The 126,981-nt window shown below is 36.4% G+C and overlaps 1 protein-coding gene across 3 annotated transcripts; it reads right to left on the bottom strand.

The window, feature by feature from the left end:
• Positions 1–18,621: 18,621 nt before the first annotated feature.
• On the bottom strand, positions 18,622–117,223 carry sema3b (sema domain, immunoglobulin domain (Ig), short basic domain, secreted, (semaphorin) 3B). 3 transcript variants are annotated; one of them, XM_038294081.1, is made up of 18 exons: positions 116,696–117,223; positions 49,427–49,882; positions 43,992–44,149; positions 42,843–42,905; positions 35,447–35,566; positions 35,243–35,336; positions 33,481–33,600; positions 33,231–33,373; positions 33,018–33,132; positions 30,911–30,980; positions 30,614–30,761; positions 28,609–28,828; positions 28,437–28,528; positions 27,490–27,531; positions 26,953–27,110; positions 26,809–26,864; positions 24,721–24,860; positions 18,622–23,295 (listed from the first exon to the last, which is right to left on the bottom strand). In XM_038294081.1, the coding sequence occupies exons 2-18, from the start codon at positions 49,590–49,592 to the stop codon at positions 22,786–22,788; spliced, it is 2,415 nt and encodes an 804-aa protein (XP_038150009.1). In that variant the 5' UTR covers positions 49,593–49,882; positions 116,696–117,223; the 3' UTR covers positions 18,622–22,785. The 3 variants fall into 3 exon arrangements, with proteins under 3 accessions (XP_038150009.1, XP_038150011.1, XP_038150010.1); XM_038294083.1 differs by having other exon boundaries at positions 30,614–30,758; positions 116,696–117,222; XM_038294082.1 differs by lacking the exon at positions 116,696–117,223 and adding an exon at positions 64,059–64,713.
• Positions 117,224–126,981: the final 9,758 nt, after the last annotated feature.

The raw sequence follows: 126,981 nt of genomic DNA, 5'->3' as shown, positions 1-126,981 counted from the left end.
ATTCTGGATTTCTCATCTAACTATAGGTCACCCGAAAACTCATAAATATGTTTACCAAATTACCTAATACCAAAGATAGTATTGCTGCAATGGCGGTCCTTCAAGAAGTTATATCTACTGTAGTAAGCTGTAGAAAATAACATTAAAATGCATAGCAAAAAGCACAAGCCTATCAAAAACCATCCAAACTAAATTAAATGCTTTTTAAAGTAATGTTTTAGTCATGGGAGAGAAAACTATGAGCCATGTAACAGTTTTAAAATTCCTTCTTTTGTTTTTTGTTTTTAGAATTGCCTCACTTCAACCTTTCATCACAATTTTATGTGGACATATTTATCAAAGGATTGAAATTATGGTTAATGTTAAATGAAGAAAAAAAGTGATTCATTTTAGATTTTTGTGAGTGTAATTAAGAAAATGTAAAGATCTTAATTTTATTTAGCTGCTCTGGAGTTTTGCAGCAGTTAAAAGTAAAACTCTTTTGCATGATTTGTATGGTTACATTTTTCTACAGTCCCTGATATAAATGTTCTGGTTTTGCATTGTAACGGTTTTATGTTTTGCAGCCTTTAACAGATTTTCTTCAAGCTATGCCCTTTATTGACCTACAAGCATCTTCAAGTAAATCCTGAACAGCTTTCCTGCTGGTTAAGTGATCCTGCCACAGCTATTTGAAAGCCAGATAAAGTGTTTTTTCGGGTAGACTCATACATTTTTCCATAATCTACCGTGTTGAGTTTTAGTACTGTTTAATCAGAGCTCTTTTTCATCCACTTATATTTATCATATTTTCTATTTATCCATTGGGCTGCATGTATGGCTTCAAGCTAAAGTGGACTCTTCTGATGGCTTCTTATTTTTCCTTCTCCAAAAATGCCAGAATTTTGCTGTCAACAATCTATACTCTCTCACCTCATTTGTAACAACTTTGAAAATGTTTATAATTTTTGCATGATCAGATAAATGTTTTACAGTGTGTCACAAAAAATGCAAAGACAAATTATTTTTGATAGTGTGATTGCTACTGTATGTCAAACATTTTGGAAATTAAAGGAAATTACTAATTTCTATTAGGCAAAACATTAATTTCTGAATAAATGATGCTCTTTAAAGAACATGAAACTTCACCATCCATTTTTCTCTACTTATTAATACAAATGCTAAAAGAAATATGATTATTTAAGTAGTACTGACCAGTATGAGGTCACAAGCATAAACATAAACAGAGCTGCACGTTAAATAAAAAACACATGTTGCATAGGGCTTGCCAAGATCTGTAGTCTTTCAGTGTGAGAACTGATACTCTCCAGAATGCACAGCGAAAGTCTCATGTCTTCTATCAGGATCGATGAGTTTAGACTATTCTGGGGGATGTAATCAGGAACAAAATAGGATTGAGGAAAAGGTGTTTGATCTCCACTACCCAAAGACAGACAGTTCAGAGGTTATTTAATAAAACGCAATCCAAGCTTTAAAAGCAGCTGTATGCAGTTAATTGGAATATTATAAAACCGTTTAAATTCTATTAACTTGATGGGCGAAATAAAGGAGAAGGGAGATCTTACTGTACATGCCTTGGGAATATAACAGGACATGAAAAGAACAGAACAACATATTCTTTTTTTTTTTTTTTTTTTTTTTTTTTTTACCATAAGTGTTCAAATTTCTGTTGAGGGAGTATACTATTTTTCTCCAAACATACAAAAGTCAGGATATCTGTCTAAATAAAGTCAGCTTTTAGTCCATATCAGACCTAATTATATGAATTGAACTGCATTTGAATTTAAACACTGTATACTGTTTATGCAGCAAATGCTCATGTTGAAAAAAAAACAGAGTGATCAGCAATAGAGTGTTTTGGAATAAGACACAATGGATTGCTATCTAATACATTCAGTTTAAAAGATTTTACAAAACATTGTTTCAGAGGGTTTGCAAACTGATGCTATTGAGGCAATGATATTTCAAATTACCATAGAGTATAAATCATAAAGGCCTTATTTTATGTTTCTTTAAGCCTTTTGAAGTCAACTATAGGCATAGACATTATGAAATATTTCCTTTGGCACTATGAAATTGTATTGTTTTCCAAATACTGCGCCGCCTTTTCTCCACACATTTCATTATGTCATGGTTTCACACCACGTTTGGGGATTAGGCTCCTCCTTAGGTAAGCTGACAACGTCTAAGATATTTCACTGCTGAAAAAACTAAAAATTATTTAAAACTTAAATATCAGTTAAAGACACAAAGACAACAATTGCTGTCACTGTGCAGATTAGATGCTAAAAGAGCCACTTGATTTCAATTCTGAGTAGAAAGTCTGACCTAATCCCGGTCTGATCAGATAAAGGGGGCATGTTGTTAACTGGCTAGGCACAGCGAGAATAAGGTTGGTGCTTCGTGGAGGGAATTACTGTTCTATGTAGAATGGTCATGGGTTCTCATTTTTCAAACATTCAGAGAGGAGAATTCACTACAATTAGTCTGACATGCATGAATCAAGCAAAATACCACTTAGGGCTTCATTTTGATAAAGGAATAGCACTGAAACATGCCATGGTCATTAAAATAAAAGATCCCAGGGTTGTGCCCTTCAAATAACTTTCTGTTCTATTCTGTTTATTTTAATCTTTTTACTATTTATCATTTTATGTTCAGCAGAAAACAGAATATGTTTGTGTATACTTACACACTCTGCAGGAGGTCAGAAACAGATAACTAAGAATAGAAAAATTATTGAAGGATTTTAAAAGGATGTTTAAGATACCTTCTACATCTCAAGAGATTCTTTGAAAGGAACAAATATGTTGCATCATTGATAACCAAAATACATTGGAGGCTTAAAATTAGCAGCTGTAATAAAAAAATAAAAATAGAAATAGAAAAAGATAGGCAAATGTGGCTTATTGGGAAAAGTAGTTGCCTTGTAATCTACAAGTTGTAGAATCAATTACTGACTCCTCCTGTCAAATGTCACTCTGGTCCTTAGCAAGGCCCTTAACCCCAAGTTACCCACCAAACTGCATATCAGTGTATGAATTTGTGCACATTAGAGAACGTGTTTTGGTGAATGTGGCTGTAGACTAAAACACTTTTCACAAGATCAGTATGTCTAGAAAAGAGCTGTAACTTTATTAACAAAAAAATAAAATCAGTATACATTAAAGATACTAAACAAACTCTTTCATTTCTGGGTAAACTATAGCCAGTTATAATCACACCAACTTTCAGACAATGTTTAGCCTTCAATAGTGTACCTGCTCTTTAACCTCATTCTTATAAGAATGAATCATCGCTCCTGCAGCTTGTTTCTCACTGTCCACCTAATGAATCATCATTACAATAGTAGTTATTAGGAAATATACCAGATGACATTGAAGGAAACTAATTTCCTGGTCAAAGCAATCTTCTTTTCAACACATTCAGGAAAACATCTCAGGACTATACCAGATGTTAGTGCAACAACAAAAGGAAAACATGTTTGTTGGATGTTTGAATAGTCATCTCCTTGCTATTAGAAATGAATGGAGTTGGAGACAAAGTGCTGCTTTTAACCCGAGCGGAATAAACAACCCAGAGCAAAACAAGCACCTGGTTGGTTTAATGTTAGAGGTATGCCAAACAGCACAGCTTTTGTTGCTGGGGAATCTGGCTTTTTTGTCACATACTGCTGATTGTTTACCTTTAGACGCCCTCATGCATCATTTCCTGCCCTCTTCCTGTTTAGGATCAGCAATGAAATTGGATTTGGTCTCTTTCCAGAGTGCCTTGATTATGCTGGAGGTAACATGTGGCCTGACAGGACCGGAACACTGTGAATGATGGCTGTACGGTGCTGGCTGACAGAACAGGCACCTCTGGAAATGCCCACCTGAGACTAAACCTTTTCAAACACACTCTGCAAAATAAGTTATGTTATAAACACTGTCAACCACCTGACATAAATAAACATAATTACATTTAAATTCATATTAATAGTTGATCAAATAAAAGTTTGTATTGCTAAATGGCTTAGAAATGAAAATGAATTTACAACATATCTTTATCCTCGCTAATTAAACTTTTTTTGCTTTAACAAACATACGCCTAAAGCTCAGCTCTAAAATACCCCCCATTTCTGGTTCATATTTGTGACGCTTTACAGAAAAGAGTTTCTTTCAGAGTCTAGAAAAGTAAATTTGCTGTGTTTTGTGTTCAAATTTCACTCATGCAAATATTTCTTTGGATTTATATTGTTAAAAGAGCATATTTATTAGATGTTCAGCTTCTTTAATTGTAGCTTACCCATATTTTAGAAGTCATGCTTTTTCCACACAAGTACATGTTTAAAGAAAAACAAGGTTCAGGTTATGTTGTGAATAAATATACTTTGACATTTGAATCTTACTAAATAAAACTTACATTTTAAAGCAGATGTTTTCATTTTTTATGTACAGTATAGTAATGCATTTCAGATGGTGATGCAATCTCTCATGGATGGACCTATGTATTATTTTGTTAATTTGTAGTGTAGTGAGATGTTTTCCATCATTTTAACATTTGGAAGAACTTAAAGAAACATGCAAACTAAATTTCATTGCCAAGAAATAAATTAGAGGTAAAATGGGAAGCAAACAGCTTGTTCATATTTAGCTAGTGCAAAAAGACAAAATGCATAACAAGTTCACCTGCAGATGCATGCTTTCTTAATTTGTGTGATTCCAACAAACTGCCAGTTTGAAAAACTCACAAAAAATACTTGAACAAAGCAGTGTGCAAGAACACATATCTCAAAAGCTGTTTTTATCAATCATTTTAGATTAAGCAATATGCTCAAACACAATGTTGAGCATATTGCTAAATTCTGCTCATGATATGGATTAAAAATAATCCATCACAATATCATTAAGTTGTAATATCATTTTAACTTAATTTGGGAGTTATTGAAATGATTTAGTTTTTTCTAATAATTACTCTAATTGTAATTATTATATAATAATATTGCTAATTCTGCCTCATTTGACCTGATTGGTTCATGTCATGGCATTATAATTATTTATGGAAGTAAACGTGGAACAAATTTTCTAACTGATGACTTTCTATTATAACACTAACTAAACTATAAACTTTTGGGGAGACTCCTGGATTCCCAAGTGACAGTCCGCTCAATAGCTCCTCTGGGTCTAACCAATTCTATACCCGCCGCCCTCCAACAAGTATCAACCTCTGGAAAAACCCACACCGACTGGATTCTGGGAGGAAAGTTTTCTCCACTAACTTGAGTCCCGTTTTCTCTGTCTCTCCAAGTCATCGTTCAAAGTTCCCATGGATCCTGAACTGACCACTGATACTTTCCTTCCCTCTTCCAGTTCCGCTTCACCAGTTCACTGTGTTTCCTGAATCCAACCCCGCTGGTTTCATCAATAAACCTGTTCAAACTTTTACCCTGGTTCTCTGAGTGGTTTACTGCATGTGGGTCAGATCCCTTAAGAAAATCATGACACATTTGACTGATTCCTTTACAATAAGACATTTCTTTCAAGAGCTGAAATAATTCCTAAAGGAGTCATTTTCAGTCATGTTAGTATGTCCCTCTACATGCAATCTTGAGCCAATTATGTCATCATTTCAATACAGAGTCCAAGGTGATAAACTGAGATAATTAAGGGAGGAAATTCAGACCACCTGCTGACATGAATGGCAATAACCTAATTTTCCTTCTGGGACATTCTCCCTTTGGTTCCTAACTCGCCCAAACACACAGTTATTAGGAATAGTCTGGAATCTAAATAGCCTGTTTTTTTTTTTATTAGTGTAGAGGACTTCATAGCATTGATTCGATATGCCAATTTAGGTTCTTTGGTTGTTGTTTTTTTCCCATACAACAACATTTCAACTGTATTGCAAACTCATTGCAGCTGATGAGCCATAGCTGGGAATTCTCTAAAGTCTAAGTTAGATAAACTATACCAGATGGAAGGCTAGTTACAGCTTAAACATATTTTTGTGTCCATTGTTCTTTTTCTTTTTGAAACATTGGTGTTCTCAGAAATAAAGCTATATGTTTAGTTTGTCAAGTCACTTGGTGTCTAACTAAATGTATCACAGACATTTAAGTCTAAATGTTTGAATAACTGGGCATGGTAATTTTTTTTCTTCGTTAAGATGTTTTTTTTTTCCTTTCTTGCTGAGGGTAATCACTGAGGTAGTTACTCCTAATTATGTTCATTAATCATCAGATCTGTCAGTCTCTTTTATTGTCAAGTAGACAGTTTGTATATAACCATGAGAGTTTGGTATTCAATAAAAAAAGGGAGAGCAGCATGGTTGATTTTGTTTTAGATTCCAATTCTATAAAGATTTAAGTGTACTGATCAAATAATTAGCAAAAATCTTCACAAGTATATAGCTCATTATGCTGATGTGTTCATCAAATTTTACTTTCAGTAGACACTAGTCTGTATGGTTTCTGTGAGGTTCATGTAGATTAATTTTGTTTTAGTTAGTCTGAATGACCAGATGGTTTAAAAGGTTAGATTTATACACATCTGGGTAAAATTGTTTGTACCCCTCCATTAAGCTTAATGAAAAAAAAAATGTAACAATAAAAACAGATTATAGGAAAAATAACAAATAAGTCAGGCATTGCTTACAACCTTAGTCAACAAAATTATTTAAAAAAATAAACTCATAAAACTGGCCCACCCTCATGGGCAAAGGATGCCTTTTCTAGAATGTGTCAACTCCTTCAATATATGCTCAGTAGGTGTAAAAAGTTAAACAAGGCTTGTTACTTCTGAACTGTGAAATGGTTTCAAGCTTTGACTTTTTTTCTTTGGTATCAGAATAACAATAAAATTATTCATTAAGAATTTGTTGCGCCCTAAATCATAGTGATTTTTAAGTGAACATGCTAGCATAGAGTATGTAAATAGCATGGGTGTGACGTGTCTTAACTTCCATTAAAGCTACAAGACTATTCAGTTAAAAAGTATTTCAAACTGACAGCAGATTGCATCAAGTCACTGACTTGAAAGTAGAAAGGAAAACCTTCCTTCAACAGGAAGAAACCTCCAGCAGAATAACACTCAGTGCTGGCCCCTGCCATCTGTAATAACCAGAGCCAAGAAAACCTGAGCCAATTTAAAATGAGATAAACTGAGTCACTCTATTTATAAGCCTTATCACAAAATAAAGTTTTAAGCCTAGACTTAAAAGTAGACAGGTTGATTGAGTGCTTTAAAAGGACAGGCACCCAGACTGGGACCAAGTTGTGACCAGTAAAAATCCGCTCAATTACGAATTCACAGACCTTTGCAAACCTAATTTACACAGAATTCTGAAGGCCTTCGAAAACACAGAGGATTCAGCGCCAGGTCTGAGGACTGAAGACGCAACTTAATTTCCTATGACCATGACTTTGACTTAATTTCCTATGACTGGTGATGGGATATTGTCGGTGTGTGTGTGTGTGCGTGTGTGTATGGGTGTATGTGGTCTTGTTTTTACCTACAATATGAGGGAAGTATTTTGTAAAATATCCCACATGCGAGGACTTACAGGTACATATGGGGACATTTAACTGGTGCCTATATGGTAAAGTTCTGTTCTTTGAGTTGGGATTAGGTTTAGGACTAAGGTGTGAATTCAGTTTAGGTTAGGATTAGGTACATCTTGGTAATAGTTAGGGTAAGGGTCTGGGTTAGGCCATATAAAACAAATGCAAGTTAATGAAATGTCCCCCTATGTCATGAAAACAAAGCTGTGTGTGTGTGTGTGTGTGTGTGTGTGTGTGTGTGTGTGTGTGTGTGTGTGTGTGCAGAAGAAGGAAGAAGGGGGGGGGCTTATTTAGGTGAATACTTTAACATATGTGACTATTCATAAGTATGAAAGTGTGTTCAAGTTGTAAGAACTTGAAGGCAGCTCATGATAGAACGATGGTATGAATCATACCATGCTTCATGCTTCACTTTTAGGTACAAGGTACACTTTTTAACCTTATGTACATTTGTGTTTGTTTCATATGTCAAAGTGTCTGCATGAAAATCTATTATAGCATCTATAATGCATCGGTTAAGAGCAAGTGTGAGAAATGGAGCAGGAGGGGATTTTTTGTATAAAAAACAACAACACATGAGTAGGAATCATTCTAGGTTATCCACAAACTTGAAAGAGGTTTGTTCACATAACAGAACATTCAAATTTTCTTTATGGAAATCTTTATGGAAATCCTTTGCTGCCCCCATGTGGTCAGAGCTTGTAAAAACACAAGAAGAGAAAAGCAGCAATGGGGCAACACAAGAGGTACAAAGCTGTTGATTTATAGTCTACATACAGTAGATGTAGATCATAAATTAAATAATTTAGTATGGTACATTCTCCTAGAAGATTTTGGGCTGATCAACATGTAGTCCAGTTTAGATTTTCTATGATTTTTTTTTTCAAAAATGGTGTCCAGGTTGTCTCCAATTAAGTTCACACAACATGTCATAGCTATCCAGCAGATGAAGCTATTAAATTCTGTATCTACTTTTTTGAACATGGTGTCTTATCTCATAACCCAGTGTTTAGGTAGATAATTTCACTCATCATTTTTCAGTGAGCACCTTTTCACCTTTATAATTCATTTCCTTTCAATATGTTACAGAACAGATTATGTCACTTACATTTTCAGGGAGGTACCTTCCTCTCCTTATCTGACTCATTGCCATGACTGCTCCTGGCCCTCCACATGTATCTGTTGCTCCTTCCAATTTTAGTTTTTTTTTTTTTTACAGTTCTTTGATTCCCTCCTTTTACATCGTTTTTAGCAAAAAATAAGTGAAGATATTTAAACTGCTGCTAGATCTCTTGCTGATTCTGTTCCTGTGTGAACAACTGGATTTTATCCACTAGGATGTTTTTTTTTTATTTGTTCTCTGTGCCTGTGGTTTGCTGTTAACCATTGTTGAGCTGTCAATGGTTTTTTTCTCGTGTTCTGTCCTTGTATTCTTTCACAAAGACTTCCCAGGATCTGACTGCATTCACTTGGATTTCCATTCAATTTTTTTCCCTCCAGAATAATGTGTTCTCAAAAAAATGTATATTTATATATACATATTTGCAGGAGATATTTAGAGAGAACAACCTAATGTTTTAGTGTGTGTGGCTAGTTCTTTTTCCCTTATTCCAAAGAGATTCTAAATAAACCCTTTTACTCCCTTTCAACTGTTCTTTTATATATTTTTTCTTGATATGCAAACCTACTTATACTGAGCAAACACTATATTCTATGCTATTCTTCAGGGTAAAACCACTCTTACCAGCTACTTCTACAAATGAACAGACAATGACGAACACGTAGGAGAGAAAGTCAGTTGGGTGTGAACAAATGCTTAAGGGGTGGTGGTTTAAAACATGAATAAAAGAAAAGAGTAAGATCACCAAGTTGTTTTACTGTTTTACTGTATCTAAGTTAAAATGATTTCATAATAGAGGTTATATTGACTACAACTTCACAAAGATGCAAACAGTCGTTTTCATTTTAACAGTTTTTTCATATTTAATACAAATTAAATGAGTGGATTGTTTGACTTTGAGATAATCCCCCATACTGAGAAAGCACAAGGCGACAGTGGAAAGGAAATCTCTAGCAGAACCAGACTCAGTGCGGGCGGCCATCTGCCTCGATCGGTTGAGTGGAATTGGCCACCAGAATTACCTAGGAGAAAGAAATAGAAAAAAAAACCACAAAGTTGAGTGCAAATGTACATTTATCAGTACGTCAAAGTATGGGCAGAGACTACGTACTGTTCTGATTACCAAGTTTCTGTCATCTCCTTCTTTTGTGTCTTGTTGAGGGTTAGCATATTAATCGATGTTCCTAATGCCATTCCACTTGAATCCTAGCACTGCAGTTCTCTGGATGTGTAGATTTTCACACCTAACAAGTGTTGAAAATGAAGACTTCAGATGTCTGTCCTCTCACATTTAAACTGTAATTTGTCTTCTTGCATAGAATAAGTTAAATACCTGCTTTGAAAACTACAACGCCAAAACGGAACCACATTATGCTACGTTCAGACTGCAGACGATAGAGGCAGACGCAGCTAGTTTTCATGCAAATGTGCATCTGAGGTGCAGGACACGCTGCTCAAGCAGCAGCTGCTGGAGTTGGAAAAATTGAACTTTTGCTGCTCAACACGCAACATCAGCCAATCAGAGAAGCTGATCTGGGAGCTGGCAGAGTGACAGACACAGCACTGCTGCTATATATATATATATATATATATATATATATATATGCACCCCCCAAAAAAAAAAATATGTGATATAATTTATCTTGTTTAAACACCTCCCCAGGCTTGAGGGTTGGGGAACATGGTTTGGTAGAATGTCCTTCTTTGAGTTTAAAGTTAGAGCACTAACCAAGAACTCATACAAAATAAAGAAATTAATCATGCACAACAATATAACATAATTTAGGAGGACTAATAAAGAATTTATGATCTTTTGGGAAGTTTTTTATGTTTTGTAGGGAAAAGTTTCTCTCTAAAGTATCTAGGAATCTTCAATGCAATCAAAAAACAACTGCTTAACCCATTTGATGGATAAATTATGTTGATCAATAGGTTCATATGAAACATAATCAAATCATAAATATGTGTGTACATTTATTAGCAAAAGCCGCATCAAAAATCTGGTCTATCTTCAGTGATTGTTTTGGGGGGTGGGGTGTTTAGATGTAGTGCTTCATTCATTTTTCTGTTGGGTAATTGACCTTAAACTAGTTTAGGCAGCCTAAAATATTCAGAGCTCCCCTTTTTTTCATCCCTGTGGGTCAGTGACTGCTCCTGTCATTAGTTTAGGACCATTGATTGGCCTTGCTGTTGAATATCAAACAGCATTTTCTCATTTTGCATTGTCAAGTTTAAAAAAAAGCAAATAACATTCTTAAATCTGCACTGAAGTAATTAATTACTTTTTTAAAGCTTTAAATTTAAAAATCTACTTTTTAGGCTTAAGATAGAAATTTCACAAAGAAAACATTTTCTTGGGGTGTACCCGAACTGGTTTTCAAAGGTCAAATGTTTTGATATGAAAAAGATTTTCCTATATAGAATACAAACTCCAAACAAGTTTTGTTTGGAGACACACTGAAAAGAGTAAAAAACAGAAAGAATAGTGCCAGAAAATAGGAATATGTTATAACTGGCAGACCGTCATTAAATGCTAACATTAAGCACTTAATTTGTTTTTGTTAAGTTGAATTTAAAAAATGAAGTTTAAATTGGTTCCAAAGAATCATACTTTTCCTTTATGAATAAATATTAAATATGATTTTTCATAAATGCCCTTTCACAAATCTAAGCTAGAATCACAAATCATAGTATCATAGGATTGAAATTTAGTTTCATAGCACAAAAGGTCCTTAAGCAGTAATACATTGGATGCTAATGCAGGTGTTGGGACAGCTTTAAAGTCCGGTCCAGATGGAACGCTGCCTTTGGAGTGTGACTTGCCCATCCTACAGAGTGAGAAACTGTAAGAAAACGCTGACACTTCTAAATGTTTTTAATAATTGAATCAAGACGAGTGAAGTTTATGAACATGGAGTCCTTTTTGTCATTGTTCTGAATCAAATTCCGATTTCTTTGCAGGAAGATGAGTCATTTCCTCTTTTTATACCAGCTCAGAAAAAACATTAGAACCTAAAGCCCTTTCTGATGACTTTACATCAAATTTATTCAAAGACACTGATGGCAAAGTGACTTATTTGATGCCACATGAAGGATTGATTACTGTGGGAGCTGTCAAAAAACAACTAAATATGCCCTGGTACAAAAAAATTCAAGAACAGATGAAAAATAGAATTAATGGAATCTATTCATACGAACAAGGTTGAAGAAGCCATTTTTAAAGCTCTTTGAAGTCGAGCCGACCACAGGGATGTATCAAACAGTGATTAATCTCTGGGAGCAACCAATGAACAAAAAGTATTCCAAAATCGGTTCAATGACTCCTTCTGGAGATCGTTAAAAAAAAAACAAAGTTAAGATCGAATGCCCACCAGGCCTCACTGGCCTCCATCAATGTGTACTTTTAATGATTCAATAATACAGAAGAGACTGGGTAAAAATTACATTCGATGATTCATGGAACCACGAGGAAAAAGGGTAACTTTCTGGATGGGTGATTTTGTTTCATCCAACGTAAAACAAGCAGCTATTTTAATTAGGGACATGTCCTTCATTCTGGCTGGTTGGCATTCGTCTGACCTTCTCCACCAATATCTACCTCCACTGAGGTCTCTCAGTGCTTTAAAATGTTCTTTTATGTTTAGTAGTGCTATGTCATGTGTAGTTAAAACAAGTTTGTATTATAAAACCGGACATTGTCAGTAATCAAAAAACTATTTTGACAGTGGCTGCTAAAGAACTCAAGAATCAAGAGCAGTTCGAGTAATTGGTTAATTACATATGCAAATCTTACAGAAGGTGAAGAAAAACAGATTTAATATTAATATAATATAATAATACAATAGATAAGATAGCTCTGTTTGTTCATGTTTGACATGATCTGTTTGAATCATGTCTGTTCTGTAAGGAAACGGGATCTTTAGAATCTTGGAAAAAATGAATATCAGGATGCATTTGCTAACATGTATGTGTGAAGAACAGAGGCTGGAACAAAATACAACCAAGACAGGTCAGTGACGTTAGAGCATTTTTTAGAGTTCTGATCTTCAAAAAAAAAAAATAAAAAATGCAATCATTGTGAACATCATGGCAAAACTAAAAAATGGAAATGGTAGTGTGATGGTCAGTTATTGTTTCACATCGGATCTGTTTTTTTTAGGCATGTTAGCTTAAAAGCTTTTATATATTTACTTGGGTCATCGTCATCTAATAATGCCATATGTTTGATCAAATGAAACATTATGTGTGCCAAAAAAAAATGGAAATGTGTAACAGAGTACATATTTTTTACAGCTTTCTTTTCAATTGTCAAACCTTTTTAGATCCAAAATAACTCATATAATTCTGTTCTTCTCTACAGGATGTCAGGTTTACGACTACGGCTAGGAGGGTGACAGAAATTTACTCCTGCTTCTTTAGAAAACAACTAATCTATACACCAACTCGGGAAAAGCTCAGAAGTGTTATGCAGCCTAATCTTGATTTGATTAAGAAAATTGAAAAAATCCCTGAATATGTACTGTACTTCAGATACGGTGAGACGTCCTCATTAAAGCCAGGTTTGTTTTCAAGAGCTTTGGCTAACATTGATAAGTCATGTGAACATATAACATCTTCCTAAAGAATTCTCATTCATTCTTTAATCTATGTTTTTTTGAAAGTCTTGAGCATTTTTAAAGAGATTTTATGAGATAAAACAAACAAACAAAAAAGTAAATAAGAAAGACTAAACATTTCTCACACTTATATCTCTGGAGACTAATCCACAATGCTAATTTGGTGTTAAATGCTGGAAAACCTAAGTTTGCACAATTTCCAATTCTGACTCCAGGGGCAAAGGATGATCTGCCTAAAAAGTAGCTTTCCAAGTCATCAATGTATTAATGTGAACCACTGCCAGAAAAAAACGCCTAATTTTCAAACACCAAAGCTGTTTGATAAAGCAACTTGAACTGGAAGAGCTTAAAAAAGGAATAAAGGGAATAGAGTTAGTTACCTGGTATAGGTTTTTATTTTTATTTTACATGGCAATTAATAAACAACAAAAGATCCACTTATTCACTTCACATTATTCACTGGCATATATATATATATATATATATATATATATATATATATATATATATATATATATATATATATATATATATATATATATATATATATATATATATATATATATATATATATATATATATATATATATATATATATATACATCTCCATTAAAACCATAGTTATATAATTTACTCAAATAATTTATTGTGCACTGTGTGAAAAACAAACCTGCTGCATAGACCTGCATGACCTACATATATTTCGATTCATAAAATTTTTTCAAAAACATTTTTAATAAAGTTAAATAATATCATATTCATTTGAATGTTTAATCATTCTTTGGTAAATTACTTTGTCTAAAAGTTTTGAAAAACAAGTTAGTAGGGAAATGGGGCGATAAATGATTAAAGATCAATGATCACAAGATTTAAACAATGGGATAACTTTGGCAACCTTAAAATCAGCAGTAATACATCCAATTTTTACTGTCAATGTAAAGAGTTACATATATGGAGTCAGAACTTCTTTAATAAACATAGCACTTATTTATCATTTATCATTAAACCGACAAGCAGTTCCATAAGGTTTACACAGAGTGAAGTCCCCATCCACAAATATTGAGGCGAATTTTACACAGGCCTTTTTCATTTTAAGTAACTGATTCCTAGTTCTACATACAAAATAAAAAATAAAAAAATCATTTGCAGATTAAGAAAACTGATCATTTTAAAGGTGCAGTAGGAGATCTTTTATAATGCATTTAAACCATGTGGCTTGAAGATCTCTCCACAGTCACTTAGCAAGCAGTGAAATAGAAGGTCTGGAAGTGAAACTAAAATAAATGTTTCCCGCTACAGTGAGAAATCAATGAATAACCCCCAGCGATCACAAAAGACAGTCCGTTGTACACGATTGGTTCCATGACATGTCAATCATGGTCGTCTGCTTGTCCCACACCCCGTGCGCGTACCCTGACACATGAACGGATCAAGCCCCAATGCTCATGCAGGACGCCATGGCTGGAAGTTAGCCATTGTTTTGAATGTCAGATCATTCTGGCTTAAACATGTATATAAATGTACTCTTTATCAGACTATTGTCGCAAAAGTTAGAACATTTCTATTAAAAGAAAAAATCCTGTTTTAAAATCTGTCTTTTTTTCCATTATTTTATGCAGGCCAGTTTTCACTTATGTCATTTTAGCCATTATGTTGCATCACATCAAAAACAACAAATTAGTAGCTTTCATAAATGTTTGAATGATTTCTGATAGGATGAGTAATGAGCTTTGCAAATCTCAGGTAAGACCCCCGTTTTTAGGTTTCTATCATGGTAGGAATAGATAAAATTATTTTTTTTTTGTCTGAAAGCTTTGTAGTAATCTTTGTTAACTTAAATGTTAGTGCCTTTAAGGTACTTCACTTTATCCAAAATAGCAGTTTTGTCCTTTTGAGCAAAGAAACTTAACCGCAATTGGTCTTATACAGTTCTTCCATAAAAAGAAAAGAAAAATGTAAGTAAAACTAAAGAAAAACATGTGCATTGATGAATTTTCTTTTTTTCTTTTTAAAGCCTGGAAGAAAGCTCATGGAAAGAAGTTTTCCTTTACAAAAGAGGGTGGAAGTCAAGAAAGAGCCCTCTGATGTCCAAGATACAGCAGAGGGTTGGCTATTTCATCACATTTTATCTAAATAAAATAACTCCCTGTTAAAAAAAAAGCTTATTTGTCTACATACACACCAAATGTTTGTCCTGCATATCCATATATATCCATATAGCAGTGGAAAGAATATTTCCATTCCATGAAGTGCAGCAATGATCACATGAAATACATTGATATGGAAGTTTACAGCATTTCAAGACAAATATATATGGGGTAAATATGCACTATTTTGGTTTGGTGTTATCAGTGTGATGCAAAGTCTGTGACTGAGATTTTTTTAAACAGTCCAGCAGTCTGGTGGTGGTGGGGAAGAAGGTATTGCAGAATCTGCTGGACCTGCAGCGGATGCTGTGAAGCCTCTTAGCAGAGGGCAGCAGGGAGAACAGTCCATGGTGGGGGTGTGAGGGGTCACTGATCATGTTACAGGCTCAGGACACTCAGCCCTGGGATGAGATGTCTTAAAGGAGGGAAGAGGAGCCCCAATGATCTTCACTGCTGTTCTAACCACTATTCTCACTTTCTTCCAGTCTGAGTCGCTGCAGCCTCCACACCAAATAGTGAGACAGCTGGTCAGAGCGCTCCCTATGGCGCTTCTGTAGAAGTTCGTGAGGATGGGTGGGGGCAGGTGGGGTCTCCTCATCCTCCGTAGGAAGTACAAGCCCTTCTGTGCCCTTTTGACCAGTGAGGTGGTGTTTACAGTCCAGGTGAGGGTGTCTGTGATGCACACCCAGGAATTTGGTGCTACTGACCACTTCTGCAGCTGAGCTGTTAATGAGTACTGGAAGGATGTTATGCCGTTCTTCCTGAAGTCAAAAATGATCTCCTTCGTATTCTCCATGTTCAGGATCAAGGCTGTTATCTCTGCTCCAGTCAACCAGCTGTTCCACCCTCTTTCTGTATTATTGCTTGTTGTCGTCTCTGATCAGGCCCACCACAGTGGTGTCGTCTGCAAACTTCACAATGAGATTGGTTGTGAACCTTGGGACGCAGTAGTGTGTTATCAGAGTGAACAGCAGGGGGCTCAGGACGCAGCCCTGACGGGAGCCTGTGCTTGGGGTGATGACATCAGAGGTGTTCTTTCCAACCCTGGCTGACTGAGGTCTGTTTGTGACGAAGCCTAGCAGCCAATTGCAAAGGTGTATATTGAAGCCCAGCTGTTCCAGTTTACCTATCAGATGCTGTGGAATGATGGTGTTGAAAGCTGAACTGAAGCCCAGGAAATGCATCCAGTTGAGTTTTTTGAGACAGGTTAAATTGATGGTATTCTAATCTGTTGAAAAGCATGACTTGATCAGACAGTGATTAGCAGCAATTGGATTGGAACCCATGCAGAGTTTCTGAGGTGGTTTTTAGATGCTTTCAAGTATGTAGATTTTAGGTACTCATACTTCCTTTTATATTTGTATGTTATGGTATGTTACACTCACCTGCCACTTTATTAGGTACACCTACCCAACCAGTTGTTAATGCAATTTTCTAATCAGCCAATCACATGGCAGAAACCCAGCGCATTCATGCATGTAAACATGGTCAAGATGATCTAGTGTAGTTCAAATCGAGCAACAGAATGAGGTGTTTTAAGTGACTTTAAATGTGTATGTTTGTCTATTTCATATAGGCTGGTTGGAGTATTTCAGAAGCTGCTCATCTGTTGGGATTTTTAAACACTGTTTAAGAAACAACCATTTCTAGAATTTAATGAGAATGATCCAAAAAAGAAGATATCCAGTGAGCTGCAGTTCTGTGGGCATAAATACCTTGTTGATGCCGAAGGTCATAGGATAATGCCCAGACTGAGTGTAACCGCTCTTTATAACCAAGGGTATGCAGAGGAGCATCTCTGAATTCCCAACATATCGAATTTTGAGGTGAATGGGCTGCAGCAGCAGAATAACACACAGTTTTTCACTTTTGTCAGCTACAAACAGGATGCAGAGGCTGCAACTGGCACACACTCACCAAAATTGGACAATATATTATTGCAAAAACGTTGCCTGGTCTGATGATTCTCGATTTCTGCTGCAACATGCGGATGGTAAGGTCAGAATTTGGCGTCAATGCATCCTGTTTTGTAAAAAACAGTTCAGACCGGTGGTGTCGTAATGGTGTGGGGGATATTTTCTTGTCAGACTTGGGGCCCCTTAGTACCAATAGACCATTGTGTCAACTCCACAGAGTACCTGAATATAGTTGCGGACCAGGTCCCTCCCTTTATAACCACAGTGTACCCTTCTTCTGAGGCTGACTTCCAGCATGATAGCCCTCCTAGTCATAAAGCGTGAATCATCTCCAAGTGGTTTCATTAATAAAACAATGAATGCACTGCACTGAAATGGCCTCCACATTCACTAGATCGCAATCATGTGGGGCACCCATGGGATGTGGTGGGATTTGCATAATCAATGTGCAGCCAACAAGTATGCAGCATCTGGGTGCAGCTGTCATGTCAATAACAACCAATCTCTTTGAGGAAAATGTCCAGTACCATGCCAAGATGGATTAAGGCAGTTTTAAGGGCAAAAGGGGCCTACCTAATAAAGTGAGTGGTGAGTTACATTACATTTTTCAACCTGGAGAAAAAAAAAAACGCAGTCAGAAAGTTTTATTGACATGAAGAAAGTCTGTGAAGCTAAGACCCTGCACAAAGTGTTAGTGTTGAATACAGTAGATGTGCGTGAACGGGTAGATCTGGGTTAGGGGGCTCTTTCGCCCCCAGGCTCTCACCCTGCTGGTGGAATGAAGGCTGAAAAATGATGGAAGCGATAGGGAGAAAAGATGAATAAAGGTGGTGAAGGGGTGTAGGAGGTTTGCAGTTTGACTGGAAGGTGAGGGCATCATTTGATTTAGAGCTTTAAATGTAGAGACTTATATGATGATTTGCTCAGGTCAGAGTGTTGACCTGTGCAATTAGGCTGGAGCCTGAGCTTACAAGGAAGCGCTTGTAGGCAAGTATTAGTGTTTTTGTTAAATTTACACCTGTGCCTCCTTTATATGTGGTGTCCTGACTCTCATTTATTGTCAGCACAGGGATAGGCCTCAAAAATAATTCTCGGGTAGAAACAGAGAAAAGAAAGTATGTGCAAACAAAGCAATGTAACTTCCAGTTGTACACAATGACTTAATGCTGGCTAGAGTAAAAAACCCTCTTTTTCATTTAACAAAAAACAAAAACAAACACAGTTTAAGTGTATTGAATGAGCATTTAATTGAGTATGGTGTTTAAAAGAAGTCAAGAAAATCTTAAAGTAACTGCATATTTTTATTGTATTAATCAAAAAAATCTGACATGACATTTCACAAAGACCCAGGAATATTACAGTACACCACATCAACTTTGGCCTTTCACCTCAGACTTTCAGACTACAGACCTCCCTACACACACCACTGTACCTTTGCCATTATATAGAGCTCTGTTGTCCACAAAAACAGTCAGACAGAAGATGCAAATCGAGTTCAAGTGAACATTTTACACTCTCACACAGACACACACAGTCAGTCATACAAACACAAAAGCTTCTGGTTGTGAGCTTTTGGAAATCGCTGCATCACATAGAATGGGATATATAAGGAAGTTTTAGAAGAGAGGGCTTTTAGAACAACAAAGGACTTTAGTTGGATAGTGTCTCCAGGAAAAAAATATTTCCCATTGGCTGTAAGGTACCAGAAAATGCCAAAAACAAGTAAATGCCAGAAGAACATGACCACTAAAAAAAGTAAATCTACAAGTATAAGGAAAACAAAAGAATTCAAAACCTCTCAGCTTATCTTTCCATATAAATACGTAGGAATAAAACTGTGCTTTCTTTACCTCTCTCTCTCTTGCCACCATGTCATTGTCAAATGCATCAGCTACGAACATTAGTCATGCAAGTTCAAACACAAAACAACAGCTGGCTGAAAAGGGATACTCACGCATGTTTGACACCACTGCTGCTTTAATATTGGTGTAAGTATTTAGCTGAACTGGCTCCACGGACCTCAAAGATGCACTTTAGATTTATGTAATGCACCAATCAGCCACATTCTTAATCGATTAAAGTCTGCTTTTTTAGCCATTCAAAGTTAGTCTTGACCCCTACCAAATGGTATCAAAATGCTGAGTGTCCCTAGGTATAGGCATTGTCATTCATTTTAATTGGAAGAGTTAATTACACATCTAAAAAAAAGGGCATATAAATAACAATGACACTGATATAATACATCTACAATCCCCACAATAGACCCAGGTTGTGCTGCCTTGCTTTTTAACTGGGATGAATGTACAAAGTTAAAATAATTTCATTAGAATCATGTTATTTGGTGGTAGCAGCACAAAACAAAACAGATGATACATAAAAGATTTCATAACTGTAAAACATAAAAGCACAATTTCATCTAAAATACCCACCTGTTTCTTTCTTGCATACAGAATATGATATACCAAAGTACCACAGAAAAGCTCATCATCTGAGCCTGTTCAGGCAAAGAACACAAGGGGACAGGCTACACACACCATGTTAGCATGAACAACCAACACATGTTGGCTCTCTATACAAATGAAACATCTATAGACTAAGACATCAAAAAGGAAGACCTTAAAGTCCTAACTGTCCTTTAACTAGAGTTGAGATCCTTAATTAAGCTGCAATTAATGATCTAATTGACTGAAACTCTACATAAATAGTTATTACAAACAGTGTGAGATTTTTCTCTCTCTTTTGCTAAACAATGCAATGTGGGAAGTTCAATGTGCTAACCAATAAACCTCATAGTCACTTAATTGCCTGCAGGTCTATGTATCACTAACAATGTAGGGTTGTAAAGTAAATGTAATAGTTGTTGTAGATTATTTCTGAAATGTCTTTACATACTCTGCAATGCCACTCCAAGCTATGTACCCTTATTTGACTCCATGTTGCATTTTCAAATTATTATGTTATTATTATTCATTTATATATTTGACTGTTTCTTCCTGCTTTGATTGTTTTCTGAAAACATCTTAGCACTCTTGTATTTCAATGCAATATGACATTTTGTCCCTCCTTTTTTCGAGTGGTTTTAATGCAATATAACAACCAGAGGCCGGTTATGAATTGCTCCTAACTAGGATGAAATGCACTGATTGTAGTAAATATTTTAAGCAGAGATGCACAAAGGAATCATCTGGTGATCTCTACTCATATTTTCTGCTTGACCAGCCCAGCTTTATTAATCAGTTGGTGTAAAAAAAAATAAAAAATCTCTCATTGAATGCACAATACTAAATCAGTCTTTAATGTAGAAGCTGTTACTAAATGAAGAAAAACCAACTTTCCTTAGTGTTGAAAACTGAAAGGGAACCACAAAAAGTATCAAACGCTAATAAATATATATTTTTAAAAGACTCAACATGCCGAGAGTTGTCTGTTGGGAAATTGCTTCCAATAACTTTTAGTGAAATGCTAATTGTGAGTTTGTTCCTAAGGTGCTTAAAATAGTTAAAAATGTCATCAATGTATTCATTTCAGGTCCCTCTAAAAGAAAACGTTACAACCCCATTGTACAGTGACCACTCTCTCACACAGTATGATTTAATTAAGCTGCTGTTTGCAGAAGGTTTGAAATAACAATATTTAAATATTGGTTATTATAATTCTTTAGGATTGCTTCCACTATAGGAAGCTTTAAAAATAACTATTGTTTTCTGGGGCCATTATTACTCCCATTTTTACCAGGGTAGAAAGTATCATAGAAATAGACCCTGATGAGGAGGCAGTGATTTTATATTGAGTTTAGTGAAAGGGGAGTACTCAGTTTTTCTGTGACTGATATTTTTGAACGTTCACCTTATTAAACATTATAATGTAAATTATTATAACTGTAGACTATTCCTAGTTAAAATGATACATGTCTTATATATCCTGTTAACTTTAACCACAAATGATCGTACTGTACAACCACCAAGTGATTTTGGGGCGGGGGGGTGGGGGGGGGGGGGGGGGGGAAATCCATTTGAGGCAGTATTTTTCTTTTTTTTTACTATTAATTCTCAGTGGAACAGATAAAGTTAACTATAACTACCATGGATTCCTATCTTCAGGACATGTCTGGTCTCTGATGGGCAGGTCTCTGCTATTTTTCATTAAATATTTGTGGATAAAAAATAAAAATGCCTAGACTCTTGGGTTTGCGAAAACACCAGGTGGTAATGACAGCTGGCTGTATTTATTTTCTGCATATCATTTTAAAATGTGAAACATCTATGCCTTGTGATGTACTTTATATTGCCTTCATAAAGGTTATAAAATGTTGCCCCTGTGACTGACCAACTTGTTAAATTTGTATTGCTAAAAATCGAGCTTTTAATTCTGAGTTGGAAACAGCTATCGCCCACAGCCATGAGGAAAACCTTCACTGATACCCCTTAAGTTCAATTGTGGAATTTCGTAAATAAAGCTGAAATGAAGATTGTAGTAAAAATATGTTTTCAAATAAAAGGTTCTGGGTAAGTTGTTCTTGGTTTTGTAATCTAAACACAACTTTGAACAAAAATAGGCATTGGCAAAAATTCTTGCAGATCAAAGCTTTACAAATCAGTAATCAAACAGAAAAACCTGAGAAGTGCATCACTCGTTTGAGTCAGTCGAATATGCCGACGCACTTCAATGTGCCAATGAAAGCAGCTCCAAAAAAAATAAAAACCAACCAAACCCAACAACACTTTCACAACAAATGATGTGCTCTACAGGTGCTGGCATATCTTTATGGGTCCATTGTGTGATTTACACCAAGGACGAGTAACGATCCTGGATAGGGGGCCACAGATGTTCATCGAATACTCAGGTTGCTACAAATGTTAATGAAACATGCATGCACATTTAAACACATTTATTGTTTCTCAGTTGAAGACTACACTTTTGCATCGTGTTCCAGTTGTCACCATTATCATTCTGTCCACATTTAAGTCACTTAAGGAAATATTATACCTTGAGGAGAGATTATCCAAACCTTTGGGACTGTTAATGAGTGGTGTTGTCCAGAGAGCAATGATCCACAAACCATTAAAGTGGTTTAGATGGCTTGTAGGAAAAGCTTTAGACTTGTGTCAGTTTATTGCCTCATAACGCTGTGTTTCCATTCGAGTATTTTCTAGTACAATTGACTATCCTAGTGAAGCAGTGTAAAGGGATCGTGCAGAATCAGTATGGGCAGTAAGGCAGCACATGCAGGGAGCTGGTCACGAGGAGGAGGAATCATGGGAATGGTGTACCATATAGTGGTGGCATCCATAGATAAATAAACACAATACAGGAGGTGTTGTGTGTGCGTGTGTGTGCATGTCTTTAGGTGTGTATTTGCATGAGTGAACACCTCCATGAGTATCTGGTGTCTGAGTTACTATTTTTCATTCTCCTCCTTCACGCTTTTATCTGTCTCTTTTCGTCATTAGTCCCCTGCACTGCGCGGTGCCCGAGGGCTTCGTTTCCCATCATGGGTCCTGCGGTTTCTCCCCTTTCTTATCTCCTGGAAATGCTTCCACTTCTTACTGGATGGCCGAACAGCAGGACCCGAAGGCAGGATCTCCTTCCTTGGAGAAGGAAAACTCTTTGCACCCTGGTCAGCACTGGCATGCTTTCGTGCCCAAACTTGCTCACAGATTTGGTCGACAGTGCTGAGGTTAGGGTGGTCCACCAGCTGCATGAAATCCCGGTACCAAAACTTTTGATTGGTTAGTGAGGAACCACCTGCGCTGCGAGGATCTAGCCGTACAGGAGCGTCAGAGTGTAGTTTGGAGACAGAAGATGTTGATGGTACTACTTCTAGAGTGATGCCCAGTAATGTCTGTGTGAATCCGTGCTCCATAGCATGGCACTGGTAGACTCCAGCATCCCTCTTTAGGACCCGGCGAATTAGGAGGCCTCTTTCTGTATGGAGGATGCGCTCATCAAGACGTACCTAAGGGCAACAAGTATACTTCAGTTCAGCTCTCAGTGTTTTAAGGTTTCAGCACATTGTATCAGTAACTTCTGATCTACTTTTTTGGATTTTATGTAACAGACCAACAAAAATTAGCATACATTTCTAAATGGGAGGAAAATGATGAATGGCTGTGAAACATTTAATGACTGAAAAAAACAAAGAGTGTGATGAATTTGTATTAAATCCATTTGTTTTGACATTAGTTGCTGCAATGAAAGCAGAGGTTATACCTTCTATTATTTATGTTACCTTGTGTTATTAAGACTTAGCTTAAAACTTTATCGATAAAACTTGTATAACGCTTCTATTTATTTACATTCTCTCTTCTGGAGGGGATGATACGCTGATCTTTGGTTTTCAATATCTCTACATTCTCTCTCTATAGAAGACAAATTGGATCCTTTGTGTTTAACCTTCCAACTGGACACCACTGAAGGAGCTATTGCTGCAAATGATTGTATACTGTTTTCCACACTTAATGCAATCAACCATTTTTTTTAACCGACTAAAGTAACAAATTAACCTTGCTAATAGCATTTTATTCTAAATGAGAAATTAAAATGTATGTAACTTATTTTCAATCTTTCGACACGCATTGATTTAACAGATTATATCTATGGATACAAATTCAATCCATTTAAACTACCATAAGATATTATTTGGAGCAATTGGCACCAAGCAAAAAGCAAAAATTGAATCTTCACCTTTGTATTTGTGGATAGAGAAATTCTTGTCCATTCATCTTTGGTCAATAGCTTAATGCCAGATTTGTTGAAGTGAGCAGCAAACTTAGATTTTCCCTCAAATTATCAATTGGATTCAGTTCTGGACTTCAAATCATTCTAATACATAAATATGGTTTATTCTCAATCTCTATGTTGTGGCTGGCTTTACATCTAGGCTCATGAGCTCTGCAAGCTTCTCTAACCTGCAGAAAGAAAAATGTATCCACAAAATGATGCTGCCACCACCATGGTTTAAAAAAAAAAGGAACTCCTTTTCTTTCCATTTCATATTCATTACTATTTGAAGGTCTATCAATTACAGCTCTGACAAAATACAATAAAATGGCTGGTTGAAACTTAGCAAAATGTAAAAAAGGTACATATATATACCATTGGTCTCATATTTGCATATTATTTTGAAAATAAAACAAATGACCATCTTTTTCTGAACAACTTTTTTAAATAATGCACTTATAAAACCCAATTTTGTCAGTACCCTTTGGTTGGTCAGTTAGTTATAGTTTATAGACACCATGGGAGATTAATCCTACTTACCAGAAAACAAAAGGATAGATCAAAAGTTAATAAATGGCATAATTTCGTGATTAGAAAACATTATTATGACTTCAGGCAGCATCAATACTATATTTTATAGTCCTCATCCTTCCCCTCTCACCTCTTCTCGGGGGTTTTGTGGATGTTTCTGGTAGGTCCAGGTGACTTTGGCCTGAAGGGATTTGGGAATACACTCCAAAAAAGTGCTGCTTCCCTCAACTCCATACAGGGTCTTCTCTGCAACATGGTGCTTGTGGTGGTCTGAAGGGGGCAGCAGAGACACACATATTACAGGTTCACTTAATATCATAAAAGAAAACAATACCTCGTAAGCATGAAAATATCCTTACATTGGCCTATGTGTTGAAAAGGACATTTGAGAAAAAAAAAAAAAAAAAAAAAACTTTTACCTGTATGACAGTTCATGTGAAGAAAAAAGACTATTACTTTTATAAGAGCTTCCTTTCCATTATTTCCTATCAGTGAGAAGAATTGTTAATATATTTTAACAACTAATGTCTTTACAGTACTTGATTACACCCACTGCTCTTAAACTTCAGCTAAAATAACTGGAAAAAGAAAGACAGGCTCAGCAAAGGAGGCTAAAACCCCAGATGCGCTGGTATGCCGCTTAAAGGGGAAACAATTGTGTGCAACCTGATAAACAGACAGATCTGCACGTTGGGGCCAGTCCAGTCACATCAAGACAATTACACTGACCTTCATTAGTTTAACTTGGTACGTGGCTCTCTTGCCACATGATGTAATCGTATTACCCAGGAGCTCTTTCAGCTGGAGTGATTAGCCTGATTTAATTGTATTGCAGAAACACAGATATAGGCAGAATGCTTGCTTTGTTGTCTAGAAGGACAAATGTCAACAGAGGTCAATTATTTTTTCACTGCCTTTGTCTACGAGGACAGTAAGACATCAAATGCAAAAATGTTTCACGCGTCAAAGCAGGATCAGGAATGGCTTTCCTCCCTAGATGTGGAGCTCTTCAGACTAACACCTGTTATATTCAATAGTATGTTCTTTTTGTGACAAAATAATACATTAATAAACAAGGTTTAACAAGGTCTTATGTCAGAAAATCTCATAATATCACAACACAATGATCCTTTTAATTTATTAAAGTGAAGTTTCATTTTACAAATCTCTGCATAGTTACTTCAAGGGAAAGAGAATAGCTCTTTACAGCATAAACTAATAAAACTGCTCTACAGCAGTGTTCTGAATTAACTAAATGAATATGCACACTCATCCTTCTCATCAAAACATGTAAATAAACGCAGCTGCTTTAGTAATCCATAATAAAACGTGATGTAAGCAAAGAGAACAGGAGAGAAGTAAGCAGATGGTGCAAAATAGCAACATTGGCGCATACTAAATGGTAAATAAATGTCAGTCTTGAAAGGTGAACGTTTATTTTTTAAATCTAAATTTTATAATATATGAACTGATGGTTGGTTTCGATTGGAGATGCAAACTGAGCAAATAATGGTTTGGGATAAACTATGTATGTTATTTGTTTATTTGCTTATTTTTCTATTTTTTAAATTTTTTTTTTTGACCTGGCTGGACTCACCTTAATGCAAGTTGTTGTTAAGGGGAAACTTGAACAACCTTGCTTGTCTGATTGGCAAGCAACATTCAGCTATTTAAACTTTAAAGAAGCCCACATCATTGTTAAAATATCTCTGGGATAAATGTTTGAGAAGGCATAAGAAAAAAAGATTAGCATAACTGGCTAACCATAACTGCAAACCACAATAAAGTTGGTATCTGGTTTGGTCATTTTTGGCATCTAAAGGGCTATTTTAATTCTTTTAGACTGGGATTGCATTTAATAAAATACACATTCAAACATCAAAAAGTTGGACTCATCTAACTTGAACCAGGTGAGTTTAAACTAAACAATGATTTTAAATTTAAAATCAGTTTTCTTCCTTAAGATGATAATCTTGGAACTTAGAAAAAGCACATCAAAACAAGATGTATGAACTCTTAAAATTCCCTGAGCTAAACATTCTACACACAGTTTTTTTAAAAAAAACAAAAAAACAACGTTTTTAGTCAAAGCTTTATTCTATTTGGGAAAACAAAAAAGATTGCTAAAATCTGAGCCCATCATTCAGTGTATTCTGTTTGGAAGCTCTGTGAATTATTAAACCTTCAGCATTCAGTATTATAAGTGTTGTAACCTTACCTCCTGAGCAAAGGGTGTTAGGGTCTCCATTCCTCACATCCTGTCGACGGAAACGTCTGAAAGGAAAAAAACATTCTGGTTGCAGCAATTTATTGACTTTTTTCATGTTTCTCTCCATACTTGTGTCATGGACTTGTCACAGACCTCTTTGTATTTGGCAGATAGCGAGTACAAGAAGTTCCGTCCCAAGCGCAGTACGGGTCTCGGGCCAGGCAGCACTCAGCACAGGCCTTCCCATAAACGCTGCAGCGGTGAAGAGGGACTTGGGCAATTCCTGTGTCCGAGCCGACATACAGCTGTTGCTGTAAAAACAAGCAAAGACAAGTTGGATATTTTTGACAGAAAAGCCTGAAGACAGTTTTGCCTCTCAGGGTTAAAAAGGCTAGACCTGTTGTGGGTCATAAATCAAATGGGTTAGTTGTCTGTAACAGTGATAATTTAAGATGCCTTCAGGTAATTTGAGGTGCACTCTCTATAACTGTTCAGATTTAGTAGGGCTTTAGAGAGCTCTCTTTTTTTCCTGTTTGTTTTTTTCCAACATATAATCCGAGGTTGTCAGCTTATGAGCTTATTTTTCATTATTATTTATCAGTACCGTATATATTATTTTCATATTCACTTTACACATTAAACAGCCATTCAAATGTTTTCATTTTTTTATTATTATCAAACCAAACTTACCCTTTTGGAGGAGATCTGCATGTTGATGACAGATGAGGCATCCTACAGTAAAGGAAGGAAGAACGGACATTTGTACATTTGAAATAGATTTTTAAAAATCCCATTCTGTAGTAGTCTGTTTTATTTCTTTAGGTAAAATAAACTCTTGCAGAGAGTAAGGTTCTAAAAATGTCCTGTATTAGTAAAAATATTAGGTGACTAAACAAGCTGAAAATTCAAACATAAAGTTTTAAACGTCTATATTTAAAATTATATACACCCTGTAATAGCAAAACCATTGAAAGTAACCTTTGTTTTCTCAGTGACGCAGTCAAATGTAACTTAGTTTTTTATTTAATTTCCATTCATTGGATGTGTAGCATTATAGGTCTAATTTGTTGGGAAAATAACTAGATGTACATAAAACGCTTAACTGCTGGGACGGAGAGTTCCCTTAAAATTTTAACAGCCTCTTTATTGTGGAGTAGATGAGCACTCACAAAGTATACTAATGATATGTAGACAAGTGAGATTTTCTGCTGCTTCCTATCCCTACTGGTTGATTTTAAACTATCACTGCACAGCTTCAAGTATTCTGCATCTAAATCAACCTTTGACCTGACTAATCCTCCACATTTATCAAATAATAATATTAACATTCACCTTATCAACGTGTAAGTGAAAACTGCTGTAGTGTTGTCACTGTGTAATAAATGGTGTAATATCTTGTAGAATAAATCCAGAACAACTTTTAACTTCATTTTGACTTTGGGGTTATTCTTTCTCTATAGATAAAAACTATCATGAAATAAAAGTATGACTATAGTTGAAAGTACGCTGGGGAAAATAAACCCACCATTCAGATGAACTGAATTAAGATGACAGCTTAGGTTAAGTGAAACCATGAAATAAAAAATAGATGTCCCCTTTAATGCACAAGATATTAAACATTTCTATTGAATTCTTACTTTGAAGACCTCCAGCTCTTCCAGTAAAAGTTCTTCCATGTTGTTCCAGCTCTCCTTGGGAACACTGATCACCTTTAATACTGTTCCTTTGTCTGAAATACCACATGAAATGATCTTAACATCATTTTCACCTTAGTTAAAAATAAATGTAAAGCAAAGAATAAGCTGTTACCTGTTCCGATGAACATTACATCATACTGTCCATCAGCAGCGTTGACTCTGTCCACCACGATCTGTGTGAAGCTGTAGTCTACATTGGTTCTAACAAAAACAGGTCGTCGACTCATTGGGTACACGGGGTTGTACATCAGAGGGTGGTGACGGGCAAACTGGATCACATCATCCGGGAAACCCTTCGTGGACTCAAAGCTCCCAAATGTCTTACTGGGACACTAATGGAAGGAAAGGAGAGCCTGGATTTCATTCCTAGAAATATTTTGCAACAACTTGAAACATAAAAAAAATATGTTTATATAACTTCATCAATTCCATAGAAACCTATTTTTAGTGTAGCTTTATTCAAGTGGGAAAAAACAAAACTCAAGTTGCACTAAACTCCGGTAGTGCCCCAGTGAGGTCATTATGGTGTGAGGGTTGTCAAGGACTTGGAAGAGAATTACTCCAGGTCAGAGTCCAGCTTCTCTCTTTAATTAAAATTCCAGTCCAGGATTTTTCTCCATACTTAGGGGCACTTTAGCACCTTTGGACAACTTAGCTTAAAACTAATTAGGTTATTGCTTCTGTGCTTTTATTTGAAGAAACTTGACACATTACGCTGGTACAGCTTAACTACTGCACAAGCCTTGATTAAGGTTCTGCATCTAAAATCCAAAGAAACAAAATTAATTTTTGCATAGGCCTAGATAAGCTTGTCTTTTGGTTACATTGAACAAGTTTAGATCTTTAGTATATAGAAAAAACTCTGACTAAAGAGGGCTATTTGGAAAAAAAAAAGCTCAGAATAGCTTTTTCACTCAACAGAAGTACATCTTTGATTTGTTGATCAGTCTATCATGTAAATTCAACCCTTATCAGCATTTTTATTCTCTTCTTTCTCTCTTAGAATATGGGAGCAATCAAACTGCAGTTATGAAATAACTGCTATTTCTTCAGGCAACTGGGAGAAAAGATAAGAATCAATTGAGCATCTTTTTTTAATATTAATAACTTGTTTAATTTAATCACAATATCTATGATTGATAAATATATGCAATGTGTCAGAGTCTAATATCTGTTAGCTAGTAAGCATGATATTTAAAGGTATAGTGGAGGATGCTCTTTTTCCAGGTGGATCATCAAAATAAGTGGTCCTCCTAATTGTCAATCATCTGGTGATGTGTTTACGTAAGGCCGTCCTACGTGCTCATCCCCATATTCACTCACCGGTGAGGTGGAAATCTTCTTTTGGATAGTAAGCTTGTATGAGTGATACAAACAGCAACGTTTAAACAGAGTGTGCACGCGGAGAAATGGGCTTGTGCACGCTCTCGCACACGTTTGATAAGCAATCCCTTTCCTGAGTGAGTACAGGGTTGTGGATGTGCTTTTATTTTTTAAAGTGGAGAGGTCTTTTCAAAAATTAGCAAAAATCCTCCACTATACCTTTAAGTAAAGCAGATGTGCGTCAGCCAGAAGACTAGGCTGCAAAAATCTACAGTCGGAGTGAATAATGACAATTTAAAAAAAGCTGAGACAAAAAAAAGACTGGATTAGAAACTATTTTTTTCTGAAAACTACAGGGGGAATAAAAGGAAGGAAAAAAAATCTAAAGCTCAACTCTAAAAACATTTTAAATGTTTGATCTGTATTAATCCAAAATATAATTTCAGACTTTTGATACATCTTTAAATCAGTGTCTAAGTGTTTCTGCACATCCTTACATATTTAGAGTCACATATTTAGAGTCAAAGCTGGAAAAAGAAAATATTGTGTAATTTATCCTTTCCATGTGAGTTTGCTGCAGCAGTTTTTTTAAGTGCAAAGAAAAGAAAGGTATTCAGAAATGCTTGAACTGCTATAGAACACGGGGATGATAGTATGCTAACCTATAAGAACACAATTTGCAACGTCATAAATGACAAAGAATTGCATTTAACTCGTTGGAATTTATTATCTTAATAAACTCTGGATGTTTTTACTGTGTCTCCGTTGTTTTGTCATTGCGGTTATTAACATACCATTCCTGGGCGAGGATAGGGTACTTTTCCCTGGAACGGGACCCATTGGTAGTTAGGCCCCTCTTTGTGTGCAAATGGCCCCAGGAAGGCCCTCCGGATGTCATTCATAGAGTAAAGACACACAGCTGAGCCTTTAAATACACTGCTGCTGGGGGGACAAGAGGAGCAAGGTTAGATACAACAAACACATTCATATCCTACATCCACTTGGTTTCCTTGCCATTCGCTTTCTCTAATGCACATATTCACACACTCTCTTGCGCATAAGCAAACATGCACATGTGACTAAACTCTGACCTGGAAGTAGAGAAGACGGTGTACACCAGAGGGTTCTTTCTGTCCCTTGTCTGCAGCAAGAACACGTCCCCTGAGGACAGACACACACAGACAGTCGGGTCAGGTGGCAGTAGCCCAAAGGTCGAAGGTTGGAAAAAAGATAAACAAAGCCCTATGGACATGTCTAACCACTTTAAAGAGACATTTCGCTGATTAGTGGGGGTCATGACATGAAACAGAATCCAGTGCAGCTTAATGCGGATGTCAGCAAACCCAATTTTAACTTTTAAACAAAAATGTCTTATAGCATTACTTTTTAGATACCACAAGAAAGTTTACAACCTATTGTGGTCCATTTTTTGGAAGATATCTTTACCAGATAATCAGCACAGTTTTGCAGCAATGACCTTTCCACTTCTTGGCCTCAGGTAGAATCCTAAACTAATCATCAAGATAAGAGACACATCTTTCACATGGAGAAATGTGAATGACAGGTGTAGCCTAAGGTAAGGTTACGGTTTCAACAAAGTCTTCCACTTAGTTAACCTTTCACTTCGTCATGAGATGAACAAAAAGGCAGATCATATTATAGCCCACAGAAAGTTTCAGACTCTTTATCAGCAGCATCTTAAAGCAGCTGGGAAAACCGCATGACGAAAAAAGGCCTGAGAAAAATATTACATAATTAAAGTCTTAAAACAGAAAAGTGAATTTTGTTGGAAAATATAAAAAACTGTCAATTAAACGAAAATCAATTTTGGTAGCCCACTGCTGGTTAAATTAACAAATTTAAGCAGCTTGGATGTTATTATTTGTTATTTTCACAGAAGATAATGTTACACATTATAAACATGTTTTCATGGATTTTATTATGAATCAATATATTGACTCTAATATACCTAAATAAATTATTTGAGTTAAAATTAATTAAAAGTTGCTGGTAAGCACTTAAAAAAAACGATTGTAAAATAGTGGTTTGAAAAGTTTATAAAGGAAGGTTATTTATAGAAACGATCAATAACTTAACAGATGTTGTGGACATCCATCTGATAAATTCAATTTTTACATGTTTTTACTGGAATCTTTAAAATATATGAACATCAGCCTAATTTGAACTCAAATTTCAGATATATCCCAAATGCTTCTTTCAGATCAATGCATTTTGTAAGATAACCTGTTTTAATATCTAAATCTGTCAGAGTATAAATAGTGTTGACCTTATATGCAACACTATAGAAATTAAATAAAGTTCAGGAAATCTGGAATTTAATATTTCATTTGGTAAATCAGGTGAGGGACTTTTATATAATTTAACCTACATACATATCTTTTCGGAATGGAATAAATGACTCAATAAAGTCTAAACCACATTATGTAAAAAACGTATTGCACCTTATTCTAATTACGAAATACTCCAACAAAATTTTATTAAAGAAAATGTTGCTTTGAAAAGTTAAAAGGGCTTAATTTTGAAGATTTTGAAGCCTTTCTAAATTGTTTTGACCTCTTTCTGTTTCAGGAAATATCAAGCGAAATTATTGGAAGATACACATACAAGCACCATTAGCATTGCTGTAATTTTAATAGGCTCGTTTTAAATTGTCTGGATTTTTACTGTAGGCTTTATGATATTATGGATTATAAAGTCTGCAAGCTGAAAGGAAATCTGCAATTAGCATTACCCTTCCTGGTGGATATATCAGATTTTCCTAACGTCTCAGTTTACATCACCAGAAAGTTTTTCTGGGTAGAAATAAAGAGGTAAGGGTTGGAAAAGCATCCAGTTTCCCCTGCCTTATTTTAGCTTTTCACAAAGATATATGAATAAACAGTTCTCTAAATTGTACCACAGATTGAGTCAGAAAAGTAAACAGAAAATATGTTTCATTCCCTCTCATGTTTTTTTTTTCTTACATTAATTGCAAATCGAAGGGAAATAAGCTGAGGCAATAAAAAGCAGGACCAGCTCCTCATGATTAAATTAACATGCTGCAAGTTTTATTTGAGTTTCCTGGATAACCTGAACTCTACATATTTTGTATGTTATATCATGCATAGCGAGGAAAGAACCAGGATTTTTAGTTTAATTTTGATATTTTAGTCCAGACTTTGTGCACAGTGGACTTACGCAGCTCATCGAAGTACGTGTCACTGCCATCAGCTCCTGGTACCGAGCAAATCAGACGGGTCTTCAGGAATGTTGTCCACTTGTTCACCAGACTTCTCTGTCCACCCATGTCATTCTGACAAAATAAAAACCTTAGTCATGATCTGACCTTTACATAAGAGTTTCCAAACCCAATGTCTCATATTGTTTTATAATTATTGAGCTATCTCTTACCCTGCATAACTGTCCGATTCTGGAGTAAGTAGACTTCCCCAAACCCTGAGCTTCAACCGCTGTCTCCCGGAAGAAGAAAAAGATCTTATCATCATCTGGATTTTCACTCTCAGGGACCCAAAAGGAGCCGACAAACTTTGGTTCTGGTTGGAAGATTGAAAGAAAAATAAATACAGTGTCAGTCATCACAGCACGTTATCTCACGGGGGTGCTTGATGCTTATTAGCGAAACAACCAAAAGGACACACACCACTGAGCCAGCGTGAGTCATGTTGTTCGGTGCGAATGGAGGGACGTTTCCCCAGACTCCTGAAGATGGTGAAGTCTCGTCCCATTAAGTCTGTGGCTACACCTGCATATAGCTCATCCCCTGGGAAACAGAAGTAATCATAAGTCTACACAGTGCTTGCAAACATTTTCATACCACTTAAACTTCTTCACAGTTTGCCAAATTGCAACCACTGACCTAAAAAGTTTACAACAAGTAACAAGCACACAGCTCTCATTGCAGAAGTTGCGAAATGCAGCTCCAAGGACATAAGGTTTTCAAATAAAATTATGTTTCACTTAAATATACAGTATTAAAGTATTTCCCCAACAGCTTTGCATATAATGAAACTAAAGGTTTACATATTTTAGACTGAGCCAGATTGAATGGAGAGTGTTTGTAAGCAGGAATTTTTCTTTAGTTGGATGTAACTAGGCCTAAACTGTGACTAAACCATTCTAATCCAAATGTGCTTTAATATAAACCATTCTAGTACATTTCTCGAAGTGTTGTATTCCTGCTAAAAGATGAACCTCTAACTACAGCCAAAGTCTTTTAGCGTCTAAATGGTCTTTATTTCAAGTAAAAGGGGTGTTTATCTCAATTCATTTTCATTTAATCTCTGAGGATGAACCCACATGCACAGCATTAGCTGCCATCATGTTGTGTTAGTGTTCCACCTGTTATACATTAAGCTAGACTAAAAGATTAAGCTGCTTCCATGTGATTTTTTGGGTCCTAATTTCAGGACATCTATGCCACTGTGGGTTTATCTTGCTGCTATCACATTTGTGCATAACCAATATTTTCACCTGTCTACCTGATATTACCGTAGTTTTGTTAGATGGCCATGTTTTGTTTGGTTTGCACTGTACTCTTTCCATTTTCAGATTACCAATTAGCTACCATTATGTAAGATCCACAAAATCTGTCCTAACTCTGCTTTAACTTCTTCTTAACTTTCATCCTCACCTGCCTGGTATGTTACTTTGTGGCCAAAAAGCTTTTTGTTGGCAAAAGTTCAAAACTTTGACCACAAAATGTATGTTAAAAGTTAATTGACTTCTGAAAGCCATTAATTAAACTGTATGTATTAAGAAGTATAAACATTGATAGAGCTAAAACATAAATAACATCCAAATTTTTTAGATTTGTCTTCAATAAGTCTAAGAAGATTACATTTTTGTCTTGCATTTCATAAGTGTATTGTGTTGTTCTTGCACATTCATTCTTAAAATTGAAGGCCTACTTTGGGTTTTAGATCAACAAGTATGAGTTCTTAAGATCCTCTAGAAAACAAATTATAGATATGTTGATGACTAATGATATTTAGATCTATATTTATATCATATTTATATGGTATTTATATCATAATGTTTAAAGATATGAGATCATAACTTAGAACAAGGAAAATACAAATGCATTGGTTAATAGTGATGTTTGTATTGTTACGGTAACACGTGTTAACAGAGTTTTCAGGAATGTTAGTAAACTAAAAATGTATGTTTCTGCTTAGTGGTTTTCTTTTTTTTGTCAAATACACAAATTTATATTTAAATTAATTGAGGTTTGTGGTTATAAAAAATCTTAAAACAAATGTTAAGGGTTAAATGTATCTCTTAAGGAACTTTAGTTACAGTCCAAAACAGTATTAGACAACAATAAAGGAATATTTAGTCACATAACGCACAATAAAAGAGTCAAATGAGTAATCGGTTTAGAATATTTGTATAGCTTCAGTTACCGATCAGCACAGAGGCGGCGGTATGTCGAGGATCATATGGACTCTTTCCTTTACCGTCCTCCACCTTAGAGGGGTCAATCTTAAACACATGGTCCTGATGGGGAAAATAAATTATTTTTTGTTATGGCAGGAAAGCATGCTGACCATCAAATAGTATATTTGAACTTTAATGAAGTGTATCAGCTTGTTGTGTTTGTTCTTTACCTCCATCCTGTGTCCCACCTCTACGAAAGCACAGGTAGGATGGAAGGCCCCGGTTCCACAGGCATACAGATGCGTACGGTTATAGTGGTGCACAATCTTCACATAGTTGACACAGTCAGACTAAAACAGACATACAGATTGTTCTCATTTTAATCATACAGTAGTTTAAATAGTGATGTTTCCTTAATTGCCAAAATGTTCACTATTAATGCTTCTTCTGATATCATGAACAACATTTATAAAGATTTTTTTTTTTTCACGGGGAGCTGTACTAGGTTGAAGTTGGACATTCTGTCCTTCGGCTTATTGATGCACATTCCTTGCATAGCTCCTCATGCTCTGTGCCTGTGACAACACGGCCAAGCTCTTAGATCAAACTCCAGCACACTGTTGTGACGCTCTTTGTGTCCTGGCTCAACACACACAAATGCCTGCAGTATGTTTTTTTTAGGAGTGTCCCCAGCTAACCACCAAAATGAACTAAACCAAAAATCCTTTGCTTAACAGATGAAGACTTTGGTTGATAAATAATATCAGTTCAAATTAAAAGGCAACAGCCTGGATTTCATAACGTTTAATGACACCTGGTACTTTGAAAACCACTCCATGTCATCTTTGGGGTCCCGTCTGCTACACATAAACAGCTTTCAGCATTTTGACCTCTGTCTGATCCTTCCTTTTTCCTATCCGATAGCGTGGTATTGACCCCAACACACATCGGTCCATCTCAGACTCGCGTTACAGTGAGCTTGTTCTCAGGGGACCACTAATAAATGACTTAGTGTACTCTAAGAGAATATGAGCTACATTAGCAATGCAGCCTAAGAACAGGGCACTCTGAGGAGAATGACCCATTAAATAACAAGAGTGCGAACATAATAATGAGCATTATGATTATCATTAATAGGATTTTCTCTATTTGTATTTTACATCCTTTTGATTTGACTGTCAAAATTAGCATTAGCAATCTGCCTTGGCAGCAATAATAGAAAGTTTCCCTAGGTCGATGCAGTGACGCACAAACTGCAGAGACAGCAAACTATGCAGGTCATCAGCGCTTTTTCCACTAGTATGGAGAACAGGATTAGAAGGATGGAGCTGTGGGAGAATAAGTTCTACCAGTTGCTTCGCTGAGTTTCCTGGAAATGAAATTCTTTATCTTTTTTTATTACCTGTTATTAAAGTCACTAAGTGTTTGTAGTGATGGCTTCACCAACAACACAGGTTTCACTTTAAATTTGGTATTTCATATTCTGCACAATAATCTAGACTGAGAATCAGCCTTACAAGTTAAATATACATTAACTAGATTTTTGTAAAGTGCACCCAGTGATGTAACTCTTGGTGTCTAAAAAGTGCCATGCTGACACTAACATTTATATAATTTAAACCTTTATCATAGTTTGTCCAACAACAACAGGAAAATAAATTCAATTTTATAGGACACTATAGGATGGACCGACACAAAGCAAACATACTTGGAAAGTGAATTGGAAATTATTTGCTGTTCTATTTGTTTTTACTAAAATAATTTGAATTTATATGCATTCATCTTTTTTTCTGATTTTCCTTAAGAGTGTCTGAGTTCACCCGCGTGATATGTAACATCAGCAAAACTTCAGCTGTTCTGGAAAGGACTCAAAGGTTGAATTTAAAGTATCAGAGAACAAAACCCATCAAAAAATTAAGAAAACACCATAAAGTTTATCTTGTTTCCTGGGGGAGTGGTGATCTAGTGGTCCCACAGGGTTAGGGTTAGTCCCACACACTCCCACAGACTGCAGCTCTGGGTCCTTGAGTAAGACCCTTAACCTCAGACTGCTCCCCGGGCGCCGCACAATGGCAACAAACTGCTCCCCAAGGGGATGGGTTAAATGCAGAGGGTTAATTTCGAAGCTCTGTACTTGTGACAGTGTAATGACAATAAAAAGTTAAAAAATTTATAAATAAAAAATATGTGGAGAAGAAGCAGGATTTAATTATTAAACATAACCTCAGGCTTGGAATATATCAGATATAGAAACCAATGAAAACAAGTATGACAGCCACCTTACTGTTAGAGCTGCAATAAAATAGTTTAGATTAAATTTTAAACCTGCGAATTGTTGTTTAAGTCCAGACCTAAATCTAACTGGAAACTTGTGACTTTAAAGTAGATGTTCACAAATCTTTTCTTCCACAGTTGTAAAGCATAAAAAAGTGTTAAAATGTTATTCTTCAAATTTGAAAAGCTGTAGACATCCCCAACACCTGTAATTGTAGCAGCAAATGATCGTTCCATAAAACAACGGCTTAAGGGGAGAAGAATGCAATGATGTCACACCTGAAGTTTATTTACCTTTTTTTTTTTCATTATCGGTTTTAACATTAAAGAATGTGAAAAAGTTAAAAAAGAGTTTTAACCCTTTGTCTGTTGGGCAGTTGTGTTGCTCTTTGTATTTCAGCATCACCACATGGTGAGACAGCCTGCATAGCTGTGGCTTTTTAATGCAAGAGAGGAGGGAAAAAAGTAGGAGAGTATTTCAAAGAAACGCAGAGGACAGGGACGATGACTTATGTCAATAATCACATTTTGTTAAAGGGGGTTTGTGGATGTGTCTGTTATTGTGCTGGTGCGGCATGCCAAAGGGTTCAGTGAACAACCTTTGACCTCTCACTGACTCATTAGTTGAAACAGTGAGCAAAAAAAAGCAGGCTGTGACCTAAACACGGCCTCAGTTGATGTTTTACGATTACCTCCTCCAAAGCTGAATTGTTCCATTGAGGATCTCTTTTTTGTTCTTTTAACCCTTTTATCTTTTTCAGATGATGATTAACCTGATAAGTCAATTTGTTTGTCTTTTTGAATAAATAATTGTAGGAATGAATCCTAATCGATGCAGCAGCACTGTTCTTTATCATATTTCAACCTTTCTTTAATCAATGTATTATTTTCTTGGTATATCCTGCCTCTGACAGTTGCATATTACATGCCTGTTTAAGAGATATGTTTCTGCCATGACATTTAAGCTTCAAGTCTATGTAATACAGGAAGCATTCCTAAATTTAAAAGCTGGGTTTGCAGTTTGCACTTGACTGGCTTGGTGGTTTACCAAAGATATCCTCTAGATACACAATACAGCACAGTCTAATAGTGCAAGAATGCCTTTGATTACCTCTGCTGATCATTACAAAGCAGCTGAATTGACCATACAGACATATTCCTTCCAGTTAAGATGTGGGAATGAACCTCATACAAACTCTAAATTAAAAGGATGTAATTTCATAACAACTTTCAGACTGATTAAAAACCAGTTCTGCAATAATAATTTGTAGCCGACACACAGGTTTCAACCTACCAACAGAATATTTGGCGAAGACATTGCTGTCATTCAGGAGCAGCATGGTTTCAGTTTCACATACATAAGGGCCACTGAGCCGCCTCAATCAAAGTTCAGGAGTTCAAGGTTCCCTGTTCCGTTTGGTTTCTCCTACATGAATAAATACTGTGTTAGTGTTATCTATGTGCTTTCCAGCATGACCAGAAGTATTTTGCAAGTCTAGTGAACCATCAAGGAGTTTAATGATGTTGCACTGACTCTAAGCCATTCATACTGCTAGTAATGGTAATGTACCCTCTCACACAATCAATCCAGATAAATTATTTTGTGAGTTTAGAATAATAAAAATTGATCATTTGTCTTTGCTTAGTATTATATTCATTTAAATAGGTACTGTTAGCTTTGAGGCAATGCCAAAGCTGATTATTCAGATATCTACTAAACTCAGAGTTCTCCTCTGTCTGCAGCTTAGAAGAGCTCTAACTGTGTTTGGGGGGAAAAGGCTGCCCTTGATAAAAATTAAATGATAGTTTTCAGAAATTACACAATAAAAACATTTTAACAGCTGTTTAACTCTTAATATTCTATACTCTCCCTAAACTATAAGATACATTATACATTATAAATAGCAAATGTTTCTTTTTGTTTTTAATCAGTGTCCTGTCTGGCGATATGGCAATAAGAATAATTGTCTTGATGCCAAAAGAAGAGCCCAACAGACTTTGCTTTCACAAGTGGAGCAGTACGGCTATCGCCATTGTGTTCCACTTGAAAAACAAATGTTTGGTTTTAAGATCCAAACTTCTATTTTCATTCAATTTGTGGCAGAGGGGAGATAAATGAGACCAACTACCAAAACATTGTAAACTTTTGAGAAGACTTATTTCATTCTTTTGCAATCTTTAAATAAAATCACTCCCAACTCCAAACAAAATTAATAACATTACCAGATGATTATTAAATCAGCCGTGTGTTACATGTCCCAAAAGACACAAATTCATCAAAATCAAGTGCACTGTATGTTCTTTAAAAATTAGGATTTATTTATGATCCTTTTTATGAGGACATAAGGTTCCTTTTATTTATATAGAATTCAATAATACAATTCATTGGTCTGGGACAGTTCAAGAAGTCCAAAATGCTTATAAACTTCTACAGAGCTCCACCTCAAAGGTATATAATATAAAAAAACAGTACATCACTGATTAGACCTTTTTTTTGTAGGCAACATTTGTATCCAGTTTATCGTACTTTCTGCTCTTGTAGAAGCAGTGGAACCAGTGGGTGTTTTAAAATCACCCACTGTGGTTCCTGAATAATGATCCTGACGTTTAAATCCAACGATAATCACTCTCTTCTACGGATTTAAATACAGCTCCAGTGTGACATTCAGAGTCCTGAGTCAGACTAAGTGTCTCAGTAAAGTGTCAACTGTTTATTGCCGCTGTCTGTCTGTGTTTATGTGAACACGTCTGTGTTTGTTTGGAAGCTTTCCTGTGTATGCCCTTCCGTGAGAGTGATAAGTTGCCTCAAAGCAGGTTTCACCCGATTTACTGTTCTGTATAGTTTAGGCCACACTGAGTCTAAAGGACACTATTAAAACAACCTTCACACCCTTAGATCTTGAATGATTTTTATACAGGGAAATGTAAGGCATGATCAATATTAGGATGGAGTGTGCGTGGGGAACACAGCAGGAAGACAGAGGATAATGGTGTGTTTAAGAATGAAGATCCATACTGTATAGCAGTTGTGGCTGGCCAATAGAGGGCGCTAGGGCGCCGCCCCACCCACCCAATCATCTTGATTAAGACATAAAAACATAAATAAATAAAAATCAAATTATAAAATTAGAATATTTCATAATATATCAATATATTTTTAGATGTGCAAGATTAATATTTAATCTTTAATGGTCTTTGCCCATAGTCAGTAGCTCCTCTTCAATGCAAAAGATAGGACCATCCGGGACGCATCTCTGCTCATTTTTTCGCATTTGGAAAAGATTGCAGCTTAAGGATCTTTTGGACTTGTGAAGGACAGAAAGTATAAAACCTTTGAATTAATTTGCTTGTCATTGTTCATTGTTTATATTATTTTGTCATCCTCTGACAGTTAATATTATTAATATTAATATATTTTCAATTTTATATTTGGTGTTGGTCTTCATTCAGCTCCCAGGCTCCATTACGAACCAATCTTCTGATGCTACCAACCGTTGATGACATTGTGAAGCTTAACTAATAGTGTTACATAACGCTCCATTCTGTTTTCCCTCCTCCTTTTTCAAACGTCAGAATCTGAGCCAGCATGGATTGATTTGATGATTGAGACAGGTATAACCGATTTAAAGCACTGTTCAGAAAATGTTATAATGTTGTTTTTTGTTGTTGGCATTCATGTTAATATACTGGTGTGATATCTTAGTTTACATTTGAATGGGTTTTGATATACGTCTGTTTGTTAACTCTGTATAGATTGAGGGTGAAAAAGTCTCTTTATTTTGATTTTAAAAAATTTTCAGTGCTGTTCTTGTGCGGGTGATACGAGAAGGAAAAATTAAATAAAAATACAAAGCTTGAAAATAATGAAAAAAAAAAACAGACAATGCAAGAAAAGCTCTTATATTCTAACTCTTTTAGACTTCCTCATTTTGAAAATGAAATCTTTCTTCTTCTATTTCAGAAACTATTAAACATTCTTTTCACCATTCATCGCCCCCTCCATTACTTTCTCTTTCAGACACACAAACACACTGAAACCTGAACACACATAGTCCATCTTCTGGTCATTTGAAACTGGAGCCTGAGTTTAGCATGAATGGAGCTCGTTGTCTGTCTACTACAGCTGTGTAATCACACTGATGATGGGTTTGCTTTACAAACACACCCACACACACACAACACACACCCATTCTGCACACTTCATATAACATATGGGAATACATGTAAAAAAAAAAAAAAAAAAGCTATATAACACAGGGGGAAATCAATTAAATACATGCAAGCAGATTTTTGGCAAGCCTCCACATTTTGATTGAACATTCAAATGTAAAACTTAGATATATAAAAAAGAAAAATGCACAGGATTATGCAAAGAACTTTAAAACTTAAGAAAGATGTATAGCTTTGCATGTGGTTTAATCCTGGGTGGTCTTGGGGACCTTGGTAATCCTAAATAAAACTAGATTTGACAAGAGTACTTGTATGTATGACTCTCTATGACAATAGACCAAAACAAAAAAATCTCTGTTTTAAAACCTTAACTGTGAAGCTAGGAAAAAATAGCAAATCAAATCTGCATCTGCAATATCTACTAAGATGGAGCTTTAGGATGCGTATATTAATTCACCTCCTTCTGCAGTGTCAGTTAGTATTATAGATTATGGTGTTTACAGAATAGTGGATGTTTTTTTTTATTAAAAACTGCATTATGCCTTCTAAAATAAGACACAGTGCAGCAGCAACCTAACAAATTTTATGGTAATACTGTAGCTCAGTAACAAAATTGTTTTGATATCTTCTATGAACCTTTTGGTTCTAGGCAGTTTTAAGAAAAATAAAACAGCAAATATTTCTGACTTTCCATGAGAGCGTAAATCTCAGTCACATTGGGTTTAAAATAACTTGATTTTGAGGAAGTGATCTCAGCACATGGTAGATCTTAAAGTAGGAGTGCTACACCTATTATTACATGTTATCAGTTTCCGTGCAGTTATTCTGTCTTGTGATGATTCCCATGACTCCAGTGGATTAAAAGGTAGTATTGTGTTGTGCCGGGTAGGAGTGGACATCTCCACAGGCCTCTTATTTCTCCTCTCTTCTTGTACAGTGTCTGATATAGACTGAAAGGTGACCTGATAGTAAAAGTTCATGAACAGGAAGTTAAGAAGTTGTCTTTTTTTTTTTTTTTTTTTTTTTTTGGCTGCAATAATTTTTTAACCAAATTAATTGATTTCTAATGGTTCACCTTTTTCAATTCTTTTATTTTTCAGAGAAACATTTGTGTGTTTTTGTGTTTTTTTTCTACCTTATAACCCAGAGACTTGGAAGAAAGATAAAGAAAACAGGACTTACAGTAATGTCCTTGCCGGCCCAGTTACACTCCTCTCTCCAGTCAACAGGAGCAGGCCAGTAAATCTGAAAGATCAGAGAAAAGGTCAGAAAAAAATCAGCTCTTTAAAATCTTTTTAAATGCACATTCAGGCCTTCTGAGTGAGGTTCTGTACACCTTTTTAAAAACATATGTTATGATGAAAGGTCTTCATTTTGACTGCCCATACTTTTCCTCAGCTCACTTCCTGTCTCTTCCCTCTGTCTAGGTCTGTTATTTCCCATTTCATCTACTCCTCTGATACCTTCCTCCCCTGCAAATGTGACCACAGAGAGTAAACGACATCAGCTATGGTGAACCTGCAATCTGAGGGCATAAATCAAACTCACCCATATGCCAAAGACCAACAAAGTGTTCAAATCCGACACGGCAAACATGTAATTTCATCCAAACAGCTGTGGACACATGTTCCCACTAGACTGTACTTTGCTTGAATAGCACACATAACTATAGCTTTGTTGGTGATACTGTACATTCATATTGTTAAGGTACACCTGTTCTTCAGAGAGTATTTTTAGGACGCTGGAAATATAACTTAAAGAGTAGATTATGGCTGTAATGTGATGTTATGTCTGATGTTTCTGTAACAATCTCTTTTTGTTTATTCAAAGGTTTTTAAATTGTGTTAATTGCACATTATTCTACCTCTTTGTATGTGCTCAGTGGCTGGTCATGAAATACGTTTGATAACACTTCCTTCAATTCCTCTCATCTCTGTGCACTCTGCTTTTGAAAAGGAGACACTAACTTATTCCTAGAAAGCAAACAATATAATGAATATTAGAAATAAATTCACCTTTCTTCCTTTTAATTATTGCCAGAATTATATATAATATTCTGGTTCCTGATGAACATGAGCAGCAGCAATAGAGCACTTATTTGTTAAAATAAAATAAGTTTTACAATATTTTTTATGTATGACAAAAAAAAAAAAAAAAAAAAAAAAACAATGTTTTTTTTTTCCTTTTTGTCTGATTTAGCATTAAAACAACTACTATGAAAGGATTACATCTACAATCTACTACAACCTATGGCGAGGGGAGGATTAAAATATTATTATCAATGGGAAGACATACAGCATTCAAACATATGTGACAATTAATCAGGTTTACCTTGTGCTCTTGTTTGGCAATATTGTCCAATGAGAGTGACAGCAAAAAATTCTTGGCCCCCACAAAAAGCCGGCCCCTCTCTTCATCCAGCAGCATGGCGCTGAAACAGCAGGAACGCTCCAGTTCAAATCGTCGCACCCCGTGGTACTGTTGCAACTCTATAAAGGAATCATTAACAACAGAAATCAAGTTTTAAACTATCCAAAAGCTATTTTTTTGTTGACATATTCATGTTAATACTCCTAAGAGAAGCATCTGATAATAGTTTGAATTGTTAAGGCTACAGCTATAGAAGAAATACAAATAACCATGCCATAAATTAGCCAGAATATATTCTTAAAGTGTTAAAATAGGTTATCACCTAGAAAATCATACTATTGATGCTAAAATAAAATAGTGTATATCTATTCCTTAAATGTTTTTTTCTAAAACATTCAATCCACCCGAGCTTTGTTTATTTAACATAATTTTAAAAATCATACAAGACCAAAGTAGCATACGTTTTACATCAAACACTGAGGTACACTTTACCCGCTGACCTGAGAGGACAGGAGGGTGCATGAGGGTAGAGCAGCAGCTCAGACAAGTCAAACAGGCGGTAAGAGGATGGCAAAACAGAAATCACACAGCAGGAGGGGCATGGGTAAAGAACAAATAAAAGGATTTTTAATCATAACATGTACAGGCAGACAGTGGAGAGAAGGTAAAATAGGGGTAAAATGTCGTCACAAGTTGATTAGGCAACAACACAGGCTCCTAAAGCCGTAGGAGCGTATCGTGCACTTCAAAGTATCCATGTAACAACTAAAAGCTCTTTACTTTAAAATGTTGATGGCTTTCCAAATCCATTCAAAGGTTAAAATATATAGAGAAAGCTGTTGAGTTCAATCTTATCTTGTCATTTTGGTGTGAAAGCACTGTAACAAGTAACCACTGCTTATTTACTGCTCTGATACTGATGCTTGGCCACATGGCTCAGGTCTACAAATTGTTGCATTTAATCATTCAAAACTGTTGAAGTAGAAATCTGTTTTCTCTTTTCTGTCCTTGAAAGAAACCTGGCTAATACTACTGATAAACTGAGCTGTTGCAGACCAAGAGACTACTGATCCAGTCACTTTAAGGGGGGAGAAAGTCTTTTTAAGTCCTGCTGTAAAAAGTTTGATTATTCCCTCTCTCTTAGATCAGGTATTAATAAAATTAGGTGGAAATCTTTTTATGCAAGAATTCATTACAGCCTAATGAATACTAAACACTCATTAGAGCTTAATCAGTTTAATCATAAGAATCAGAAACATTCAAATAGTATTCTTTTAGTTGTGATCAGAAGAAATAGTCTGTTAGTTCTTATATTTGTTGTTAATTAGCCTAACAAGAATCTATAAATCTATAATTAGTAAGTGCATAACTGCTGGTCTCTGAAACAGGGGAGGCTCAGTGATATAAAATACATTTAAACCTACCGATTGCATAAAAAAAATGTTCAAACAGATTAAACACATTGATGAAATCTGCTGTTTTGAAGCAGTCTGAAATAATAAATTTCAGAAACCATGCAAGAGTTCAGTTCATAGACTCTATAAGGTTTTGTGTACTATCCAATCAGGGCCCTACTTCCTTTCTGGTTGCTTCAATGCACAGAGTATAACAGTTCCGACTAAGGATCTGCATAGAGAGTAACTGGCATCGTTCTGTCAGTCTCTATGCGAGCAAAGGGGAGATCACGTCTGAGAGCGGGCTCAACGGCTGATTAATGCGAAACTTAGCGATGAAATTTAGTGCATTTTAACACACATTTAATTCAGTCTAATGACTACATTTATAAAGTTTAACAATTTAATATTAGACCAATTGTTTTTATGATATTTACAAAAGGGATTTAGTCACATAGCATTCAATGTAAAATAACCACATTTTCACAGGAATGTGTATTATTTAATAGATCATACTTTGATTCTTCGAATTGCTCTTGGTGTACACTTGGTTTATATTTATACACCAAAACTATATATAAACTAAGTTTATTTTTAGCTGCATTTTGCTGATTATTTTATAGGAAGGTAAAAAACTATTGCCAAATTTCCTATTAAATTGTAATGAGACTGACTGAGTAATTATTCATACAATTATCAAAATTAAGCAACACCAATTTTACATATTTACAATAAACTGAATGGGGATTCCAGTGCATTCTCATTTACACACCTGCTGAACGTGAAACAAAATGGAACAAACAACATTTTTTAAATTTCTTATGATGCTCTCTGTAATGTGAAGGTCTATAATTGGATTAACCTTTGGGTTTCTCCCCCAAAGGAGTGTCTTTTAAAAACAGTCTAACAAAGCACTGGAGACAGAATAATGTAATATATCCAATGCCCCGTCAGACCCTTTTAGAGAGCACTTATTTTTTTCCAAGATCTTTATAAGTTTTGCTTCACTAGTTTGATTTAGTTTATTTCCATTGTTCATAATATTTCTAACTTTTGAAGGCAAATGTTGGTTTACAATTAGCCTAGTAGTATCAAACTAGCATTACATTCTTATTGGCAAATTTTCTAATTTATAGGTTGGGTGATCAGAATTTTATATTTATTATTTTCTAAAGTTCATAACAAGGCTGTCCTCTAAAGCAAGTGACATCTTAAAGGGACTGACAATATCCTTCAAGAGTAATAATCTTAATGGAAAACATAAGTGCCCCTGCCGTTACAAAACTGGCAAAAACAAAACAAAATAGCTGAGCAGAGCCCAGAAAAATCTAGCTTTGCAAAACTCAACCCATGCCAGTGGAAAAAAGACATGCTGTTGGCCAGAGAAGCTATAAAAATATCCTCCCCCGTTGTCCTAGCTTAAATGAGGAGTTCAACAAAACAAGACCAAAGTCTTATTAATTTACACATGTAAAAGGCTTTATTAGCTTGTTATTGTTCTAGCTCTGACGCCATGTAAAAGCAGCCTGCATGACATCAGGGACTTTATAACCCATTTTTCACCATCTTATGGTTAAAATAACCTTGTGTCTAATAAAGACGTATTGAATTGAAAATGACAGACTTAAATCAAATAAATGGTAAGAAATAGTGTAGACAACCTAATAAATGCAGCTGTCTGGTTTTAGCTACACTTTAAAAGTGACATGCAGTAACACCAACCTTAATAAATAAATTCTGGGATAACAAGAGGTTCTTTGAAGTATTTATAAGAGTACTTTTAAAACTACCTCACAAGTAACAATTAAGGATTGTATTGGGAAATTGTTTTATTTTCAGTTAAAGGATTTAAGTAAATTACTTGATGGTCTCACTATGTCACTTAAGGACAGAGAAAGAATTGTTTTCTTCCATGATATCCAAGTTAACTGAAATAATCAAAACTTTTCTTGAGGCCGGAATTTTGTTTTGGAAACTCAGAGGTCTGTCGCCAACCTTGATCCGAATCCAATATGGCTGTTGCTTGTGTAAAGCATCCTATAAGGATTCAAGGATTTTGACAGTCATACTATCTGTCATTTTTATGCTTAGTAGAGTGAGATTTGGACTTAGCTCCCATTTCAGCAAGCTTAATACTGAAGAAAAAACAGAAACAGATTAAGTTGAATTAAGTATGCATGAATGTATGTGGTGTCGGATGCAGGAGTTTGCCCTGTAACCGGTTCAAGCACAGGCTTTCAATGTTGTTGTGTCCTTGGGTAAGTATTGCCTATTGATGATGGTCAGAGGGCCTGGTGGTGCCTGTGTACGGCAGCCTCACTTCTGTCAGTAAGCCTTAGGGCAGCTGTGGGTTGCTCTCATCAGTGTTTGAGTGTTTGTGTGAAGAATTGAATGACTGAGTGCCCTGACTTGACCAAAGCTCCTTAGACTATATTGCTATATAAGTACAGGCCATGTACCATGTTGTGGAGCAGCATCCACCTGCATCTGGATATGTAGAGATCTGAGGCGAAGGGAAGAATGCTCCTTACAGTCCTTTGTACAGCCTGGAAGCTTGTACAGTAGCATCCATTCAAAATTTCCCCACTTTCCTTGATGGGCCCTTGGCTGGTCCTTGAGGGGTCCCCTACATTTCCTTTTTAAACATCAATCTTTGTACTAAAATATTCTTTCTGTCATGATTTGTGGACATTAAGATCTTCAGAAAAGTGTCAACTCCTGGTCAGACCCTGTAATTCAGTGAAAGGGTGGAGTAAAGAGAATATGCACCCCCAGGAGAAGGAGGGGGCAACTCCAGTGGCTGGGAATTGCAGGAAAGTGAGCTGCCATTCAGCTGGCGATTGACTGTGAAGGGCCATTTTGAATTGCTGCTACTGTAAGTTACTCAGTCTGGTAATTGAGCTCTATCCTTTTGAATTCTTTTCTTTACTAAAATAAAGGATGTGATTATTTTAGTTAAGTATTATTAGTTAAAAAAAATTTAAAAAAAAAGGCATGCTGGAAGTGCTCAAAAACAAAAGAATAAGTATTAGACATAAAGATTTATATTTTTAACATGAGAGGCAGTTAGTTAGTTTGATGTCTTTCTGATATAAATCAAGCCCAACCTGTATGGAGGACCAACTCTACCATATTTGAAAATAAATACAGAAATAAATAAATGCTTAATAAATAAATAAGCATACAATTAATTGCCCCCAAACATATAATAAACAAATAAATATAGGTAGAAATTAAATTATACAGTGAGACATAAATGTATGAATCTCTTTTAATTAGGTTCTTTCATCATTCGCCTCAGTTATAGTTACCTTATCTATTTATTGCCCGTTATAATCTTCAACTTTATTTATTACTTATTTTTTAAGTTTTTATTTGTGTGCATGATATAATATCTTTGTTTTATTTTATTTTTTTTGTATTTTTTTACCCTATATATTTTTACCCAATATCATATTTAGTTTAAAACTGCTAATCTGTAAATGTATCAAAGTATTGGAACGCTTTTGTAAAATTATTTAGATGTATTGTTTAGGTGAAATTAAACCATTTCTAATAATCCTTACTTGCGCAAATTTTTTTTTTGAAACTTTTTTTTTGTATGAAAAGAGAAAAATTATTATGTTAATAATGAATCCAAAATAAAAATAGACCTAATCATTTCACTGCCTAACGTGCATGTCACTCTGAGCTAAAATTGAAGCGGGCACATATTTCAGTGGGATAGGCAGCTTGCAGGGAGCCTCTGGTCCTTGGAGTGACTCTTCAGGCTGTAATTATCATCTTTCAGTGATGGCACAAATCCTTGGTTTTATGTGGCTGTGCTGGGCACAGAGTTGCCTCCTCTAACATTAAAAAGCTTGAAATGGATACACAACTGCACCACTGTGTCTTTAAGCTGTCTGTGTTTGTGTGCGTTTGTGGTATCTGGCTTTTCGCTAATAGTTTATAAAATTGTGTAGTGCTAAAGCAAACCGACGTTTATAGAAAGTTGGTCCTTACCTTTGTATGAAAGTTTCATGCGTGGTGAGGTGGAGGAGGAAGAGGGGGATGAGGACGAGGAAGATGAAGCACGGGTCACAGAGCTGGAGGAAGAGTATGCAGCAGCCATCCCGAGGAGCAACAGAGAACTGCAGGTGACCACCATCATCATCATCATGGTCATCATTTTCAAACCCTTTAAACCAACCTCTTTAAATTTGGTTTTAGTGGTTTGAGTGCTCAATATTTGCACTGAAGGACGATTTATTTATCTGGTTTTCATCCAGTTCTTTTTTACTTAAAAAAAAAAAAACTGTAGTTCTCAGTTTGAAAAGAACCAGTCTTTGCTTCTTGTTTGTAGCTTCCAAACCTCTTCCTTCTTTTCTTGATATATCCGCTGGTGCTCTTATGAAGGACAACTCAGATCACCTCTCACATCCAAGACAGGACAAAAACATTCCGCCTGGACACAAGGACCTAAAAATAGAGACGGGGAGAAAGAAACACGGTTCAGAAACTGCTTTTGCCAAGGATGCCCTTGTGTACACACACACAGATACACAAACGCTGAGGTATATTTAGTCTGAATCTGATTGATGCTCATGCCAGGGTGTGTCAATGCCAACCTCTATTATGGCAATACACTATAATCCTTTCACATTGCACTAAGAAACAGAGGAACAGAGTCCAAATGACACACATACTCTACACATACACACTCACACTGACAAAAGAGATTGAGTTAGCATGTGTGGGACATGGATATGCAGCAAAGAATGCAAAGTTGAGCACAACCTCTCAATGTCGGGGTCACTGCCCTCTCCCACATTTCTTTCTCCACTTATAGAGACTGTATCAAATCATACCATTGCTCTGGTAAGTATCATCCCCCAACGTTCATCCACCTTACAAAACATCTGCAGGAGTATCAAGTTTTTCAAAGTAATATAACACTGTAAGTTGAAGTGAAACTGTGTTATTGATTCTGAAGTACACATTGAAACATGAGAAATAGCAGTTTGAGTGAGTTTGAGGAATTCAGAATCAAAAATACTTAACAAGTGATTTTTTCGCACCTCGAGGACCCCTCTCAGTGAAAAGTATCCATGATTGTCCAAAAGTGGAAAGCACTATAACTGATTATAAAGTAAAAACAATTTTTCTTAGTCTCTTTATTTGAACATTTAATTCGTATCATTTTAAGCTTTCCATCTCAAAATCAAATAAAAAAACAACATGAATATGTTGCCGGAAGTTAGTAAAGAATCAAAATAAATACAAGATAAAATTATACACTAAACCTGGATTTAAAAAAAACTGAAGTTCCTCTGAGTAACTCCCTTATAAATACAATTTAAACTTGATTAATTGGAAACAAAATACAGAACAAAAATCAAAGTCAGACTGACTCAATAAACCTTATAATTTTTCACATCAAGGCACCTAAGCTGCTTTGATGAACACCGATAGCTCAGTGTGAAACAGAACTGATCCCAGACTGTTCTTTAGATCCAGTCTGTTCCCCTGCTTGGTTTTGTTGTGTGTAAAAGCTGAAGGTAAACTCCAAGAAAAAATAACTTTTTGGTTGAGAGAAGCTGGCTTAATTTTTATAATTGGGTTCTCACAAAGCAAAACAGGTCCCAGTGCTATTATATTCTACTGCGTAAGAAATACATTTATTTTAACGTAGCCCTTGCAATGCACTCGGGACCACTAGGAGTATGCGTACCCCCGGTTGGGAATCACTGTTGTAGAGTACCCACTAGATGCATACACATTTCTTTCAGTACTTTGGACTTTGCTGTTGGGTCGTTAGAACAATAAAGCCTTTCACTGGAAACAGTCTCCTTCCTTATATTGAACCTTATAGCAAACAGACACCATCCTTCTCACAGTTTCCCCTTGTTGTTGCCTTTCACTTGTTAGACTCTCTAACATTCAGTATGAGAGTTAAAAAAGTAAACTTCTGAAGCATGCAAAGACTTGGGTCCAGAGTTAAAGAATGAAAACTGAAACACCAATGAGAAATCAAGTAAATTTAATCCTGCACTAATAATGACCTAATGCATTCATATCTCTTAATAATATTGTAATACTTGTGCAATTTGCTATGCATTCCTTTCATACAAACAGTTTGTACCAGTATTGACCTACCACTAAAAACATTTTTTACTCCAAGAAAACCATTTCTACCCCTAACATACATCTTTTATTAGAATTTGTATTTTTTTTTTTTTTTTACCATAATCATAGGCTGAATGTAGTATCTTTATAGTCTACTGTCTTAGTAAGATAAGGTTTTTATTTTATTTTTTCATTTTGCAAATCTAATGTTTCATTTTTATTGTGTTAATGTTATTTCTGGGGTAGATTCCATTGTATTCCTTCTTTTAAGGTTCTTAAATAGAAGGAAGCTATTTTATTAACTTAGGGGTCTGGGATGTAAAGAAAGACATACACGTTGGGAATGAGGTGGGGCAAGGATTCAGGAGCTTTAAAAACAAACAAGAAATGTTTGAAATGAATTCTACATTTGACACACAAAGAGTGTGAAGGGGATAAGACAGCAATGATGTACAGTAGAGGTGTCGGATGGAATACGGGCAGCTGTGTTCCATACAAGGTGAATAATCTTAAGGGAAGACTAAGAGACACCAATAGAATCAACAACAATACTAAAGTCTAAAGCTAAAAAGAATTACTATCTTCTTTTCAAGTTAAGGTGAATTAAGAAAGGTTAAACTATTGATAGACTGTGTCTAGCAATAGTAATAGTCATATTAACGCTAAGTTGATAACACAATTTTTTAGTGGCACTACCCTCAAAAGCTGGGGTTAGGAATTAAAAGTAAATATGAATCCCAAAACAGGCAAAGGCAACTTACACAAGCATGCACACACACAACTCCGTCAAGACTGTTGGCACTCAGTTTATGAATAATAGAGCCATTGAGCCGTTGAGACAGGAGAGCTCTCATTGGCTCATGGCAGCCAGACCACAACACAACGGCGCAGAGCTGAAAGGAGACATAAATTCTCCCATAGCCTGTGGTATACAAAAACAGCAGCATATATAGGAACACATATAGACACTCACAAAGGTTATGAATGGATCTATACATACATCCAAGCGCTGAACAGAATGCAACCTTATCCGTAACAGTTTAAGCAAACACAATAGTCTTAGTTACATTTGAACAGACACATATCAGAGCAGTTATAAAAACATTAAACTGATCAAACATAAAAAAGTGTTTCTTTGTAAAGCAAAAAGAGAGAAACAATTGGTGTTTTTGTGTTTACAAAACTCAAAACATGCTTGCAGCATCTTTAGGGAGATGGACGTCAGCGATCTGGTCAGCTGGAGCTCCGTGACTCAACAACAGGAACACAGTCCAGCACAGTTTGTTTCACAGTTCCTGGGAGTCACATAGGCTTCAGTGAAGTCTACACACTCCTGTCGGCTTGTGTAAACCACACCACTGGTCCCATTGTCCCCTGTGAGTATCCTATAGTTGTGTAAGTGTGCACTACAATGTCTGATGATGCCTTCTGCGTTGTGCCATTATCAATTTAAAGCATTGTTTCCTTAAACTAAATGCAGAGTACAAATCTTACACATTTATACACTAGTTATCAATTTGCTTTCTTCAACAACAAACACTACAGAGTCAACAAACGGGTTTGCAAACACTCTTTTAAGCCTGAGTACTCAAACTCCCTTCATGCTCTATAACGCATCTTGATAACAAAAAAAAAAAGCCACCGGGCTCACCGACACTTGCATTCAATTCAGCTTCAATAGACACTGAGCGGCAGCATGCCAGGAGGGAATGGATTAAAAATAAAGACAGACCGAGATTCAAAGAGGGAAGACAAGGGGCCAAGCTGTCCTGTCAAAAACCAGCCTAAATAAGACAGCCAGACAAAGCAGGCCGCCTCCAGGGCGAGACGCGCCTTTGCAGAGAGAGGTTAGAGTGCAACAATATAGTACCTCATGCAAGAATGAATGAATGAATTTTAGCAACTTAACTTCTAGCCTTTCGCTCCCATAGGTTGAGACAAAGAGGAAATGTTTGTGACCAACGGTCAGATAGCAGAACATGAAATTAATCCAAATACTAGGTTTATGCTGTTGTTGGTAAAGATGCTGGGAATTTTAAACCAGACACTGTGTCAAATAGTAGGACTTAGGTTAGAGAATAGGCTTGAAGGAGCCTGTCCATTATTCCCTGCTCACCCTTTAAACTACAGGTGCTGGTCATAAAATTAGAATATCATGAAAAAGTAGATTGATTTCAGTAATTCCATTTAAAAAGTGAAACTTGTATATTATATTCATACATTACATACAAACTCATATATTTCAGATGTTTATTTTGTTTAATTTTGATGATTACAAATGACAACAAATGAAAATCTCAAATTCATCATATCAGAAAATTAGAATATTGTGAAAAGGTTCAAAATTGATGGCCCCTGGTGCCACACTCTAATCAGCTAATTAACTCAAACCACCTGCAAAAGCCTTTAAATGGTCTTTCAGTCTAGTTCTATAGGCTACACAATCATGGGGAAGACTGCTGACTTGACAGTTGTCCAAAAGACGACCATCAACACCTTGCACAAGGAGGGCAAGACACAAAAGGTCATCGCTAAAGAGGCTGGCTGTTCACAGAGCTCAGTGTCCAAGCACATTAATAGAGAGGCGAAGGGAAGGAAAAGATGTGGTCGAAAAAAGTGTACAAGCAAGAGAGATAACCGCACCCTGGAGAGGATTGTGAAACAAAACCCATTCAAAAATGTGGGGGAGATTCACAAAGAGTGGACTGCAGCTGGAGTGAGTGCTTCAAGAACCACCACACACAGACGTATGAAAGACATGGGTTTCTGCTGTCGCATTCCTTGTGTCAAGCCACTCTTGAACCACAGACAGCGTCAGAAGCGTCTTGCCTGGGCTAAAGAGAAACAGGACTGGACTGCTGCTGAGTGGTCCAAAGTCATGTTCTCTGATGAAAGTAAATTTTGCATTTCCTTTGGAAATCAAGGTCCCAGAGTCTGGAGGAAAAGAAGAGAGGCACTTCATCCACGTTGCTTGAAGTCCAGTGTAAAGTTTCCACAGTCAGTGATGGTTTGGGGTGCCATGTCATCTGCTGGTGTTGGTCCATTGTGTTTTCTGAGGTCCAGGGTCAACGCAGCCACATACCAGGAAGTTTTAGAGCACTTCATGCTTCCTGCAGCTGACCAACTTTTTGGAGATGCAGATTTCATTTTCCAACAGGACTTGGCACCTGCACACAGTGCCAAAGCTACCAGTACCTGGTTGAAGGACCATGGTATCCCTGTTCTTAATTGGCCAGCAAACTCTCCTGACCTTAACCCCATAGAAAATCTATGGGGTATTGTGAAGAAGAAGATGCAATACACCAGACCCAACAATTCAGAAGAGCTAAAAGCCACTATTAGAGCAACCTGGGCTATCATAACACCTGAGCAGTGCCACAGACTGATCGACTCCATGCCACGCCGCATTGCTGCAGTAATACAGGCCAAAGGAGGCCCAACTAAATACTGAGTGCTGTACATGCTCATACTTTTCATGTTCATACTTTTCAGTTGGCCAACATTTCTATAAATCCTTTGTTTTTATTGGTCTTCAGTAATATTCTAATTTTCTGATATGATGAATTTGAGATTTTCATTTGTTGTCATTTGTAATCATCAAAATTAAACAAAATAAACATCTGAAATATATGAGTTTGTATGTAATGTATGAATATAATATACTAGTTTCACTTTTTAAATGGAATTACTGAAATCAATCTACTTTTTCATGATATTCTAATTTTATGACCAGCACCTGTACACAACCACCTGATCCTTTAAAAGATAAGAAAGAAAAGGTAAAATTGTTGGTTAGTGGGTTGTTTAAATTACTTTGTTTCAGTCTAGAGAACACCTTAGTTTATGTAAGATAACATTACCTATTAGCAATTTTTTTCCAAGGTCAATATTTGTTAGTTTAATTCAGATTAGATTAATTTTTTAGTCCATTCATTTTCAATCTGATCAAATCTAAAGCTGAAGTAAACTAAACCTAAACAGTTATCACAGTAGAGCTGGCCTGCGCACGCATGGTGAACATGAAACCTTTCAACCAAAGATATACAGAGAAACTTGATTTTTAACTTAATCCAACCTGGCTAGTATGTGGCTGTTCAGAAACAGAAATTCCATCCTTTCCAGAATTAAATATGTCTCACCTGGAATAAGAACAGCACTCATCCCAAAGGTGGTAGAGAATGAAGTTTGAGTCAGTATAGAAATGCAAAGGTAAGAAATGCTTCAAATAAAGACAATATCTTTTTATCTGTGTTGAGAGTGAAAGGCAAAAATGGCAAGAATGGAGCAAAACAGCTGTGTTTTTTTACAATTCCTAACCTTTAGCATCTCTCTTGAATGGAAACATGCAGGATTTAGAAGCACAGCAATGTCAAATCTGAAATAATTTGTCCTTGGTTTGAATGTTCAGTCTCACCACTGCACTCTTATATTAAGATTAAATGAAGTGTTAATTCAGGAAGGCTGGAAATAGTTATTTTAAAAGTTTTCATAATGGATAATAGCAAAAAAAATCTGAACCAATTGGGACAAGTTTTTGCAGCTCAAAGCGACTGGAAATCATCAGAATCCTGAGCAAAGTAAACCGTACTACAAAATAGAAATGCGTTAATAGCGTTAAAAGCGTTAAAATCTTTGATCGGTGTGCTGAGTTTAAGGCCATAGCCAACAATGTTTCGTCAACTAAACCAAGGAACCAATGGGACTGTATTCAAGCCTGGACTGAGTCGGCATATTAACCCAGTCTTGGGATATGTTAACATGGTTGGCCTTAGAGTGAAGCGTCAGTTTAAAAAAAAACAAACAATGAAAAACAGGTTTTTTAGAAAATATCGTAAAAGGAAAATAAGAGGCACAGCAGATGTAGGAAGGAGTACTTAGTGTAAAGGACATGACAGACATTTAAATGAAAGGAGAAAGGTTTAAGGAGCAAAAATAATGAGGTTATAATAACAGGAAAAGAATAGAGGACATGTGAAAGAATGACAGCTGGGAAATAACCAATGGAAAGAGAAAAGCCGTGGAAAAAAAGGTGAACGCTGAACTGTATGAATACAGGAGAAAGAAAAGCCGAACTGTTAGAAATCTAAGGGACAAAACTGAACTGAAAAGGAATAGAAAGACAAAAACACCATTTGAGACTGGAAAAGGAGTTGTGAAAGGACGAGATGTTGGGATTTAAGCACTTCAGGCCGGCAGCATGCCTGCATCCATACAGTCCCACGAAAAGAATGAAAATGTATAGGGATGGAAAAGAAAGAGTATGTGATAGAGAGAAAGGAGCCAACTGTTTTCCCTGCAAAGAGAAAAGACTTTCCCTGGCCAGCAACCAACAAGTCCAAGCCTCCCTGCAACTGAAATGAAAGGCAGGAGAGATGGGTGGAGCAGAAGGAAGAATAAGAAGGAGTGAGTGAGGTGGAAGGAGGGAACGACACTTTATAGAGCAAAATGCCAAACAGCAGGTAACTGGTGGGTTCGAGCTCAGTTTGATTGGCAGGACACATTGAAGGCAAGAGGAGGGTGGAAGCCAGAATCACGTTACTGAGTGTTAAGCTGTAAGCTTTAATAGGATTTTACATCTCTGCACCATGTTGGCATATATTCACAAGTACTGCACTGTTAAAAACAAGGAAACCCTTAAGAAGGGGTAGAGTGAACTTTAACAGTGACTGAAAGGGTGAAAAAGCATACCAAATCAGAGAGAGAGAGAAGCTCAGTGCAGACACTTACCTACAACCGTGGAAAAAAGGATCTGCAAAGTTTCTATTGAAACCGAGGACTACTTGTTTGGTGGATATATATATATATATATATATATATATATATATGATTATTTCACTGTCACAAGTTTGGTTTTTTGTTTAAGTATTTTAGAGGGAGCCTATAAAGCCTCCTCACAAGTTATAATGTAAATCCTTTTATTAATGGGCACAATGGGAAAATTCCCTCTGCATTTAATCCATCCCCTTGAGGATGTGGTGGACTGCCATTATGTGGCATAGGGGAGCAGTGTGGGGTTAAAGGTCTTCTGATCAGGGACCCAGAGTGGCAGTCTGCTTGGATTAAACCGGGTACTTGCAACTTTCTCAACGCACAAGTGCATTGCTCTAACCACTAGACCAACACTCTCCATTAACTCTCTACCTTTAACCCATCCCCTTGGGAAGCAGTGGGCTGCCATTGTGCGGTGCCCGGGAGCAATGTGTGTTTAGGGTCTTTTGCTCAGGGACCCAGAGTGGCAGTCTGTGGGAGATGGGCTTGAACTCAGAACTTCTGGATTCCTAACAACTAGGCCGCCACTTCCCTAAGTTCATGGATTTACTTAGAATGTTTTTAATAAAAAAAAAATTGAAAGCTTTTACCTTAATAAGTAAAATAATGATGAACATAAAATGGAATTTTAGGCACCAGGACTGATTTCTGAATTTAAACATAAATTTAATTGGAGTTATACATACCAAGGATCTTCAACCTCTAGCTGAGGATTTGCACTTTCTTTTAAGGCCTTAAAAAGTGGCTATAACTTTGACATTTACATTGAATTTCCACAATGTCACCAAAAGGAATTATTACCTATTCAGACAGGTAATTTTTCCATTTGTCTGCATATACATTTGTAATGATTCTTGCATGGTGCTGTTGGTGTTGGAAGGGCGACTTGTTTTGGGCTCATATTGTCTCCATGAGATGAAGGTTATTTAATTATTAATTTACATGACTGTGGAAATCTTGATTTTTGTTAGGACTCCAGTCTGTGTGGTCTGCGTTTTTGTGTGTTTGTCTTCCTTCTTCCACCAGGCGGCGCCTGGTTCTGATTCTCCTCTTCACACACCTGCAAGGGGTTACCTCGTTAACGGAGTGCTCTTAAGCTGCTGACTGCCACTACCTCAACGCCAGAGTGTTTGCCAGTTTTGGGTACTCCAGCCAAGCTAAGTTTTGCTGAGTCAAACTGAGTTTTTGTCAACCTGAGTTTTAATCTTGTTTTTGTCTTTGCCTCTTGGCAGGAAGTCATCCTGCAAACTGGATTTTCGGACCTTCTCTCCTTGGAAGGATCTACTGAGCTTCAAACAAGCCGGGGATACTAACTGGAGGTTTGAATCCACTTTCCTCCAAGGAGTTGTTTGAGCTTCAAACTGACCAAGGGATTCATCTGCACCACAGTCCGTTCAAGTTCCGCAGGAAAACTGCGTGGCATACAGTTTTCTCCGTTTATCTACAAGCAACCGCATTCTGGGTAACCTTGTCCGCCCTCCGCCGTATGAGACCAAACACCGGAACACATTCCTCACCTACTGGAGTCTAAGAGTCAACCAATTCACTGGAAACGTAAGTCTGCCTACCTTTCCACCTCTTCAAGTTCGAGAATCAATTTTCCCACTGAACCTGAACTAACAGCAGTGTCTTCCCCTCACCTTTCAGTTCCGTTTGAGCAGTGTTCAGAGCAACACTTGAATCTCCACAAAACTTCTCAATAAACCTGTTAAACCTTTTCCCTTGTCTCTCTGGATTGGTTTATCCGCATGTGGGTCCGAGCTCTTGACAAAATCATGACAATTTTTACTACTTTTAAAAGTTTAATGACTTTATTTTCTTTTACATTTAAGTTAAATAAAAAACTGGGTTATTTACATTTGACGACAAAATTGGTCATGTATATTTTTTCTGGCTCCACAAAAGCTTTAAGTAGGGGGATTGTAACTGGTCCTGACAAAGGAAATCTTGTATCATGACTAACATTGCAAATATTTTTCTGTTTGAGGTTTAATTGTACGTTAAGTAATGTTATTTCTTTTAGAAATGTTAGAAATAAAAAAATTGTTAAAAACAATGTTTTTTAGCTGGAAATGTCAAACTTTTTTGTCTGGACAGATTTGGAGAGGTAGAAGAAAATACATTAGGCTTTTTTTTTTTAAATGTACTGACTATGAAGATTTATTTCCATACTTTAGATAAAATAAATGCCAAGGGCAGCAACAAAAAATGTTTTAAAAACTACGTTGATTTTTGAAGACAAAATATGATTTCTTTATTCAAATTATTCACATATTCTTTTCTTTGGAGTAGAAAGTTTACAGTCAAGGCATTATCAACACTGTTAAAAACATTGCAGAAATAACTCAACTTTTTTTCAAGTTGCTTTAAATTACCAAGAACAGCTAAAGCAAACGCTGTACACCACCCAGTATTTATTCTATTTTCATTCAACTCAGAATCCTATGACATCTTTCTACTGATAAAAAAAGGAACAATCAACGGTAAATTCATGTGCACCTGTTAACATAAGTAAACAAGTACATATAAAGCCGTTTATCTGTGGGCGCACTGACCATGCAAATGATTGACAGGGAAACTCAAGAGTCTGGCTGCAGAACTGTAATGTCAGGACCGGAAGTTTATTCCGGATGTTGTATTCGAAGCCTTCGGGAATAGCACGTGTTTGCTGCCGGGTTAGAGTTTATGACAGTGTTAAACTGAGATTTGGAGCAGTTTAAATTATACAGTAATAAAATCTTTTTATTTATTTATTTTTTGGTCATCTTGAACATTATGATTTTAATTGATTTTAAAGTACTAAATACTACATGCATGTTTTAAAAATAGGTTTACTTTATTCAAAAAAATATGTTCTGCAAAATAATAAATATTGAGCCAACAATAAATGCATTGTAAAAGCAAAATGTAAACTTAAATATTCATAACATAAAGTATGTTCACCCAACAACAGATGTATGCCATGGGTTTTGGTTCTTTTTAAGTTTTATCTCAGAGTTTTCATTGGTCTTATTTCCATTTTTGTGTTCTAGTTATTTTTGATTGTATTTGAGTTCTTAGATATTTCTTGGTTGCCCTCTTGTGTCAGTCTCCTTTTCCCTAGCTCCCTTCTTGCCTCTGTTCACTCCTGCTCCCAATCTGCTAATTAGCCTGGTCTTTGTTTCTCTCTCCTATATATTCTCCTCCTGTTCCGTCACTTTTTGCTGGTTTGTCGTCATTTCTTTGCCCCCTTCTTGTTATTAAATCTTCAAGTAACCACCTTAAGCTTCAGTGTGTGTATTTGGGTCCTGTCAAACCTCCAACACACTGTGACATTGTACTGATATTTTTGTCAGTAAAAAATTTAAACCTATATATTAAGTGCAAGAAAAAAGAGCTTAATTTGCTGAAATATGCAATTTATTAACTTGTATTGATCTTCTGGGAAATAAGGGGTTTGTAAACAGAAGCTGTTGAGAGCGCAGTTCACGTTGATATAATGCACAGTTAAACTCATGTATTGCTGAAGAGACTGACTGGACAAAAGGTCTGTAGTAGTTGCAAAAAACAAAGCAGCGTCTTTCTTTTCACTGAGCGCTCGAAGCGTTTAGATTAACAGTTCTGGTAGCGTAACCTCTGCAAAGTATTTGCGACTCGGCGGGTCATATTTCTGGTCACACACTTTTAGGATGTGAAGGGCAGGCTTCTCTACGGTGCGAATGGGCACCATGTCTATCGGTATATGAAGACCTACAGCGTTCAGACAGCTTTAGAAAATGAGGCGGCCAGGGTTTGTTGTCTTTTCTTGTCGTGGTTGTGTTTGTCTTTGCCCATGCTACCAACGCTGCACTCCTTAAGCGGGGAGCTGTGCCCCCTTTTTGTGGGGTAAACAGTAAACGGTGTGGCATGCTATCGGGCAAGTAAAAAATGCACAGGAAGAGGCTTCCTTGATTTTATGATTTAGCAAAATTTCAAATCGTGGACTTTTAAAAACATTAATTATTTTGATTATTTTGATTTATCACCTAGCCTTATACAGTAAGCAAAAACCCTCATAGGACCGCCAACATCCATTGTTGTTTAGAAAATGTCTTATAGGCCAAATGTCCTTTTCCATCCAGCGATCCAAATACACAGATTTATTTCCATGTAGCACATATATATTATTCGAGATAGGAGTTTGATGGGGAGTAAAATTGTGCGTGACAGGAAGCTAGCTTCTGGGGGAGTTTATCAACGCTACTGTACAGTAGCTTTTACGTTAGGCTTCGAATCAATTACACTTTTACTTTGAAAGTCTTCGAATTAAATTCCAGTTCTAACATTGCAGGAGACCTCACAGTGCAGGTCTGCAGTCAGCTTCCTGACAGTGCAGGTCTGCAGCCAGGGACCTGACAGTGCCGATCTGGGTCCTAACAATGCAGCTCTGGGTCCTGACATTGCAGGTCTGCAGAAACAGCCCTCTTGAAAAAGCTGTTTTTCGAACATACAGTCATGAAATTAAACTCTGAGATGGATCAAAAGAAGAAGATTAAACAATGAAACAATGAAAATCAAACTTGCATCTATTTTCCTGGTGACAAAAAACTGTTTTTGTGTGTCTGGTTATTCATTTCTTATGTTTTCAGAGTACAATGTAGAAATCAGCACACCATCACCCTCTGCAAGGCTGTAGAGAATACTGCACACATCTGAGTGGAAATCTGTGGTTCCACTGAATCAAAAATAGTATATTTAAGGGGCGTTGGTCAGTGAGATCTAAATTGCTTGTCTTCATAAACAAGGAAAAGTATGGTTATCTCACGCTGATACCTAAAAGTGGAGAAAATGTCCAGGGATTGCACTCTTTGCAATCATACACACTGTAGTAGAATTTCAACAGGCATGTAAAATGTTGGACGTGTCTTGTGCAGCTTTCCTGGATTGCAAAACAAAAACCATGATGAAAACGCACCATTAGGAGCAATTGTTGTGTTCTGATTTTGCTGAGAGATTTAGCCTTAGAAGAGCAGGTGATTTAGGAGAAGCATGGCAGAACATGAACACACTGCAGAGTTCTACAAACAATCCCATGATGGGAGCATAACCATGAAGCAAGTATGCAAATAAAATCAAAATATAACACCCTGATATGGAGGTGAGCCAGCGTTTAGTCTTACAGAGAATTACAGGTAGGTGGGCAGTACCTCATTTCACCTCTGTATGTTCAAAAATGAAAACAAACGGACCGAAAGGGGGGAAAAAATTATTGTTTGGAAGTTAAAGGGATTAATTTCAACTCATTATATGATTCCAAAAGAGAAACAGTGCACCACTAGTTTTCCTACAGTCTCACACAGTCTAACTTAATTGTCTAAAATGTGCAAATGTGCATGTGCAAAATATGCAAAGCTGAGCTGATTTACACCATAAGTTACAAAAAGTCTTTATGGGATTATATGCTAAATAAGGTGAACCAGAAAATGTAAGGCGTTTAAAGAGGAATGAACTGAGTAATCCGAAAGAGACCCAGTGAATGAAGAAGCAGTGAGGCCACACCACTCTGCTGGTTGCTGATACTGAGCCATCTGGCCCTTTAACATGAAGGGAAAGTTTCCCAGCCTGCAAACCTGTGGCTAATCTTTGTTTGATTTTGATTAATTATTCCAAGCATTCAAGGCTTAGATAGGAAAAAGAAATGTTGCAATTGGAGCAGGTTCAATTTGGAGTTAGGATTAGAGTAGAAGTCACTCTCTACTTAATGTGTCTCATAATAAAGAATGTTTCCATTGTTCAGGTCTGTCAGGATGGACTTTGGATGACTGGAATGATCGCATCTTTGATAAAGGTTTGAAACTTTATAGACATACTTGATGTTGATCCTGGTTGATAACAGACTTTGTACTTTTCTTTAGATCTGACCTGCCTATTAATATTTTACCAGGGAAATATATGAGATAAAAGAGAAAAAGTAACCATATAATAATTAAAATTCATGCATCCAAATATACACAGGTTTTCTATTAAAATAGAAAAAAAAATAACATTTGTATCAAATTAATTAATTAAGGAAAAAAACTGTTACACTCTGATCTCTGTCGAACTGATTGGTGCCGCTCTAGAAATATATAACTTTTAGAAAAGTGCTGTGGTAAAGTGAAATACTGTAGAAAATATATTTTACACAGTCAGTTTCCGCAACAAAAAAAACTCCTGATACTATAGCTGTTCTATGGACATATATTGTACACCTCAACATTATTAACATGGACCTGGTAGCCATCCAACATTCCCACTGAATCTTTGTGTGTGCACATAACATAAAATCTATCCTTCCCGGTTCAAGTAATTTAAATAAATACCCTTTTAACAGAAGGCACTTCTTCAAAAAGCAGCTTTACCAAGTAATTATGCTACTAATTATATTATAACCATTTTATGAACATGCAAATTACATTGTAAACAATTTAAAGTTTTTTTTTTCAGTTTTTCTTTTACTGCAACTACTTCCAAAAAAATTAAATGATTATAGTCGTTTTCTTATTAATTTTACACTGAAAAAGACATGTGAGGTGGAATAGAACTCATGCAACATGTTGGCTACCTTTTTTTCCATTCAATTATTTAAAAAAAGAAAAATAATTCTGCTGTCGCATTAAATGGAAGTATTTCTAAGCAAGAAATAGCCCTCAAAGTTTCCAGTTCCCCAAAATGCTTCTGGTAACACCATTTTCTTAAGCCACTGACATACATGACACAACTTTACAGATGTGAGCATTGTGTGCAATAAATCAAAACTTACCTTTTCATCCAATTCCACAGAAACAAACTCTGCAAAGGTTCAGAACATTCCAAGTCAGCATCAGCATCCACCTGAGTGCATCATGACTCTCAAAGCACTGATAGATTCCATTTTCCTGACAAATCTTCTGTATAACAGTTATTAGCAAACGTATGGCTCATGTACTTCTGTTTTTCCATTAAATGTTTGACATGACTTAAGTCAATAAAATGTGGAAGAATCACAGAGTCAAAATGATCTAAATTGCAGGAACTGGCAACCCAGTAACTCGGGTAAAGAATAAAACAAAATTGAACAATCCTGTGAGAGTTTCTGGAAAAATTAATATAGAAAATTCCAGTGACAGATCAAGATGCAAGAAAAAGAGAGTCGCAGAGCAGTCCAGGTTTGGTTGAAAAATTAAAGTCCAGTGAGTTTTTAAAATAAAGGTCCTGCAAACAGCAGTAAGTTAAAAAGCAGGGCTGGGTGATCTGAGTATTCCCCTGACTGCAGTCAACTCCACTGATGAACGGCTGCACTTCAGCTCCTCTTAAAAAAAACACAGAGCGCTGTGCACACACATAAAACTCTTCTTAACACACACACACAAGGAGTTCAAACAGGCACACACTCAGAGGGAGTTTTCACAGGAGCAGAGCGGAGCAGAAACGCTCAGAGGGAGAACAGGCTGAAAGAATGGACCTAATTCAAAAGGGGAGAGAATGGGAGGGAGGGATGGATGGAAGGAGGGGTTGAAAAGAGGAGAAAAAGTGGGGAGGTGAGTGGAGGGGCGTGGAAAGGGCCTAAGACACGGGTTGTGTTGTTCTTCTTTATGTGTATGAAAGCTACTGTATATTTATGTAACTACCTGGGTAAAACTGTTTCCTCTTTTGCCTTTGATTGTGACGAGAGACTTTGAGAAACTGCTGCTAAAGGCATAAAACCTCAACTTAGAAACTCCCTCCATAAAGCACACTCTGTTGCACACTTTTTCCCAGCTGTAAGAAAATCACCGGAAAATCTAAAAAGAAACGTTCTCCTAACATAACCTCATCATACTTTCCACATGGCTACCCATTGTTTTTGGTTTCATTGCTGCTTTTTAAAAACAAGACGTCTGCAGTGGCTTAGTGGCATGAAATTTCAGACTAGAACTTCATTAAAAAAAAGGAAAAGTCTAATTCTGAGAATCTGGATGAAATCAATAGCACATTTAAACTGAGACTTGACTGTTTCTTTTTTTTTTCTTGCCAAATACTTCAACCAATTTCTAAAAAATATTTTTTGACATAAACTTCAACAAAGTTTCTGAGAGAATCACCCCACACAGTGTGACATGTGATAGCATTGAGCTAGTTGTTGCACAGCTCTCATCTGTCAAGCCTTAAAAGCTTGGCTCTAATTGCAGTCAGACATGACTTAACACTCAGACTGACACAAGACATGCCTCTAAAGACTTTGCATATTGATGTATGAAGATAGTGGAACTGTTTGGATAAAATCTGTGTAAACATGTTGAGATAAAGTTTTACAGACAAGTAAAGATGATTAGAGCTGAAACCACATTTCTCGGTAACCTGTCCATTCATAGTGCAAAGTAATTGTTATATGTGTGTGGCATATGAAGATCTGCATCACCCTGTGGTCATGTCTGTGCTTAGATGTGGGTCAGCTGTTTATTGCACTTTACATCCAAAATGGTTTTGGTGGGGAAAACAGGAATCTATAGGAACTCAAAATATCCCTTACATCATTAAATAGTGGGATGAAGGGGAACAATTCCTGCCGTTGGCAGCTTGACATTTTTATTTCTTTCTCACAAACGATTTCCACTGATAACAGATAAATTTCCCATAGCTTGTTTCACCACATCAATGCCAATCCCTATTGTCTGTTCAACTCAACATGGTGGACCTTGATTTTATCAAGCAAGGGTATTTCATGTAAAAAGCCAAACAATGGCATTGGCTCTGGCACCCCTGGGTCCACAAGATCCTCCAGTGATCTTACCAGTTTGGGAGAACCAACACCGGAGCTGAATGACGCTCGCTTCAAGAAGTAATTCAATCTGTCTAAGAGACCTGTCTCAGTACCTGCTGTCCTTTAACAGGGGATGTACATGTATCACCCTCTGGGATGTTAACTATTGATATAAATCAGAACTACCACACTCCAACAAAATTGATTTATCTTCCATTTTGAATGAAAGAAACCTTCACCCTGTGTCCTAATTGGTCACAAATCAATATTAAAGGGCAGATTATTCAACTTCAGTGTCGTTCTTTTTGCTATATTTTCACATGCACAATGATATTCACAGTTTTGCTTCTCTATAATCTTCCAATTCATCCTATTCCCATCACTCAAAGCGCATCCTTCACATCACTGACCGTTTATCCACTCCTGTGTGCCTTTACTAAGGGATAACATGGAAATCCCGCTCCCTATTTGTGTTTCTTTTCACATTCGGTATGAATGCATACTAAGAGTCATGGCTTTTCATGCAGAAGTATGCAACACTACATGGGGGGTTACGGATAAGGTACCAGGGTCCAGATCCAGACCCACCTGCTTTGTAATCCGGACCCAACCTGATTTAAAACATTTATAAATGTTGTCCGACGACAGTGTCTAAACATCACTTGCGCCGCTTCTCCTATTTGTATGGTAAAGCCATCCAGAGCGTACGGCACCAGGCTGATCATGATACAAATTAGCCAATGAGCTGCTGTCAGTCAGGGTTGCTGCTGCTAGCTACTTATAGACACAGCAGGCAAACCTGTTTAAAGCCAGGTGATGGGAAAAGAAGGAGAAAACGTTGAGAAAAAGACAGCAGAGAAAGCGTGGACTGCTGAAAGCAGCAGTGAATTAGTGAAAGAACAGTGAAACGGTGTGACCCTGCACATTTTGAGTATGTTTGGCTTAAACTACTGCTGTGAAGCAGGATTCTCCACTAGGAACATATTCAAAAATAAATATTGATCCAGTCTCAAAATGAGCACCTTGATATGTTCTTGAGAATGGCTTTGTCACCAATCAAACCCAGGTTTAAAGCCTTGCAGGTCAGCCTAGTTCCCACTTCTCTCATTAAGCCATAAAAAAAGAAAGGAAAAAAAAGGTCAGTCTAGGTTTTTTATGAAAAAAGGGAGTCAGGAAATTGTCTAAATACCACACCAAAAGGTGGTTGTTCTCTCCTTCAAAAACAATTTAGATTATAAAATGGAGAAACTTTCTATTTCTTATGTTTTTTTTTTTATTGAAAAATTCAATGTATAACATGGATGTATAAACTACTTCTTTTTAATTTCAGTGTTAAATGTTGATTAAAGCAATAGATTATAATTAAAAATGTCTCCTGATCTTTACTGGTTGTTGATTTTCTTTATTCAGACCCTGCTGAATTTGAATTGGTTACCCGTTATACACCATTAACACTGATTGCTGTATTTTCTTCAATCTAGCATTTCCTTCTTGATCCGTACCAACAGAAAAGTTCTGGAGGCAGAATCTTGGTTAAAATCTTACAGTCTTACACTCACACCTATACTGCATCTATTGTTTCCAGCATTCCAGCAGCAGGTGCCACACTGCACTCGGCAACCCTTACTTACTTACTCTCTCAAACACACACAAACTCATCCCTGTTACTACAGCCCACACTGACCAGATCAAGGGTCTCACATCAGGGGGCACATTAAAGCAAGGGAGGACGCTGTCCCCACGTTTGCAAGGTAGTTTTCATACAATGCACCATCATCTCCAGGGCTCTAAACACTTTCATGCTCATTGGCATTTGCACAATTAAAGCTATATGTTTGTCTCAGCCCCCCAGCTCCACTCCCTGCTGACCTGCCTGTCATAAACCAGCCTGATGTCTCTACAGGCTGCAGAGTAAGCTCTGTGATCATGACAAAAGCTTTTGTCTCAGCTAAAGCCTGGGTCCTATTGAAACTGATGAGGGCTCAGTGTCCGAATAGTCTCCAGCTGAACGTGTGTTTTATTGCAAGTCAGTGAACCAAAATGATCTTTATACTGGACTGAAATGACCATTAGGCCAGTGTCACCCTATCAGAGTCTCCTCCTGGGGTCTTCTGATTTAATTAATACTCAGCAAGTATTTTAAAAGGGACATGTCTGATAACAAAGATTATATTGGGAGGTACATAACTCTAACAAGAAAGCTACAGTTATTGAAGGTTAGCTGGATGGGGTTTTGTAAAAAACTTGTTTTGCTTTATAATATGTTTCATGTTACATAATAAAGTAGTAAATAACACTCACATGCTAGCTCTAATTACCTCTTTAAGACATTTAGGAAATGTCAGCTAGGTGACTATTACAGTCTGCCCTTTCAGTTGGAGTGATGCAATTTAGCCTTTTTAAGAAGATTTTAAAATAGATTAAAGTTTCTTAAATAGATTCTGCAAAAATCTATTAATTCAGACCAGATCTAACCTGATTAAATTAATTTAGAACGACTGCCTAAATAAGCCATCCTGAAATAAGCCTTGTAGATATTTCAAGACAGGGCTAGGCTTAAAGAAGTCATGCGACTGTAGAAGTGCAGTAAAAGGCTGTACAATATTCATAACCGGTATTATATAACCAATATAGCAGCCAGGAAAATATGTTTCTTAAAACCAAAATCATGTATCTTACATTTATTACTTTTCTGAATTGCCCTGGCTCCGCAAACATATTGTGACATAAAGAGTAAAGGTTAAAACAATAGTTATACTGCAAATAGCATTTTTTTTTTGTTTTCTCTAAAACTAGATTGGTTTTCTATACAGTGCCTCTAATTTACTGTAGATCCCTTAGTGTATGAGTCTACCAACTTTTCTTATTAAGGGATTGACCATCTTATCTATCCATCTTTAAAAAAAATGTCTCAAGTCCAGTAAGAGTGAATGGGACGCATCTATTAAAGTCCTGCAATAGATTCAGAATTGAACTAGTCTGGCTTTTGACTAGGCCCCTCTAACACATGTGTTATTCTTTTATCTAAACAAATCCACAATAGCTTGCGTGTTGTTTTTTAATTTTCTGTTGTACTATGAGGTAAACCCTGGTCTCAATTCCTTTTCAGAATTCCAGGTGATTTTGCCAATTCAATTTCCCATTTACTTAAACCATGTTCTTTGTAGTGGTTAAATAAGACCTTTCTAAAGTAACACGCTATCACCACCACAGAGGTTTAAAATGGGAACACTGTGTTTTTGCTTACATAAGGTTTGGGAACTGCATGACTGATAGTTTTCTTATGAATAGATTTTCCCCCAGAGCAGGAAACCTCTGCGGCTACTCCAAAGCTACAACGAGGCACTGGGTTGTTTCTCTACCTGTAAGTATATCACAATGTTCAATTCAATTCAGTTTATTTCTATAGCACCAATTCACAACACATGTCATCTGAAGGCACTTTACAGTTCACCAGATCATTGATTAAAAGTTTTTTATCTAAGGAAAACCAGTTGATTGCATCGACTCATTGACTCGGATGCAATCCCTCTCACTAAGCATGCTTGCAGCGATAGTGGAGAGGAAAAACTCCCTTTTAAGAGGAAGAAACCTCCAGCAGAGTTTAATGTCTGATCATTCCTAGCTTTACAAAAGGAATAAAAGCATTTGTATTTGTATAATATATTTGTATAATGCAGTAACTTGGATGATAATAGGGCTGTTAAAAAAATACCGTTGGCTTTTTCCAGTTCATAAACATGAATAAACCTTCATAAACAGATATTAAATTCCCCATATCTATCATGGAAACAATCGGCTCAGCATTCACTAAGGCTGAATTGCAACCCGTGCGTAAAAGCAAGGTTTCTCTGGCCAACAGGGTAAATCTCTCATTGCCAAATAGGAAAATACACACTAACTGGATTTTGGCTTCAAAAACCTACAACTGAACCCAATAACTGTATTAGATTAGTTATTAGATTTATTGTTTTGATTAATCAAATCAAGCATGCACACTGTATTCATATGAAAATATTAATGTAGCATTGACTCTATTCTGAAGTCAACTTTGAGCTAAACGCCCAGAATGAAAGGGAAATACCAGCACAACAGTGTTGGAGGGTCACACTTCATTGCAGTTAATGATACCATATTGACTTTAAAAACTGCCCCCATTACCATAAGTGCTGTGGAGGCAGAGTGTTGCTGTTGGAATAGAACCCCTCAGCAAAAATATTAAATCCAGGCTTTTATTTGAACAGGCTCCTCTCACAGTTCATGCAGCTTGCTCATGTGGCTGTGAAGAGTAACATTAGTATCATAGATTTATAAGATTTAAGAGTTAAGAGGATGATCAATTAAATTAAGTAACTATATAAGTCAAGAAAATTTTTTCAAATACTTTTACCATTGTATTATTTTTATCAGTTCTATTTATTCATACTTATTTATCTTCTGAGTGGAGAGCCTTTGAGTTATATTTTTATATTTAGGCGCAGAGCACGTGCACATTATACTATCGCTGCACCCTGATAAAGAATGCTCTGAAAATCCTGGTGGACAGATGTAGAGCAAGGGAGCTTCTTCAAGAGCAGGGGAGGAACAATGGCTGTAGATAACACACATTTCACAAATAACATTAGCCTCTTTTAAGGCCATGAAATTAATTAGACATGGAGTCGCATGCAAGTCCTAAGGTCAACAGTTGCAGAGGCAGCTGGTTCTAGATGAAATGCATCTCTCTGCAGGTTTTTTTTTTTTTTTATCCAAAGTAAAAAGACTCGCTACATATAAAGTTGCTGCTTAAGATTATTGATGGTGTCATAATTTTGGTTAACAATTTAAACTATGCAAGCCAATTTGTTTGCCTTAATACTCTTAAAGAATCCCATTCTTTGCTCTTCTTTACAAGCACCCTTATAAACATTTAAGGTCATTTTATGAATGACACCTAAAAACAGCAACTATTAAATAAAATAAAAAAACATTAACAAATGATCAAATAGCAAACAGAGCAGCCACAACATATCCTCCGTCATGAACAGGTAGGTTTTAAGTCTTTATCCAAACAGGGGAGGATTGTCAATGCTGCAGATTGCTGTAAGACATACTGCTACAGGATATCCTTCCTGACTACAGCCATCAACATCTAAAAAATTCATTAAAGACATCTCAGTAGCATAAGTTAAATCATTATATTTCCTTTTAGGATTAATAAAGTTTTTTTTTAAATAAACAAAAAGAATTGGATATCTGGTGTGTGAGAGTTACAGAGTTAAGAAACAAAGAGTGAAAAAGCTCCAACAGAGAGAACATAGAGGTGGATACAAGAGGACGAGCTGAGGAAGCGGCATGAAAGAGATCCGATAGGTTTAATGTGAGTGTATATTGGAGGGGAGTCAAGGATTTTGATGAACAAAATGGCCACTCTGAATTTGGAAGATTTTTTTGTTGTTCTTATTTATGCTTTTTGATGATACCTCCCATTTTCACTCACCTTTGACCATGGGTTTGATTAAAGCTGTCCTGGATGACAATGCCACCATACACATTTCACAAATAACTAGGGGGATCTCAGAAGCACATCATTGCTGTGGGTTACGTTTGGCCAATAAGACTTTTTAGTATAAAGAATTGCCATTCTACATTAGCCACATTTTTGTGGATCCATGAATGGCAGGAAATACACAATTTGAACCAGCATCCAATGTCTAAATGACCTTTTAGAAAGGATGTGATTTACACTGTGCTTGCTATATGGTTTATAGTAGGATCCCTGCTCTGCACTATTCATGGCTGCACTGGCTGTTCAGACAGACTTGGTGAAGCAAATATGCATCTGTACCAAGGTAACAAAAAAAAACAAGCGCTAGCACTAGACATGCTAGTTAGGAGTAAAACAGCCACAAAGAAGAAGAGGCTATGTGGATGGAAACAAAACCCTTTGAGACTGTTACCAGGTGTACTTCAGGCTAATTGTGGTGCAGTTTAAAACTTTGCTGGTGAGAGTTGGACCAATGATATGGACCATTGACATAGACCAATGATAAGAGCAAATGATATGGGCATTTGAGATAGGACCCAGTGTGTCCTGTCTGAAAGGGCCATTAGAGAAAGACATGAAGTTATACTGTAGTAGAAAACAACTGACAACACAGAGGTATAGGACTAGCTTCTCCCACTTAATGATAAATTAAGTGTATGAAGATAGTATGTCACTGTGTAGGAACAAAACAGGAAAAAAATGGCAAATAAAAATATTGAAATTTTATTTTTTCAGCAGTGTGAGTAGAATTAGGCTAGATGACTATAAAATTTGGAATATGGCAGGGAAAAAAATATGTTGCATCCCTTAATTTATAATATGAATTTAAAACTGCTACTGATAAGAATTCAGAAGTAAGATAGAGATTTAATCAGAGTACAATGTTTAATGAAGGTTTGAACAGTAAAAACAAATACTATTTAGTTGTATGGTGCAGGTCCTAAATGTACGTCATTGACATGGCCCCCTGACCTTCTGACACCAATGGATTACAGGGGCCCCAGAGATGGTGTTAGGAATTGAAAAGGGTATGGGTGCCACAGTTAGGGAGAGAGGAGTTGTGTCTGGAACCCCTTCGGGGAAAAAGAACCTGTAATCCCCCCTGTTGCACTTTGATGTGATCACACCCAACTTAGAAAATGGAGGATGAAAGGGGGAGGCGGAATGGCATGTCAGGGGGCAGTCTGAGTGGGTGGGTGGGTGACTGACTGGATTAATGTGTGGGCTGACTGCTTGGCCAGTAGGCTAGGAGATGGGGCACACACACTCTTGCATGCTCAAAGGCACACAGGTTCAAAGGGTCTTTAGATGGATGAGACCACCTTCAAACCAATGCATGGCTTTGGTGACACGTTTGCACACAAGCATTATGTTCTCCAGTTTTTTCAATGCTTCATGACTAGAATGACTAGAATGGCTCTAGTCATTCATGGCTTGAATGACTAGAGCCTCGTCCCACTTTTAACACATATCCACACACTGAATTTGAACCACAGAAATTTTCAGTAAAATTAATTTGACTAGATTTGGTCTCTACACTATCCTTAAAGTAAACCATTTAGTCTTAAACCAGGTTGCCTTTCCATCAGAATTAACTGCTATTTTTTTTTTATGTTGCTGATATTTAGAACACATATATTTTTCTAAATCTACTTTTTAAAACAGTGTTTTTATATGATGATTGTTCTTTATGATAGCCAAAGACTTAAATGAAATAATTCAGCTATATGTTAATCAAGAATGAGTTAAGAAAATGTGAAAGTGCAATTTTTGTTATGTGATAAAGAGGTTTGTGATTGGCAGAGGTACTGCAAAGGTCCCTGTAATTCTGGAGTGCACCCTAATTATCTAAGCTTGTCCTTATGTTGTTGCTATTGGGCACAGGATCAGAAGCAAGTCACATAAAAGACAAAATGTGGGAAATCACCTACTAAAAATATGCCTATAATCATCAGGCCACACACAACACATATTTTTGTATGTATATGGTGCAGCATTCACTGCTAACATAGAAACCATGGCTTCCCTTAGCTGTGCTAATTGTAATGGCATCAAATAACCACTTTAACTTCTGTTGAACCAAAGTGTTTCTCTGCCAAGGAAAATGATGTGGCACATATGTGCACCACCCAGATAAAAACACTATGTTTAAAATTAGTTTTTTTAGCAGTCTAGCAAAGAAAGTTGCTTTACGGTGATTTCTGAGTGGAAAGAAGAGTGGAAGTCTATCACAAATTATAAACCCTTTAAAATTACTTCAGTTGCTTTAAAATGACGTTTGCACAAATGCACTGACAACTGCAGAAAAAGCTAGAAAAACCTAAATGACAAAAACAAAGATTTTATACTTTGCTTAGACTTGTGCTTTTAAAGCTTGGGTCTTAAGGACTCATGGTGCAACACTTGAGTCTTTTGTGCAACCTTTAAAAACTGGCATCAGAAGGTAAAACATGTCACTATATCCGATAAGCTGCAGACAGCAATTTGGACAAGGTCTTATGTGCTTCATGTGAAAGGCTAAGTTATTAGCCAGTGTCTTATATGCAGACTAAGGGCTGTTAAAAGCTGAAAATAAGCACTTCACGTCTGACGTAACCTCTTAACTGTTGGGATCCTCAGGCTTGCCCACCAGAGGGCGCCGAGGATCCTCTTCTGTTCTGTGTATTCTTCCCCTAGGGCTGGAATCTTCCTGCACACCTGTTGCTAATCCTCTCATCAGAAGACCTCTCCTTTATAAGCTCCTGCCAGACCTGCTTCCACGCCGCAGTGTTGATCTTAGTTGGTTAGCTTCCAGAGTCTCTGTTTTTGTTTGAATCTTGGTTGTCTCTAGTGTGAGATTCAGATTCTAATCTCTCCTTCGTCTGTGCCTCTCAGGAAACCTGTCTCTGGTCTGAAGCTCAGGAAGAGCTGCCCCTCTGGAACCCTGTCTCTGGTCTGAAGCTCTGGAAGAGCTGCATCACAGGAAACCAGTTGCAAGCCTGAAGCTCTAGGAGAGCTTAACCTGCTAATCTGCCCTGGTGAGCCAACCCGAAGATTCCTACGTGGATGAAACCTAAGACTTCTATGTGGAGTTTCCCTGGAGGTTCCTACGTGGAATCAGCTTCAAGAATCCTATGTGGATTTTCCCCCGTTGTTCCCTGCTAAGAGCTGGAAGCTCAGCCTGAAGAATCCTTCATGTTTTTCCCCTGTTGTTCTCTGCAGTGAGCTGGAAGCTCAGATCAAGGCCAGCCAAGCTAAGTATGAAGCTAGATGCTTAGCTTGCTCATGAACTCTGCTAACCTACAATCTCCAGTGAACCTGCTCCTCTGCCTGAACCAGTTCCAGTTTCATCTTTCATGTTGTGCTTCAATAAACTCTTTTGAACTTTTACCCAGTCTCTCCATGTGTGTTCTGCATTTTGGGCTTAACTCTAGAACCCATCATGACATTAACAATGGCCTCATAAACATCTTGCTAATTGAACAATATGTTAAGTTACTTTGGGTCATTTTAGAATAAAAGGAACTTAAAGTAGTTGTTCACCATTCCAGTGGGGATGCACTGTAAACCGGTGGTTTACAGCATTAAAGTCTTGGTAGTGATCGACTGGTAAAATGCCTCTTTCCTGATTACTGCTCGAGAGAAAAAGTCAGGAAAAATAGAAAAAAATATATAATTTTAAAACTGCTTCCAGCAAAACACGTTTTTTCTATTCCCCCCCGCCACCCAAAAAATAAATCATTGAAATTAAAGCTGAGATTGGATTCCAAGGTTAATCTGTAAAAATGTGCAACACCTTTTAACTTTGAAGAACAAATCAACCAACATGAAGAAGCACAAACTGTGCAAATGTTGTGTTTTTCTTCAGCAGTGACTGTTGACACAGTAATTATGTTTGATGGTAAATGTCTGTACGTGTTTTTTAAAAAGCACAGTGTACTTTGCCTATCAAGCTGTTTAAATGTCCAGAGATTTTAATAAACCTTTTTCTACCAGACGGTATTATAGGTAAACAGACTTGTTTAATTTAAGAAGTGAAAAAATTATCACAGAGGTGAGATTGCATTAAAAATGACTCAAAACAGGTTAATAGAGCTCACATCTATTCCAAAACATGACCGATATTTATTTCTACTCTTAAGCCACACAATCAATAATGAAACATTACAGCCAACAAAAACTAGAGATTGTCATAAATACTGTACATTTAACTAAAAGGTAGGCAAACGTGATGCGGATGCACAGCATAAACAAAAACACACACACATGCTCACACATTCAGAGTTACTGCACTGCCTCATTAAGACCTGAGATGTGATAGCAGTGAACAGAACCAACTGATCCTGACGGGCACTGATCCAGCCAGACAGGCTGCTCTCAGCACTGTCGAGGATTAATAATAAACACACACTCACCAATACACATGCAGGAACTTCCACAGGGAGCTGTTGAAACACTAGATTGTGCAGTTATTAGCGTTTGAGTGTGCGGATAGACCCCCCCTTGGGAAATCTAAGACAAGCTTAGTGCTGAAAAAGATTTTGAAGGAACATTAACTGTGCTCGCTTGCACAGGTGATTCTGCTTGTCGCAATATATGACATACTGTATATGCATAATGTCACGCATAATGCAGATCTGCAGGATGAACATATTAGATTGTTACAGATCACATTTCACAGTGGCTTTCTGAGATTCAAACGAAATGAATACAATTTATTCATCTTTCTAACATAGTGGTTAAGTTAAATTGAACGTTTTTGGTATTTCAACCCATAACTGGAAAAACTCCCTTCTCTGTGTCATTCACTTAAGCACTAGAGGTGTTTTTTTTATCTGTGTGAGAAAAGAAAACAAAATAGATTTATTACTGTGTTGAAAGCAAATTATGGTCTCAGTACAAAACAAAACCCCAAAGTAAACCCTCACAGGCTGTGCAAACCCTTAGAAAAACCTTTCTGCAGTTAGAGGCATGTGAAAAATGCAGCATCTCACTGCCAATCATGCAGAGTGACCCATAAATTCATGCAAACAGAAGCTCCAACTTTCACTGATGCCATTATTTCAATTTTGCTTTTAGATCTTTAAAAGCTGCTTTATTACCCTCTAAGGCAAACAACCACGTACAACTACATTACAGGTGAACAGTCTCTCTGGTGGGTAAAAAATCCCCCATCGTCAACCGGCAATTCACCATCGTTTAAAAGTGGAGAATGAAAAAGGAGGAGGTACCAATTATAACAGCAGAGGAAGGTTGTATACTATGTAATTGTTATATGCAATTATCTCAAATACAGACAGTGCCAGATTTATAGTGTATGTTGGCAGCCTTGGTAAAGATGTATGAAAAAATAAACTTAAACTGGAACTGTGTTCTTTGGTCAGATAAGACTAACCTAAATTTTAAAGGTGCTGGAGGTTGTTGGCTCTAATAAAGGATTAGTTTGGGGAAAGATCATACAGTAGTAGGGTAAATGTTCCCGTGTCTGTATGGTTGGTCCTTGATTTGTTCTTGGCTGATCCTTGGCAGATGCTTCGTTGGTAACCGACCGATCCGTGGAGGTAATGTAATCCCCTGCATTGATGTTGTCAGTGAGGCCACACTCATAAGCTGCCAGGATGTATACCTCAAATACTCCAGTGGCTGGAATTTGGAGGGACATTGGCTGAAAACCAGAGGCCTTTTGGCTGCAGGGGAACTTTTACACTGCTAATATTGTGGATCCACTGTTAGTATGCCGGAGAATCTTTGAGAATTGTTTCTTTAATGATCGTGAGGATATTGTGAAAATATAAAACATTAACTTTTTAGTCGGAATCACAGAATTTTCAACACAAGATTATTTTCCGCTTCTATCACATCCTTGTTGCTGCACAGAAAGATTAGTTATCCAACTCTTATTGAAGTCTCCCGTGAGTTTATAAAACAAATCACAGTCCCTCATTGAGCAAAAACTGAAAGGAGCAGATAATTGCTAAGTTACAGAAAACAACAGTTTAAAAATTTACATTCGCGATAAGGTAAAATCTGAAAAAAGGATTACATTACTGACTTCTTCCCTGTTTTATTTCTATCCCTCTTATCTATCCACTTCCTCAGAGACTTTAAAATCTTTTGAAGGTTGCTGACTTCTAAATGCCTCAAGCATTTCATATCTCTGTGGACTTTCCGGCTTGCCAGGAGCAGCAGTGAGATTCTTCACTGGTTTTGCCATCACAAGCAATATTTCTTTTCAAATATCCAACAGCTTATGTAACACAAGCAGCCTGACAACCATTGAGAGGGGCTTAGAGTGATCGTGGTAACAATGTGTATCTGCATATCGATAAATGGAACCACAGAGTAATTTAAAGCACTAAACAACTTTATTGTCCATTGTTCCATTACTATTATCTACTCTAATAATAAAAATGAAATATTTTGTTATTTTCTACTATTAGTATCATCGTTATTTTATGTTTATACCTTTTGAATCTGAATTTTGTGTTGAAAAATATTTTATGTAATGTAATGCAAAGATTATTAAAGATACCTCTTTGCTTTTATTTCTCCTACCTCTTAGTTTTCACATTTGTAGTATTTCTTAAAATTTTCCTCATCACATAATTTATTATAATCAGGTCAGGTTTCCTTCTTCATTCCTCTACGTTTTTGTTTAAATGTTGGTGCTTTCTGTATCCAGACTTATATTCATGCACTGCCTGTTTTTGTCACAAGGACAAGTTATTAATTCAAGAATGGTAGCTGGCTCCGTAGACTTGTTGTTTGCTCTATGCACTACAGGTGCTGGTCATAAAATTAGAATATCATGAAAAAGTAGATTGATTTCAGTAATTCCATTTAAAAAGTGAAACTTGTATAATATATTCATACATTACATACAAACTCATATATTTCAGATGTTTATTTTGTTTAATTTTGATGATTACAAATGACAACAAATGAAAATCTCAAATTCATCATATCAGAAAATTAGAATATTACTGAAGACCAATAAAAACAAAGGATTTATAGAAATGTTGGCCAACTGAAAAGTATGAACATGAAAAGTATGAGCATGTACAGCACTCAGTATTTAGTTGGGCCTCCTTTGGCCTGTATTACTGCAGCAATGCGGCATGGCATGGAGTCGATCAGTCTGTGGCACTGCTCAGGTGTTATGATAGCCCAGGTTGCTCTAATAGTGGCTTTTAGCTCTTCTGAATTGTTGGGTCTGGTGTATTGCATCTTCTTCTTCACAATACCCCATAGATTTTCTATGGGGTTAAGGTCAGGAGAGTTTGCTGGCCAATTAAGAACAGGGATACCATGGTCCTTCAACCAGGTACTGGTAGCTTTGGCACTGTGTGCAGGTGCCAAGTCCTGTTGGAAAATGAAATCTGCATCTCCAAAAAGTTGGTCAGCTGCAGGAAGCATGAAGTGCTCTAAAACTTCCTGGTATGTGGCTGCGTTGACCCTGGACCTCAGAAAACACAATGGACCAACACCAGCAGATGACATGGCACCCCAAACCATCACTGACTGTGGAAACTTTACACTGGACTTCAAGCAACGTGGATGAAGTGCCTCTCTTCTTTTCCTCCAGACTCTGGGACCTTGATTTCCAAAGGAAATGCAAAATTTACTTTCATCAGAGAACATGACTTTGGACCACTCACCAGCAGTCCAGTCCTGTTTCTCTTTAGCCCAGGCAAGACGCTTCTGACGCTGTCTGTGGTTCAAGAGTGGCTTGACACAAGGAATGCGACAGCAGAAACCCATGTCTTTCATACGTCTGTGTGTGGTGGTTCTTGAAGCACTCACTCCAGCTGCAGTCCACTCTTTGTGAATCTCCCCCACATTTTTGAAGGGGTTTTGTTTCACAATCCTCTCCAGGGTGCGGTTATCTCTCTTGCTTGTACACTTTTTTCGACCACATCTTTTCCTTCCCTTCGCCTCTCTATTAATGTGCTTGGACACTGAGCTCTGTGAACAGCCAGCCTCTTTAGCGATGACCTTTTGTGTCTTGCCCTCCTTGTGCAAGGTGTCGATGGTCGTCTTTTGGACAACTGTCAAGTCAGCAGTCTTCCCCATGATTGTGTAGCCTATAGAACTAGACTGAAAGACCATTTAAAGGCTTTTGCAGGTGGTTTGAGTTAATTAGCTGATTAGAGTGTGGCACCAGGGGCCATCAATTTTGAACCTTTTCACAATATTCTAATTTTCTGATATGATGAATTTGAGATTTTCATTTGTTGTCATTTGTAATCATCAAAATTAAACAAAATAAACATCTGAAATATATGAGTTTGTATGTAATGTATGAATATAATATACAAGTTTCACTTTTTAAATGGAATTACTGAAATCAATCCACTTTTTCATGATATTCTAATTTTATGACCAGCACCTGTATGCTGTTGTTTTTTATGTGGTTGTTTTTTGTCATGTACTGTATGAAAAAAGTACATGGCTTGCACTAGAGAGAGGGTTGCATGATAAAAAGCTGGGGATGCACTTTATAGTCTGAGCTGACCAAGAAAGGATGGCCAGAATGCAGTGGGATGTTGTTGGAGTCTGGCTACAATCAGATTTGTTGGTTGAGATCAGCTTTAAGCTAACATACCAGAGCCAATAACAGCAGTACCTGTTCCTACTAATAATCCTCCCTTAAAACAAGACTGAATTTCTCACAGGTAAACACAGCACTTCATGTACAACAAAGACACATTAGGATTGGTGTTTTTTTTTTTTTTTTCTTTTGTTATTCTTTGTTGTCCCCTTTTTGCCACTACTTTCCCCTTAGCTCCTTCTAGTTACTCCTGTCTACACCTGCTCCCTATCAGCTAATTAATCTTCCTATTGTTGTTGTCCCACATATATACACCTCCTGTTCAGTTACTCATGGCTTGGATCCTCGTCAGTCTTTATTCCTAGTGTCTCTTAGTTTTTTTGTTCGTGTCGTTTGGTTCTGGAATAAGAATTCTTTTTCTTTACTTCTTCATTAAATGTTGCATGAAATCATCTCCGCCTCTTTTACTCTGCATTTGGGTCCACAACAATATCTACCAGCCATGACAGGGTCTACTGCAAGTTATATTTCCTGATGCTGTTCCACTTATCTGAGTTAAAGCTACATCACTAATCACACCATTAATGTAGAGTGTCCCCTTCTTTGGCTGGTGTAGAGGTTTATAACCCTAAAGACAGAATACATTTATTTTTGACAGGGAAGTCATGTTGACTTTAAGGGCAGGTCCTCCTGCTGCCTGGGATTTAGGATTTGATCCCTTCTAAGATGTTTTTGGAACACCTAAAAACAGTATCTATAAAATCCATAGACAAGATAAAAGGCATTTTTATGGCAGTGCAGTATGCTTATATGTTTGCCAGCAGGTTGGCTACTCTAACTACTTCTACTCAGGCTGTGAGGTCTAATATTGTGCTTCTCAGAGTGACAACCGGGGGAAATAAACTATCTCTGTGGATGCTTGTTTTTACAAATAACATTCTGTAGTGCCTGATTGAAGGTAAATGTCTAAACAGTATGTGTTCAGGATGTGTAGAGTCTGCAGAGATTCCATATTTTTGTCCCTATATCTGAAGATCCAAACCACATTGAGGTGGATATGAATAAAATAGACTGCAGAGTCGCTGCTTTGAACCCCAGCTCTTTCCGTTTGTTGTGTCCTTGAGAAAGACACTTTGGCTGTATTGTCTAGTGATTGTAGTCAGAGGGTCTGGTGGCGCCTGCTTAAAGCAGACTCACTTCTGTCAGTGTGCCCCAGGGCCTGTTGTCAGTGTTTCAACCACCCAGACCACTTCCAGCTCAAATCTACTCTGCATACCAGAACGAAACAGAGAGAAGCACCTTTTAGTTCTTATTATCAACTAATCTGATACGAAGTCTTAGACAACTTTTGTTAAACCCTAATTCAAGTAAAAAGCTATTTGTTTAAAGTGAAATTTGACTGCTTCTTAAACATTATTTGTTTATTCTTGTAGTCCCACTTTATTCATGTGTATAATCATTTTATTAGTAAAATGCATTTTTTTAAATCTTTACTCACTTTAGCTATTCATTTTTATTTTGTAATAATTTTTTTTTCTGCTTTAACACTCCAGCGCACATTTCTCTGTGTTTTCTTGTTACATTTTGTTCATGTGCAGCACTTTCAATTGACTTGTTACTTAAAGGTCCCTATAAAATTTACCCCGTCTTGCTTTGTCTTGCCCCTAGCCTAACCCTGAAGCATACCTAAATCCCATCTTAGTCCAAAACCTAAAGTCTAAACAAAAAACTGTACTATATAAAGAGCAGTGGGTCCTTGAGGTTTCACAATCGAACCTTACACTCTAAGAAATGTAAGAGCATATATACACATAGTCTTGCTATATGTAGTGAGGACCATGTGTTGACTTCCATGGACTTTAAAATGGTCCTCACTCTGATGCTAAAACAGGGACACACACACACAAAGTACGACGGGTTGATTTTGGGTCTCCAGGGAAACATTGGAAATCACCTTATGATCACAGAGTAGACAGTTATCATTAACATTACACTCAAGACCTGACAAACACAAGCAAATGTGGTAAAACATCAAAGTGCTTTCCTGAGTCCATACAGTCCTAAGGAAATATGCAATTGTATTTTCTGCCCAGTCACTGACAGGAAAAAGAATGAAATGTTTTGGAGCAGGACATCAACTCAAGATGTCACAGCTGCCCAACAGGTGGTTTTATAAAGGCAGTAATCTGCATTACATTAACTTTTCAAATCATCATCATCCCCTGCTTTAGTGCTGTATGTCTCAGCTCTTTATAAAACTATCACCTAATGATAAGTTATTATTTTTTAAATTAATTGTTTATCACAACCTGTTTGTTTAGGTCTGTTTCCTCCCGTTTGAAGTTAAAGCTATTCAGCCAAATAAAGGAAGATGTGAGCTTTCTTCAACAAACTGTCATTTCCTTTCTACTTGTTTAAGATCTTCTTCTCATTACACCTCTCCTCTCTCTCCCTCTCACTCTTTAGAGAGGCTACATGTCAACGGGGAGGAAAACAAAGCTGTTTAAACTGAGGCTCTCAAACCCTAAGAAGTAAGAAACATATTAGTTTTAAGAAATGGGGGATTAAATGTGACAGGTTCAGTCAAATACCAGATAAAACAATATTTTAGAGAAGAACTGTGGCCACGGTAAGAAATTCAGAGATGTCTAACAATATGATGAAGACTGAAAGTGCAATACTTTTATTTCCAATTTATTTGGATTACTTTTCAAACCAATCACAGGATATTTTCCCATTTATGATCTTAAAACAAAACACAATACTATACTTATAAAACAGAATTGATTTCAAGTGAATATTTCAATTTGTATAAATGTCTAAAGTTGTTACTGAATAAGATATTAATACATATATCTGTTTTCCTGATTGGTTAAGTTGCAAGCACAGCTGTACAATATAAGCATGAAAAATATGTGAACAAGTCAAACTTCTACTGGTTATCGATCATTATTCTCTTCTTATTTTCTCACTTTCAGTCTCTAAAGTTCAAAATAAATCTGTTGAGCAAAGTGACAAAAGTTATTAAAGTTATTAAAAACTGTAGTACTAAGAAAAATAATATTCAGGAGAGAGCAACTAATTTCAAAGCTAGTTATGAAGAAGGAGTACAGAACAGTACATCTGCTTTTAGGTTAGATACATGGAGATTACTGTACACACACAATGTTCCTGACAGGGTAAATCTACTTTAATGTTGTGTAAACATCAGCAAAGCCACACACACTCAGTCTCCTCTTCAGTTTTGGCTCTAACTGGAATTAATAATAGAACATGCCCATTCAAGTGGCTTTGTTCCCTACAAAGTAAACTTTCATTCACTCTTCTCCAGAATTAACTTTACTTTCACCCGTAACAGTAACAAAAGCTGAGCTTTCTTACGCATCTTATGGTAAACCCAGTAAGAAATGGCTTGATTGAAATAAAAAAACAAGGTTCCATTCACCTTAGACTTTATTCTAATTTGTAAGGATTAAATTGAAAAATAGAAGGAGACAGTTTGCTGTTAAATAGGCACATGAATTCAGCCATACAGTCACATATTAAAATTTACTATGCAAAAAGAAAAAAAACGACTCCAGGTTCCCATCACCAAAGAAAACCCAAAGTAATTTAGAGAATCTGGCTTAATTATGAATATCACCATTACTAAGTGTACTAAATATGCAGTCCATCTGTCCAACCAAATACACCAGCATGACGGTTTATTGCTTGAAATATTAGCGGACATATAACATTTGACAAATATTTACTCTGTATAAACAAAAGGCTATTTGCAGACTTTTCTTAAATTTCGTTTTATGTTAGGACTTGTTTCAGATTTGTTGACTAATTTTAATAGAAAAATGTTACCATAGTTAATGAAAAGAGCAGATTTTAAATCATAGTATAATTTAATTTATGAAAATGTATGCTAAAACTATCTTGACCCTTTGTTGGCAACAAAAAATAAATTAATTAATTAAATGCCTGCCTAACCTGGTAACTGGTCAGTTCTCGCTTTTCCACCCCCATTGCAATAAGGTGTGATCGATTACTGGCAACTTTGCATCCCCTTGGAGAGAATCTTGTCTCAATTTTTTTCTCAAATGTATTTTAACTTAGCCAGACTGGAAAGTTTTTGAGCATGATAAAGAAGTTCAAGGTCATGTAATTTCTAAAGAAATCCTGACGACCAGTCGAAACCCCTTTAGTTTTGTTTGTTTTTTTGTTGTTTGCTATTTTAAATAGACTGATGGTGTGCTTTGGAATATTTTCCCACAGCAAAGCTTGAGTAAACTAAAGATCATGAAAAACCCCCGAAACGCCAGACTTCATTTAGACGTTGCTTTTTAGGCCAAATCTGGTCGGTCCTTCACAGCATTTATTTAGCGCAGAAATTGTTGTTGAAAATTGGTCTGTTTGGTCTGTCTAAATTTTTCCCTCTTTAGTCCAATAATAGCTGTTGAAAAAACTTTGCAAACCCAGTTTTCAATGTATTTTCAAAGATCTGAAAATTACAGCTTTTTACCTTTCACTTTTCAGCCAAATGTAGACGTCGTTTGGACTCAAATCATGTCGTCTTTTCAATGTCTTTTCAACGAATTTTTGCTTGGGTGGTCGAAAGCTTTCCTGCTAAGATCAGAATTCATGAATCAACCAAAACATAAAGTCTACCACTTCTTGATGTCGCACAGCTGCTCCATGTCCTCAAAATGCCACCTGCATATTGTACATATGCATGTTTGGATGCTTTAAAAGATATATTATCCTATTTCATGTTGACCAATAGGATCTGCATTAGCCATTTATTGGTTCTGAAAACATGGGACTTATCGAGCCTGTGTGCGGCTTTTGAGGTTCAGCTTTGCTTTCTAAGAAATCTATTTATTAGAGTAGATAAATCATTACAGGACAAGATTTTTTATTTACCCCTGTCATCTTGGTCTATCGTTAAAATATGTTGATCTGAAAAAGTGCCAGAAAAGATAAGTCACTAGTAATCTGCAAAGTTCTAAAATCTGTACATTGTGAACAAAAAGCATAATAACTGATGTTGTCATATTTGTGTGCAAATGGGGAAGAAAAGTTCCAATAAATACTGTAAATAAGACTTAGAAAAACATTTTAATCCCCCTGAAATAATCTGCATGCATATGAACATATTTGGACTATCAAATATAGCAATAGTAAATTATATTAATAAAGAAAACATTTATTCAGGCTGGCACAATTTAAAGCAGCGGGACGACAGAAAACCTTTATACAATTAAACTTAATCTAAAAACAATGACTTAACTCAAACATTAAGGCATTTTTACAATAAATATTATATAAATAGAGATTCCTAAGAGAGTTGGGGGCAGGTTGAGACAACATTTTTCCCACACTGATTTAATAAAACATTATACTGCTGGAAGTACAGTTATGTTTTCTTTCTTTTACCTTAGTTCATAGCACTTTAAAAGAGGCTACGAGGTGCATATATTATCAATATATATATTTTTCAGTACTACCTTAAAATTAAAATACCTGCTCATAGAACAGCAAAACAATGTAATTTCCACACCACTGATTTCATTACACACAGACTTTTCAGAAGAAAAGTAGAACAGCTCTTTATGTTATGTAGAATCGAGTAATTTCTTTGTCTTTAAAACCACATGGCAACAGCTTATGAGAGTTTTAAAATGTACTTCTTTAACTTTCTGCAGCAGCTACCTGTGCCATGTTACTAACATTGAACAAGAACAGCCACTGATGCCATTTAAGCTTTGTTGCCTATTACTTTCTGTCTCCAGACTTTTTAGCATTCCAAAAGAATAACCTTTGATTCAGCTTTTGTAATGTTTCTTAGATTAAGCTGCTATGTTCTTCCTCAATTTAGTCTCTTGACTCTCAATAATATTGAACAGCTCAACTCAAACTCCTTTCTATCTGGGAGTTAGCTGCACTGTGGGGCAGAAAACTGTAGGGAAAACATTAACTAACCATAAACTACTAAAAGAAACCACAAACTTCATAAATTGGTTACAAAAACAATTTTTAATTTATAATTTATTTGACTTTAGCGTAACTCAGCAGTGGTGTGCTATGAATCTTTTTAACCACACCTTAAATATTGTTTCTCAGTAATTTAAAATGAACTCCAAACAAAAAATCTCTTGTTCGAGGAACTCAGTAAATCAAGGATGATCCCTCGTTAAATGAGGTTTTCCTGGTGAGCATGCATGCAGCTGACAGATCTCAGCATTAAACTGAGACTTGCCTGGCCTGTACAGTACATCTGTTCATCATTAGCAGGATTCTCCCTCCGATACTCTCTCTGTCCTGCTCTCTATCTCACTACACGTTTCTCTCCTTGCAGCACCACTTTCCCTTTATAAGTATATGTTTTAACCATTTATTATATTTTAAACTATTTAATACGTTCTTTCATATTTAAATATGTCCTCCTTTCTTGAACGTCTTTTTTTTATCAATGTGATCCAAATTCTTTCCATCTGAAATTCTACTTAGTAAAAAAATCCACAATCTGTTGGGATTATGCGCAGAAAATATTTTAAAATGAGGGAACTGAAAAAAATGTATTGAAGAAAGCCTGTGAAATAAAAGCCTTATGTAAAATATAAAACATTACTGAAAACATTTTTGCGTATAATTGTTGTCATTTCCTGAGGCCTTTGTATTTCTCCAATTTCATGTTCTTTTTTCCTGATGTTTCTTTCTTTCTTTTTTTTTTACAGTTTCCTGTCTGGCAATGTGGCAATAAGAATAATTGTCCTGATGCCAACAAAAAGAGCTCAACAGATTTTACTTTCACAAGTGGAGCAGTACGGCTATCGCCATAGTGTTCTAATTGATGTATTCATATAAGTCAGACTTTTACAGATTATATGGACACTGCAATGTAGGTAGAACAGGAAAGGAAAAACTGAAAAAAAAGAAGAAAAGATTAAAGAAAGGAGATAAAAGGGAAATAATGATAGAAATTTCCTGATGTTTCCAATTTCTGGGATGGCCACATTGATTACTACTGTCATCCTCTGCTGCTTATCATTGTTCGGTTGGTTGGACGCAACCGTTTGGTCTGTTTGTATCTGAAAGTGCCAAAGGATCTTGGCTTTTTCATTCTTCACCACCTTGGGAGGTGACTCCCATTTTTACCTGGGAGGTGTCCAGTTTTTATTCCACATAGATGTTTCTGTACAGTATACTAGTACAGAAACATATTATGACGATCCATGTATTCTTTTCCTGCTAGTATCCTACCCCCTGCTGTGAGATGCTGGGTTGTTTCTTATGCCTCTTTGCTTAGCCTACACCTAATAGATCTGGGTCTCTATTGCTCTGGTGCTCAAAGCATGCTTCTGCACTGCCATGATACATGTGCTGCATGAACACAGTCACTTATAAAACCCCAGCAGAAGATAGAGGGGGAAGCTAAAATTCCCCCCACTCTGTCAAAGATCTGTCTGACAAATAGTACAGTATTAAAGAAATAACCATCAAACAGGATATGGCAAGAAAGGGATCCTGTATGTGCAAACCTGTTAGCATATCAATATGTCATGCCAACTTTTGGATTACACCCATGTATGAATGAGAAAACAATGTGTTGATTCTTAAAATAAACAGTTGCATGATTAAGAACATCAACAAAGCCTGAATTAACTATATAGCATTTGGATCATTAGAGAATCTTTTAAAAGATTTTCCTGACATGTGTTTGACGAAAGACTGTAAAATAGGTGGTGAGTTGTAATACTTAATATCCGGTCAGGATAATGTGAAAAAGGAAAATGTGAGGGAGTAGATCTTGGGCCATAAAGCGCACATAATGTAGGGAAGGTAATACGCATAGTTTGGCATTAGCTTACTGGGACAGATAAATCAATCTCAGCAGAAATGTGTCTCATATCTTAACTGCTTTCACTCACATATTCAGCTCCATTAAAACATAGCACTTCACAGATTAAACGTTTTTTTTATTTCATTATTTTTCATAACCTTTTGTTTTTACTTCCATGTTAACCTTTTTCCATCCATTTTTCCATCTGTACCATAAGATAATGACAATCTTTCCAGGTCACATGATACTTTTTTTCTTCTTTCTCATCTTCTACAAATGATTAAAAAAAATTAACCAGTTAAAGGAAACATCAAATGCAAATTCAGTCTGTTTCCTTAGTAGTTATTTTTTTGTCTCACTGGTATCCTCAAGATGCTTCTGGCCAGCAAAATCCTCAGATGGGAAATGCATCAACGTGAGATCAGCTCTTGCTCAGAGCCGGGTTTATCTCCAGCCTGACCTTAATCTGGATAAACATACCACACCTGCCACAACGCTCTGACTGGAAATCAACAATGCCACAGAAATAACTCTCAGCGTATAAAGTATTCAGCTGAAATAAAACCTTTCTGATTTTTTTACAGAACTGTTTTTGCTCGCTGTGATGTGCTTAAAGAAAGTCTAATGTCATTTATAATATTTACAACAAAATTATATATGAATAACAGAATGTATACTGTGTCACTTTCCATTGAAAATCTATATAAATATACAGTTATGGCCTGTAGTTGTATAGCAGTGGTTGCATTATGTAGATTTTTTGGGGGTTTTTTCTCATTTCATTGAGTTGATGTTTATTTCTGGGTCCATATCTGTAGACTAGATATCAAAATATATTAAAATATAATAGCTCACTGTACCTGGCTCTAGCAATTTTTGCTAAACCTACACTGTCAAAGTTTAAGAGTAAACAATGCAAAGCCAACAACAAGTGTTTAAGGAAGCTGTTAAGGCTAGCAATGCTTTTCCAGGATTTTGAAATTTGAATATTTTTTTTGGGATGATGTTCAGCAAGTTTGCATGTCCCAAAACAGGTATGTTTGTACACTCAGAGCAAATCTTTGAGTTGGTGCAATGTAATTTGAGTTTGCAATTCAGCAGCCAACGTGTGCAAACATTTTTTTTTGCGTGTTTCCCTTCATCACTATGCAGATCATATTCTTATTATCAAACTGTGCAAATACATGGGTGGAGGACATTCAAATGAAGGCATTTACTACCTGCAAAGGGATTTTCCAAAATTGGAAACTCAACTGCAGCCACAATTTTTTTTTTGTCTTTTTCAGTACTTCTGAAAGCCAGGGGAAAACTAACTGAAATAATCTGCATGCATATGAACATATTTGGACTATCAAATATAGCAATAGTAAATTATATTAATAAAGAAAACATTTATTCAGGCTGGCACAATTTAAAGCAGCGGGACGACAGAAAACCTTTATACAATTAAACTTAATCTAAAAACAATGACTTAACTCAAACATTAAGGCATTTTTACAATAAATATTATATAAATAGAGATTCCTAAGAGAGTTGGGGGCAGGTTGAGACAACATTTTTCCCACACTGATTTAATAAAACATTATACTGCTGGAAGTACAGTTATGTTTTCTTTCTTTTACCTTAGTTCATAGCACTTTAAAAGAGGCTACGAGGTGCATATATTATCAATATATATATTTTTCAGTACTACCTTAATTTCATTGGCTCATCTTTTTTTTATGGCCTCTCCCAAACTGCTAGTAGAACATGCATTCTGCTCGTTTAAATGGGCAGAACCAAATCTGTTTGCACATGTTAACTTTTGTGCACTTTTGTGCAGCAATTCCTTGCTCAGTGTACGTGCAGTACACTGAGAAAGGAATTGCTTAAATGTTCCCTGCAATATGTATTTAGCTATTTTTTGCACATTAATCAACAAAAACAGAAAAGGAATCTTTTAAGCCTAGTTTTTTTTTCCTTCTTTGTGCACAGATTAAAGAGAAGAAAGAGAAGAAAAAAAATGAACCCATGAAGGAACACTAAGAGGTTTTGTCCAACTGTGGGATTTAATCATTTCTGTTGTAGTATGAGTCATTTTTAATGAAAGACCACAGAATCGTGCTCTAAGACAATTCACTGAATGCTATAATAATTTTCTCTTTATGACAGCTGTACTCAAATACCACTCATTGCTGTTTCCTGCAGCGTGACCTCTCCCATTGGTTTTGTATTAGGTCACGGGTGACACAATGGAAGTACTACAAATTTTCTCCATAGTGGGTTTCAGTAAGCGTATCTGCTTAAGGCCAGATGTTCAAATGGGTTAGTTAAACAACACCTGAACTGCATGAAGAGATGACAGCACTGTAGCAGAAAAGAATCAGGGAGAAAGGAACAGGTCATATAATAAAAACAGCTGAGAAACAAGTGAAGAGTAAAAGCTAAAGGGAAAGAAGAGAAAGACAGGACCCTAAGGAACAACCAAGGAAAGAATAATACAGCTTGCTCATAAATCATTTCGTTTTTTCCCCCTTCTCTCTGTCCAACAGCACCTTTAACTTCTCTCCTATTCTGTTGGTTCCTGGCAGCGAAAGGTCCAGTTTTAAACATCACATAATTACATCAGTGAGGAAAAGTAATAAAGATGCCTGTATTTAAAGTTGGAGTAAGTGGTCCGTCAATAATTACCCAGAAACCACAGCCAGCTAGGTTCTGTACTTCAAGAGTGGAGGTTTCAAAGCTGACATGATATCATTAAGGGAAATACAAGAACGTATAAAGCAAAGCAGCTTTTAGAAAAAAGTATTCATTATTTTAGTGTTTTGTAAAGTTTTTTATTCACATTTTTATTTTGAATAAAAATCTGAATACCATACTAATTTCAAAAAGATGTTCTAGTTTCTGTTGGCTCCTCTCATGAAATACCGATAACTTGGGTTGAAATTTGACAAAATATAAAAAAGTTCAAACCTTATGAAAATCTGCGAAACACATCTTAAAAAAACTGCAGTGTGATCGACATAGTATAAACCACAGAAGGTTTGTTTGTCTTGTGTTTTGCTCTAGCAACAATGCTTCCACTAAACATTTACTTCCAATGACACAGGAAACCACAGGAGAACGTGATGTGGCCTGATGGTTGTGGTGAGCTCCTCATTATTTCAGTTCATGAAGACGAAAGAGCACAATAAGGGGACTGAGTAGAGTCAAGTTTTACCCGAGGATTCATGTGTTCAATGCCAAAAACACTGAGCCACAGTGAATACCACTACAGTATTGTGGTGCAGCACACTTTATAAAGTATTAGGAACGTGCTTTTGGGGCATCTTAAAGCTGAAGTCTGTAAGTTTTTAAAAATCACTTTTTTGTCATATTGGCTAAAACTGTCCCTATGCCCAGACAGCAGTACATGTGATATGTAACCTGTGAAAAAAACTGCTTCAATTGGTACCGCCTACTGCCTGTATTTCAATCTGGAAAGAATAATTCGGGACGAGTCAAAACAACCAATCACAGCCAGAGGAGCGTCTGATGGAGTGTCAATCACAGCTCACACACGCTGAATCCCGCCCCCCCCCCCCTTCTGGTCGCATGCGGTAGCCGCGCAGATGCTGTGAGAGGGGTGGAGCTTGGAGGTAGGGCATGAGTGAGGGTGGGGGAGTGGCGTGAAACCTGTTTTTCTTCAAATTTTCAGTCGAAGTCTGCTCTCTCCTCAATGTTACAGACTGCAGCTTTAAACCTACTTTCACTCAGATAACACCAAAGAGTGCTTAAACAAAATGCTTTTACAATTTTAATGATCAATGTACTTTATGGACTTATTCACACCATTTACTCTTTTCTCTCGCTGTAATTGAAGGTCTTCATTTCTTTACGGACATGTTAGATTTGAAAGTGGTAGCGTTGCTTTCTCTTACATTTAAATGTTTCACATCAGTCAAAACATAATAACATCAATGAAAAAAATAGAAAAAATATTTTCAAATTAGAAAAATATCAAAGTAAAAATAAGAAATGTTTTCCAACTCATTTTTTCTTACTAAAGGTAACAAGTTATCCAAACCATTCTGGTCTTTTGTAAAATAAATCAATGCAATGTAAGAATATTTTTAAAATACTTATTTTAAAATACTAATTACTGATTTTGATACTTTTGCTGGCAAAGACTAATATTATGTGTTTGTGATAACGGTAAACTGTTAGTAAGGCCATATCCACATGGAGAAAAGATTAGGTTCACCCACAAAGGCTGTATGTAATCAAAGCTTTCATGTTTCAGTGTGCACATACTATCAGAATCTTTTTTTTTGCTTTATCAAATAAGACATTGTGGCACCTTCTTTCCTCTAACCCTGCATGTACTTCTTTACCTCCATGTTGCTGTGTTTACCACACATGGGCTGTGTGCACGTGCCCCAAAGTTTTTGTCAGCAGTTTTGGTGTGATCCTTTGGCACAAAAGAGTCAACAAAGAGCCAATGGTGATGTGTGAATATGTGTAGACATGCATTATTTCTGAACTGTTTTGGCCATGAGTAGCCTTGAACAGGCTGCACAGTGGCACAGTTTGTAGCACTGTTACCTTTTAGCAAGAAGGTTGTTGATTAAGTTCTAGGCTATTAGAGTTTGGATGTTCTCCTTCTCCATTCATGGGTTCTGTTGGGTTAATTTGTCTATAAATTGTCCTTAGGTGTGAGTGTGTGTGGGCATTGTTGTATGTGTCTCTGTGTTGCCCTGAGATGGACTGGTGTCCAAGTTGTACCCTGTCTTTTTCCCTTAGACTGCCAGGCACCAGCCCCACGATCCTGACGAATGAATTAGGAGACAATGGATGGATGGATGGATGGATGGATGGATGGATGGATGGATGGATGGATGGATGGATGGATGGATGGATGGATGGATGGATGGATGGATGGATGGATGGATGGATGGATGGATGGATGGATGGATAGCCTTAAACATCACAGCATCTCAGTCACAGGGGCTGGCCTGGGCGCCAGGGCAGTTAAAATAACCTATATTTCAAGCATTTTTCATCTTCAAGCTGTCTTCAAATGTAATTTCAGAAATCTGGGGACTAAAAATAAAATTCCTTAAAATGTTGAAGACATTACACAAATTCAAAACCCAACTAAAATCTTCATTTTTCCCCAAAATATTAACTTTCAAGAGGTTTTTTAGTAAATAGAAGTGTTAAAGATAGGCTCTCTCAGCTACCACCTTGAAGCTTTATCTCTCCGGTTCTTTTTCCTGAAACAAGATCACTCGGGATAAACTCTTTAAATACCACTTCACAACTTATACGTATTAAATAACCAGGAGAAATGACAACAGATTCTGATGGAAATTGTAATCTTACTCAGATCAGAGAAGTTGCTTAGAGTTTACAGACGGCAGCTGCTCACCTTCTGGCTCACCTCTCAGGAAGTGGCCTCGATAAACAGTTAAAGAGGCATTTTATACATCTCCAGTCTGCCACATCATCACGTTTTACATCATACACGTTAGCAGGTGATTAGACATCATGGCTCCAGCCTTATCAAATACAGTATTACACTTTGTTCTTAGCTGAAGGACACCACTCTCTTTGACATGTACAGATTGAAGATTATAACTGTATATCAAGACAGAGGAACTGTCTTAATTAGATAAACTATTGTGTAAAACATCAGTTCTGACGTGCAACAGGTAGCTAATATTAAGGTGAAATAAACTCACACATCATCAATGGTAATTATCTTAACAAGCTCTTTCTGGTCTTTGGCGGTGGATGGAGTGTTATTTTTGCTCAGCCTCTTACTGATTGATAAGTCCTGATTTCTACTGAGACAATGAAGGCCGGCATTGCTTTGAGGTTATACTTAGTTCTCTTGTTACCTTCTGGATTATTCAGTGATGTGCTCTTAGAGTAATTTTGTTACACCAACACCTCCAGCTTTACAGTTTACAGTTTGTGGGAATGGTTTTGATTCTAGCTCACTGATTAGGCCAGAGCAAGGAGGTTAAACCTAACCCTATAAATCTAGTTAATTATGGTTGATGAACAATTTGATGAAGGGTTTTTACATTGGGCTGTTGAATTTTAGAGTTTTTCCCTTAATAAATAATGCTGTCACTTGAAAACAGACCTCTGTATTTGCTGATTGTCTTCACTTGATTGTAGAACGTATTTTAGGGTTTAATGTAAAGGTCATTAAACCCTGAAATTCCTGAAAGAAATCTTGGGGGAGATAATGCAGCAGAAAGGGAAATCTGTAAGCTGGTAAATATTGTTTCACACCTCTGTGGCCTTTGGCTCCTTTTATTTGTGCATCCACATTAACCAGCACACTTTTGAGTTCCTACCTACAAGATCAGTCTGAAAGTCTCCTCTAATTGGTTGTGTCTAACTTCATGTGTCTCATGCTAATTTTCTCTTTGAATGGGGAGTTCATAGTGTTAATGAGCTTATTAACCAGTTGAGCCTGCCAGCTGGGTGTTACTGTGACGTACAGCTCTGATTCAGGGCAAGGAAAACGGTACAGAGAGGAAAAATTGAAAAATGTAACTTTACATGATCCACTATGAGCAATGAAGCAGCTAGATTCCAGATACTCTCCAACGAACATGGTGTTGCAGATGAGAGGGTTTAATAATGTAGGCAATAGAGATGTTGCTTTGGAAAAGAATAGCACAAGTCACATGGTTATCTGTTTCTTTAACCCTCCCCCTGTAAGTCTTTCACTTGAAGCCAAAAGCTGAAATGGAAATCAAGAGACCATTTAAATAACCTGTCCCTTTTTTATGCCCCTTGTGATGGGCTAAAATGAACTGTTCAGCATTTTTACACAAAAAATCAAAAAAATCTATACTTCATACAAAAACACTAAAACATTTTAACATTTTCAAATGTATACAATACAGTTTTGAATATTTTATGTAATAAACCACATGATGCATGGCAAAATTATTTACATTCTTTTGTGTACATTTGCATGACCCCTTTACTCAAATATTCCTCAATGCAATTCATTGAGCTGGTCACCAGCTATTAGGCTGTCTCTCTGTGTATAAACTAATCTTAACATAAATGCATTAGTTCTTTGAAAGAAACATACGTTTAATAGAGAACAAATTGTTTCAGTCAATTTGAAGCAAACACCTATGAAATTTAGATTAACTCTGTCAGTAAATGACTGCAGCTGTGCAGCAATGAGGGAATATTATTAGTTATATAGATTTTTTATTAAAGCTGCTGTCAGTAAAAAACTCAAATTTATTGTCTTTCCATTTAAGTTTATGAAATGTAACAAGGAAAACCACAGTCATTGCAGTAATACTCGACAGCTTTTTGGCTTTCTTTGCACAAGAATTTAATGGATACAGGCAAATTCCATTCAGATTTATTTTGAAGAGCGAAAAATAAAATCAATATCTGTGACTAGCTACAGTCATATGGCAGCTCATTATCCTCTCTGGAAAACCAGTAAATAATCTAACAGTGTGAGCTGGGATTTCAGACCACTTAGGAAGATGACAGATGGGATTGGTTACAAATCCCCTTATCTTCAGCTCACTTCATTTCCATAAGTGTCAAGATGTTTGAAATCTTTGGGGGGAAACTAATCATGGTGTTGGACGATTTGATGCTTGGTTTTTTGTAAAATTAGTCAGAAATATGTGTATTTCAGTGCTGCGTGCCGGAATGCCCATGCCGCAATGCAACATTAATGAAATTCTGCAACACCACAGTGCTGTCTGTCAGCACTTTAGGAATGTGCTGTGTACGGATGAGCTTGTGTTTAAACATAAAGTCACTTCTTCTACTAATGAGAGCTGAAGGGAGGCGTGTGTTTTCACAAGATAAACATATACAGGTGTAAGACAAGGGAACTATAAACTAGAATAACAAAACACTAATTGCACTCTCTAATGAGCGGAAAGGTAATACACTCCGATGTGTGTGGTTCTGTCATTGTGAGATGATTCACAGACACAAGGGAATGGATTAGAGGATATCAAGTGTCTCTTCTGCTCTCAATCCTTGTGTGTTGAGCCACTGTTGATACGTATGGGAGTTTTTCATAGGACAAAGAATCCAGTCAGGAATTCTTTTAATTGTCCAAACTCTCCCCGCCTCAGTGATCAGCCCACTCAGCCATGCTGAAGCACACATGCACACACGCTTTCAATACATATGCATACCAGCCATTCTTTCTTCAATGTGCTCAATTACTAACCATCTACAGGTTTTATATCTGGGGTCTGAAAATGATTCTGTAGTTGGGGTCTTTGATCCCTCAGGACCCACTGTGCTGCATGTAGTCTCTGTCTCCTGTCTCCACATACCTGCCTTAAAGACATGGCTAATTAACAGGACTCTGCAGCCTAAGCTGGAATAAAAAAATAATAAAAATTAGAAAAACAAAAAAAAAGAAAATATTGGCTTTGTGATGCAAATTTTCTATATGAATGTTGTAATGTGAATTATGATCAGAAGTTACCTATTGACTCTTCTATAACATACACTTTATTTCAATGTTTTCTGACAAGTGAAAGCATTATAATATACGGTTACCAATATCAATATATTGACTCACCAGTTTAGTTATAATTTAAAGGGCAACAAAAAATAAGATGTGAAAAATGCTGTGAAACAATCATATTTCACAACAAAGAATGAAAATATAAACATACTAAACCTTTGCAGCAAGTAGTATCACATAGTGAGATCGTTTTTCAGGTATAAGCTCACATCTAATAACAAAAAGTTATGAAATGGTCCATATTCCTTCGCCCAAATAAGGATCCTCTAACACCTCTGGTGCAAGAGCAGATAGATATAGAAAATTCAACAGTTGAGGCTGCAGGGCGTGAAGATGTCTTGCTCCTAAAGAAGTGCTGAAGTCCATGCCTTTGTAAGTGTAAAAAAAAAAAATGTCTTTCCTTCATAGTTCTCAAAAGTTTGTGGTTAGTCCTGTCGTTTGTGCATCTTTTTATATCATATTTTTAAACACTACACAATATTTCTGCACTACAATATTGTCTTAAGGTCCAATATCATAGGAAAATCTTCCTACAAATTTAATTTGGGGTTTTAATTGAGATTAAGACCAGTGTTGGAAGATTAATTTAAAATTAACTACTGTAGTAATAGTTACTTGTTACTTCTCCAAAAAAGCAGTTAGTAACTCATTTGCTAATCAGTGAAAATGTCTAGTAATGAAGCTTAGACGTGGACACCTTTTAATGTGTATACAAAACAAAATTTAGTTTAGTACAGCTTTTCAGACAATACATGAACATTTTCATTCCATAAAGTGAAGCAGTGATGGAGCAAAAAATGCATTAAAGCAAAGAAACTACTGTATGCAGTTAATTTGTATGTTTTAAAATGTCAAAGAATTTGGAAAACTTTCTTCCTATTGGAATTTGAAATACAACTAGATGTTCAATTGTGGAATATACGGTTTTTGTTGTTCATTAATAATTAAATAATTTATTAACAGGTCTAAATATTTGAAAATATTGAAAACTAATCTGCACTATTTGGGTGTGTGTGGATTGCAATATGATTATGTATATGTGATCCTGTTTTTTTATTTGAAATGAATAGAATAGAATAGAATAAATAGAATAGAATAGAAAATTACTTTATTGTCCAGCAATGGAGAAATTGTTTATAATAAAATAAAAATAAGAGTATTGAGATGTTTATATCTTTGCACAATGGCCCTCTTCAAGTGGCTATAAAATAGGTATGAAGCTAAAAAATAATTATTTAAAAAAAATTTACAAAAATAAAATATACCTAGTAATAGAATTAAACATGGGTTTCAGTATTCCAAAAGAAGAAAATAAAAATTCCTAGTAGGACTTGATCCAGGATTTTTGCATAAAAAATGCCAGTAAAATGATTAAGACCCTGAAAATGAAACAACATGTGTTAATTAAAGGCAACAGCTGCCAGTCAGTGATACAGCATATGATGTGTGGAGCTTCTTTAAATGACAGCTTCTAATCACTGTTTTTAAAATCTTTGTTCCAACATGTAACACCACAGAAACATCTAGCCTTCAGTACCGCTTCACTCTAGGAACGTGTCATTGAATCTGTGCCATAATTTTCCCTCTGTGTTCAGGGGATGCTGTTTGCACATTGCTGCTATGTTCACCAGGTGTGCTTACACATGCACCTGGCTGTCAAGTGTCTTTACACCACGAAACTGCAGTCCTTAATTAAACAATTTAAGAAATGAATAAAGAATCTGTTTAAAACGTAGTAATAACTATGCATTACTAACTTTTACAAAGTAATTAGTTATAATGTTGGTTGCCACAAAAGTAACATAGTTACTACAACGCATTAGTTCAAGCAATAATTAATACAAAATAATTATAATGTACAATATAAATACATAAATAATGCATTCCACCCTTTGAAATAAAATTATACATCATATTTGTAATTTCTTTTAAATATAAATTCTCTAAAAGTAAGCAACTAAGGCCGAAATAGGCCAAAATAGTCTGTGTCAATGCAGGCTTAGTTCATAGCTGAGAGAATAGAGTATTTACAGAAATAACAATATAGAAAGGATTTAAAAAACAGTGTTTTCAAAATTGCTAGAATTTTTCATAATATTGTTATGGTTTCAAAAACAGATGTCCAAGTAATCAGAGCTTTCTGTTATTGTGTAAAGCAAAATGAAACAGTGCTAAATCAGAGTTGGAAGTCATGTTAAGTTTTAATGGTCCAGTTAATGAGTCTGATCACTGTCATCTAATATTTCTTCATATAACACCTACATTCTAGTGCCAGTCTTATCTAGAGCCTAGATTATGTCTTTCATTTTTTTATTAAACATATTTCAGTAGCTTCAGTGAGGTTTTATTTATGCTTGCACAAGCTACTAAGCCAAAGTAATAAAAAAAAAAGCTCTTCCTGTAGTTAATCTTTGCTGCCTTCTTTGCTCACAGTTGTCCCAGTCAAGCCGCCCTTGGGGTAAGCTTCATCCTGCCCAGGTGTGTGCCTCCCAGTCTGTGTGGGCTACAGATAGGGTTTCCAAAGAGGGACTCTCAGCATAGCTTTTTCAGATCTGGTTGAATCAATGAAATGCAAAACTGGCAAAAGGCTGACACTCACAGTTCACTCACTTACAATACTGTCTCAGCAGGATGCCCAGCTGAGCACTTCATTTCATTATATGGAGTTGCAGTTTGCAGTGTTTGATTTTATTTGGATTTGTTATATGCAGCTTAACATTTAAGGTGGCAGCCTGCATCCTGCAAACATGTACATATCATATGATCAAATCAAATGTCACCTTCTGTCTCTCTTGTCTCTCACCTCTAGTGTATCTTGTTACAAAAGTTCCTGTGTTTTTATCCACACTATGCTGACATAAACCCTCTGTTTTGCTCTACAGCACTGTTCTTTTCTACATACCATTATTTTTCAGGACCATTCTATAAGTTTAATGCACCTTTTCCTCCTTGTTTGCACCTTCTTTGACTTCTATGCCAATATGTGACAAGTGAATTTCTCCGCTGTGAGATCAATAAAGCTCATCTAATCTAGTCTAATCTAATCTAATCCTTGCTTAATACAATCTGTAGTTGAGAGAGGATGTAAAGCTTTTCATGGTTAGATAACCTAAAAAAAAAACACTTTAAAGTTTTAAAGTTCAGCACAATAACATTTGTTCTGTATCATCTCCTCTTTATTCCTGGTTTCTTTCCTTTTCCCATCTCTGCCTGCTATTCCTGCGTTACCATGTTCTCCTGTCTTGTCTGTTCCTTTGCTCCTACTGGCTGCTTTTATTATTTAGCACCTGTCGACCATAGAACAGAAAACCATGTCATGCGAACTGTCTGACGTACAAACACACACACCATCCTCCCAAGCTCTCCTTCTGACAGAGGCACCCTCTCCTGAAAGCTGAAAGACGTAGACCTGCATGTGGAAGGTTTCACACACTGTATACATACACACACACCTCAAACACGCACAGACAGACCTGCAGGCTTTTGACGTTTTCTGATGTACATTAGCTAATGTGCAAAGACGGCTGGGCTGAATTACTGCTACGCCTAATTACTATTTCATGTCTGGATGGAAAAAAGAGCAAAGAGGACAAGAGGCCAGAAAGTAAATACATGGTTTGATTCAGTTGAACTTTATCTATGAATTTCAAAGTTTATCATGTCATTTGTTACATTAAACAAATTTAAAGACCTACAAATGTAAGCAATGGGTGGTGAGGTTGCTTTGAGGACCCAGATGCAGAGACAACTGAAGCAGGGATGTGTTCTGAAAGGTTTAATTGAAGACCAAAAGGCAGCAGAGGCAGAAATCCAACTAAAAAATATAAAACATACCAAAATCATGGAGACAACAGGGTAAAGACGAGTCTGAGGAGCCAGGGAGAGACGAGCAGAGTAGACAACAGAGCAACAAGAAGGAACCAGCACTGAGTGACTGCAGAGGTGGAGTATTTAAGGAAAACCAAACAAAGGAAGGACTAACGAGCTGAATGGGGAGCAGGTGTGGGTGGAACTGGCAAGAGGGAATCCAAGGGAAAAGAAAACAATCACAAGGGGGCAACAGAGAGTAACTAAAGAATGCTTGAAGATAATGGAAAATAAAAACAAAACAACTGATAACAGAAAACTCAGAGTAACAAGAAATAGGAATCATAACAACAAAAGGTTAATTATTCTCCACTACTTGAGGTAAACAATATCACAATGAGGATTTTCCTACATGTTTTTCAAAAGCTTTACAACAAATTACTGTATTTGCAATGGCTTTAACATTCAATGCAAAAAAATCTAGGGAGCAAATGCATTTGTTTTTCTTTCGATGGCATTTAACCTCCATCTCTTATCTGTCATGCTCTTATCTAAGATTGTGTGATAAGGATAAGGGTTATAGGTCCAGGTCCTGGAAGGCAACCTACAGAATCCTCTGTAAAGGCACTTTCCAGTGAAACTGAGAGATATTCTGTAGTCAGAACATACAGAAAAAAATATTACATAAGAATGATAATCAAGGATTTTTAATAAAGAAATGTGCATTTAATGAGAAGTACAGTGAATGTTCAATACTTGTGTAAAGGTGATTTGCAGTTTAAACTTGATCTTCATCTGAAGTAAGGGTTGTACTTCAAGCTTAATCTAACAATGTTATAATGTGCACGGTTTCATTAATTCACAAACTAATTTAAAATAAGTTTGACTAAACTTTCCTTATTACAAGGCAGTTCAGATTCTAAGGGAGTTTTGTCCCTCCCCGTAAATCACAATAATAAAAATGTAAAGCTCAATTTATCTCATCATAGCAGCAAGTATCTAAGAGCTTGTCAGAATCCTCTGAGTTCCCACTGAGGATGGATTTCAGGACCTCACAGTCATCCCACTGAGTCATCAAAACACACAGCATGTGATGGACGTGGATTCATTTCAACACCCCACCAGTCATGGGCTCTCATGCCTAACTAATAACGATGATTGACATTTTTTTACTCTATTCAGGAAATGTTGGTGTATTCAGGAAGTGTTGTAGTTATTCCCTCCTGTTTAAATCGAACTCCTCATTGCAGCCCTGAAGAACTAAACACACAAAACTGAACTGTTTATTTGGTCATTTTTAAGTTAATATCTTCTATGATTGAAATGTTGTTGTGGATTTTGTGAAAAGCTTTTTGTCTTTTTCATCCAGTTCAATAAGTCAGTCAAATTTGCAAACTTAATGCTTAATTAAAGGGTCATCTATTTGTTCGGATGAAATTTGAGCATCTTACGTATTCTCCTTTGGCCTTTGGCCATCTTTAATATAGAATGGATTGTTGTTGGGCCCCATGCAGAGAGGTTCACTGAGGTTGACAGAAACATGACTGACATCCGACGCTACCCAACTACCCACAACACATTGTACTTATATAATGCCAACTGAAATTGCCAAAGTCTTCCTACTTCTTTTCACATTTTTTGTGCATGTAAACTATCTAACACGTGTGTCAGTCACTGTAATATAGGCAGAGAAATCGCAACAATTCTGAACTAAATGGCTTAAACCTTTTTTAAAGAACTAAGACAATCTTTGTATACCGTAAAATCAGTGATTTCATGAAGTTTCAGCCTGCAAATATTTTGTTTTATACAGAAAACAATGTTGTCAAACACACAAATTCTTGAATATTAACTTGAAACACATGTTTTAAATATAAGGCATATTTAGCACAGTTGACAGTTGAAGTTCAGAACAGAGAAAGAAAGAAATATAGGGCTTCTCTAATTCATTCATTTATACTTCCTACAAAGAGATTCTGCTCTAACGAATTTCACACTAATCCATCACTGTTTTCATAAACTACTCTTCTATCTTTCACCATTTATTTAAAAGCTCCTCTGCTCTATCACTTTTTTCCATTCTTCCTTCTTCGCAACTCTTGTTTATACAGTATCTACATCTACAAGCTTTCACATATAAGATCTAATCTATATTTCAGACATATGGTTCAAACTCAAATATATGCATGAAAATGCACAAACAATATACATCTTAGTTAATCAGAGAAAATATATATAGCTACGGATCCCCTAGTTTCTTATGACAAAGTAAGGTTTAGGACTTATTCAAAAATAGGGGTTTTATGGGACATAATGAGAAGAAGAAGAACACATTAAAGGCTTCTGTAAAGATTTGTGTATAAATTAATGACCCGGACATTAATTTCTACACAAATTCAATAAAGATATGCTTAATACTCTTAAAAGGTGTTTCTTTCTATGATGATCTGAATGGCACAAACACTCAACAATTTGAAGAAGCTTTTGTGTAATTTCTTTGTTTAAGAATTCAAAGTAATTTATTGACAAACAAAACAAGCATAAAAAGTTTAGCAAAGAGTACATAATAACCAAGAAATAAGAGAACATTGCCAAGCTTTTTTTAAATTATTTTGTGAACAGATCAAATCTAGAAATCTACTGTAAATTAAGATAAGTCTTTAAAAAATATATAATTAAAGCAGTAGAGCTTGAAAGCACAATATAACACAATGATACAGCAGCAAATCAATAGTGTAATAAAGGTTTTTTTTTTGAGTGATGCAGTCATGTGGAAAAGGATATTATCTAGGAATATATTGCCATCCAACCATTAATTTCTCTTAAGTTGACTGTCCAGTCAAGAATTTGATGACTCCCCAGTCAAGAAATCAGAAATAAATAAGTTAGAAACTTCCAGTTGGAGCTGCATTCTCAGGTCTGTCTAAAGTTACACATTTGTCTGGTTCTACCGGGGCAGCTACTGTACACTTGAGGAGCTAAGTCAGTTATGATAGTTCAAATATATCTCCAAATTTATAAAGCTAAATTGATAAAATGTTGATTAAGATGTTATCATAGGTCAAAGGAAGCCCATGCAGGCTGATTATTGCAGGTAATTGTTGATATTCAGCATGGTACTCAACTGCATAAGCAAGGTAGAACTGCTTTTCACGAAAATGCTGTTGTAATGAAAAAATTTGACCTATTGTGGGATGAAGAGCACTATCACTGAAAAATATTTACTTTTTTTTTTTTTTTTTTTTGACAAACATGATGTAGTGTGACAGTAAGGAAAATAGGACACTGTTTTAGTTTGTTTATTTTTTTTTGCTGCTGTTTTGTTTTTTCTTACAGATTTACATCTGAACAGTGTTGTATACATTTGTATATACCCATCCACATCAGTTTAAGGGGACAGCAATGTCTTGGTAGGTACACTAGTAATATGTGAGATACAGCAGTGATTGATAAGAAGTCCCACAACACAAATAAATCCCTAAGCTAAAACTGCTTTTAACACACCAGCTGTACTATTGGCCTGTCTACTGTGTTCCTAAGATATTGATGATATCATTTTTTCTCCCCGTAGACCTTCACATAACAGCTGCATTTATACTGAGGGTAAATTCTACATAGTTAGGCTCTACTGAGTAACTACATGAGTTCTACGGGGGCTTTATTTCAAGTAAAGGGGGTTTCATGCAAAAAAATATAACACTTTTTAACAATTTGTGTTTTTCTTTCAATGCATGATACATATCGCTTTTATTTGGTCAAGATTTTTGGATCTCCTAATGATAAAGATTTACATAGCAGCTTTGATTAGTTTTAAAATATGAAGGCATTATGGAAGACTAGCAGAACAGTTCAGTTTTCTTTCCAGAATCTTCTTTTCGACTTTTTACAAGCCACCGATACAAGATGTTATTTGGTTTAGTACATTTATAGTGCTACTTTTATAGCCCCACAGAGTGTGTTAAATGTTTTTTTTTTTTTTTGGAAGTAAGTCTCAATTTGCATCATTCAACTTTAAAAAAAAAAAAGCTAATTCATGCAGTAGTTCACTGTTAAGAGACTATTGAATTTTTTGTCCTTAATTTTCAGAATTCAAAACTAACTTGCTATAAAAAAAAACGTCTACAATTTGGGTTTTTAAATGACAAAATGTAGAAAGTTTACTGGTGTTGACGCATCCACTCATATTCAGAGATGACCAGTGTTGACATCGATAAAAAATTTATGTGAATATTATATAAACATTGTTCTGACAAAGGAGTGGAGTAAATTTAATATTTTCACAATCTGCCCTGCAACCACACTTTACTAGTTAAATGTATTTTCAAACAAAACCACGGAACTGTCAGCCTCCAACTAAAATGCATACCTGTCCACGTTAGAACCCTGAACCTAACTATTTGACATGAAATTAGTGAATGGCTGTAGTTTTAAAAGCAAAATAAAAATAAAATATTCTTCTGTCAAATATTTTTCAGGAAAACATTAAGCCTGACAATAGTCATACAGTATGTGCAAACCTTTTGCTTGCACTAACAGTGTTGGGTCTGTATGGAGCAAGCATATAAATTCTAGTCATCTATTGGCTATTTGATTTAATAACACACAATAGCACAAAGAATTAACAGCAAAATCAACAGAAAATGCAGCATATTTATTCTGTTTGCTTTGCAAGATTTAAAAACTGATGAACTGATGTTTTCTAATAATTTCAGACGCTAAAAAATACGCCTTTTGCTCTCTACGGGTGTTTGCTTGTTAGTGAGTATAAAAAGGTGCTCGATAAATACACATGAACGTATATATGCTGAGAAACACAGAGAGACACGCCCGGTTGTTTCTTCCAGGTGTGTATGTGGAGACGAAAGCTTTCTGAAGATGAACCCCATGGTGAGCAAAGGTGGGGTACAGAGCTCTGTTAGTATATGTGTGTGGGTGTGTGCGGTTGTGCTTGTGTGTTCAGTGTGTGCCTTTAATGTATTCATTTTCTGTTAAGTCTGTAGCTGGGACTGACTGTTGTTTATATAGTAAGGTTAATGAAGCAAAATTTTAAAGAATAAGAAAAAAATAATGATTGCACATAGAAACATAAACTGATTCAGCTGAAGCAAATTAAAGTTTAAAGTTTCAAACCCCTTTTCTACAAAAAGGGGTTTGAAAGATGGATGTATATAGCTTTTATCTGGGAAGGAAAAGCCAAATTAGAAATGTGGCATGATCCCCCTCCTCCTGGGACTGAGTCAATTAGCCTGCCCAGAGGAGCTGCCAGGAGCCTGGAGCTGGAGCTGGGGGATGGTGCTGATAAAAAGGGTGGTGGTGGGCGTGAGGGGGTGATGTGTGGACGGGATGAGACAGGACAAGGTCAAAGGTTGACAGATATTCATAAAATGACACAAGGCTCGAAATATATAATAAATAAAATGTTATGTATTTTCACTTGTGGATAAGCTTTTCCTTTTTCTTTTGAACGCAGATTCACTTTAATGTGTTTTTGTACCAATCTGGTGGAATGGTTAGTTGTAAATATGCACTGATGGTCAGAGTACTAGGCATATAACATGATACCCCTTACATTAATGAGGATGCCTGGAAATTCACCAGAGACACAAAAAGGAGTGATGAAAAAGGGGTTGGAGCGATGATGGTGTAGGTGTGGCAGCAGCTGTGGTGCAGGATTAAACTGAGCATAGAATAAAGATGGTGAGAGGCTGAGTGCTCTGGCACAGTGCCATCTTCCTAACCGATCGATACATCAAATCACAGCTGGAAGCACAGAAAAAACTGCAAAAATATCTCTTTAAAATATGGTGTCAAGGTTGGAAAATATTGGAAAAAGTTAAAGGAAAAAAATCAGAATGATACAAAATTCTACCCTCCCCTAATTTCTTTAGCAGTCTTCCTGTAATACAGAGCAGCAGTAAGTGGGATTACAGGTGGGGGGGAAACGGGGAAACCGAATAGCGGGAGGGGGTCAGAAGTATGAGATGGTTTTATGAGGAGTCAACTCTAATATGTGCAAATTATGGAGTTATACATTTAAAAAAGATATGCAGTCCCTTTAATTTTTACAGTGTATAACAATACAGCCTATTTCAATTTTCTGTGACATGTTAACACTTAGTAAAACATCCCCGCCAAGTCGAAAAAAAGTTTTTACACTATTTACAAAATCTTTAATACACAGAAATAGAAATATTTTGACACTTGTATTTACCACCCTTTACTCTGGTACCCCTAAGTAAACTGCAGTGGAACCAACTGATTAGAAAGCCATTAGAGTTGAGTAAGAACATATATATATTTATATATATGTGTGTGTGTGTGTGTGTATGTGTGTGTTCATAACACTGAAATCTCAATTATATATCTGCATATGAAATGCTACTTTGCCAAAAATTACTACTGTCTCTTTAAGATGCTACCATTTTAAGAAGGCTATCATGAAATTAATAAACCTTCAACTGTCAGTCTCTGAACTCTAGACTTTCCAACCAACATTAGGTGATTCTGCAGGATGTGCAAAAAAGTTAGTACATTTTTTACCTTTGACTGCAGCACTACTTTGTGTTTCTCTATCACATATAATCCCTTCAAAATACATAACATTCTGTTTATGTAACATCACAAAATGCGAGGAAGTTTCACACTTTTTGCAAGAAACAGCACTTCACTATTTCTTATCAAAGCGAGAGGAAAAGTGTTCACTTATGAGAAGCAAAGGCAACTTTACAGTACTATATAAAGAGCATGACTGATTGAATTGCTGAACATATATCAAATTGAAGCATTAAAACACAAAAACAAAAAAACAAAAGTGTAAAATAAATTTTATTTGGCCTTTTCTGTCCAGACATGTTATGCTTATGTTCATATATGCTCTATTTGTTTTTGATCTTCAAACTTATGTGAAGTGTTGGATAACTTAGTTAAATTATTTATTCCCTTTTCATTTCTCATTTCATCTCCTTTTAAATTCATTAAGGAAAACATGGTTACATCTGGATAGAAGTATTAACTTTTTGTCCTGCTTTGGTTGGTTAAATACAAAGTCAGCAAATGGTTTAATCTTAAACTACTAATCGTTTAATAACTGGTCAGCTAAATCAAAAATTCTGTAGCAGATTCTCTAATAATTCTTCATTGGGACAGCCACTCTATAAAGTCACAGTCAGAGGAGAGCTCGAAAGATTTGGTTGGAAAATCAGTAGTAGCGCGTCTGTTTCCATGTGAGAGTTTACCAAAATGGGATCCCAGACAGTTCATGCATGTAGTATCATCACATGATGCAGTGGAGGGTGGCAGGTACTTGAGTGACGGGTGAAAGAGGCAACAAGGAAGGAGGAGATACAGCACAAGTTCAGCAGTGTGTCACCAGGCAGGCCTGTTTCTCCTTCCTTATCTGACAGGCACACTGCAGAACAGCAAAATCCTCTGCATAAGCCCTTCAAGCTCTCCCCTGGGACATAAGAGTAAAGCTGGAGCGAGTTCCTGAAACAATTCCAGTGTGTGTGTTTGTGTGTGTTTGTGTCGGGGTCGTCTGTGCCTTTCTGCATGTGTGAGACAGAGTTGGTCGAAATCTCGTTATTTTGTCATCCCCTTGCCTAAAGCCTGCTGATTCCCCCTCACCTTCAACACCACTTCACTCCTCAAGGTGATGGGACAGGACAGGCACACTTTCCAAATGCACAAGTATGCAATCAGACACCTCTGCACAAACTCAGAGGGCAATTACTGGTCAGTCTAGCAATTGATAGGCTGTTCACCCCAAGCGACACGTTTACCCAAATAAAATGAGAAAGAAAGGAAGACAGCTAGTATGGATCGGAAAGTGGAGGATTTCTTCACTAATGGACCTGCCTGGTGTTATTCTGAACAGCAAAATATTATAGTAATACAGTACATAGAGTCCCAATGCAACTATTTTATTTCTGATACTGTACTGTAGCTTTGAGTATTGACCGATACTGATATTAACCCGATACTAGTTTTGCACCGATACCGATACCAGCGTCAGCCATGATGGCAATTATTTTACATCCAAGTAGTATACAGTTCTTCATATAGACACACACACACATCAATTTCAAACAGATGGTATCGGTATGGTATTTGTATCGGCCAATACTGCTCAGCCAGGTATCAGGTATTGGGGCCAAAAAATGTAATCAGTGCAACACCACCCGATACAATATCAGCACAAATCATACATACTTGTATTCCTCATCCTGCTGAGTGGAGCTTGATCAAGTGTAGATAATAGCAAACAAAAGAGATGATGAAAGCTGACACCTTTTTGTTAACAAATAAACTTTAAAGAGAAGCAGATAGCAGCAGAGTGTTTCTGTCAGCTTTCTTATTAAAGACTTTAGATGTTTGCTGATATTTTCCAATTGTTTTTATTTATTTTTTTGGCTGATATTGGAGCGATTTCCCATATCAATATCTGATGAATATCTCTCTACTGATGGATACCAAAAGCATAAAGCTTAAAGTGTTACTTAAGTTGCTCTAAGTGAAATGTTAAAGCATCTAACTAGCAAGTAACTGATCAACAATTTCTTAAAATCCACATTGAACAATTAAACCCTATTATTATACCTGATATAGTTTTTACACACTACAGGTTAAAATATACATTAAATAAACATTTGTTTTCAGATCCATTTCCATGATATTACTACCGGTATAATCAATTTTGTGTGTATTCTGTTTAAAGCTTTAAAATAGGTATGATTCCTCAAATTCAATGTTGCCTAAACCTCCCTATCCAAACACGTCACTACAAACTTGTACCTGGACGTTTTTGGGATCCATGCTAAAATTATCCTAAAGGAAGGATAACCAGTTATGTGCAGTTATGAGAGGAATCCGCCTCTTTAAATTTTTGCACATCCTAACCAGCAAAGTATATAAGGTTAATAAATTAAATTAATGCAGAGTTTGGGGAACATAAACAACCATGCACAAAAATGCTTATTGTACCAAATGAAATGTTTTAGAGAAATCATTTAACATGATGATTACAGTAGGGTTTTGAACCATTTATTTCTCAGAAAATCTTTTAAATTAATATTAGGAATCCTCAGTAGCGATTAAATTATATTATGCAAAGGCCGGCACACATCCAACATGACTAAACAACGGCAAACTCAGAATAAGAGCCTCGTCTTTGACCCGCTGTACTGGTGTTGTGTTAAGGTAAGTTGCCCGAGGAAATTTGTTCCTACTTTGAATCCATAGCGCACCATTTGCAGGTAGAGCGAAGCCTTTTTGAATTTATTTACTCTTCCTCTTACTTTATTGAGATAGAATGTAATTCACTTTAACTTACCACTGCCAACCTTATGAATAATTTTAACTGGAACTTAATCTGTGGTTTATTTTTGTTTATCTGGGATCTGTTTCATATCTTAATGCCGACTATCTGAATGACTGAGTATGAAATCTGGTCATTCCTCTTTTCAAATAAGTAAAATATCAATACTTCCACCTCTAGTTGAGTGGAACTAAGGTGGAATAGCCGACGATGAGGATATATATTTGCTAACCTTCCTGAAACCTTCAGCTCCAGCACTCTGCCCAGCACTGCAATGCAATCAGAAATAAAAGAAAAAAGCCTTATGCAGATAAGTACCAGCAGCATCAGAAACTGGTTTTACACAAATGTGTTTTAATGAGGGTTTTACACAATAAAGCTCCATTTGAAAATGTGATTATGAACATTCATGAGATTTATATTAGAGTTCATATGTTAAATATTTATATACAGGTTGAAAGTTACTAAGTGATAATTTATAGAAGTGTTTACACAATATTACATGTTCAAGAAAAAAAATTATTTTGATTGCAAAATTCAGACTATTTCCCCCAGACTGAACTCTAGTATACCCGCTGATTTAAAACATATTAACTTTCCTCATTCCTTTTATTTAAAAGGATTAAAATTGAAAAAGACTGGATCTGGAACAAGGGATTGTATCCAAAATCATGTAAATTAAAATGATGTCCAGCCCTAATAATGATCAGAGTACCCAGGGAGAACCACAGCAGGCACTGGTTGAACTGGCAAAACTCCTTAAACAGCATATCATGGATATTTTATATAACAAATTAATCAACTGTTCTATTCAGAATGGACCCCATGTCTCAACAAGTCCCAGCTGCCATAGGGTTGAATTTATGCCAGCACTGACTACAGCCAACAATCTGAGCAAACAGGCTTCTTGCTGTGAAATGACACTACTAAGTAAAACAGTAAGTGCAGAAGTAACACAGTCTAAGGTCTTCTACACCTCTATTAATGGAATGTGGTAATCAAGAAAAATAAAAAAATCCACTGCAAGTTACATTTCTCAGATGCCAGTGAGTAAGGCCTTTCTTCCCAGCTCCAGACCTCTGGAGAGCCTTTCACTGTTCTGAAACCCTTTACAGCTAGAAAACAAACCTATTATGGAAATAAGCCTTGCAGCCAGAAGCAACACTTATCTGGCTTTAACATCAACATAGACAACGATTTTTAAAGACTGATTAGCAACCCTCTTTCAAGTATTGTTTTGGTAACAGAAAAAAAAAAAACATTTTTATTGAACATCAATCTCAGCCCTAATCTCCCTACATGGACTAAAACCCTGTATGTCTCATAAAGTATTTATTTTTATAAAGAGTTGGTCTAAATTGTTAAATCTTATTGATAGACATCATCATTTCAGCTCCATATAAGTCTTTCTTTCTCTGGACTAAGTTTCTGTACCTCGCTTGTGGATCTTCTTGAAGGCTGAAAAACATCCATTACCTTAAAATCATTTTCTGTTGTCCATATTAGTTAAATAAAACCATCTAGGCTTGAATTTCTGTTTGAACTTGCACACACAGTTTTCCTAAAAAAATTTTTTTACATATTAACATCTGTAATGGAATGTTTAGAACCTATTTTCAGATATTACTTTTGCCTTTCAGGGCATTAGTGGCTTTCTATTTGAAGACTAATTCACCACAAAACCTTGGTTTGTGTGCATGCTCCTTCTTGTCTTAGAGGAGCTACCCATTCTAAGAGGTTCAACTTGAACATCAATCACAGGGTTGCCTACCATTTTATCTACTGGTGCAACAAAGTGATGGATTAGGAAACTGCCTTTACTGACCCAAGACTCAACTCCTTTGTCATCTAACCAACCATCCATCTACTGGGCAATGCTATCCCAATGGATCATATAACCACTTTAAGACAGAAGATGTTCTTTTTCACAAAGCACAAAGATTTTATAAACTCTTAATTCGGATCAGTGTATCGTACACTATAAATTAATAAACCCGCAAACAGTAAATAAACATATTTAAGAGGTTACACATCCTTTGTTTTCTTGTGTTTTAAGCTGGACAGCAGGAGCATATAAACTGAAAAGAAATTTATGTTATTTATCTATTTATTTAATTTTTGGTCAATGTTTTTTGTTTTTATCTTTGTAAACCAGGTCAGATTAGGAATCACTGACTAAAACAAATAAAAATTAGATATTTTTCTTATGAATAAAAGCAAAAAGTGAGGCTTAAATAAATATTATGTAAATGAAAGATATAGCATACCAGATACTAAATGAAAACAAGCGTCTGTAATCAACTGGTTGCACTTGATGTTATTTAGTGACTATTTCGACAAAAAAATTAATAATCATAATTAAACCATGCTTAATTTTCCTTCAGCCTAAAACCACTTTGTGTTGGTCTGTGTTACAAAAGCGTCATAAAATTCTCTGACATGTGAGTTTACTAAGAGAACAAATGAGACTAAAATATAAGAGCAATTTTAGAAGAACCTTCACAGTTAATTCCCTATCTAAGCAAACCATGCATGCCCTTCAACAGCTAAGGCATCAAATTGTTTTTAAGATGCTTGTAAAAAAATATACATATAAAAGAATAAAAAAAAACTGATAAAAGTTTGATACTAACAGCCTTTTTATTTTTATTTCAATGAAGGCATAACCTCGTCTGCAGGCTGTCCCCATTGGCTATAGGCGAAAAGTCAATATTTCAAGAGATCACATACTCATTTAATATTTAAAACAAAGGGAAACTGACAGAGCATGCAAACAGGCAACAAAGATTAGGTTAAAGAGTAGCAATATCAGTCTGAGAGAGGGTTTTTGTCTTTTGCTGATAGCGACACATTAGGAACTCTAATATAATCTATACCTTCATAGCTTTCTGTGCTTATTGTACACATAGGCTTATTGTACACATAGGCTTACTGGTTTCTGCTGACTTAGTGGACAATTTTCCACCTGAGCAAAGGGTTAAGGTAGAGGTCAATGTTCTTTTCTGCAGAGCCAGAGTTGAGCGAGGGGTTAATGGGTTTTAAGGTGTGACAGCGGATCAGTCTATAGGTACTTTAACCGTAAAGTTAGTTGGTGGTCAATTCATCAGCAGGCATTCAGCAGACCCACCTTGACCCCAAAGGATTTATTGGGTTAAATAAATGTCCACTTTGCAGCTCTCATGTGTAAAAGGATTTTACAGGAAAGTGAATATCCATGTGCTACATGTAGTAAAAGTAATATTCAGTCTTTGTCAAGATACCCAGAGGATGTGGGTTAATTATTACGAGCAGAAACAGGCACTGATCTCAACATTGCATTATCAAATGAAACTCATGGTAACCATGAAAGACAATTCAGCTGACAGGATATAAACATCAGTGTACCAAATATTTCAATAACGGAAAAACCCTGTATGTAGCTGCACCACATGATTTGTTAGCTTTACCCAGACAGAAAGGTTTGTGTCCTTTTCTCAAAATAAACTTTGGACTCTAGGTTGCTGTAGAGGTGGGATCAAGTCATTGTTTTGCGGGTCTTAAGCTTTTATTCTTAAGTCCTGAGTCAAGTCTCCAGCTAAGACTCTCAAGTCAGTCAAGCCTCGGTTCAAGGCAAGTCAAGTCCTGAGCCTGATACTTCATATTTCATGTCTGTTGTGTGTTTTTTTGTACTATATGCTTCATGTAAATAATTGACTTTGTGTTCTTTTTTCTATACACATTTTAAATTTTAAAACAGTGTGTAAGAACATCTGCTTAAAGAACAAAGCTAGTTAGAGCATTTATTTTAGGGTAGCAAAATAAGTACCACCTACAATTCTTTATGCAACCTCTGCTGCTGGACAAAGATGGAAATCGCTCCATGTACTTCTATGATCATCTTGCATGCTTCAGCTTGCATATTTTTTTCTTTTTTCTTTTTTTTTTATTACTTTGTTTTTTCTCTATCGAAACATGTTATTAATATGAACATATTTATCTGAGCTTTTTTTTTTTGTTTGATTTTTGTTATCTGATTAATATGCTTTGCAGCAGTTCATGCACACCTATATGCAAAAGAGAAGGAAGGTCTATGATTATAAATATGTTATAAATAAAATGAATTAATGCCGAAAACGTTTTAGATAACAGTTGTAACAAACTCGAGATTTGCAAGAAAATTAAGTCTCACGTTAACAGATTCAGGTCCAATTTAAGTCCCGAGACATTGGTGTAAAAGACCAAGTCAAGTCAGAAATCTCTGAATTTTTTTTTAAGTCTAAAGTCATAAAATTCATGATTTGAGTCTGATCTTTGTCAAAGTCATGGCTCATATTCTCTCTGTGCTAATGCATACTGTTTTGAGTAAATTAATTAAAAAGACAAATTAGACTCATTTAGCTGATGTAGTCTTCCAACAAGAGAAAAGAAGGACGCTGCATATCAATAATCCCTTTCAGATCATGGTCCCACAGAAATAAATTACCCTTAAATCCCCATGATGGATGACATTGTTCTTACATATTATAGAAGTCGGTCCAAACTGTGTACTCAGACAACAAACCATTGAAATTGTTTAAACAAAGGGGAGTAGCCCACAACTCCCAACATTTACCGTCAGAGAGCTAAGACCTATGGGGGGGTTTCTCAGGGGAAAAGCACCAAAAGGCTCAGGTTATGTTGTGATTCACATGCAGGCTTTACGGATCCATTCAATCCTCCACATACAAGCTAAGTTTTTGTGCATCATCCTCACCTAACTCCTCAGATCAGTACAAATCCTCATCCATCATGTGATGACTCTGCTCTATTCACAACATGAATTTCTGTTGCTTCTTGTTTGGTTTTTTGCTTTGCACCATATTACTACATTTCACACGTTTAGCCATCCCATTATATTCCAGTTAGCTCATATTTGATTGAGCTACACCCCTGAAGTAAAGAGTGACAAATGAAAGGTTACATATTTTTAATTTAAGTGCTTTTTTTATGGTTTTCATCTTGTTAAACAACATTGGTCTATCCAAATTTAGAAATAATCTGCCCTTCCAATGAAAATAACTTTATTGCCACAACCAGAATTTAATTATTGTAAATTTGCAGAAAAAAGGGTTTTCTTAATTTTTTCTTCATTTAAAAAGGATGTATAAGTAAAGTAGCTATATTTTAACAAGATGTCTCAGTTTTAAACAGTTCTATGCTTTAGGAATGCGGGTAATGATGCTTTCCTTGCAGCATTTTAGATTCAGACTGCGTTTTATAAGATTATTAATATTTTAATGAGACACATTTGTTTTTTTTAGATATGGCAAAGTTACCATATTAAAGTTACCTTACTGCTGTAGAACCAATAGGGGGGTTTGGGGTGTTTGAATTTGTTCCATATTTTGAGCCCCTTGGTAGCAACCGAACATTGTTTAAATGTCTACGTATTGTTAGATTCTTTATGACCATAGTTTACCTATCTTCTGATCAGCAGGATGATACAACATGTATCAAATCTTAAATCATTACAATCTTTTAAAGGAGTTTAATGTCTTCCAACTCCCGAAAAGTCAATACAACTTAATCTAAAAGACATTTGGGGTTTGGCTGAACTGGAAATTTGAATGTGCCGCTGACAATTCTGCAGTAACGATGTGTTGCTATTTTGAATGATTTTTGCTGACCTTATGTCAAGCATAATTAAGGCAGTTCTGTTGGCAAAAGTGTGGCCTGATAGGTGAAAGGTGTGCCTAATTAGTTTCAGTTAGGCGTGACGTATGTGTAGTTACCAGATATGTTCTTACAAAACAGAAAAATCCAAATAACCACAGCATTTTAAAAAGGAAAAAAAGAAAATTGAAAGATGGCCCCACTATTGATCCAGTAGGCATATTTCATTGTCATGTTTTTGGAATAAATCCTGTGGCTTCTTGTCAGTTTCTTCCACAGACTCCAGGGCATGTCAAACAAGTCAAACTCCCTTATAGTTGTGGAAATTATTCTTTTAAAGGGAATTCAACAAATGACAACATAATAGCATTTTGGAAAATTTGAGGAAGTTGTGTTTGAATAGAGGTTCCTTTTGTGGATAACAGGCTTGATGAATAGCAGCACGCAAAGGTTTCTCACTTAAGTAACTTTGACAGTTTCCTTTCAAACCCACTCAAGGGTTAATGTTTAGGCATCGTGGAATGGTAATAGAAGGATAAGGGTGCAAACTAAATTTGGGTTGGAGGGGCTATATAACTGAGAAAACACACACATGTAGACTAACATCCATATAAGCACTCCCTTGAACACAAAATAGAAGGATGCATGGTGAAAGGAAATAAAATGTGGCAGAAAAGAAAGAACAGACACATTTGTACAGGTACTTAAATAGTTAGAAAAAGGGTGAAGATAAAACGAGTAGACAGATAGGACAGCTAAAGAAAGCAAAGCATTGTGGTATGGGATAAGCCTCTGTCATTAATTGTAACACTGGAGAAAAAGCAGAAGTAATGAGACAAAATTAGAAGAAGGCGTTTGGATGGGGGTAGGAAAAAAGAAAAGAAAGATGAAATACAGAATCATAGCAGGTATAAAAATAAAACAACAAAAAAAATGTATTTTTATAGTCAGAGCTGCAAGACTATGTTTACAAGGGACACATGGCTACAAAATTATAACATCCTATTATAAAAAGTAGTGTGTTATTTCATAAAGAGTGACTGAACACTGCTTGTGGACTTCCACTGGTACAGGTAAATAAAATATAATCAGACAGATGTTCCCTGCAAGCATTGAAACTCCTTCTTCCTCCCCTGTTTATCCTTAGGTAGAATTAAAAAAGATAAAAATATTCCAAGTGGAGTTTTCATTTGAAAATGAACTTTTTTTCCCAGCAAAATAAGTGTGTTACACATCTCAGGGACCCTAATGGTCATCAAAGAGATGGAAAATAAAAAATACCAGGCCTGTTAATGTGTCAAATTCACTACAGCCTTAACCTGAACAGGGTAGTCTCAGCATCAAGGGTTGAGCCTATGTTCAATGCTCGGGATGTTTAAAAGCATCCATGCTCACATGTCACTTCAGATTACAGGTAAAACAATCATTAGGTTTATCCTGTCAATAGATATCTTTGTTTGAGTTTAAATAATCCTTAAAACAAAAGAGAGCAAGAGCTTAATGGATTATGTATTTAAATCCCATTCTCACCTTTATCCGGGCTTCCCTCTGCCTGCGTCCCGTTTCAGTCCTCAGCCACTCTGAATCACTTTCCCCTCAGCAGGTGCAGTCATGGTCAGATAGTCCAGAGAAAAGAGCTGTTCTTTATTCTTTTTCTTTCTTGACCTTTTTTCTTTCAAATTTGAATCCTTCTCTAAACAGTGTAGAGATCTGTATCAAAGCTGTATTTATCTGTGAATGTTTGCGTGCTCACAACTCCAAAGGTCCTGGAATCCCTGGGTCCTGCGCTAAAGAGCGAGAATGGCTGAGCTCTTTCTCCGTCTCTCCTGCTGCACTCCTTTCCCTCCCCATCCTGGCAGAGAGGAGGGGAAGACACTCAGGGGGTGGGACAGAAGACAGAAGCTGCTTTTAGAAAACTCTTTCTCTATCTGCTCTTCCTCCTCTGCCTTTTCTTTCCATGCTCTTTTTCCCTGTGTGTCTCTTTTGCCTCAGCTTTAACGCTCTGTCTTTAGGCTTGCCCTCTGTGACCGATACTCTTTCACTGCTAAGCAAGGCGTGAAAGCAATGCCCTGTGTCTCCCAGTCACACACACTCACACACCCGTCTCTTTCTTTCAATGCCACTCCCTCTACCACAGTCCAGAGGTGAAGTCTCTTCGTCACAGTCACAACACTCTCTTGTTCTACAGAATTGTTTTATATCACCAGGATAGTTCCTGGTTAAATAAACAAGATCCTCTTGTCTATTTCCTATTAATATATATAAATATAGACTTTTGACCCAGCTGAAAGCAAGTAGTTGTGTAAATGCCAAAAGCTAATTTGAATATTCCTATAGATTGCAAAATGTAAGGTCATGTCTAGCCTCTATTTTTCTTAAGTTAAGTTAAAATTTCTACTTTGTTCAACTAACTTAGTTTGGGAAGCATACCACACTGAAAAACAATCTAGAAATACGTAAAAAAAAATTCTTAAATTAAGTGTATTTACCCTTAAGTTGAGTAGGTAAATTAGATAGCTTGCCAATGGAATGAGTGTTTTTACTCTAAGATAGATAATATGCATCCCTATATGCACACAATGCAATTGTGTTTCCGTATTTTAAGTGTAAATTGTCTTGCTCCATTGGCAAAATGTCTCTTTTACCTCCTTAATCCAAGAACAAATGCACTTATTTTAAGAAAATTTACTTATCTAGATTTAGATTTTTTCCAGTGCATAATAACATCGCCCAGAAGACACCAATTAATATTTACCTATTTTTCTTTTGATTGAATTAAAAGTTGGAAATGTGTGCAGTTAATTATGTACTTTAAGTTGGACACACAATTGTGGTGCATGGGTAGGGGTTAAATTTCAAAACATTTGACAAGTTTTATCATATCACTTTAGGATACATTTGCACAATATATATATATATATATATATATATATATATATATATATATATATATATATATATATATATATATATATATATATATATATATATATACATTTGCTGCACACTTTGTTTTATTGAAATTTATTGTCTTCTCTCTATCTGAGCTTAGTTTCAAGGTTTGTGTTAATTTGAGATATCCAGTATTATATCAGTTTTCCTTGGCTAAAGTTGACCTTGGCTTCCTTATGTTTTGTATTCCAGCCAACCTTGTTTTCAATTCACACTTTACTTTTGCAGTCTTTGCTTTTGTCTAGTTTAAGATTCAAATGTTCCTAACCAAATGCTCTCTGAAGTCACAGATCCTTGGATGAAACAAAACCAAATCGTGCTTATGTCTGAACTTTAGGTACTCATGCTTAGTTTACGTCCAAGAAGTTATTGGTTTAACGTCATAGTCAAATTCTGAGGCACTCGAGTGCTTGCATCAAGGTTTTCACCTTCATTTCTGTGACAAGGGTACAGCAAGACATGCTTATTTCTTAGAAGTCTGTATTAATGTTTCTTGTAAATTTCTTTTTTTGTAGTTTCCAACAAAACATCTGCTATTTTACTTACCAGTATTTACTGCAATCCTCACAAGGTCTCACTAGGTTGGACGGTGTATTTATAAAATTAAAACAGTTGTTATGGAAGACATGCTTTAAGAGAAAAGTCAAACTTAATCGGCTTGTTAGGAGCAAAAACCTGTTGTGTTGCTTTCCTGGTACCACAATGCCTTGCAGGCAAACACTGAGCTGCTTCAGATCTGGAATGAAACCAAGAGCAAGTGCTTTTCTGCAGCTGAGCAACGAATTTGCTGTTTCAGTCAACAGCTCAGGCTTCTCATTTCGAAAACCATGCACCTCTTCTCTGGGAATGACTTGAAACTTGTAAGCTAGACAGGGTAGTAGTGCTTACTGATAGTACTGACAAAGGAACTGGACATTGGTAAAAATCTGAGCACACTCTTTAAAGACTGAAGCAAACAAGCTATAGCAATGCAAATTGTATGTCAGGAGAACAAAATAAAGATATGTTGTAAATATTAGGGATAAGTAATGCAGAGAATTTTCTGTGTCTACAGGATTATAATACAGATGTGCAAACTGAGTATAAAAGTTGCCTGAGAGGGCTTATTAGTTGACAGCAATGTAAAACCATAACACTAATGTCTACTGTTTGTTTTTTCTTGAAAAAAACAAATAGTTGAAATTAAACAGTTGGTGTGGGTTTCCAGTATGTTTTATTCAGTGTATAACTACGCATCTGCTGTATGGTTTATGAGTTCTTCTTCTCATCTTTATTTTTTCCATGGCTAGTGCTTGTCTTAGGCTGCACAGTGGGACAGGTGAGCACTGTTAATGTACCACAGAGCAAGAAGATCCTGGATTTTTTAAATCAAGGCAGAAAAATTGTGTTTTCTACAGATTCTCAGGTATTCTCCCAAAGTAAAAAAAAAAAAAAAAAAAAAGAACATGTATCTTAGATTGCTTGGATTCTGTTATATGCCCTTGGGACTGTGCCTGTATACATATGGTTGTTTGTCTTTTTAAAGAGCTGGTTATACTCGCGCAGCTGTGTATTACAGTGAGGTTGTCGCATATGACGCACATATTTTTTATTTGTGCCCAATTTTGAAGCAAGGTCTGCGCAAATTCCACACCACAACCCAAGAGGGACAATCACGATCTAGCTGTGGGTCTAGATACGGCCGAGGCGGTGAGGAAGTGAGGGCAAAAAAGAGCGGGGATCCAGGTTTGAAAAAAGGTCCCAGTGTTCTTGCTTAGCTCGCTCTTCTTGCTGGTCCATCTTCTTGAGTTGTTTTCCACAATGGCGGTCATACAAACAAAACAAGCCAGTAAGGTACCAAACAGGAAATACGCATAGTGTAGAGCGGATGTAGATTTGACCAGTCAGAGGAGTCCTGTCTGTGGCATTGTCTGCAGTCACCTACAATTTTGTAGAGGTGCACCAGAGTGTCTGCGGAATGGCGGGGGGTCATATCTGCATTAACTGCGACAACTACGTGTTTCGGGACAACTGATTCTTCTTGTATTTGCAAACTAGAAAAAGTGGTCTTAAAGCCCTTTCCAAGTCATAAAATGACGGTAGACATATTTGCTGTCTGCAATTCACTCTTAATCCTTAATTCCATAATGTGGAAGATAAGCCTTTTGCCCTCTATGACGGACCCGGGGAAAACCATGACGGTGTTTTCAACACCCTCTGCTACCCTCTTGTGTTCTCCTTTTTCCTTAGCTCCTTTCCTGTTCTGCTTTGTTCACACCTGCTCCCAATCTGCTCGTTAGTCCTCTCTTTGTTTCAGTCTCCCATAAATACTCTCTCTGTCCAGTTAAGTGTCAGAACATTAGATTCAAAACAATGCTTTGTCAATTAAAAACTCTTTGAGTCTTTTACTTCTATATTGTGTTATCCTTCTACAATCGGAAATCCTGGTTAGTCATTTTCCAAATATGTTTCTACTCGAATTGGTTTCAAGCACAGCTACCCTGCCTTAAGCCATGATTCACTGACATGCATAGCCTGCGCTTCCATAATGTCTTTCATGTCTGTTAAAACACAGCCGCTCCTTTTCCTTGCAAGCTTGTTTTTACTTGACCTGATGATGCTCTGTTTTTTTTCCCCGGTTGCCCTTTTAGTTAATTCCTTCTTAGTTTAAAGTGTTAACAAATAAATTGATGAATCTTTGAAATCTGTTGGCACTTCATTCATAAAGCTGTTAAAACATGAGTTGCATGGCTGACCCTTGCGGTCGAGCAACTTGATCGAACATATTTAGAAATGGCGCTACTTAGCGAATAGGGGAGCTTTGATATATAAATGTTTATCTTGAGGAAATGGAAGAAAAAAGCTTGGGTAACTTATTTAAAGATGCAGCCCATGTTGTTTCAGGGTATAGTAACCGGCTACACAAACAGCAGACATATATATTTTGGATTAAGGTCTTTTTCAGAATGCAGTCTTTTACACACTTATTTATATCATTTAGAGGATGTATCATAATTTTTTTCAAATTTGTTTTACAGCCTCTGGCAGCTGATTCTCAAAACCTTCCATTGCTTAAAAGTCACTGAACAGATTTCAACACCAGAAAATAGGGGGTGAAATTTTTATCTGGAAACAAAAGAAAAAAAAATCTAATCTCTGCTTTTTCTGCTTAGCAATGACCATCATAATCCTGACCAATAACTAACAACAAGTGAACGGTTGTACTGAAACTGAAATTTCGATTGCATCGATTGAATTGTTCTCAGATGTGCTGCAAAAAAACCTCTGCCAAGATAATGTATTGAAGAAACAAATAATAAGGACAGGGGTGTGAGAATAAAATTACATAATTTTGTTCTTGCAGCTGTGGAAGCGTTTTGTGGAATATGTAGAAGCTTTTTTTTTTTAATAAATTAAGTTTGATGAACCTCTAAATCCAGGGAATTACAAGGAAAAACGAAACTTGAAGTGGTGTAAAAAAAAATTTTCCTAGCTGAAACACCAAGGATATAAAACAAGAGAAACGATCTGATTTAAAGTGATTAAAATGATTTAACGTAATACAGAGTAAAAATCTGAAATAATATGACAGTCAAAGTAAATGCTGTTTATTTTCATGCTACCTTCCTGTTTGCTTTACTGTACTGCAATCATTGGTGTCCTCTCACCTTCTACCTGTCACAGTTCTGGTTCTGTTATGTTTTCTTTTGAGTTTTCAGTTTTACTTTGCTCCATGTTTTCTAGTTTTAGTGGTTTAATTCTTATTTTTGTTGTCTTCTCTGGTTATTTTTCAGGTTTTTATTTTTTGCCCTCTATGACGGACCCGGGGAAAACCATGACGGTGTTTTCAACACCCTCTGCTACCCTCTTGTGTTCTCCTTTTTCCTTAGCTCCTTTCCTGTTCTGCTTTGTTCACACCTGCTCCCAATCTGCTCGTTAGTCCTCTCTTTGTTTCAGTCTCCCATAAATACTCTCTCTGTCCAGTTTCTCAGTACTGGTTCCTCGTCTAACTTCCTCCAACACCATCTCTCTGAGTCTTCCTCCTTATGATAGTTTTCGCCCCTGATGTCTCCATGGTTTCTGGTTTGTTTTGACTTTGTTTTCGTGTTTGATTTTTTTTTGGATTTTGAATTTCTGCCTCAGTTGTTAGTTTACTCTTCATTAAATCATCAACAATCTTACCTCTGCCTCCCTGCCTCAGCATTTAGGTCCATAAACCTCAACCAAATCCTGACACTACCTCCATTTCAAATCTATATAGATTTTTAATCTGTATAAATAACAGTGTAGCTTTAAATCAAGTTTCTATTAGATATCTCTATCTTAATCATCAGGAAAAAGCCCATTGTGGTTTTGGTTTGCTTCAGACCATTTTCTACAACAGGAAATATATTAAATTCTTGCTAAAAGAACTTCTCTCAAAAATCCTAAACTATCATTTTAAAGGACACAGATTACAGGCTGCAGTAAATTTTTTAACATGTTTCTTTAGAGAAAGGACAATGAAGGTTTTATTAATTTATTGCACTTCACAGGAAACCCTATAATCCATCCCCGATGGGATACTTTCACTCATAACATGGACAAAATGTGACCAGTGGTAGGAGATGAAATGTGATGATGAATACACAATCACACAATTCTTGAATCTTGCATGTGGACAAACCTATTGTCCCTTTGGGTTTTCACACCCATACAGATTCACAACCAAAGGTCAGTCGCAAATGTGCAAATACTGTAAACAGCTTAGTCTAATCCAAACGCTAATGCAGGTCACACTTATTACTGCAAAATACACACACAGGAGCACACTGTGTGCCGTCTGTCTGGCGTCAACCTGGCACCATTCAGACGGTCATCTCTAGAGTCTGAAGAGGGAGCCAATCACAACTGCCTGTCAGCAGCTTTCATTATCACCCACGTAAACACAAACACGCACTCATGGGTGTACAAAAAAAAAAAAACATACATAGCAAGGCCACAGACTGGGAGCTGTGTATGCAAAACATTTATGTGTTGTCAAACTGTTAGTCAGACATTACGGAAAAAAATGTGCAAAGAATTAGATCTAGTGATGTCTACACAGTTCTTTTCTCATAACTATTTGGTGATCCCTACACTTTTGTTCATTCTTTGTCTTGGGTGCAAATTGATTAATGAAACTCTGCAGTATTTGCAGGTTTTATTCAGCTTTGAACATTGTAGGTAATAAAAGATGCAGGTCTAGATGGCATCAGCTCCAGGTTCCCGAGGTACTGATCAACTGTGTAGCATCATGGGATACATCTGCAACATACGCCTTCAGCTTAGAACACTTGTGTAGCTGTGGAAGATGTCATGTGTGATGCATTCAAAGGATCTGAGCAGCAACAAGCTGGTGGCTCTCGCCTCGCATCTGTTCAAGACTTTTCGCACGCTGGTTTTGAGCCATCTGCGCACCCTTGTTTAGGTCTTAGCTGGATGTGATGCAGTTCCCCTACCACACTGGTATTAGGATGGATGATGCCACCAAATTCCTCCGGGAGATGCCTGAAAATACTGTGAGGATCATGTTATTTGATTTTTCCAGTCCTTTTAATAATATGCTAATACATCAGGACACAGAGCTGTCGGTTGCGCTGGCTTAGGTGGTTCTAGACAAGGGCTAACAGCGGCCAGCATGCTTGGAGAACAAGTCCGAACCCCTGCACTGAAAGCATATGATAAAGAAATTTAAATGGAATTAATTTTTTTTTTATGTGTATTTTAGCAGTGAAATTAACATTTCCATTTATAAAGTGCAGCAGTAATCAAAATAGTGTAGGAGAGACAAGGTGCGAAAAGCATTGATATAGAGGGTTTAGAGCAGTGCAAAAAACATTAATAAATAGATATGAGGCAAAATGCAGTAGAAATGATTTAAAATGGATTTGAATACTCTCCATGTAGTGCAAATAGGATGTTTACAGTATTAACCCCCAGCCTACAAAAGAAACAAAAATTTATATAAATGTATTCGTTTAGAAAAAAAAGTGTATTTTCAGCAAGGATGGATGGACGGTTAAGTGTCATTGTTTGGCAAATTTAAGCTTAAGTTTGCTTTGGTTATGCAGCAGGATAATAATCCAAAACTGATTGGACAAAGAAAATGAAAAGTAAAGGTCTCAGAGTGATCAAATTCAAACTTTGGCCTTTGTTTCTCTAGAGAGAGTTTTTGCATCATCTTAAACAGGTTATCTTGATTGTACCTTAATTAAAACATACAAAACAAGGTGGGAAAGACTAATGCGAAACACTTATTTCCAGTTATGAAAGGTTTGATGGCATTTTCAGCAATCGAGGGTGGAACAATCAGCTGTTAGGTTAAGTTAGCAGTTACTTTTTGGTGATCTGAGAAATTCTAGTTTGTCCAAAAACAGCAAAAAGAAGATATTCGAAGGTGGAAATTACCTTTTAAAGCAGTTTAGTTCAGACAGAGCTGGAGGAACCAACTGTGGTTTGAAGCCAACTAAATAAAACGGCATGTGAGAAAAGCATGGAACAACATCTTTTCTCATAATCTTGTTTCACTTGTCTTCACAGTTACAACACTATTTTACCATATGAGGTTCACAATTTCTCGACTATGGAAAGCATTGATAAAATCTACCGAGCTAGGAAGTGAAACTTTGTTTTTAAAATTGTTCAGCTGTTTCTTCATTGAAATCCAATTTATTCAATTTTCTTTTCCTGACCTCATAAAGACTTTCTTTGTGAACGTTTCTGAAAGGGGGCTTTTCTCATAAACTGATATCTGACACCTGACGTAAAAGCTGATAAGCCTCAGAGTCTCTGATGCCACAAACCGGACATGAGCATTTGAAACTGTCACGCCATGGTGAAACATCAACACCTACACATCCCAGCAACCAAATGTTTTCCACTGCAACAAAAGAAGCTTCCACCCCCACCGATGAGCACACAGAAGCACCCATTCGCTCATTTTTTTTTTACCCCCCCTCGGATAGCTCAGAAGGGCATAGATAATTTGTTTTTGTCAGTACCTTTTGAAATTTTGTGGCTGATCATTTATTTATCAGTTATTGATCAGTTTTTTGAGGCAACACTTCTTCACATACATATTAAAATATCCCTTCTGCTTTTTGTCACTGAAAAACAGGAAAGAATGGAAAATTCTTTTCTTCGCTTCTTGTTTTGTCTTTCTTTTTATCTCTCGCTCATTCACACACAATTGACCCTGTTGGTGCTTTTTTTCTGTTACTACCAACCTTTGTTCCCCTCGTGGTTCTCCTTTCAGTTTCTGCACCCTTATCTAAAATTGCCTCCTCCCTTCTAAATCCATCTATCTATACGTCCCTAGTTTCTCTCGTTACCCTTTTCTGCACCTTCCCACCAATTCTTTTTTAATCATTTTGTTTAAATTCTGACTTCATCTGCTCCCTTCATGCTTCTTTTCTCCAGTTAGACCTTCCCCCTCAGCTTCACTACCTACCTAATCCTCCGCATCCAGTGATTTTCTCTCAGTTGCTTGATTATTTCATTTTGCCCATCTATCCCCATTAACTCAGAAACTCCCTTATTTATGTCTCTTTCTCTATAAAACAAACAACAAATCTATGCACCTGTGTTATCCCCATGTGCCCCTTAACAGTCCTCCAATAAGAAATACCTCCCTCCTATCCTTCCATCTCTTTGCTCTGTTTGTTCAAGGCCTTCTCTAACAAAGCTGTTCTGATGCTAGATCTTACTAAGCTGTTGTCAAACCTGAGGTTTGGATGCTCATCCTGATGGAAAGGCACACATTGAAATTTGCATGTAAACAGACCAATAAACATGCATGCAAAAAAACGCATGGCTCTCTATTAAGGTCTCTGCGTCTCATGCCCTTTGCCCTGTCTTTATAATTCCTCAGTTTAGCCTTTAACCCCACCACACACACACACCCCCACACACACAGTCAAAAAAAAAGCCAAGTTCACCAGGTGTCCTGCATTAAATGTTTTTTCCAGCTGCTGATCACTGATTTAGACTGACAGGGTATTCTCCAATTAGAATACCTTAGAGAGAAGTGTTTCAAAGAGTGCATTCTTCATCCATAATATATTTTTAGGCTTTCCTGTTTTGATTTACGACCAACGTTTTTTATACACATATACATTCAGACATTTTCCCTTCTCTCTTTTTATACCCTTTATCAAATAAATTATTAAACACTTACTTTAACCATGAAATCTCAGTTTATTTTATGTTGGACTTAAAGAAGATTCATCTGAGTTTTCGTTCTATATTTCTGTCATATTGAGAAAAAAAAATTGTAGGCAGTGTACTATGTGTACTATGACACAATAAATTTTCTTTTACTAGGAATATTGAAGAACTGGGAACAAACCAGGACTTGTTTTCTCTGTTTTCTCAAAAATCGACAGTGCGCCTTATAATCCTGTGTGCCCTGTGTATGGATCAAGATCAAGCTTCAACAGGTCTCACAATTACGAGGACACAAACGGTTCTAGGTTACTTTAACATCTTGCTACATCCCTCTCATATGAACACCTTCAGAGGTGCCACATCATGGAGATCTGTTTTTGCAGGCAGAGGCACAACATTGTTCAAACTCTGATCCAAGGTTAAATATAACCTGCTTTAAAACCAGAAAGCTCAAAGTTCTCACTCTTTCTCTCTGAGGTCTACAGGACCAACCTGGCCCAGAGGCCCTGAATACAGGATGAAGCAGCTCCTCAATGAGTCACAGAACCTACAAAAATGCAGATGCTCATGGCATAGCACAGCCTGGACATGCTAACCTCTTAGTTAACCACTGGAAACTCATCATCATCTTCAGAACAGAGATAAACCAGGTCTGGCAGTGAAAGTGGTTCTAGCCAAAGAATTTGGAATATTTTCAT

The sequence above is a fragment of the Cyprinodon tularosa genome, unplaced genomic scaffold (assembly GCF_016077235.1).
Source record: "Cyprinodon tularosa strain WSP-4 unplaced genomic scaffold, ASM1607723v1 ctg333, whole genome shotgun sequence".
NCBI classification, from domain to species: domain Eukaryota; kingdom Metazoa; phylum Chordata; class Actinopteri; order Cyprinodontiformes; family Cyprinodontidae; genus Cyprinodon; species Cyprinodon tularosa.
Note: the sequence above shows the minus strand (reverse complement) of the source record. Positions and strands in the feature narration are given on the sequence as shown.

Excerpts from the sequence above, each read along its gene's own strand:
- sema3b (XM_038294081.1), bottom strand. The coding sequence starts at position 49,592 with ATGATGACCATGATGATGATGATGGTGGTCACCTGCAGTTCTCTGTTG. Across the intron at positions 27,532-28,436 it reads AAGAGCTGGAGGTCTTCAAA|GATGCCTCATCTGTCATCAA; the intron begins GTAAGAATTCAA and ends CCTTTACTGTAG. Across the intron at positions 27,111-27,489 it reads TGCAGATCTCCTCCAAAAGG|CAACAGCTGTATGTCGGCTC; the intron begins GTAAGTTTGGTT and ends TTGTTTTTACAG.